Source organism: Centroberyx gerrardi, chromosome 7, assembly GCF_048128805.1.
Source record: "Centroberyx gerrardi isolate f3 chromosome 7, fCenGer3.hap1.cur.20231027, whole genome shotgun sequence".
Classification (NCBI taxonomy): Eukaryota; Metazoa; Chordata; class Actinopteri; order Beryciformes; family Berycidae; genus Centroberyx; species Centroberyx gerrardi.
The window spans coordinates 5,746,320-5,863,818 of record NC_136003.1 but is presented as its reverse complement, the minus strand read 5'-3'; the positions used below and the strand labels follow the sequence as shown (position 1 = coordinate 5,863,818).

The 117,499-nt window shown below is 42.2% G+C and overlaps 2 protein-coding genes across 2 annotated transcripts; both read left to right on the top strand.

Annotated features, from left to right (window-relative positions):
- Positions 1 to 44,887: 44,887 nt before the first annotated feature.
- slc25a23b (solute carrier family 25 member 23b) lies at positions 44,888 to 67,771 on the top strand. Its single transcript, XM_071909849.1, has 10 exons — positions 44,888 to 45,100; positions 57,671 to 57,794; positions 58,054 to 58,141; positions 58,516 to 58,627; positions 59,288 to 59,446; positions 63,282 to 63,434; positions 64,813 to 64,926; positions 65,575 to 65,742; positions 66,026 to 66,176; positions 67,590 to 67,771. The coding sequence occupies exons 1-10, from the start codon at positions 44,888 to 44,890 to the stop codon at positions 67,769 to 67,771; spliced, it is 1,464 nt and encodes a 487-aa protein (XP_071765950.1).
- Positions 67,772 to 75,710: 7,939 nt separating this feature from the next.
- Positions 75,711 to 116,995, top strand: pdxdc1 (pyridoxal-dependent decarboxylase domain containing 1). The gene is made up of 24 exons (XM_071909848.2): positions 75,711 to 75,866; positions 77,936 to 78,012; positions 78,367 to 78,435; positions 79,138 to 79,224; positions 79,515 to 79,661; positions 80,839 to 81,028; positions 81,326 to 81,394; positions 81,520 to 81,598; positions 81,804 to 81,888; positions 82,985 to 83,033; positions 84,657 to 84,758; positions 85,739 to 85,864; positions 86,471 to 86,521; positions 87,470 to 87,514; positions 94,845 to 94,905; positions 101,511 to 101,581; positions 102,354 to 102,459; positions 102,706 to 102,880; positions 111,914 to 112,032; positions 112,179 to 112,300; positions 113,054 to 113,146; positions 113,312 to 113,408; positions 116,137 to 116,235; positions 116,709 to 116,995. The coding sequence occupies exons 2-24, from the start codon at positions 77,936 to 77,938 to the stop codon at positions 116,993 to 116,995; spliced, it is 2,406 nt and encodes an 801-aa protein (XP_071765949.2). The 5' UTR covers positions 75,711 to 75,866.
- Positions 116,996 to 117,499: the final 504 nt, after the last annotated feature.

Below are 117,499 nucleotides of genomic sequence, written 5' to 3'. Positions count from 1 at the left end.
ATTGTGCCATGAATTACACATATGATGTTTTGTCAATTTAAAAGATAATTTTGCAAGTCAAGAAAGTCACAGTTTGTCGTAAAACAGTAAAGTAACATTTAGTTTTGTGTGAAACCGCTCAGTGAACTACATCTCTCGTCTCGCACAATATACGTCACCAACACCAACATGGAACGAAACATAGGAAACACACAAGCATTGCGTTAACGTTAGCCCCCACTGTACTAAAACTATCCTAAACCAGTTTAAATCCATTCTTACTGTCTACCTTCCAGGTTGTGTATAATACTCCTGCTATCTGAGAGGGACTTAGCTTCAGCGGCTCTGGGTAGCTTGTGGAGAGAGGAAGTTATGACGTCACTTCCGCGACTTTTGGGTGTGTAGTCTTTCTAATTCCGTATTTTCACAGTCTATAACTTCAACAGTTTTACGACAAACTGCGACTTTCTTGACTTGCAAAATTATCTTTTAAATTGACAAAACATAATATGTGTAATTCATGGCACAATTCAAACGGGATCAAACAATTATTTGTCTCTCGCCGTTGACTACCGTACATATTTTTTCCGAAATAAGGTCCCATGGTGGTCCACCGGAAGGGGAGGGACTTAGGCTCTCTATTATATCAAAACAGTGTGGAATATCAAAAAACTGCTCGTTGATTATTGTACAGGGCAGTCCAGATATGCTGTGTGGCAAATTTGGTGAAGATTGGACAAAATTTGTAGGAGGAGTAGCGAAAAAACAGTTTTGGACAAAATTCAAAATGGCGGAAGATCTAGTTAGACGGAAATGGGCGGGCCTATATGAGTAGAAGCGGAAGGAGCCAAGGAAGGAACAAAGAATTTTGATTCTATGACTTACGGTTCAGAAGTTATGGACCAAAACGCAAAATGGGCTGTTATAGCGCCAGCATCAGGTCAATTGGTGTAATTTTTTTTGCCTGAGTAGTGGGGAAGACTTCGAACCTATCTGCCAAGTTTGAGAGCTGTAGCTCTTGTAGTTTCTGAGCTGCATACCGTTCTATGGCAGAATAAGAAAAATAATAATAATCCTAACAAAAACAATAGGGTTCCCAGCACTTCGTGCTTGGACCCCTAATAATAATATTTAACAACCAATAAGTAAATGTACTGTTTGAATTTTAAAACTTTGCCCACTCCCCCCACCCATACAGCTACAGTTGAAGTTTAGGGTGTTTTTCTCTCAATCCTGACCTTTCTCATCTTTCCCTCGTTTGTGAAGTTCTTGGACCTGTTCCCCAACTCCTTCCACAACTCCTTGATCCGGGTCCTGCCTGCTTCCTGTACGCCCCGCTGTTGTAGAATGGCATTGACAATGTCCTTGTATGTACTCTTATCTTCATTGCTCAGGAAGGCACAGTAAAACATGACCAATGCATCCCGCATGCGCAATGTGTCCAGACTGACATCCAAGACTGAGAGCCACCGGTGTGGGATATAGCACTCTGGCCGTGAGAAATGGATTCCAAATATGCTGCAAATTTCTCTGAGGCCGTCTTTCATGTCAGCTGACCATTTGTGATCTGTGTGCAGGTCTGACAGCAAAGCCTCAACCCAACGCTCAAAAGGACAACAGAATCTCTTGCTGGCATTATGAAGGTGGTGACATGAGTCACCATCAATGTCAAGGAGTTGAGGGGCACGGCGGCCTCTGATCTTCTTCTCCAGGCCATTTTTAGAGCCCCTCATCACAGCACATGAGTCCATGGGAATGGACACCAGATTATGCCATGGGAGAGTCATCCTTTCAAAAAGCCCATCCAGTGCATTGAAGAGAGATTCCGCTGTTACAGATATGAGCTCCAGAGCTGCAAGCAGTGTCCGAAATTAACTTTTTGACTCACTGGCCAAGGTGGCTGGTAGATGGAAAAATCCACCGGCCAAGCATATTTTTTACCGGGCCAAAATAATAAATTGCCTTTTTTTGTCACATATACATATATATATACATATATATGTATATATATATATATATATATATATATATATATATATATATGTATATACACACATTCGTTTCAGTACATTTCATTGAGATAATAAGGTATTATGTTGAATACAAACTTAAAGAAGAGGCCAGAGCAAAATTTGAAGCAAAATTATTTTAATATATTGATCAACGGTTAATCAGTTGAATACAACTCAAGAAGTCTTGATCTCAAAATTCTACTTAAGTATTTGCTATTAAATGTACTTAAGGATCAAACATAAAAGTAAATTTGAAGGTTTTGTAAACCTATCGGATGCTTAATCGTTTTAATCAACTTAAACCTCCTCATGAGACTCCTCATTCTCTACCCTCTTTGCACAGCCCATGAAGTCTGGCCTCCTGCTCCTGACAGAGTCCTGGTGCCACAGCATCACAGCTTTTGTGGGATCATACTCCCTGATCTCTGGAGAGGACAGCTGGACCATAAGGAGATCTGACAGTGTATCAGACCTTAGGTTGGACCGCCAATCGGTTTTCACCTATTTCATGGTATTAAAACCTCCTTCACATTCAGCTGTGGAGGCAGGGAAGGACTTACTCCTTGTAAATATCGCCACATAATAGCTATTTAGTTAGCCTAACGGTAGCTAGCAGCAGACCGGCGGCAAGTGACAGTGGAGTAGCTGATGTCCCGTACGGTAAACAGTGCCGCTAAACTAGGAGAGCTTGAGACGGTCTGTGGCTGGCGTTCCTGTGTGTGTGTGTGTGTGTGTAGGAGCTCAGCCCCGCCCTTGTGAAACTCCGACACAGACGTGATCTCTCTCTCTCTCGCACTCTCTCTTTCTCTGTCTCTCGCTTGCTCTCTCTGACCTCTCTAACCTACCCGCCTTTGGCGCTTGGCGACTGTTAATTTCGGACCCTGGCTGTAAGGTGTTGTACAACCATCCTCTCGTGTTTCTCAGACCAGTAGCTAACAAGCACACCTAATACCCTTTTGTTTGTCTTGCTTGTGGCCTCATCAATGTTGAGGGAGAAGGAGACACTTCTTATTTCCTCTAGTACTTCGTCTTGGATAGTCTTCTTTACACCATGGGTGAGCTTGTATGAAGCAGATGTCCTGTCCATTGAGAGTTCAGCAAGGGCTTTCGGATCTTTAGCCAGCTCTTGTGCCAATTCAATAATCCCTGGTGTGATTGACAGAGGAAGAGAATTCTCGGCAACAAATCCAAGAATGAGTGCCTGATTAACACCATACATCCTAATTAAAATAATTTCCCAAAGTACTAAGTTTATTATCATTATCATCACTGATTATCATTATTTTAAAGGGGTAGCCTAATCTGCAATTTGTTCAGAACAGTATTTGTTATTTTAATCACAATATTTACATAATGCTTTGGGTATTTTCCCCATTGGAAGCAATCTTATTGTTGAGTTGAGTTATCCCCCCCCCCCCCCCCTTATATGTGAAGCGCTTTGAGTGCCTTGAAAAGCGCTATATAAATGCAATTAATTATTATTATTATTATTATTCGCTGCTATGTCTGGTCATTAATTCAAATTGGTAGATCTGTTTAATTTCAGTCCATTTCTAGTTATGTCATTATCTAAGTTAATAACCAGCTGTTTGAAACATTGTAAAAAAGAAAAGAAGAGTTGACTGAAAAAGAGTTGATACAAAATCAGAAAACACTTACTTGATCCTGTGCAACACGGTTGCATAGAGGAGGAATTGATCTGGGTTGCTCTGGGTTGTTGTGTGGAGCCGCAACAATGACATTATCTGCTGTTTCTATCTCAATGTGCATGTTCTGTTGTTGGATCTTCCACGCTTTCACATGTTTTGGATGCTCCACATGTTTCCGGAGTGCAATCTTCCCACTTGTGCCATAGCTAATTGGGTGATTGCATATGTTGCAAATAGCCTTGCCTGGTTGCCTAATTTTGCTGAAAGAATTCAGTGAAAAGGTGTTTCCTTCAACTTGGAAGGTCTCCTGCAACCAGCTCCATTTAAACCTATTCTTGACCCCCTCATCAATAGATTTAGACTTCAATAGACTTCAGGGCTGTTCAGTGCTAGCCTGGCCATGAGTCCGTGTATGCTGGAAATCAAGAATAATGGAAATTATCTTTAGAATGTAAGAATAGTCAATTCCCTTCATTTGGTCTGACAGAGAAAAGCAGGATAAATTATTTCTAGTGCTATAATTACATAAATAAAGTAATCAATATCGAAATAATTTTCCATCACCCAAGTGAGTAATTTAACGCTAAACCGTGAACTTTTTTTTAACATTTACTTTGGCAAAACCAAGGTCGTTTTTTACATTACTGGACATGTCACCATCACTGTTACCATTAACAGCTCTAACCATTCACAAGAAATTCATATAAAACGTGCCATAACCTTTTACATAAGGACCAAGGTTTCTGCTAGGATTTTTTCTTGCAGGGTGCACCACTGGCCCGTCTTGTCCACGCCGTCGGGGAGGTGGAGCGGCTACATTTTGTATGAGAATTATTACCAGACATTTTGACCGGCGAGTTTTTAACGGAAACCCTGATAAGGACGACTTGAAAAGCAACCATTCATACAGCCAAGTGTTGCATGTGGCTAGACAGCTGGCTAGCTTATTAACTTAGCAGGCTAAGTTTGCAGATACGCAAACACTAGTAATTTAGCTACATAAAAACAGTGAAATAACAAGCAACATGGCAAGCCATGGGACCCTGCAATAAGTGAAAATCAATCAATAACTGATCATGTGATTGATCAATCGACAAGTCAAAGTAGACCTGCATCTTAGACATATATATTAGACATATCACAAGGAATAATCTTGACATACCTGAATTATCCGATTCTAAACGGCGATCTTCTTATGAACTGACGATGTTCATTCATTCATTCAAACCTTTATTTAAACTCGAAGAACCATTGAGGTTGCCCTCATTTACAATGATGTCGAGTCACAGACAAGATAAAAGTTAAAAATAAATAGGACAAGACATAGATGAGAATAAAGAAAATCAATTAAAACAGTTACACATTGCGGCAGGGAGGTTTGTGATCATGGTTTTAAATTGTCCATAGGTTAGTAGAGTATTGATTTTTAGCATGTGTTGAAGATCATTCCAAGAAATAGGGGCACTAAAATAAAAGGCTGACTTACCAAATTTAGACCGTGCTCGGGGGACCTTAAGCATAAGCAAGTCATTTGAGCGAGTTTGATAGGGTCCAAAGTTCCAATCCAGCATCATTGAAATGTTGTGGAAATGTGGAATAAACCTGCTGTTACCACAAGCCTGACCAGCTCCGGGAGATTCATTTAGACAGGAGACATCTCACAGAGGTCACACATGATGGTTAGAAAAGTTGTCCGACTTGCTCCGCCGACCCGACTGCGCAAGCCACGGGAATCTCGTGGGACCGAGGTGGCTGCAGTTTTTGGAGCGAGGCGCTGCAGCTGCTCTCCACCTTAATACATCCATGCTCTCCACCGACTGCACAGCTCCAAGGATGATGGGAAACGCCTCGAGCTGAGCGCTCATTGGTTCATCACAGTTGTATCACACACCCACAGTGAAATGAAGAAACTTCAGTTTTTATATCTGTTCCAAGATGTCACTCCATGAGCAGTCCGTATATTATTTTATTAAAACACTATGTAATATTTTCCATAAATGCCACCTGTAATGCCTACATTAAAATAAAAATAAGTAACGTGAAGGTCTGGGTCATTAGAGCAGTGAGTGTGGGTGGCGGTAATGCATCTTTTAAATTGTTTATCAACCGCCGTTAAACAAAACTGAAGAAGAAGAAAAAGAGCAGTGAGTGTGCAGTCGGGAGTGTTTGGCTTGTTGATTCCTCGCCTGACTGCACTCGGCTACTCTCGTCTATTTCCCAGGCGTGCAGGTAGTCATCTCAAACGAGCCTACTGACGCACGAGCGCGACTGGGTGAAATCAGTCCATTGGATCATAGGCTAAGCCTATAAATACACACATAGACTCATGTGTGGAGGACCAGCAGCTGGAGTCGGCAGCTGTGCGCTCCCCATCCAGCCCCGATCCCAGCTCCCCTGATGAGCAACCAGGGCCACAGATGCTGCCGCCCACTCCCACGTGTCAGCCTCCACGGCTTCCTCGGGTCCCCCAGCAGCCAAGAGGCGAAGAGGAGAGGGAGCGCTGTTGGGGTTTCTCTGGCAAGAGGCGGCCAAGGAGGATGCGTGTGCGGAGCGGGCTGAGGAGCGATTTTTACTACCGTCTGTCCTGCACCTCTGTGAACGCCCTCTTGCAACTCCTCAGCAGGGGAAAGGCAAGAGGCAGGGCTCAGCACCTGGAGGTCCTTATCACACTATACTGGTTGGCTCACGCTCTTTCATACAGTGTGGTGAGCAGGGCCTTCCAGGTGCCAAAGACCACTGTCCACAGAGTGGTCCACCAGGTTTGTGGGTCGCTGGTGGCCATTCGTGGGCAGCACATCCACTACCCTGCTGAGGAGGACGTTCCTGCTGTGGATCGGGGATTTACGGAGCTATCCGGGAGCCCCGTCTTCAACAACTGTGTAGGAGCGCTAGACGGGTGCCAAATTCGGATCAAAACACCCCCAGGCCCCCACGGACAGGACTACATCAACCGCAAGCTGTTCGCATCAGTGCAGATGCAGGCACTGTGCGACAGCTATGGCAAGTTCATCAACGTGTTCGTGGGTACCCTGTGTTGGTGCATGACACCAGGGTCTTGAAGAACTCCAGCCTCTACACCGCTGCAAGGTATCCTCCGCCCGGGTACTTCATCATCGGCGATGGTGGCTACTCCTGCATCACCCTCCTCACACCATACCGGGAGCCACTGCAGGGAAGGGTGCAGGAGCGCTACAACCACCACCATGCTAGGGCTCGTTCAGTAATAGAGCAAGCCTTTGGAAAGATGAAGACCCGCTGGAGGTGCCTGTTCTTCAAGGCCCTGGAGGTGCACTTTTGTTCCCGATGTGGTCACGGTCTGTGCTGTCCTCCACAACATCTGCCTCACAGCTGGGGATGTCGTGGACCCAGAGGACAACAGGCCAAATGCGGTAGAGGTTCCACCAGCCCGCCCAGTCAGGAACGAGCAAGGGGGACAGGGAGTGCGGGACAGACTTGCGGGACAGACTTGCGGCACAGCTATCTGCCCCTGTGAGAAAGCCTGAGGAACTCCAGGACCATGATTATTTGTGACTATTTTTATTTTTTTGGGATATAATTTCATCCTGTAGCTTACTTTCTCTGTCATTTAGGCATAGCCTACCTCTGATTCCATTCTCACCATATTCATAACCCTGGTCACAGTAATGACTGTTGCCATGAAAGGACATATTTTCATCATACAGGCCAGCACGTTTGTCTTTTGCTGGAATCACTTTCTGTGTCTTCTTTGGATCACCAGTTGGTTTGCTGTGTTTGTTTGATGTGTCTCTCATTCTGTATTCATCATTCTTGTGAATTCTATTTATGTGTTGCCATGGAATTTCTCTTCAGGAGAATAAATTCTTACTAAACCTCATTAACAGCATTTCATTGTTTAATTTCTTTAAAAATAAGATACAACGCGCTCAACTCACAATAATACCATAACAACTGGGTGCTGGATCTTTAAAGTAGTTGATAATGAGAAAGGAAAACTAGGACAGCACTCCAAATTGACTTTTTATTTGCCACACATTGTTTAATATCTACATTATGCTCTTACAGCTAGATCTATGGTTATTTGGGAATTTATTTATTTATGTAGGAATAAAAGAATGAAGCTTTGGTTCATTGCCAATGAGATGTCAAGTAGCCCACACGATTGTCTGATCCAAGCATATGGATAAAAGCTGGACAATAACGCACAGACACGCATCAGATCAAGACATTTCTTTAATAACCTAATAATAATCTCATTTGTATATCACCTTTCTAAACAGTGTTGCAAGTGCTTCACAAAATGAAAATGTAGCCCACAGCAGATAAAATAAAATGAAACATAATAAAAACAAAAAAATCAGGAAACTGGGACACTAGGAATTTCTGTGTTTACCTTCATGAGGTAGACAAAGCTCATCAGGGGTTGGCATAATTTAGATGAATTACACATCAATCTGAACTTTGTTAAACATTTTTATGTGGATAATACATGAGCCTTAGAGTAATTTAGATAGCTGTCATCCTGCGTGGGAGGATTCTCAATGCCACACTTCAAATGTCATTCAGTATGACGCGTGAGGACGTTCCAATTGACAAGCCACGGTTCACTCGCATCTTCTCCTCGTTTCCTCTGTGACCTTTCACAGAGGAGTCGAGGAAGAGACACGAGGCGAGGAGACGTAGACAAAATCATCAAAAATGGAATGCACCCAGAGGCCCAATCCCAAACCAGCCCCTACCCACTACCACTTCACCACCATCTGACTGTTGAGTTGGAATACTGAGGCCCTGTCCACACGTATATGGATATTTTTAGTAGTATTTTCTCTGCGTTTTGGCCTCCCGTCCACACGAAAACGGCGTTTTAGGTCACTGAAAACGGAGCTTTTGGAAAACGCCTCCCAAAGTGGAGATTTTTCAAAACTCAAGTTTTCGTGTATTCGTGTGGACAGGTGAAACAGAGCTTTTTGAAAACGCTGACATCATAACCTCAACTTGCGCATAGCAATTGCTGTTTTATTTGTATTGAGCATGTGTCAGGAGCCTACTACCTTACGTGTAGTCAGTACTGTTAGGTTTAATTACGTGTTTATAAGTCAACCTTGCTATATTTCTCTTACTTTACTCTTCTGCTTGAAATCCGCAATCGCCTCGCTTTTGAAAAAAAGTGACAGAAATTAAGCGGAGCGCTCAGTTTGTTGCCAGGCAACCAAAGTAGCACTGAGTTGTCCTCTTGTGAGAAGTGAGCGTGGATCTCATCCGCTCAAGTTGAACTATTTTCCACTCTTTGCGCGACCAGCCGCGGGGGGAAAATCCGCGATCCGCCGTCGGTGAGTGCAGAATCCGCACTCTGCCATAGGAAATAATGGCATTTGAGTGGAAACCGCTCCGCAACGTCAACGCTGCGGAGGCGTTTTTTAATCGTTTTTGGGTTCTCGTGTGGACGGAGAGATTTTTTAAAACACCGTTGGTGTGGACAGGATTTTTTTTTAAAACGGAGGAGGAAAAACTGCGTTTTCAGAAATATCCATATACGTGTGGACAGGGCCTAAAAGAGGCGATTCTTAAACATTCAATTCACATTTCTTTATTACGTTTAAACCCTGAGGTATAGAAAATATGCTTATCATTATTATTATAGAGCACTGGGAATTTGCTGATGGAATTGAATGAACTAGTGCAGTGCCCGTTCGCGCCGCTGCTGCACAGAGCGCTGTTCACTTGTTTATTCAAAGTTTATTAATATTGAAGGTGTCGCGTGTCCAAATTGCACCAAATCCGACACTGCACTGCCTTGGGTCCCCAGCAATACACCCGCCAAGTGTGAAGTCAATCGGACAAACGGTTCTCGAGATATGCGACGGACACACAGACAGACAGACAGAGATTCCTTACTTTATAGTATGATGATGAATTTACTATGTAAATACATATGAACGCAAATATGTTGTTGTATAATTACTTTTTGTTAATGAATAGTTCATACGTTGTTAGTAATTAACAGTGCAATAACTAAATGGTAACTTAATCCAGTTAGACAGTAACATCATTTAAGATCAAATAATGCACGTTACTGTGTAATACATACGTCTAATTAGGAATAGTTCATACATTGTTAGGGACCTGTAAAACGAAGGGTTACTGAAATATTTTCAAACACTAGCCAGTTTTATACTGTGGCCTGAGAATAAGATTCTTGGCTGCAGGGCTTGATTAAATTCGCGACAGCAGCTTTTTTTTTCTTTTCTTGCCACTACTGGAACTACAACTACTTAAACAGTAGCAGTAGTAGTAGTAGCAGCAGCAGCAGTTTCTTTTTTTTTTTCCACTACTGGAACTACTACTACTTCAACAGTAGCAGTAGTAGTAGCAGCAGCTTCTTTTTTCTATTTTTTTTTTTTGCCACTACTGGAACTACTATTACTTCCAGGAACGGACTGGGACAAGAAAATGGCCCTGGACTTTTTGACCCAGACCGGCCCACATCCAGCCTGTGAATATTCCACCATCCCCACACCACTGACGCATACATGAATACAGCAAGACTTAGTGTCACTACTTATACAGTATATATAAAATGGATATGGTTTGACGCCAGCAGACCACCACTGTGAGGATACCACAACAGATACAGGCTGCTATATTGTGCATTTAATGCATCATGATAAAGGGCTATATTTGAAAAGGCGATATAATCTATATCAATACAGATTAAATCAGTCAGGGATTGCCATTGCCATTTTAATTACTTTAATTTGGTAACTTTCAACAATAAATATTTAGCTAATATGCTAGCCTCTTGATGCCGTTAATCATCGGCAATGGAAATGCTGCTGGTGCTTGCACTACTGAAAAGGTCAGTAATTGTTGTGCATTTTGATGCCTCAGCTTCACGGGCCTTTATTTTTTTATCCCTCAATTTCTCTGCCCCACCTTTTTCGGATTCCTTTCCATTTTGTTACGTTTTTCTCCAAAACACTAGTGTCTGATCGCGCTGATCGGCTCATCTGATGCTCTGTTCGCGAGGGGTGAGGGCATCGTTCACTCACTGCTCTCTCTTGCTTGCTCACTCACTTCAACAGTAGCAGTAGCAGCAGCAGCAGTTTCTTTTTTTTTTTTTGCCACTACTGGAAGTACTACTACTTCAACAGTAGCAGTAGTAGTAGCAGCAGCAGCAGTAGCCTTGTCAGTAGGTGAAGCTGTGCCTCTCACGTGCTTTATCTGGTAAGTTGTGAAGCTGAAGACCTCCAGCGGGGCTTTTTATACTCCAAACTTGTCCAGCCAATGACGTTGACAAAAACAGCTCCATTTTATTTTGGGTATTTTTACATTGTACAAGATAACATATTAGATCAATGGTACTATTGCATAGGTTGTGTAACTTGCCAGCAGTTCTTTTATTTATTTATTTATTTTTTCTGTAATAATACATGTGCAACTATGTACTTGTATTAGCAGTGATACTGTACCATGATACTGGTATACCATGGTAGTACAGTGGCATCATTTTTTGGTCACTACCATGGAATTGTAATATTTTTTCACAGTATTACCATGGTACTTTTTTGTAGGCTGTTCCAAGAAAAACACAGGGAAGAGCCAGAAAGAGGTCAACTGCTATCCTCACAGACACTCCAGTCAAACGTACCTTAGAGGAGGAGAAGGCAAACAAGAGAAAGCCAAAGGCAAGGTGCAGGTAACAGAATGTTGAGAAGAGAGCACCTATTCAGCATGTTAGCCCTGTTAAGCATAAGGCATCCACACAGAATGAAGATGACACAAAATGCCTAGTCTGTGGAGAGGATTTCAGTTCATCCAGGCCAGGGGAGGTGTGGGATGCAATGTTTATTCTGTGAAGAGTGGGCACACGAAGCCTACACAGAAGAGAGAGCACTTACATTTGCCACAATTGTGAAGCAGATAAAACATTTTAAAAAATGTAATGGTTCTCATATTCAGCTAAATTTGCATGAATAGAAGAAAGCTGCTGCTGTTCACTCATTTGTATTTCTCATTTTTCAAAATGTGATTAAATACTTTGATCCACTTTTTTTTTACTGTGTCAAATAGGCCTACTTGCAGTTCCCCTTGTCCTGTTTTATCAGATAAAACTATTAATGTATCCTGCTTTGTCTCAAAATGGGTGCTTGGTGTTGTCATGTTTATGTAATTTTCACAAGCACAATTGTAGCTTCTGCTACCTGTCAGTCTATTCAATTTGTAAGTTTACTGGTGCCCACTTCACTCTGCACTTCCAGGTTTATCTAATGTTCTGACATATTATTCTTGGTGGCCATAATTATCATTTAATACAAATAATTTGCTTTTATAACTTTTATAATTTTTTCCTCTCATGACACGATCAAGTCAGGCTTTTGTTAAAACATGACTCAATGCAAATGTGAAAGGGTATTGTTGTTGTAAATTATATATGTTGACTGATCAAGCTTTTATTATTGATAGATGAGTGGTAAACAAAATTGTAGAAATTAGGAGTAGGCCGATTGATCGGGCAAAACGAGTATCCAGTATGGATATTGTGTTTTTTCCATGTACAATTGCCGATCATTTTGGGCTTACATTCATGAACGAGAAATCACATTTGTTTTCATTCAGTCTCGTTGGGTCTCCAACGCTCTCTGAACTGGAGCTTTTGGGGTTAGCCCCCTACAGAAAAGCACTCTCTTTAACATTATGTTAAAGATTAAACTCATTCACAATACTATGCACAGATATAATATACTGTGCATTTATCATTGATTGAAATATTCGTTTTTAGTTAGTTATTAGCCTACTCCAACTTTTTTTTAAAAATGCTTCTGAGAAAATAGGCCTACTTCACATTAAATTATGTAGGAAATGGTTGCTTGACATTTCTATCATAATGCTTCACCTGCTGGCCTGCTGGTAGTCTGTATCCAGCTCTGCAAACTTGCACTCCCCTTAGCTGCCTCCCTCAGCTCTTTCTCTCTCTGCTGTAGTCTCCTCCTTTTGGAAGGCATTGTAGCCTACTGTAAGCACCCAAAATTAACATTACATTAAAAAAAAACCATGCATTACATTTTAACCAATTTGAACATTACAAGTTATCATCTCATAACGAAAAATAAGGCGACTTCTATCAGCTACATCTGCTTGTTGGTTGAAAATTCATCACAACCTGAATGAAGCATGTTCAAGAACATAGCTAGCAGCTCATGTCACAAGCTAGAAAGAAGCTAACGTGGCGTTAGGTTGGTCTGTTCGCACACAACACGTAGCTTCATATTGACTGTAAACAATATCTAATCTAGCATGATTCAACAGTCAAAACCATCAGATCCCCAGAACACACACTTAATGTAGCTAATGGTCGTAACTGAGGAGTTCTCTTGCATGTAGCCTGCTGCCTATTTGTTAGCCAGCTAGCTAGCTAGCTAAGATTGGTTCATGTGATAGCATAATATAAGGCAATATTGCGCGACGTGATGCAAACGTGACAAGCTGCACATAGTTCGGAAGCATATGTGGAGATTTTTATTCACAGGCCATCCCATTGGTTATATAACGTTACCATCATAGTTAATCATCTCCACAACTTCAAAAGACTCACCCGGAGCCCTCACACAACAGTACCACAGTGTCACATGACAGGGGGCAGAGGGCATCGCTAACGTGACGTGATCTGGGCCGCCCCATCTCTGTGTCCTGCGGAGGCATGCCTATCAAAAAGTAATAAAAGTTTGGATGATATGGCGATTTAATTTGGTCTAACTTTAACAATTATGGGCTACTCGTATTTACAGCAAAAAAAAACAACTTTTTTTCCCATCCAGAGGGGCAGCTCAGCCAAAGAGGGCAAATGGGCTGTTGCTCGGGCAACTTTAGCCCGGCCTTGTGCACGTCCTTGCACCCAGGCAAGCACTGTGCTTGTTTCCACTCCCCATTCCCTCTTGGCTCTGTTCCGTGTTTTATGTTGTGTGTCTTTCAGATCTCATTCCAGTTGTAGTTCATGCTCCGGTTGTTCATGTCTGCCTCACCTTCCCGCCTCCTGCATCACCTGTCTCCGCCCTTCCCAGCTGCACCTCATTCCCTCATTACCCCCTTAGTATATATACCAGTCCATTTCCCTTTGTTCTCTGCCCGATCATTCTAGCTGCTCAGTCACTAGTCTTTATCCCACCATTCTGTTCTGCTTGTTTGCTAGTGTGCCCGATTTTTGATATCTGCCTATTTTCCTGACTGCCTTGTAGCCTCTAGTTTTCCTGGTACCTTTGCTAGTTTGACTGCCTTACCGTGTTTTGACCTTTTGCCTGATTTCTGGATTGTGAGCCTGCCTGTCTCTATTAAAGACTGTAAACCTTACTTCTGCCTCAGCCCTTGAGTTCTGCGTGTGAGTCCTACTGAGATCCAACTCTGACAGGCTGATGTTTGGAGGGGCGTCTCTGCATCTGGGCAACTATATTGTGGAGCCCCTTTGCCATCAGGATGACTTTTCAAGCTGTCACAAAGCTGTGAATAAAAATAGATACTGTTGAAATATTGTGTCTTCTTAATATTGTGGAGTTATTACAAGTGCAAGGAACTGTAGTAAATTGTAAGTTTATAATTTGAATAATAGAAGCCTGTGTAATGTAATGGCAAATTGTAAATCAAGTGTGAATTATAATAAGGAAACTAATTTCCCACTCCTCTGGAGTTAACGTTGGCAGAGACACAATGCAATGTGTGTGATTATAGCTTTAAATCAAGCTCATTCAAGGTGGCGGTTGTACTCCGACAAGGATGCTCCTTGTCCCCTCTCCAGTTTGTGATATTCATGGACAGGATATCAAGGTGCAGCCGAGGTCTGGAGAGTGTCCAGTTCGGTAACATTAGGGTGGCATCTCTGCTGTTTGCGAATGATGTCGTGATCGTCAATGTGTGCTGGAGAGGTTTGTAGCTGAGTGTGATGCAATCAGCGGATTAGGATCATTCCATGGTTTTCTCAGAGAAAAACGTGGCCTGTCCCATCCAGGTGAGGTGTGAAGATTGACTGTGTATGACTGGAGGGCTGGATAGAGAAGTAGCCGGGGCGGGTGCGGCCATCTGATCCTGGGCAAGGGGAGCAAAAGAAAGCTGAAAAGGCTGCAGTGTAGGCAGGCTTCCAGCACCTAGACTTCCGGAACTTCCGGTTCCGCTGCCACGCTGCTAGCATCTTCCCGACGTCGTCCCGGAGTTTTATTTGTTTCTTTCTTATTATTCGTTTTTTCCCTCTAACATCCTAACCTTAATTCCTCCCTTTCAACCTGTGAACTGCATCTCCCCTCTCGATTTCTGTTGGTTTATCTGTAACAATTTTGTATCATCTGTTAGCCTTGCTTGTTTACCTAGCCGCAGCTAGTTAGCAGTTTTCGCTATTAGCCCTGTCTTGTGGGCTTGTTTCCTGCTAGTTAGTAATTCCTGCTTACTTAGTTACCCGCAGCAAGCTAGCACCCTGTGCTAGATAGCCTTTTGCCTAAAGCTATTCAGTCTAGCCCTATACTATAGTGTCTGGTAGCCGTTAGCACAGCCCAGCACCCTCTAGCCTTTTACATAACGTTACTTAGCCTAGCTTTGTATCCTAGCTTGACTAGTGTAATAGCTTCTGGTAGCCGCTAGCATAGCCTAAGCTCCTAGCCTCAGCTAAGCCTTTATTTAATCTCCTCTGCTACCCTCATCAACGTTGGTAAGTATGGCTTCCTGTTCTGTCTGTTCCTTACTTTTAGATAAGCTCACTCTATTAGAGAGTCGTGTCCGTCAGCTTGAGGATGATAGGTTAGTCACGTTAGATACGACGGGCACTCCAGATAGTTTACGGTCCGGGCTGGCTAGCAGCCCTGCTAGTGTTAGCGTTAGCCAGGACTCCCCAGATAGCGTAGCCCCTTCGGCAACGGGTGATGAGTTTATCCCGGTCCCGAGGCGTCGGAGCGCCCGCATGAGCCAGCCGTCTGTTGTACGGCCCGATTTTCAACCGCTGCCCCCGGTTGAGAATCGTTTTGCTCCGCTTGGTAGTCCCTGTGGCCGGCCTGCCGCCCCGGCTCCTCGGCCCCGCTCTAAACCACGCATCCTAGTTATAGGTGACTCCATAACCCGTAACATTAGGCTAGAAGCGCCAGCCGAAATAGTCTGTCTACCAGGGGCCAGAGTTCCCGACATAGAGGCTACTCTTAGGGTGCTGACAAACAGGCATAGACATGTGGATAAGGCACACAACAACCAGGCTAACCAGGCTACTCATGATAACATCGTAGTACATGTCGGCACCAACAACACTAGGATGAAGCAGTCGGAGGTCACTAAACACAGCATAATTAGGACATGTGACCTCGCCAGCAAGATGAGTCGGCATCGCTTAATTGTCTCTGGTCCCCTCCCCGTTACGCTTAATGATGATATCTACAGCAGATTAGTCGCCCTTAACCGCTGGCTGGCCAAGTACTGTGAGCAACAGGGTTTTATGTTTTTAGATAACTGGCCCTCCTGGGGTAAACCTGGCATGCTTAAGACTGATGGCATACACCCTACTGGGTTGGGTGCCCACATTTTGTCTAGGAACATGGACAGGTGCTTGAGGCAGGCATGACACACTCCCCTAAAGCATGTTGGGTCGCAGGTTGTTAGACAGCCTGCTAGGATTTCACCTAGTGCGGGTTTGGAGTCTGATAGCTCAGGTAGCTTAGTGTATCCAATCTTGACTGTGTCCCGCCCTCGCCATGCCACCTTTTGCCATCGCCGAGCCAAACATTCTCAGCATAACCTTATTCATATCAACCCTTCTGGCTGCAGCATTGACGCTACAACGAACTCTATTGCGTACTCGCAAATCAGCACTGTATCCCTTCCTCGTCTCTCCTACCGTCGTCCTCGGCCGCCGCATGGAACAAAAAATAGTAACGTAATTGAGATTAAACCTATTCGCATTGCTGAGCGTCCCGAACCTACTAGCAACACAAAGCGCATATGTCTCGGATTCATCAATATCAGATCACTCGCTAACAAAGCCCTGCTGGTCAATGACTTAATTAAAGAACATAGTATTGACATAATGGGATTATGTGAAACCTGGCTAAAGCCAAATGATGCTCTTCCATTAATTGAAGCTTCCCCCTCTAACTTCACCAACTCGCATGTCGCTCGGACATCTAAGAAAGGTGGGGGCGTTGGCCTAATCTTAAATTCGAGTCTGAACCTTTCTCCAGATCTAAGTAACAAACTCTCATCTTGTGAGATGCTCACTATGCGCCCGTCCATTCCAGTTAGCATGGGCCTCAACCACTCTGGTATCCTGCCTTTCTACCTAATCATCCTTTATCGCCCTCCTGGGCCCTATTCATCTTTTTTAGAAGAATTTTCCAATTTCCTCTCTGACCTTGTAATTCGTACGGATAACATCCTAATTATCGGTGATTTCAATATTCATCTAAATTGTGAAACTAATCCACTTAGCAAAGCTTTTTCGTCCCTAATTGACACTTTTGGCTTTACTCAGTTGGTTCACGAACAGACCCACTCTAGCGGCAACACTCTTGATCTGGTCCTCGCTCGTGGTATTAACGTGTCAGACTTAGAAGTTTTGCCGTATCCACCGGCATTATCAGATCATTATCTCATTAAATTTCAAATTGCTCTGCCCTGTCGGCATTCCAATCCAGTTGATACCTACAGCATCCGCCGTATTGATACTTCGACAACTACAAAACTTGCTGATCTCCTACCTAAAACTCTTGCCTCTCTCTCTGAACGAATTGGTTCCCTCGATGAGTTCACGGATAACTTCAACTCTATTCTAACTGACTCGCTTGACTCTGTTGCGCCCCTACTCATAAAAACCCGCCGTCTAAAGAAACCGTCGCCCTGGTTCACTGATGAAACTCGTGCACAAAAACAGGCGTGTAGAAAGCTAGAACGCAAATGGCGGTTATCCAAACTCGAGGTCTTTCGACTAGCTTGGAGCGATAGCCTATTGACTTACAAGCGTACGCTCTCCGCCGCTAGGGCCTCCTACTACTCAGATCTTATTAACACTAATAAAAATAACCCGAAGTTTCTATTTGACACGGTAGCAAAACTTACTCGTAAACCCTCCCCTGTAGCGAGCTCTCAATTTACCGCGAATGACTTTCTTAATTTCTTCAATCACAAAATTGACTCTATTAGAGATGAAATTAGCAATTCTTTACCCACCGAGGGCGTTGATCCCTCTCCTAATCGTGCATTAGCTCCATTAGAGACCACCGCCGTACTCTCGCAATTTGAGACTGTCTCCTTAGACATCTTCTCTAAATTAGTACTTTCCTCTAAATCCACAACCAGCTTATCTGACCCTCTTCCTGCTAAATTGGTTAAGGAACTTCTCCCAATATTAGGCCCCTCCCTACTCAATATCATTAACACCTCTCTCTCCTCTGGCATTGTGCCCTCGTCCTTCAAATCAGCCATAATTAAACCTCTGCTCAAAAAATCCAACCTTGATCCGGATGATCTTAATAACTTTAGACCAATCTCCAATCTCCCCTTCCTCTCTAAAGTCTTGGAAAGAATAGTTTCTACCCAACTAACTGACTACCTCTCGTGTAATAGTCTCTTCGAACCCTTTCAATCTGGTTTTAGGTCTCTACATAGCACTGAGACTGCTCTCACAAAAGTGGTAAACGACCTACTCCTCGCCTCAGATTCCGATTCTTCTTCTGTTCTTATCTTACTTGATTTGAGTGCGGCATTTGATACAGTCGATCATAATATTCTCTTAAACCGCCTAGCGAGCGACGTTGGCATCCGCGACTCTGCGCTTTCCTGGCTAAATTCCTACCTATCTGACAGAACACATTGTGTCTCACATAAAAATACTATATCTGATTATTCTAAAGTTAACTTTGGCGTACCGCAGGGCTCCGTGCTCGGACCTTTGCTTTTCTCCATTTACATGCTACCTCTTGGTGAAATCTTTCGCAGTTATGGTATTAAATTTCACTGTTACGCTTACGTGAAGTTATCTGCCAACCTTTCTGGTGGAGCACTCGTAAGGTGTTGCATTTTGTAAAAGTATTGTGACTGACAGGTCAAGGCTTAAAATACAGTATGTTTCTTTGCAATCTAACCCAAAGCTACATGGGCAAGCAACTGTACGACTTCTGTTCATAAAGAATTCTTGCTGACAGAAATGATGATGTTTGAATTCAACCAACACAACTCTTCACAAAAACTTGGCTCATAATGTTGAGTAATGAGGGTTGCCCCTGGATACACCCAAACCAATACTAATCTTACTTCAGCTGCCAGCTGGCCATTGATGTAAAGCTCTATGGGAATCCTCTCTGCATTGCCAGCGCAGTTTGTGGGTGGATTGTGGAGAGGTGAGGAGTGGTCACACAGTGGCAATTACTGCCTGAGGGACGGAGTAGGGGAATGTCAAGTAGATAGGTAAGAGAAATGGAGAGAGCAGAGGAGAATGAGAAGTTGAAGTAAAGTAGAAAATGTTGGAGAGGTTGGTAAGGGGAATGAAGTAATAGCGAAATGAGAGGATTTAAATGATAGGTGGCTAGTGGACAGGGAAAGAAGAGGAAGAGGATTGCATATTGTGGATTAGTATTGCAGTCTTGTGAAGCTTAATGCTTAGATCATGAAACTAATGCTGCCAAGATTAGGAGTTTGATTTTCACCAGGGCCACCCCTAGCCCCATTGGGACTGGCACTACACTGCATGGGTGCCAGGCCCGAGTCCTTCAGTTAAAAATCCTGTGTTTTTAAAATTTGTTCGGCACTTTGACAAGGTGCCGGAAAGGTTTCCAGACCAAATTTTGCCAATCTGTCAATATCTCATCTGTAAAAACTAAAGACAGGTACAAACTGTTCATATCCAAAATTGTAAAGAGACCGGCCTCTAAGGTGGCCTGGCAGAGGCTTTTTCCCTCTCATACTGTTAGTAATATCTGGAAGAACATCGAAATCCCGCTCATGACATCTGTAATATTTCACCTGGATTTTAAGCTGAGGCACAGGAGGATTTTTACGAGCATTGTCCTGCACCAGATACACAAAGATTTGTACAGCAGAGATTGTACTGTGTGTGGGACGGTGGCCGAAGACTTGGAGCACCTGTTCCTCAGGTGTGCGTCGCTGGCGAGCCTCAGAGGGAGGGTCAAGGCCCCCTTGATGAGGCACTGCCCAAACAGACTTTTCTGTTTGGGCTCCCACGAAAGGGTCAGAAGACAAACAATTTGTTGATTAATACTGTGTTGGCTTTCGCCAGGCATGCAGCTTGGGTAAGGAGGAACTTTGCCTTGTATGAACAGAAAGACATTCATGTTGAAAGACTGTTTGAAAATATGTTGAAGGCTCACCTGAGGCTGCTGCATGAGGCTGACAGACAGGTTCAATGGGCGTTTTATGCAGCGCACTACGTTGTTGCGTGAAACGGAGGAGAAGGAGCTAGCCTTTGAATTTCAAAATAAAAATGAGAATGTAGAGCTGTTGGTAGGATGACTTGTGTATTGTGGGGTTTGGTTTAGTGGGTTGGATTGGGTTGTTTATTTTTGTTGAGCACTTTTAAAGTTTGGGGGATTTATGTATTATATATGTTTATTATTGTATATATTGTATTTTTGATAATAAAAGATAAAAAAAAAAAAAAAACATGTTTTATGAACCCAGAAAGAATTGGTTGTTTTAATCTTCGCCTCTTTACCCAATACTGTATGAACCAGGATATCCTTTAAGTTTTTATTCCTCCGAAATGCTTTGATCAGTCTAAATGGATTCAAACTTTCACTCTCCTGTTGAGCTTTCAAAAAATGTGTTTTTAATTCCCGCTGGAAACCTGCTAGGCTCTGGGAGTATGTCGTCACCAGCGGGATTATTGGTGCAGTGCTTGGTTCCTGCCTGGGCTCCCCCTCCCACATACGGGCTACCTGCTTGACATCGGCCCCTATGCTGCGGAGAAACCGCTTGGAGTACCCCCTAAGTCGCAGAGCAGCAAATAAGACTCTTGTAGCCTTGTCTACATCGCGGTCAAAGGAACAAATTCTATGAAAGCGGATGAGTTATGATTTAATAATCCCTCGAAATGTATGTTTAGGATGATAACTACTCTTGTAAAGTAATGTATGCCTGTCTGTCTCCTTAAAGAACACTTTTGTTGCCAGCTGTTTAGCTCTACCTGTTGGATTTGTGAAGAACACTCGTGTGTCCAGGAACTCCACGCTGTCTTTCTGTATGTTAGGTTTAAATTTTATTTTGGGGGCACATTTTAGAGTGGCCTTTTATTGTGACCAGTCCAAGGCACACCTGTGCAATAATCATGTTGTTTAATCAGCATCTTGATATGCCACACCTGTCAGGTGGATGTATTATCTTGGCAAAGGAGAAGTGCTCACTAACACGGATTTAAACAAATTTGTGAACCAAATTTGAGAGAAATAAGCCTTTTGTGCGCATAGAAAAAGTCTTAGATCTTTTATTTCAACTCATGAAAAATGGGAGCAAAACCGAAAGTGTTGCGTTTATATTTTTGTTCAGTGTAGTTGTCTTTTGGCCTCTTGGATATAGTGTTTTCTGTCCATAATTACCACTGCGCTTCCCTTGTCGGCTGGTTTTATTACAATCTGTTTGTTGTTTTTTAGGGATTGTAGGGCTTTCCATTCGTTTTGGGTTAGGTTTGGTTTATCCTCGTGTGTTCCTGGGTTTATGTTTTTCAATGTTTCCCAGTTCATTTTCATCAGTGCCGTGATTGTTGGTGGTAGTTGTTCCTTGCTCGCTTCCCATCTCGAGGATGGCATAAAGGGTAGTCTGTCTGCGTCATCATTTGGTCCAAAGTAGGCGTTTAGTTTAATTCTCCTGTGAAATGTCTGTGTTTGTTCCCTCAGGAGGTTTTTCCAGTTTTTGTGGGTATCTATTGTTGGAACAAAAGATAGACCTTTCCATAGGATCCTGATCTGTTCTATTGTTGGTTGGAATTGGTCCGAGAGATTCAGGATTTGTTTTTTCCAACCTTGTGGTACATCTGGGTTTGGGGTGTCATCTAGTCATAGAGCCCTTTTCCAGTATTGCCAGATGTAGTTCCCTGTCTGTGTTGTCTAGTGGATCAGGTCCTGTTGGGTTCTGAATAGGTGGTCGTGTATCTGGTCTGTGTTGCGTATTCCTCCTGATGTGTTGGTTTAGGCTTTTTAGTTGTTCCCTTTCCATTTTTGGCAGTTGCGTGGAGAAGTTAATCACTGGAATGTAGATTTCTGCATTAGGGAAGGTGGATTGGGTCGCTGTGATCATCTGCTGTAGTTGTTTCAGGGCCGTATCCAGTAGTTTCCCGTTTCTATCATTTAGTCCAAATGACAGGATGACTTTTTGTACCAGTTTTGTCGTGGGGGTGTTGTACTTGGATGAGATGAGTTGCATGGTATAACTTTTCCCAGGGTAGCTGTCCACTTGTACTCTGTTGTCATGTATAGGAGGGAGGTTCTTCAGGTTTGAATCCCCCAGGATCAGGATTGGTCGTTTAGGGGTCAGTTTCCAGTTACTGATTTTATTTCCTCCATGTTCATGTCGGGTGAAGGCTGGAATGGGGGTTGTCTTCCTGTGATGCTGTTCTATTTGCTCCAGATTGATTCTATTACTCACCTTTGTGTTAATCCGTTGTTCATGTCATTCCTGGTGCGGGACTGGCACTATGTCTCTGTTTCTCCGTTGTGGTTGGGTTGGTGGGATCTGAGTCGCCTGTTTCGATCTGTCCTCTCTGTTGTCCGTGTGTTGATTTGTGGCTCTGATTTGTGGCTGTGTAGTTAGAGTCTCTGTGTGGGAGGCCCGTTCTACAGTGTTGAGTGAGTTATGGCTCTTGTTAGGTTCGAGCCATTGTAGTAGTTCCCTCCTGACTTCAAGTATTGTGTCCTCCTGTAATTTTTTCAGTTCCCGTCTGGACCAATTGGCAGCTATTTTCCATGGTTCTTCCCATCTGGTGGTGTTTACCCGGGATATGATGTTGCAGAGTTCCTCTAATGTGTCTTTGTAGTGCTCATCCATGATGTCCAGTGCTGTGTTGAGCCATCTCGTGGCGTTTCCAAGTATCAAAGTTTGTATGGTTTCCGTAGGATTGGTTGGTAGGTGAACTGTTTGAAGGTGTCTTACCGTATTTTGAAGGTATTTGGGTTCTGTTGTGGTCCCCTTCATGTTCTTTTGGTGGTGGAAGCTTTTCAGGAATTTGCGTAGACTTTTGGTCAGGATTTTGAAGTCTTCTTGGACTCCATGGTGTTGTCCGCTGGCCATTGTTGGGTTTCTGGTGGGAAGTCTGAAGTCCTAGTGAAGTCTGTCCTGGTTGAGTAGGTCCTGGATGGAGGCTGGTGGGTCTTCAGTGTTGGTCAAGCAAGTAAGATTGCTTTTCGTAGAGTAAGGAATTATGCTCTTTCCGTAGCAATGAAAATTGCTTTTGGTTTGTTGAATCCGTGGTCTTGCTCTTGTAGAAGCTTCTTGTAGATGCTCTTCCAAGGAGAAGTGAAGTTGTGAGGGTTAGGGTTAGAGACCTTAAAAATCAAATAAAATGATAACCATTGGTTTTGTTGTGTTTATATAGCTGTTTTGAAGCCTTGTTGTTGTTGTTAATGTGTGTTAACAGAATATTGAACTGGGGAACATAGGACCTTGGGAACATACAACCCTGGGAACATAGATACGCTCCCCTCTCCACAAGCCAAAGATGTCAAGTATCTTAAATTATATTATAGTACTTTACATTTCTGGAAAGTTGATTTTTCCCAGTCTGCCAGATATATGTGGGAACACTTCTCCCCATTGCGCAGCCACAGATCTGGAGAAAATACTTCCCGAGATCATTTCTAGTTAACGGTTAATTTCAAGAGCTAATCAGGATATTGTTGGAACACTCTCTTCACCGCCCCAAGACCAAGCTCCGTGTTGATGTTCATATACATAGACTCTACGTCTACAGAAAAGAGAAAGGTATGCTTTGGTACTTCTAATGTTTTCAATTTAGCAACAAAATCATAAGTGTCCTTAATATAACTGGGGTGTACATGTGATAATGGATTTAAATAATAATCAATGTATTCAGCTAGGTGGTCGTACTGTTGTTTGCTTAGAGCTGTTAAAGTCCTTCGCTGCTCCCTCGTGATATTAGACTTAGCCAATGGTCGTGTTTGTAATACTGGAGTGAAGCTACATCCTCCCAGATTTTGTACCGCCTCTGATACGGTCGACAAACTCGGTTCCCATGTAGACGGGTCCATAAACGGTGTGTGTGGACCATCTGTTTCATAAAGAAAGTGATCTAAAATTTTCAAGCGTCTATGGTACACGTGGAGGTCCCTCCGGTTCTCCCAGCAGCTCAGTGGGTTTTTTTTAAATTTACCTTTATTAATTCAGGGTGGTCAATTGAGAGCGGGTGCCCTCTTTTACAATGACACCCTGATACAATACAATAACAATAAAGCATCACAGAGAAAAAAAAAATCCACAATATAACAATATATAGAAAATACATAAAGCCATACATATAACACAAAGCATCTTTGCAGATCAATAGAAACAGGAACACTCCACTGTTACCATATCCTTCAATAAAAGCTTAAAATGATTGAGTGAAACCATCTGTTTTAGTTTCAGCAATTCCTGCAGCCTGTTCCACTTGTCTGGTGCATAAAAACTAAAAGCTAATTTCCCAAGTTCAGTGTTAATGAAGGGCGTAAGTATAAAGGTTAGGCCCCGTTCCAAAACCTCCTCTCAGCCCGCGTGAGCACAAAAGAAGCACACAAATTTGTTAAATTAGAAGAGTGGGGAGTTGTGTTTGTACAATCCTCCCCCCTCAAAAGTTTAATTGGTCAAGCCAGTAGTGAATGATGTCATTTGATATCTGGCGAGTCCAGTGAACTGCGTCTTCTGGCTCTGCACGGAAGTGGGAGGGTTCGAGGCCACGCAGATATCCCGAATTTCTATCTTGTGTACGTTATCTATCATGTATTCATTGAGTTGGTTCAGCAGATTCTGCTGTGTCCGTGAGAACTTATTGGAAAAATTTAACAAAGGAGCAAAAATGATGGCATTTGGAACAGCTGTCCGGGCCGTTCTCAACATTTGTCTAAGTTCTTTTTCTATTGTTTTTAATGTTCTCTCAAACAGTTATTCAGACCAGCTGAAATAACTGCCTTCTCAATTTTTGGTTAGGCTGCAACTTCTGCAACAAACCTATCATATGGAGGAGAGTGGCTCCCGGAAAGCTGTCCACTTGAACTCTGTCATGGATAAATTCAGGGATCCGGGCCAAGCTGGAATTATGACAACAGGTTTTTGCACTTCGAGATTCCATTGGGTTCAGAGCAGGTGCTGGGGTTCAACTCACTGGGAGAAAACATCACTTTAGAAGGGGGATTATCAGATTGAGAGATAATGTCAGGGATCAGGGTGGACCCAAACGCAGAATGAGGCAGGAGACAAGGCTTGAGAAACAAACAAAGGTTTTACTTGGTAGTCACAGCAGGTGAGGAATACAGAACATCTCAGGAGGCAAGAACACCGAACATAGGTCAAAACTACACTAGAGGAACAAAGGCTAGGCTAACAAAGACAAACAAACCAGCAAACAAAGGCGGGTGGCTGAAACTTAAATACAGAACTAACAATCCAACTAAACAAGGGACAGCTGGTGACTGGCAGGAAACAGGGAGAGCTGATTTGCTGAGGAAAACACAGAGAGCAGGGCTAATGAGGGTTGATGCAGGGCAGGTGTGGAGGGAAGGAGCGCAGAAGGGAGGAAAGTCCAAGGGCATCTGGTGGACAGGTGGAGAATGGCATCTGGGGACACAGATAACCTCAGATAACTTTGTTTTTGTAAGGCGCTGCGCCTCCATCTGGTCCACTGCGGTGTTGGAATCTGAAGGAGAAACCAGATGGCTGTTTATGACATTATCCTTGTCTTCCCCATTATCATCCCTCTTTGGTTCTGATTGATTAAGCGCCCTCCGCTGAAGAACAAGGCCGAATAAAACTGGAATAGTTGCCATAAACAATGATGAGCAATCAATATTCTTAATATCTACATCCTGTACCTGATCAAAGAAAGGAGGAGGAGGCCAGGTGAGCTCACTTGGCTGGTTCCTTTTAGATTTTTGTACAGTGTTTTTAAGCTTTTCTATAGATTAGATTTGCTGTATCTGCTTTTAGCCCATTTTAAAGCTCTGTTAAAAGCTTCAATTTGGAAGTCTCCTAATACATTGTTGCAGTACTCCCTCAAAATTACCATGTTAGCATTCATCCAATTAGCAGTATTCTGTCTTACTTTTCCCCCCTCGTGTAGCCTCGCTTGGAGAAGCAGGCTTCATAAAGGCTGTCAATTTGTCTACTTGCCTCATCATGCCCAACAGGTATGATGCTTTGTCTATGGATATATCCAGAATTTCCAAGTGGTGAAAGGCCTGCAAGACCTTAAAATACGGTTTGGTCAGGTAATTTGCTGAGGAAACACCATTTACATTCGTTGTTGGATTAGCCCTGCTTAACAATGGTTCTTTCCATAAGTGTAATGCCTCAAACCGGTTATACAGCTGTAGGGCCATGGTGGAGGTTAGTCCCCAGCTTGGAATATTCTTTTGTTAGCGATTAATTCCACAGGCACACACCATCAATTAAATCAGTATTCAGAGAGGAAAACAATTCCCCTGTCAAACAGACAAATTTCAGCTGCTCAGCTAAAGTTTTTCCTGTTATCACTAAACCTTTAAAAATTACAATAATGATCAAATCAAGATGAAAACGAAAAAAAACTTTCCCCGCTCCCGGCTGAACTGGTACCCATTATCCTCCATTGAATCACCAGTGCGAGGGCCTACCTGTTTGTCTGTTGTTCTGGCTCCATGTAGGCCCCGGTGCTGCCTTGGCTTGGCATTGGCTGTTGGATGGGGTTGCTGCTGCTTTGAGGACATGTGCTCTGCGGATACTTGGAAACAGTCTTTAGTTCCAAATCCCACTGACTTTCTCTTAGTCCATAAAGGAGGCATTTAGGCTCCAATACAGTCGGTTAATCCCTGATGTTTCGCACATATAATGCTTCCTCAGAGAGACTGGGATAGACTGCTGCCAGTGGTTGAAGGAACTTAAAAGGAGGGAAGTTTTCCCTCCCTTGGAGCTCCTTCCTCTAACTGATTGGTCTAAAACATTGCCCCACCTCCTAACACTACCTGTCCCCTCGTGACAGGTCAAATGGCTGGGCGGGGAGATGTAATCCCGCCCAGCTACACCCCGGAATAGGGGAGGAAACTGCCCTCAAGGACAGATGGCTGATTCTTAAAGGAGAGGTGTATCCCTTAAAGAGTTAGGGTTAGGGCCCTAACTTTTGGAGCCAAATCACAGGTTCACGAGGAGTTGCTGCCGGCCTTATATGCTTGTAAACTTGGACCATGAATGGCGGAGATACGTTTTTGAGCGTGTTGCAGCGTGCGAAAGCTTGCGAGGCCATCGCAAATTGCCGCAAATCGTCGCACGCCCATAGGGATTACATTGGGGCCAACTTAAAAAGCCGGCTTAATGAGAAACTCGCCAATCTGGACCCAAAAAATCTAGGGAACCTGGACCAAACAACGGCTTTTGGAGGGAGGCTTAGTTGCAGTTCCCAAAAGTTGTCCGACGGGGCGCAATGGTTTACCCCAAGGTAATTTGCATGCAATTTGCATATGGGAGCCGGCTTTATATACTAGTAAATATGGCTTTACATATGTGTACATATTGACACCTAGACAAGCCGGCCTTATGAGGTGTCCCCCCGCGCACCCCCATGCCTTGAGCCGAGTTCAGAGAATGAGATGTCTCACGAGAGCTGTCATTACGAGGCGATTTGCATGTAAGCTGCAGAAGCGGCGGGTCTGGGTCCGGGATTTCTGGGGTCCTCCTCCTCCTCGTCACTCTGCGTAATGATTAGATTAGATTCAACTTCATTGTCATTGCACATAATGAATATTATATATGAGAATAAGTAAAGACAATACCGTTTCAGCCAGGTGCATTCGCTTCGTGGAGGCTTTCTTTCCCCCCAGAGCAGCAGCATTCTCCATGGCTTCCTCCAAGATCTTCCGGGTGCCATGCGCCTCCTGAACGTTCTCATCTGCCACGTAGAAGCGGTTGGAGGTTTCTGTGCCGTGGCGCATGGCCCTGCTGATCTTCTCACCGTCGTCGGGCGGCACGAATCTCTGCGACTAGGAAAGGGGAAAGAGTGAGTTTTGAGAAAAACGTAAGTTAAGTTTGTGCTGTGCTATTAACTTTCATGCTGGAAATTTGAGGGAGGGCAAGCTCTCAAAGCAGAAGCAGAACCAAAAAGAAGGTGTCGTACAAACTTACAAAAGTGGCAAGGGAGGAATGGATGATGGTGATTGTGATGGAAGTGGCAGCTGCCGCAGCTGGCCCAGACACCGCTCACCATCTCGCCCAACCGCTTGACCTTGCCGCCAGCGGAATTAAAAAAGAACGTCCCGGCAACGTTGCTGTCGTAGCCCAGGAGGAGGGGGCGCACCTTGTCAAACTCCATCATCCAGGTGTGAATTTCAGAGTTATGACATGTCACATGGGAGCCGTCGCTACGAGGCGATTTGCATGTGATTTGGCTGTGCGAGTACATATTGACACCTTAAAAAGCCGGCCTTGACACTTTTATTAAATTTTATGCTGGAAATATATTGTAAATAAGAAAATACGTTCAACATAACAACCAGAACAAACAAAAGCAAACTTTCTACTTGACTTCTTCATTTGTACCTCCTGCCTATGGGTTACCACCTCTTTGTTCAGGATCCGTATTTCTTTCATTATCAGATTAGCCACATTATCCAGGCGACCCTTTGACAAGCGCACCTGAGGGAGGAAGAAAAAGACACACACACACACATCACCAACCGCTGTGTTAAAATAATAACGACAACGACGACTTATCGGGAGCTTCTTTTCGCGTGCGTACTGTCTCTTACCTGTGTAATCTTCTCATCATTGATAAAGTACAAGAACTTCCTCACATCGAACAAGAAGTTCTTCATGGTGGTGACGGCCTTGTCTTTAAGCAGCTGGGTTATCCAGCTGAAACATAAAAAAAAAAAAATAGGACGAATGAATGAATGAATGAATGAATGAATGAATAAATAAATGAATGTGGCGGTGACGGAAACGGTTACCGAACCTTAACGCCGAAACCAAAAAACTTACCTGAGGATTTTCTCCGTGGCGTCCATATATCTGAGGTGCACTGGGGCTGCGGTCTCCTCCCCCCACATGTAACACAGGAACGACCTGACGTGGCTCACGCTCTGGTTTGTTATATAGGTCATTCTTCTTTGGCGGTTTCGAGCCCTGGGTGATGCATTTAAATTTCGACAGGAGATCCTCTGGAAACAAAAAAACAAACAGGACAGACAATTTTTGTGAACATGTCAGGGCGAGTAATTAGTAAAACTAGTAAAACTCAACCAGTGTAAGATAAGCGCACGAATGTTTCTATTTTGCACAATCAATACTAACATCATCAGACATTAATCCACCCCCCCCCCCTAGAAAAGTTCACAATTAGCAACGGGATGAATCCATGGTCATGGTTTTGGACTCGCAGGGTCTCCTCCTCCTCCTCCTCCTCCTCGTCTTCGTTTCGCCCCCTGACCGTCATCGTTGTCACTCTCTCTCCTCCTCTTGGTCGCCCCCTGACCATCATCCTTGTCACTCTCCCTCCTCTTGGTTGCCCCCTGACCGTCATCCTTGTCACTGTCCCTCCTCCTCTTGGACGCCCCCTGACCGTCATCCTTGTCACTCTCCCTCCTCCTCTTGGTTGCCCCCTGACCGTCATCCTTGTCACTCTCCCTCCTCTTGGGTCGTCGTCGTCGTTGTCCTCCTCCTCCTCCAGGTCAGGGTCAGGGTTAGGGTTAGGGAATAGGGATGAAAACCACTTTTGGAGGTGACTGATCCTCATCTACGTCACAACCGGAAGTAGCTAGAGAGTTAATATGGTATACAGGCCTTGGAGGACCCCCCGGGTCATCCTGAAGTGGAACAAAGTCAATACCTCCTTTCTAACTAGGGGCCGCCATTGACTCCCATTATAACGAAAAGTGACTGATCCTCAAATAAGTCCCGAACGGAAGTAGGTGGAACCCAGGTAAGTAGTGGACTCTTTATTCTGGCCTCTCACCCAGGGGCTCTCCAGCATGGGCCAACCCACCAGTACACACTCCTGCAGGAGTGTGCACCGATGGGTAGACCCATGCTGGAGAGCCCCTGGGATCATAGAGGCACGCAAGCCTCCACGCCACGACAAGGCAGAGTCCATGTGGAGGGATTTTTTTTTGTTTTGTTTTGTTTTTTGGTTTTTATAAGAACAATAAAGAACAATGAGAGGAACATGAACAATGTTTTTTTTGTAATGTGAGTGGATGCAAGTGTGTGTGTGTGTGTGTGAGCAATATACTAGAACAGGAACAATAAATAACTATTTACAAAGTAAGTGTATTGTGTGGTGTCTTTTTGTAATGTGAGTGGATGTAAGTGTGTGTGTGAATGTAAATGTGCAGTAGGACCTCTTCAGGACAGGGCCTTCAGCATTTCCAGCCTCTTCTGCTTGAAGGCCCTAAAGGTCCTAATCAGGAAGCCCTCTGTCTCACACGCCAGAACATACAAGTCATAGGCTTTCCTATGAATTAGAGCTGGGTCCAGGTTCACAGTGGCCAGCTCTTTTGAAGACCACCGCAAGCTGCTGTTTACCTGGCCACACCTTGGCGCTGTCTTGTTCACCACCTCCACTCCCTCCCCAGTGTCCATGATGAGGTGGCCATCCTCTAGGGGCTGTACCTCCTCCTCATTTGGCACCTGAGGTGCGCTTGTGGAGGGAGGCTTTTAAAGCGGCTGAGCAGCTGGACCTTCTGGAGTTGGTCCTGTGGCAGTGGGAGCCTTGCCACAAGCAACCTCAGGTGCTCAAAGGAGACAACATCTGCATTCATGAGGACACCCACACAGGACAGAAACGTGAGGACATGGAGGCGTTGGTGGGTCGGGAGGAGGGGGGGCAGCTTGGAGAGACAACCTGCCATCCAGGGCATGCCATACTCCCTGTACCTCTCCAGTGTGCATGCATGCGTAGATGAGCCCCCTCCTCTCCATCTCGTCACACACGTCCCCGATGAGGCCTGCAGACAGCGCCTCTGTGGATGGAGCCTGGTCATCGGTGGTGAGCTCCTTGAAGTCCTGAAGTTCCACGTGGCCTTCTGGGACTTCTTCAGGTCACGGAATTTGATGGCTGGGAAATACTTGAGTTCCATAGCAAGTATTGCCAGCCTCAAGCAGTCTGCGACCTGGTGACCTGCACGAGCCGCAATGACCTTGGCCCTCCCAAACGTCATTGGGAAGCCGAAGCTTTCTCGTGTGGCAAGGGAGTTAGTCAAGCCCTCCACAGTGACCACACCTGTCAGCCTGCCAGGTGTGGTGGAGGCTTTCAGGGCGGCCACTGGGAGGCGGTCGTTGCGGTCGTACAGGTCACTAAGGAGCAACACCAACAGCGCCTGTCCCACCACAACAGGTGCTGCCTGCAGGACCTCGGTGACTGGGAACAGCCTCCATATTCTTTCCCTGGTCCATCCCTGGTCCAGTTGCTGAGTGGATGAGGAGCCAACCCCACACTAGCACTGCTGGCGGGCGCCAAACCCAAAAACCCCCGGTCCTTAGTGAGACTAAACTCACCCACACTGCACACCCCAAGGCTCAAGGAGTAAGGACGGTCGGAGTTACTGACTGGGTGTCCAAAGAAAAACTCCTCCAGCGCAAGCTCCAACTGGTACGCCTGCCAGGAGGCTTCATACCCACCAATGCCTTGGTGGGTGTAGAAGAGCTGGCGCAGGCGACCAGTCAGGTGCTGGAGGATTTCCTTTACCACAGTCAGCAACCCCTGACCGTCCTTGTTGTCCATGAAAGGGACAACCATGGGGTGGTAGGCAAACAGGTCTGTCACAGCCTTCATATCGAACAGGTCACAAGGGCAGATGGTCTTAGGCACATTCCTAACAAACCGCACCACCTGCTCCATACAGAGGCGTAAAGGACAGATGGTCTTGCAGACCAGGTTGTCCATATGGCACAGGTAAGAATGTGCCCAGACCATCTGCGCACTGGCGACCTGTGGATGTGAAAGACCTGCAGTGACGATAGTCCCACTGACTGGGTGAGGGTAGGCCATTGCCAGCGGTGTGTGTGGGGAATCCACATACAGCTAGAAGAAGGTGAGTGTGCCTCCAAAGGTGTGTGCCCTTGAGGTGTCAGTCAGGGCTTTGGCGATGTCCATACATCGGTGGTCCAGGTTAGTCTGGAAGTTCACAGCATCGTGAATAGACATGGCCATGAATAGCTGCCCTCTCACACCAATTACCTCCTGTACCCCCAAGCGTGACCACAGGAGGTGAACCCCTTCCTCCTTGGGATGGATAGAGAGGGCAGCATGTATGGATAGAGAGGGCAGCATGTATGGACTCTCTATCCATACATGAGGGGGAGCGTGAATCGCTCCCCCGATTTTTGACCATATTTGGCCAGGTGGAAAGACAGCTGCACGGCCGGGTCCACTGCTGCCTCAGAGAAGGCCAGAGCCAACAGTTCAAGGATGAAGGCCTGGTCCTCCTAAAGAACATTCATCCCGTTTAGCAGGTGTAGTCTGTTCTTCTGAACTGTTGGCCTGGCCATGTCCTTGGGCGGCAGGGCCATAAGCTTCTGTTTGAAGCTTGTGAAAGCCCTGTTGATCAGGTCGGTGGTGCTCCTCCTTGCCAGCACTTCTTTTGAGCCGGCATGGGTGTCCATAAATGACCAGGTCTGGGAGACTGAGACATTAAGGAGGAAGCCTCCATAGACATAACCCAGTGTATGTCCGTAGGTGTGGCGGAGGTTGTTGACCTCCAACTCCGTCCGTTGTGCTAGACCCAGGTGTTTCTTTAAATAAGGAAACTGGTTGTGGACTTGGCTGGGTTTCAACAGCGGCATGAAGAGGTAGTGGATGCACCCCAGTACACTCTTCAGTGATGCCACCTCCACTACCACCCCATCCACATCAGGTTTGAAGTCCAGGTGGAGAGGTGCACCCACTACCTCGACCGGGTGTGTGGCCACCCTCACCTCCTCACTTGCAAGGAAGGCCTCTATCCCCTCTGCCTTCAAATAGGCCGACAGCAAGTTGTTACAGTTGTCCAGGCTTACCTCCAGCAGAGGGGAGGCTTCTTGGACAGTGGGGCCCATGGTTGAGGGTGGGCTAGGTGGGGAGGGTGGGCTCATGGGGGTAGGAGGGCTCATGGGGGAGGGTGGGCTCACTCGAGTGCGGGTGGATAACCTCTGAACAGTGCCAAGGTTGTATGGTGGCCTCATATACAGCAAGATAGACCCGGAAGCAGGAGACCTCTGGACACGGCGAGTGCGAGTGACAGAGACAGGGACGGACAAAGGGAGAGGGACTTGGACAGGTCCAGGGAGAGGGACTTGGACAGGGTTAGGGGCAGGGTTGGTCTCTGTCTCCTCATCACTCCCCATGTTACCAAAATATTCCTCTGCAGTCATGAGTTCAGACATTTTGTCTAGGCTTCAGGCTTCCTCTACCAACGAATTAATGTGGGTAAGTTACTGCTTTCCTTATATAGGTTAGAGCCAAAAAAAGTGTTACATTTTGTGTATGACAGTTTGTTTTCTAAATAAAAGCAAAAATATGTTAAAAATAGGGTTATTCTTGAATAATTTTTGTCGTATCGACTCGAATTCGACCAATTTCCGCTTGGGGTAAATCAGGTCTTCCGCATCCAGTGATACCAACCGCGACTCTGTACGACCACCGGAAGTGGGTGTAATGGACACCCGGAAAGTGTTTTTTTGTTTTTTCAAACTCCCTGGGGGGTGGTCCAATTGGCGTGTAAGTTGGTTAGGGTTTAGGGTTAGGGTTATAGAGTTAGGGATGTGAAGTAATAACCCATGACTCTCCCCGCCTCAACAATTTGGCAGTTGGTTAGAGACGGGCAGTGCCCTGGCCACCGCTTGTCAGTCAAAGCGTCCCCATCTGTGCAAAGTCTGTCATGGAAATAGAACAATTATAGAGATTAAATGTGTTGGGTTCAGGGTTGGGATATTGGTTGAGGACATCCATCACATCCACTGTGCACATTGTTAGGGTTGAGTTTAGGCATGAAGATCGTTAGGGTTAGGTAAATTAAGTGAAATAGTATTGAATTACTTGAATCCATTAACTGCATTCCAGTGTTATTTATTATTTCACTAGTGAGGAGGTTTTAGTGTCAGCTGATCATATATCTGTCACGGGTTAAGGTTGGCGGACTCTAAGGCAGAGACACAACACGAGGAGGCAGCAGGACAGTTCAAATAAAGATTTATTTGAGGGTAGGGTGAGAGGACGAGGCTGGCCTGGAGAGTGGAGGAGTCCGGGCTTGACAGCTGGCCTGGGGAGTGGAGGAGTCCTAGGCTTGACAGCTGACTGACGAGGCAGCAGACTGGGCGAAGGACTGACAGGGTTCCAGAGCTGGAGCAGGTGGCAGGAGTCAGGACGGGATCCGGACAAACAGGCAAGAGTGAGTCTAGGCAAAAATGCAAGGCAGACTGAAAACAGACTAAACGGCTTGAAAGTGACTAACAGGGTGAACTGAGTCAACAATCTGGCGGAGTCTGGAGGTTTGAGCTGGGCTTAAGTAGTAGGGATGATTGGGTGATGAGTTGCAGCTGAGCAGACCGGCTCCTGACTCCGGACACCTGACTCCAGCTCTGTAATCAGACCACACACAAAGAGAGATAGAGACTAGGAGGCAGAGGGCATGACAGTATCACACTGATTCTGCACTAATGCTAGTGCTTGAAGTGGATACAACTCACCATGTCTGACAGAGAAAGGCTACTTCACCTTAGTGAATTTCCAAAATCTGTAGAGTAATGGGGGGGTAGGGAGTGAACTGGATACTAATTTTCATCATGGTTCTCATTATTTTCTCACTTTTCTTTCATCAGAAATTGATTGCTTAGCAACCCTCACCGCAAAGTTGTACTCTGAGCATTTCACTGCAATCTACAACTCTAGTGTGTCAGAATGTCAGCAATGATATATCAACCCCTTTTTACGGATGATCCAAAAGTATTGAAAGGGGAAAGCCACTACAATTCTGCTCATGTCGAGCCATAGCGGACCCATCCTACAGGCAGATCAGGCGCTGCCCCTAGAGCCCCCACCAGAAAAATCAGCTTAAAAAGTTGTGGAATGAATTTGAATGAAGAGAGTATCTCTGTATGAAAGAAGTGTGCCCATAAGAAATAGACTTGATAGCGCTTTACACTGCCCATTAAAAGTTTGGGGACACCTAGCTTTTGAAAATGCTTAATAAATAAGCATGTTTTCTTTGTTGGTTTGCAATAACTTAACCCCATTTAAGAATAACTAGATTTTGTTTGATAATAAAAAATCATACATGCAAATATTTGTAATAATACTAAAACAAACTATACGTTCATCAAGAAACCTCCATTAGGAGCTGTACCTGCTGCACACACTTTCTTCATGTGAACAGTCAGTTTTTTCCAGCCGTTCCAGACACTCTGCCTCTGCTCTGCCTCTGTTTGTGGAGCTGGTTGGTAGGCAAAACCTTCTCTTCATACCAAAGAAGACACTTTGATGAACAAGAAGCTGAGTGCTGAATAAATATATCCAAAGTATTAATAAATAGATATTTTATGTTAACAAAAGCATTGTAGGCATTTTTTTCCATGACTTCTTCATTGAAAAATAACAGAGAAAAAAAACAATAACCAAAGAGTACTTTGAAAATTTAGAAAAGGTTTAGCAAGGTGTCCCCAAACTTTTGACGGGCAGTGTAATTGGTGATGGAGCAGACAGTACAGACTGAAGGCAGTCTCCACTCACACACAGGTCTGAGTCAAAGGGTTAGGGTTAGGGTTAAGGTTAAATACATTTATATAGTGAGCAGAGTGGCGTCTCTTCACTTGATCTGATGGAGCAGAGTAGTCAGCAGTAAGGTTCTCGTGAGGTTTGGTAATGCGGAAGTAAATAAAATGCAGAACGACTACATTTTCATTAAATAATGGATCAAATTTAGTATTTTATGAATGGTCTTTTTGAAAAATGCCAAAAATAAGGGCTGTGTTGAACAGTTACCAATCAGATATATTACATTTTGTTTCAGGTGTTAAAACACACCAGCATCACCTTTTTTGTGAATTAAATTTTTTAGTTACTTTTAATATTGATTTTTGCTAATGAAATGCTAACCACTGGGGAAAGCGGACTAGAATAGCACTGATGCATTGCTTTGACGCAGAGGTCATGAGCGACTTTCGTCATCTTATTTTTCATCTCATCCTGACTGTGTTGTACATTGAAATTACTAAGATTTTCATAGCATTACATTGAATAGTTATTATAATTGTTATTGTTCAATATAGTTGCCTTGGCACACACTTTTTTATTTTTGGCATTTCTTGCAAATCCCAGTCATATTTTCCATAGGGATTTTGGACTACACACCAAATGCTGAAAATGCAAAGACTTCACCTCTCTATAGGATGGTAACCATCAACAGAATTTCTTCAGAACATGCAAGCTTGGCATATTTGACTCCATGGTCATATTTGACTGCATGCCACTGTCCTGCTGGCAAGTAACAGTCCACCTCGGTGGTACTGCTGGCATTCTCTCCACTCATTCAGATTCGGTTTACTCTGGACCTGTTCCCATGCACACCACACAGGGGTCCCAACAAATGCTAGGCCAACAAATACTGTTGAAAAGAAATAGTGTTCACGGATGAGTTTGTTCTCCCGTGCATCTGAGGAGCAGTCCTCATGGTGTATTCATCCTGGAGCCAAAGCAGTGTATGAATCTGTTTAGGCTTGTAGTGAGTCTCTGTATTCTAAAATGGCTTGTTTTCCTTTCCCTCTTACCCAACGTGTGGTTCAAGAGATTGGAATAAATTACTCAAAACATGACTTGCAATAATAATACACGTTGTTTCTATTGAGGTGTTCAACACAGTGTTACAAAGTGGTTTATAAATGATCAAAAATAATCAGAGGGCTACAAAAGACAAATTTTTATTCATCGTTCCATTTTCAGGGTAGGTTACAATGGAGAAACTGCCCCAACCTCCCCTTCCCCCATTCTCCTTCCCTCCCAACTCCAATCAGTAGTTTCCTTTTCCTTATAAATTTAAACTATTGCTTTATAATAGATACTGCTTGAAAGAGTACTGCAAATAGCTCATTATGTCATTGCCAGGTATGTGCCTATACAGGGGACGGACAAAATAATGGAAACACCGACTAATATGTCTCTGTATTTGCTGGATGTCTTTTCAACTTTTGTGTGTGTGTGTGTGTGTGTGTGTGCGTGTGTGTACAGGCTGTGGAAACAAATTTCCTCTAAGAGGACAATAAAGTATCTATCTATCTATCTATCTATCTATCTATCAAGTACTTACTAGGGAGTAGGACCACCCTTTGCCTTCAAAACAGCTGCTGTCATCCTACACCTGAACTGTGTAGTGGATATTGACCTTTCTTCAAGAAGGAAAGCCTCCACTTCTTTGAGGGATGAAGGAGATGGAAATATAGTTCCCATAAACGTTCAGTGATGTTTAGATCCACTGATTGAGGAAGCCATTGAAGGGTTTGACTTCATCCTGCTGTTCATGAAACCAGCAGTGTACACTACAAAAAATGCAATTCTTAAAATAAGAAAAAAAATCTTGTATGAAGAAAAAAATTCTTCATATGAAAATGAGTAGGTTAAGAATTGACTTTCTTGAAAATTCTAACAGATAAATTCTTATAACAAGAAACCCTTTTCTAGGCTGAAGGCGCCACATTATTCTTCACTCAAGAAATATATTTCTTAATGCCAAAATAATTATTTTTTGGGAAGCAATTCTCCTGTGAAGACATCCATTTCTTCATCCAAGAAGACAGGTTCTCATACCAAGAAAACAAATTCATTCTTAAATTAATTCTTATATTGCGAAAAATTGGTCTTAGATCGAGAAAATGTATTTCTTCATGGAGAAAAGTATTCTTATTTTAAGAAATTGAATTCGTCCAAATTCTTCCTGAATTCCAACAGTATTCTTATGTAGAGAATATGAATTCTTGCACTGAGAAACTCCATTCCTATAGAAAATCAACTTCTGCTTCAGCTGTTGCATAAGCTGAGTTGTATTGGCCTTGTCAGAGGGGTGGGTGAACTTGTCCTCCAGCAATTTTTCCTCAAGGAATAAGAACGCTGGAGCCACTGCCTCATTATACCGAACCTGGAAGGTATACAAGACACCAAGGAAGGTCATGAAACCCTTCCAGATGTCCTAGAGAGGGCATTACCCTCCAGGCTTCATCACCATGAAAGTTGTCCTCTTCTTTGTGTGCCGCATGATGGCATTGGCGACGCTGTCCCCCTCCTGTAATATGAGAAGAGAAAATAAGTGCATTGGATGAGTGAAAAATGCATTTCTTAGTTCAGAAAACATGGATAGTTGACACAAGAATAAAACACAACTTGCCTTCCACATAATCTAGGCGCAATTCAAATGTTCTTTTCACACTGATTGTATGCAAGACATTAACACAGATTTGTGGCCCCCCTCACTGATAAACTCATGATCTGTGCTATCAAAGATATTGTGCAAAACAAGAAGCCCTCTCTCACTGCCTTCTTTGGGCTGATATTACTGAAAGTCGTGCAAGGTGCTGCCACCTGCTGCTTTGGACTTGGTAATAGTAATAGGTTTGGAATCTGCATGCTCTCTCGTCTATGGCAACCACAAGTTAAAGTGGCACAAAGAACAGGAAATGTGTGCTATGGGTCACACACTTATTTGGCCACAACAGAAAGAAATTAGGCTATACTACTATCCCATCAAATGAGTTAAGGATCATTCTTCTCAACAACCATCAGCTATTCATTAGCCTACACACTTGCTAATAAACTGATGCCTCCATAACCAACAAGTAAGACAAAAATGATTTATGATGTTGGTACGTTTTTACCAATGAGGAACTCAAGACTTATAACGGGCCCATGAGAGGGTCAAAATATTAACAATCTAGTGGGGAGTTTAGTATACAGCATAAAATCCATTGTACCATTGTTATATATGCTATTTATGCTACTTATTTATATTTATGTTATTTTTTTCTTATATACTATTTAGAACATTTTCAATTGTCTTACCAAAATATCCCTTGAATTGGTCCTTTAAGAAGAAACAAGCATAGATGTGTTCAATTTAATTCAATTCAATGCAATGAAGCATTGCAACACTACTGTTATCGGTTAAATTACCTAATTCCACTAACAGTACTAAACTTACCAAACTTAGGAAAAACTGCCTCTGGTTAAGTGTTCTGTCGCTGGGCTCCGACATGGCCTCAAATACCTTGATTTCCCTACAAATTGTCCTGTGTGCCGCAATGATGGTACTTTCTCTTTTTTGAAGCTCAAGTGACAGTTCAGATAATTCTTGCAATGCATCGCACATGATGCCTAGGTTGTTTACAAACGCATGGGAAGATATGCGCATAGCAAGCCCACTGCATGTTTGCTTAGCAATGCCATCGTTGGAGGGATCCTCTGCTGTCGTTTTAAAATGTTTCTGAAGTGCTGGGTAGTTTTTCCACACTGCTTCTACTGTTCTAAAACTTGATGCTACCCAACTAGTGTCTAATATCCGACCGATTTTGCACAGCTGGACATCTAAACTCTCTGCAGTCTCTCTCAGCTCTATTCGGTTTTTGTTAGATGTGCTATAAAGTGCATATAGCTTATCCATCAATATTTTAAAATGGATAGCTCCCATCTCTGTCACTACGTCGCCTACTGCGAGCTCAAGCCTATGGGCCGAGCAGTGCCAAACAGTAATATTAGGGAATATGGCCTGGAGCCTAGCTGCTGCTCGGCAATTGTGCCCTAACATGACAGAAGCGCCATCGCACGTTACTCCAATGAGGGTTTTAGAGAGAAATTCCTCAGTCAAATTTAGGCGCTCCATAGCAGATAACAAATGACGGTCAATTCCTTCAGCAGTTAGATCATCCAGCTCTACGAGTTCAGTAAAAATGTTTGTAGGCTTGTCCATATCAGGCAACTGAACCCTAAGGTATATGATCAAGGAACTCTTTTTGTTTAAACTGGTGGACTCATCCAGCATCAGACTGAGTTTGGGTGCACACTGTACTATTCTTTCAAATAGTTTTCTTTTCATTTCTGTTGAAATATGTTTCTGTATATTTGCACACGCAACATTGGAATGTAGAATTCTACCCATATCAACTCCATTTAACTCTTGGCAATCAATCTCATGTTCAAAGCCATTTGCGGGCCTGTGGCGTTTAGCCTCCTTGTACACTGTGCGAAATACTCGAGCTGTCATGGCTATCTGTTCAGACTGACTATTAACTATAGCATGTGTCATGGTGTCTCCTTTTGCCTTATCGAGAATGCCTGTTGCTGGTAAATGAGCCTTGGTCTGGACATGTCCAAAGACTTTTTTTCTGAGTGCCCGTTGCTGTTTTTTAATATCCGAAGCAGACGAGGTTACTGTACACGAGACCCATTCCTTTGCTAGTTTCATTCCCCTTGTCTTCTCTGGCCCCAAAGACCCTACCGCCTTACATGTTGCGCAGCCCAAACTTAAATTTTCCATTACTAGCCAGGGGTAGTAGGTCTGCTTAAACTTGAACTGAGCTGCTGTCCAAATAGTTGTACATCCCATCCCTGCCATTTCCGTGGACCTGTCGCTAGACGTCCCCAACTCTTCTCCGCTGAAAGCACTCTCCTCTCCCTCTGAATCTGACCTCCATCTCCTCCTGTCGTTGGACCTAGCTGCTGCCGTGGTAGCCTCCCGCTCCTGTCGCTGGATCTGGCTAGCATTACCACTGCAACCGCCCTCATGTGTTGTTGTCGCCATCCTGACTCGTTTAGAAGCATCATGCGATTCTTCTTTTCTTTTGAAAAAGGACAGCAAATTTAATTGCCTTTTTAACATTTCCTTTTTAACATTTTATTTTGCAGTTGCACACTTCTGATCCCATCTGCTTCAGTGGTCTGACTGCAACACGTTTAGGCAACTTTTTTGAGTGTACGTGACATAGGCCTAATTATCCAGCGAGCTTTTCGCACGATCAGTGCACTCACTCACACCTAGTAGATCTCCCGACTTTTTAATCTAAACTAGTAAAGAACGTGAAATTGCTTTAAAATTGGTCAGTAAAGTAAAATTATTTTATTTTATTATAATTGTTTTTATACCACTAGAGGTACCGGATCCGCACAAATAGGTACCGGAACACAGGCAGTCAAAAACCGAGAGGTGCCGGATCCTGTTCCGGCAGGATCCAGCACAAATTAAGCACTGCCCAAAGTTAAATTCCATATGAAAAAAACAAAAAATTGCTTTGCTAACTCAATCTAGTTGTAACTACAATATTTGCCAGTAAAAATATGTTGCCACTGCAGTTACAAATACACAGTGATACCAATGCGAACATTGTCCCTAACTGACTGACTCCCCATTGTTGAAACATGCATGCACGACTTTCACATAGGCTTGCCTAGCTGATCTTGGTGCCAGGTGATGTCACCTTCTATAGAGTACAATAGGTGATGACATCACCTGGCACAAAAGATCAGCCAATAGCAGATGGCCAGTTCAGTACCCTACTTTTCACCATTAGATATCAGGCTTCACCACAAATTTGGATTTGGGGTTTAGTTACTCTTTAAATCACTTCTTATGTCATTTTTTTTTAAACTGGCCTCCTTGTAATTTTATTCATGGTGACCTGAATAGAGGAGGCTATACTGGGGAATAAGAAAAATGGCCTTGCATGTGTCACATGCCTCAAACAAAAAATGCTCTTGATATTCTTCTTGCCTGCTTTGTTGGTTTGTAGGCTATTACACCCATAACATGCCCTACCTTTGTTGAATTTCCATCAGTTGGTAGACATTAAATACATTCTCCACTACCAGAGACAGCCCTTTAGCGGGTGAACCACCCCCTGAAAAAAAAAAAAAGAAAAGAAAAACAGCATATTCGAACAGATAATTTTGTATTTTAATGGCCTTTGTCAGCAATTGCAAACAAGTGATATCATTATAGGCCACTTGTGCTCACCTGTGCTTGTAGCATGCCGTTTGTGAACTGTAATCTCCCCTCTGGCTTTAGGTTGCAGCACATACCACCGCTTTTCACACTCCTCACTGGTGCGCACTACCAGAGGGAATGAGGCATTGATTTGCTGCGTGTTTTTGTCCCATGCCTGCCTCTTGGCTTCTGCTGTAACACCGGGGCCAAACTTTCCTCTTACGATGGTTTTACGCTCATCAACTAGTTGGGCCAGTAGCAAACATTGCTCTTCTGTCCAGTTTGGTTTTCTGCTTCGTTTAGCTGTGTCCATGACGTCCTACTCTTCTTGGTTTGTGGCAGATCTACATGTTCAAGAACCCTATTTGTATAAGCTGACCAACAATCATAGTAATTGATTAGAGCCTGCACGATTTTAACTGCCTATGAACGTCAAAGTGATTAAGTCATAATAAAATTACCCGCATACATGCTAATAAATGCATTAAAAAGCCTGTGAGGACCACACCAATAGACCTATTAAAAACTTAGGCTGTGTTTTCAAATATTTTGAAATATTAATAGGGAGCTCTCACTATTTATTGGATGCTCATTATATAAAATTGTATGCCTTAAGGTAGACTAAAATCTGCGAGTATTGATTTCTCTTGTCCATTCCTTGCTCAGAGTTGATCTGAGAACCTCCGTAAATCACTCCTAAGGTAGAACTCCTTGCTAAGTTTTAGGCTAAGTTAAGAGCTCTCTAAGAGTATTCTCAGCATGTTTGTGAATACGGCCCCTGATTAATTGGATTGGTCACAATAGCTTTTATACATGTCCTCCTGTTTTAGTTTTATGCAGTAATTCTTGATGACATTGGCACATGCACAGTCAAATGTGAGAATCTCTGTAAAGAGTACCAGGCTGACTTTAGAACTGGAAATGAATACATGACAATAGAACCAGCAGTACTCAAATGGCTTGTGAATAGTGTATGCCTTTTTTTTTTTTTTTTGAATAAACTTGACTTACCTTGTGAATAGTGTATATACTGTATATTGTCTTTTGTGTTTTTTTATGTTAATGTACCCACTTATTGATATTACCATGAAAATAGTGTATATATATTGTCAAAAATAAATGTTCTTGGATGATGATTGACAATTAAATCCCTTAAAAAAAAAAGAAAAAAAAAAGACGAATCTCCTTAGGCTTTGGATGTTCTCCTTTACCAGCTAGCTTACTTAACTGTGCCGATGTGTCAGGCTGTCACAGTTATCCAAAGTGAATGGCAAAAAGCTGTTTTGTAGTGCCCAACACATTTCATTTCTACAATTAGGTGTTTTGATTGGCTAAACTGAAGAGGGCGAAATAAATTCATTTATTCAGCAGATTTCCCAGTAATAGGAAGGCAGCAACTCCCATGAATGAATAGTAACCATAATCTTATATTTTAATGAATGATGCTCACTGTGTTAAGAAACTAACATGTTTCAATATTGTGTCTTTGTCAAAGCTGACATAGTTTTGAGTGGGCACCAGTGAGTTAGGTGTGGCAATCATCACAATGGGAGAGTAGAAAAGTGGGTGAATCTTTATGCAGATTTAATATGTTTGAACAGACACCAGTGTCCCAGTTAAAACTGTTTTTACTGCGCCAGCACATCACAATCAAGAGTGTGTAAGAATGTGCCTTCTACCTTTCTCATTTGCCCTTATTGAGAGTGCTGTGGCTCTGATCCCTGCACTCCTTACTGGCCTATTGGCCTGTAGTGCCTGTAGTGTTGTACTGTTATAGTAGTGTTGTAAATGGCTCTGGATAAGTGTGTCAGCTAACTCCTAAAATATGAATGCAAATATATGGCTGAAGTCCATGTGACATCAATGCAGATCCATGTGACATAGTTGCAGTTGTCCTTGTAATCTCTCTCTCTCTCTCTCTCTCTCTCTCTCTCTCTCTCTCATATCCCATGGATGCTGACTAGACGCTTTCCACTGTCTTGCGCTGCGCGTCACAGCGGACAATCCCTATAATTATTTCTATTAATAGGCTATCCAATAAGCTATCAATGGCTTCTGGCCTCCTTCCTGTAGTGTGAACCCCAGGGGCATCAATTCACAAAACCCTAACGTATGGCAACGTCCTTGCATCTAATATCATTTACCACCAAAACTTCCTGACCTGGTTCCAAATAGATATGTGACACTTTCGCTTGATCTTGGCTCACAATTATGATAAAAGCTACAAATTTGGATTTACCTAGTCTAAGGTATGGGTCACTTTGCTACCAACTGACATCCCTGGTGAACCCACATAAGTGTTTTAACTGCTAGAAATAAGAAACCTTAGGCTAAGTGAACAAACCTCCCTATCCTAAAATAAAAATGTAACGTCCATATTGTTGTATAGGCTAAATATTATTGTTTGAACTCAAGACCATCTCCACTCCTATAGCTTTTCAAGATCCACGTGCTAAACTGGAGTGTGGGTGAGAAAATAATGTGAGCGCGCGCGCTGAACATGCGATGCGTGCAGCGTGATCACAGCAGCCCCGCGGCATCAGGGCGAAGGTGTGGGCTATGTGGAGATGAATGCCTTTTTATATTTTTTCCCCTTTAATGTTATTCAGGCCTATTTTCGTTAGACATAATTGACGAAAACACAACCAATATAACCTAATAACATCAACGGCAGGCTCTGCGCCACACAGATGTGTCAGAACGGCCGCGTGAGACTGCGGTAAAAAAAAAAAAAAAATGCGCTCGGGCTGCTCATCCGCGAGCCCCGCCTGTGAGAGAAACTTTAATTCATCCGAATGAGTTCATGGATTTGCGCGTGCCGGTGTCACAGAATATGTAACGGACACGGGGATTAATCTCACGAGAGCTCGTTTACGCATCGTCCATCCGGTGGAGACGTCTTGGAAGCAGGCCGGTGCCCCACAAACGGCAGGTTCAGCGCGGTAAGGACCGCGTACAGCGCTCCTCCATTTATCCCGGTTCCCGTTATGGTGGTGTGGTGAGGTAGCGGTCCTGTCTGCGGCGGTCCGTCGTTGTTGTGGAAACGAGGGCGAACCTCTGACTCGTTTTCTGACAGTTGTATGCCTGGCTCGGATAATAACAGTCGACTAGTACCGGATAGCGGATTTCTCTCATTCACATGGGCGAAGACAAGGCTCGGTTCTGGACCCCGACTCACCGCGGAGAAAACGGAGAGAGCGGAGAAAGCGGAGCGTCTCGAGACCCCGACAGAGAGAAGAGCTATGCGGAGCTGTTCGAGCAACTGGACCTGAATAAAGACGGCAGGGTGGACATTAACGAGCTGAAGACCGGACTGGCAGCCCGGGGTTTACACCGGAGAGAGGCGGAGGAGGTGAGGCCAGGACGGTTGGTTTTCTCCAGGAGAGAGCGAGGCAGGCAGATAGTATTAGAGGTGTTACGCACACTTAGCTGCTCATGAATTCCAACACAGAGGCTAGCCCTTTAGTCGTAGTCCATTCCATTCAAATCTGCTTTATTGACATGATAGGAAAGAGACCTATGCTGTGATGTGGTGGTAAATAAAAAGGTGGCCAAACTACGACGTTCAGTCATAGGTCAAAGAATACATAATTTCTCTCAGTATTTAAGTCCCCCCCCCCCACGTAGTAAATGAAGCTTGTCTTTCTCTGTCAGTAGCTGGTATGCTAGAATGTTTCTGGTGATCTTTGATTAGTAGGCTACAAACCTGTTTTTCTGTTTTCTGTTAGTAGCTATATGCTGGAATCTTTCTGGTGGTGTTTACAAGTCTCTTTTTCTGTAAATAGTATAGAGCAAGATCACTGCCACAAGTTGAAAGCTTCAAGCCAAGTTTTGAAAAATTGAAACTAGTTTGAGATTTGAAGCTCAGTTTCAATCTCTGCTGGAATTAATCTGTACTTGTGTTTGAGGTTCCATGTTCTTAAGAAAGTTTAACACACTTGAAATAAAAAAAAATCTGACTTTATAAAACAAGTTTGAATACTTGTAAAAATGTAATGTTGTAACTTAATGTTTGTATTAGTCTGATTAATGCTTTCACATAATAAAATGACAAACATTTTTACATGTAAAGCTACAACACTCTTCACAAAGTTTCAGCAGTTAATTTCCACAGATACGATCCTATCAGTTTCTAACTTCATGTTTTGTCAACTTGTACTTTAAGTCCTGTAAACTAGTGGGACCTGGGAGCAGGGCCATTTGCTCTTGGCCAATCATCTGCCTTTTGTCAAAATCCAAGCCAATTATATGCTGCCTTTCACACTGAAACACTCGACTTTCTATCAATCAGTCAAAGGTACAACAACAAAGATGGCTGCTGCAACACGAACACAACTTGATTTTTGTATTGTGATGGAGGTTGAACCTTTCAAATCTTGCTTCAAGCTTTCAAAAAGAAGTTAGATTTTTTTTTTCAAAACTAGTTTCAAGCTTAAAGTTGAAACTAAGTTTCAACTCTTTAAAACTTGGCTTCAAGCTTTCAGATTGTGTCTCCATACAGTAGCTGGTATTTTGGCTTCTCTCTGCTGATGTTTTGTCTTTTGTTTGGTCCAAGTCACCAAAGCACTTCCTCTTATTGTCAGTGGTGTAGTGGTTTAGTCAAGTCTCTTCTTCTGTCAGTAGCTGGTATGTTAGAGTCTTTCTGGTGAAGTTTAGTAGGTACAAGTCTCTTCTTCTGTCAGTAGCTGGTATGTCGGAGTCTTTCTGGTGAAGTTTACTAGGTACAAGTCTGTTCTTTTGTCAGTAGCTGGTATGTCTTTCTGGTAATGTTTGGTAGGTACAGCTCTCTGATTTCCTTGTGGATTTGTACAGGAGAGCAGGAAGGGACTTTGTTTTATCTCCTGAATGGCAATCTCTCTCTCTCTTTACCCATAACTCTATTTCAGCTCACGTTCAATTTGTCTAGTGTGGACACGAGTCTAACTCTGTTACACAGCCTATATAACCAAGAAAATATTAGCCTACTTTTTACATTTTAGTCAATATCACTTCAGGGTTCCCTTGTCATGGAATATAGAGAGGTGCACTCCAGACAGGGAAAGTCAGGGAATTTGTACAAATGGGTCACAGGAATATAACAGGGTGTATTTTCTAACTTGTTTCACACATTCATTGGCCTACATTAGATGGTGATTTTCAGCCCAACTGGAATGTTCACCCCCTATAGAAAAACAACATTAACAAACCAGGAAGGAATCAAAATGTTTAGGTCATGGAAGTGCTCTGACTTAGTTGTGTAAAGTCATGAAAAGACATGGAATGTTACTTCAGGCAATCCAGGTGGGAACCCTGTCACTGTCTAATATACATGCTCTACTCTGTGTGACATAAACCACTGCACTTTCCTTAAATAGTACCATAACACAGTCTAGTCAAGCCCCTTGGGCCAGATTGACATTTTATTTTGGTATTAATCAACTTCTCATAGGTCAATTACTAATCTGTGTGGCCTAGTTATAACCCCCCCCATCTCTTTTGCTTTCACACGCACATACATATCCAGGCAGTCTGTCCCACTGTGCAGAGGAATCAAACCCTTGGCTGGATGAATATTTTAATAGTCTATCTGTAACACAAACCTGGTACACTACTGACCTTGGCTGACTACTAAGTGTCAGTCAGTCACCTAGCTGGCTGCCACGTCACACTGCTATTCATCTACTGTGTTACTTTATTTGTAGAGTGCAAAGCAGACAGTGATTTCAGTATGAAGGTGGCTGCATCCCTGTTTTTAGCACAAACTATTACATGCAACATCCTGGCCAACTGTAGGTGTAGGGGAAATGTGAGAAAACCGAGACTTAATCTGCCTCCCATCCCTCTGGTTAAATCTGAACTAATAGCCCCTGTGTTCACTGGAGTGCAGGGTAGACTCTGTTTAAGGGCGCGTTCACACCTAGCATGTTTGGAGCGGTTTAGAAATCTTTAGCATTTCCCCCTTTAGTTAAGTTTGTTTGGCCAGGTGAGAACAATGCCGTTCAAACTCAGGTGGCACCAAATAATGGCACCAAGACGCCTGAAAATGCAAGTCTCAGTCATCTAACAAGAGAATAATGGTACAGTTTGTTAGGAGTGAGAAAGTAATCTGAATCAACCACAGTAAACAACTCCAAAACACAAGGGTTTAAGGGTATAAGGAGATGGATGTTGACACCTGATAGGCAGCAGCTCGGAAAGCTGTTTGGAAAGCTGACCATAAGAAAATAAAGCGAGGTCAAAATGCAGTCTGGAATGGTGCTCAAAGAGCTCAGACAAGTCCATCATGCTTAGCTGAAGTTACAGAGACTCCAATTGGCTTGGATCAGTTACTAAGCAAACGATTTTTGTTTTTAAGCCATAACTATTATGCTGCGTTCATGTGCTGGTGGGAAAGGCTGACAGTCTGTGACTTCCAATTCCAATGGAAGACAAGCGATGAACAAACGTAAAGCGTTGCAGGGGCTGCAGCTTTGCAAATTGGAGAATTGTTCAGCGTTGGAGGTTTGCACTCTACCAAGTAACTTCTAGTTGGGCAGTGTGAACCTAAACAAACCAAATACAAAAATGCAACAAAGTCAACTTTTCCACTCTGGTTCGGACTAAAGAAAAACAACTGTAGGTGTGATTGCACCCCCAGAGAAAGGTAGCCGAGACTTTATTTTATGTGCTAAAGTTAGAAAGCTTACAGCCAATCTCGACCTGTGAAATCTGAAAAGAAAAGATAGTTTTTGCTGAACTCTGCACTTCGGTCAGGTTTGATATTTTATACAAAATATCTGCAATCTCTTTTGATGCTCCCATGTCAATGCAGTATGCATGTTGACACATCAACTGTGTGAGACTGAGTCAGGAGAAAGAGCAAACACCACACATGTAAATGAAATATGTTACAGCACTGGCTTCACCATTCTGATGCATGGCAAAACCCACCAATATTTCTGTATTCTGCATCTTTGCTATTACTTTTCACCAACCTCAAATTAGAAATGCATTTTTGCATCTCACACGATACAGCCCGTGACAGGTGGTAAAAGCATAGCGCTTTCCAAAATTGCCACCTCCTGTTGTAGCTTGATGATGTGTTGATATGTTTCCACAACATTGAGGATATGAAAGTCCAGAGAACATTTTGTTGCGCTGTGTGGAAGGTCGCCCTGTCAAATCCCAGACTGACTGGACAAATATGAGTGGCAGAAGTGAATGAGAAGTGCTCTTCCCTTCCTCAGCAACTATTGTTAAGTTGCCCTTGAGCAAGGCACTTAAACCCCAATTGATGCAGGGTGGAGCTGATAAACTGTATGTGTACTCACCCAAGTTTCCCTGCATAATGACTGAATGCCTCTTCAGTCACTATCGTAAGGATGAATAATAGGATGAATAAATTGCTGAAACCACACACATCAGAGTAATAAATTATACACAATAAAGCATGGTAAGAATAATACTGAAATAGCATACAATTTAATAAAATTCAATCTCAGCCATTAAAATGAGCTACACTATCTTTTATGATATATTTGTGAAGTAGTAATCACGAGTTGTCCTATTGCATTCATTCAAATATTGACTTGCACATTTGTAAATCTTTTCTGTGAATTCAAATTTAGGACACAGATGTGTGAGTGTAAGTTCCAGGTGTTTTGCTACTGTAAAACCTTCACACTGGAGACTGTGATGATGAATGTTGCACACACACACATCCTCGTACTTCTATCCTTATGAGGACCTTTCATTGACTACATTCATTCCCAAACCCACTAACCCTAATCCTAAACTAGCACCTTGAAGAAGTGAGGACCGGCCAAAATGACCTCACTATGCAAAAATCTGAACATCTAAAACTCAAGTTGGTTCTCACAAGGATAAAAGTACAAGAACACGCATACCCAATGTTATAGAACAGTTAGGTAAAAGAGCCCTTTTGACTTTTGAGGGCTCTTATGTTCAAAGTTGCTTACTGGTCTCAAATTAGAGGTTTTCCCACAGAACGCAAGTAGTCAAAGCACCTTTGTCTCAAGTAACACTGAGCTCCAACCAGAGAGCTTTTCAAACATCTGAGGGTTTTAGAGTGTGATCAAGAAGTCAGTATGGTGCATATTGCCAATGAGGGAACAGTCCTAGGAGGGTTGGAAGTAAAAGTTGAATGATAAAAACTGATATGACGAAATTGCTTATGAATTAAAAACAAGAATGATGAAAACGCATGAACACTGATTGGTAATTGTTAAGTGATTTGACTGATTGAAAAATGATTTGATTAAAACAATGATCTGATGAATTCAGATCCATGTTTCATCATATATTGTCACTCTCTAGCCCTATAAAGGTGGAGGTAACACAAATTAAAATAGGAAAACAAACAAAAATATAAATTTATAGGGCATGAAAATGAAAATTGAAATACTGAGTCATGAAAATGCATGTGATTTGAAAAACAGAGCGAAATATTTCCAATTGAATTTGATCAAGGTTGTTTATCATTTTAACGTGAGCAGTTTTTATTTCTAGTGCTCGTTTATTTGTTTATTATTATAAAAAAAAGTGTAACTTCAGCCCTCATAGCTAAATGTCAATCAAAAACCATGCCCACTGATGAACTTGTTGGTTTTTCTGCTCTCAACTTGCAAGCCACATGGCAAATTGTTGTTTTCCAACTGACATAACCATGGCCACTTATAGCAATATTGCACGTAGTTTTAACATGGGGGTTATTCGGCACTTGACCACCATGAAAACCAGAATATAAACTACTTAAGCAATTATGTCCACTGAGTCTGAGGGAAGTCCAGAAGTTGACCAACATAAGAGGACAACCAACAAAAATTAAGAGAGTGTGGTTAGACACACCTTTATCAAAAGGTTTGCAAGATGAGAGCTGAAAAGTCATGAGGTTTGTTAGTGGGTGTGGTTCTTAATTGAAATTTAGCTATCGGAGCTGTAATGTTGTCAATACATTCATAGTGTTTCTCAACCCAGTCCTCAAGTACCCTGTCCTGCAAGTTTTACCTTTAGCTGTACTCTTGCACACTGATTCAGTTAAGGGCCACAGATTCTCATGACACCTTAACTGAATCAGGTGTGCAAGAGTAGAGCAATCCTAGAATCCTACAATCCTAGATCTATTGCTATAATTTTGATTAATCATTTTCAACCCAAAGAAATTTTGGTTCAATGACAAAAGTGACACAGCATGATCATGATAATACCAGTTACCATTGCTGACTTTGTTTGCAGACAAAAAAGACTCATAAAAAGCCACTAAGATAGGCCTAAACCATGAAAACGCCTGATATGGGTTGATAATCATTGCCTACAGTTTGTGTCACCCTTCACAGACACTGAAGTTAATTTAGCTGTAGTATCCCACAATGCAGCGGGGCCTGTCCTGTAAAATGTCCTCCTGGGGGTGTTCCGACACTCAGGAGACACGGCTCTGGACCAGAATGCCTCTGGCTCAAGTGCTAAATAGATTTTATGATGGTGTATATTTTATTTGTCCAATGGGGAAAATTATTGTGCCAGTTCAATAGGAGACTGTGAAAAACGCTGTTATCTCGCTGTCTAACATTTACTAAAGGAAAGTAATTGAGAGGAGAGGTGCTGTAGCACATATTTGATTTGCAAAAGTGAGTCTATGCAAATGGACTTCCCTACTTAACTCAGAGTCAATGTAAATGTTTTACCTGGTAGGCTATGTGTGTGTGTGTGTGTGTGTGTGTGTATGTGTGTGTGCATAACCTTTTTTATGACCTGTAATGGTTGCTGTAACTCATGGTGGTGAAGTGTGTGTCAGATCCATCAAGATTCAGCACCATGGTGGATAGGGATGGGCTAGAATAGTCGACATACAACAACTGACTATTTGACTAGACCTATTGATTTTTATTTATTTTTTTCACTCTTGACATGGACCTATGGTTTATTTTGATTACCAAGGTATGTCAATGTATATTTTACACTATGTTACTAGTGTTGTTACTACTAGTGTTGTCTACTAGTTTGATAAGCCAATAAGGCCTAGATCTATATATTTTGACATCTTCCTATCGTCCCATTATGATCAGTGGTTTTGGTTGTCATCTTTCTATAGTCCAGTCATTATGATCAGTGGTTATGGTTAACATCTTTCTATAGTCCAGTCATTATGATCAGTGGTTTTGGTTGTCATCTTTCTATAGTCCAGTCATTATGATCAGTGGTTTTGGTTGTCATCTTTCTATAGTCCAGGGCTCTACGTTAACTTTTTTCCCAAGGAGTACATGTGCTCCTAAATGAAAAAATGTAGGAGCACACAAAGAAATTTAGGAGCACAGTGAAAAATTTTCAAGTAACACAGAGTTTATTAACAAACAATTTATACTGCGTGTGTGTGTGTGTGTGTGTGTGTGTGTGTGTGTGTGCGTGTGCGTGTACTAAGGGACACACATCTGTGCAATTGCACATACCACCAAAATCACACATTGGCCCATGCCTACTAGACCATAGAGATATAACACTAGAGGGGACATTTCATAGAGAATTCCTATTCTGGAATGGGACCATATGGCAGCCATCTTACCTGGGTCAACTTCTCAGCTGACTGTAATTGGAATCAATGGTGATAGTGCCTTATGCTGCCATTATAATGCTAATATTTTTTTATTGAGACATCACTACTACTTTTTATTTAGCTCACTGTATGCAAGACAACTGTGACTGTCTAAAACTCCGACCAACGCTTTTTTTGTATTTTGTAGATAAAAATAGCTAGCTAAGTAATTATGTTTTCAATCATAAAGATTATCTTCTGGAAGTATCTTAATGGTGCATTTACTTTAAAGAAACTATGAATCCTATTTTCAAGAAGACTTTATAATTCTCAGATTTCTTTGGTACTCTTTGGTACTGAGTAGTTGTATTAAGAGCCAGATGGCAACAGTTATGAGTGCCTATGCCCCTACTTTAGACTCTGAAGAGGAAGTAAAAGAGACCTTCTATGCCTGCTTAGACGAGACACTGTCAAGAATCCCCAGGGAGGATAAGATTATTCTCCTAGGAGACTTCAACGCCAGGGTTGGCCGGGACCACCACCTCTGGAAGGGCACTATAGGAAAGGAAGGCATTGGGAACATCAACTCCAATAGAGCTCTCCTTCTCAGCAAATGTGCTCAGTATGACCTCACCATCACTAACACCCTTTTTCGGCAGAAAAACAAGCTTAAGGCATCTTGGCGGCACCCCCGCTCCAAACAGTGGCATCTCATTGATTATGTCATTGTTCGAGCCAGGGACCGCCGTGACGTGAACATCACAAGGGCCATGATCGATGCAGATGATTGCTGGACAGATCATCGCCTCATTCGCTCCACGATGACCATCAAACTCAAGAGGAAGAGGAGGGTTCAAAAGAAGCAGATCCGGCCAAGACTGAACCTTGAAAGCCTGGTTGAAACTGCCACCCAGCAGCGACTTCAGGCCTCTCTTGGGGAAAGCCTCCAACAGGAATATCCTGATGACATCGGAGAGCACTGGAGCCTTCTCAAAACCACCATCCTCGATACCTGTAAAACCACCCTTGGGTACATGTCCAGAAAACACCAGGACTGGTTTGATGAGAACGACACAGAGATAGAACAACTCATCTCCAAGAAAAGGAAAGCCTTTTGTGCCTGGCAGAATGATATAACCTGCAAGTCCAAAAGAGTGGCTCACTCGAGAGCCAAGGCGGATGTCCAGAGCAGGGTGAGGGAGCTTAAGAACTCTTGGTGGACAAAAAAAGCTCAGGAATTCCAGAGACTGGCAAACCCAGGTGACACCAGAGGCTTTTTCAGCGCTACCAAGGCCGTCTATGGTCCATGCTACCGCGGCTTAAACCCCCTGCGCTCAAAGGACGGGCAGAAGCTGCTGAAGGACAACAAGTCCATTAACGCCCGATGGAAGGAGCACTTCCAGGAACTCCTCAACCGTGACAGCACAACCAAACCAGACATTACCAGCCACATTCCCCAGAGTCCCATCAGAGAAGACATGGGGGGACCTCCCACCATGACAGAGGTTCAAGATGCCATCAGGAGCCTTAAGAACAACAAGGCCGCCGGTCCAGATGGGATCCCAGCTGAGATCTTAAAGGAAGGTGGACCAGAGCTCCTGTACCACATTCACGCCCTACTCCTCAAGGTCTGGGGAAAAAGAAGAACTTCCCTCAGAGCTCAGGGATGCTCTGATAGTGACCATATTCAAGAAGGGGGACAAGGCTGAATGTGGAAACTACAGGGGCATCTCACTCCTGTCAACAACAGGCAAAGTACTCGCTCGTGTCCTCGCAAACCGACTGCTACCACTGTCTGAGGAAGTACTTCCAGAATCACAGTGTGGCTTCCGCCCATCCAGAGGTACAGCAGACATGATATTCACAGCACGCCAACTCCAGGAAAAATGCCGTGAACAAAAGCAGTCTTTGTATATGGCCTTCATAGACCTGACAAAGGCCTTTGACACGGTGGACCGCCAGGCTCTGTGGAGCATACTATCAAGGCACGGCTGCCATGATAAGTACGTCAGAATACTGAGGCTTCTACATGACGGCATGTCAGCCACGGTGCTTAACAGCGGCTCTGACTCTGAGTCCGAGCCCTTCACTGTGGAATCGGGGGTCAAACAGGGATGCATCATCGCACCCACCTTATTTGCCATCTTCATTGCTGCCATACTCCACCTCATTGGCAAGGAGCTGCCACAGGGGATCCCAATCCTGTACAGAACTGATGGCAGGCTCTTCAACCTTAATAGGTTCAAGGCCAAGAGCAAAGTCAGCAACCACCATCTTGGAGCTTCAGTATGCGGATGACAACGCCATCGCAGCACACTCCGCAGAAGACCTCCAGGGCATCCTGAATGCCTTTGCCAAGGCATACAGAGCCCTGGGCCTAGCCTTAAACATCAAGAAGACCCAGGTCCTACATCAACCTCCTCCCAACCAGCCATCTACCCAGCCCACCATAAAAGTGGACAACACCACTCTTGAAAACGTTGATCACTTCCCCTACCTTGGCAGCCTTCTTTCCTCCAAAGCTGACATCGACTCTGAGGTTAACCATTGCCTGAGTTGTGCCAGTGGAACCTACGCCAGACTCAGGAAAAGAGTCTTTGAAGACCGAGACCTACAGGCCCAAACAAAACTCCTGGTCTACAGAGCCGTTGTCCTCCCCACCCTGCTCTATGGAGCCGAATTATGGACCACCTACAGCAAGCACCTGAGAGCCCTGGAACACCACCACCAAAGATCTTTACGAAAGATTCTGAGGATCAGCTGGGAGGACAGACGTACCAACATCAGCGTTCCGGAGGAAGCCAACATGACCAGCATCACCACCACAATAATGCAGTACCAACTCCGATGGACCGGCCATCTCATCCGCATGTCCAACACACGTCTCCCCAAACAGATCCTGTACTCCCAGCTGAAGGAAGGTCAGCGAGCCCCCGGCGGGCAAAAGAAACGTTTCAAGGACAATATCAAGGCCAGTCTAAAGAAATTCTACATCACATCGAGCAACTGGGAGCACATCGCACTGGACAGGCGCTCCTGGAAGAAATACGTGCAGGAAGGAGCTGCACGTCATGAAATGGAACTCCACCGTGCCGCAGAGACAAAGCGACAGCACCGCAAGGAGAGAGATAATAAGGCTCAACCACCACCAACCACCACCACTTACCCCTGCCCACACTGCACTAAAGTATGTGGATCGCGGATCGGCCTCTACAGCCATTTGAAGACCCACAAGTAGACGACCCTACAGAGAGGACAGTCATACTCGTTTCGAGTGACCGCCGATGATGATGATTAAGAGTATATATGAAAATCTGCTTATTTTTAATGTAAAACCACCAAATGATCTGTTGTTGTAGCAATAGACAGATGTTGGCAGCAATTAAATATCACCAACACTGAAACACACCTAACAATACACCCAGATAAAATATACAATAAAAGGCAAATGTAATGCCATTAAGTGGTTAGTGCGACAGCTTTAAGCCAATTTAAGCAGGTAATACTGGACATAGGCCCTCACTTTTTTTTTTTTTTACTTTATTGGCATGACATCTTAGCCTGCAATTAAGATTACAATCCATAAAGAAATAATTTATGTAGATGCCATCATGTAAACAAGTAGGCTACTACAGTAAAAACAAACATCTCTACACTTGAATCAACTTAAAATCCACAGTAGCCTATACAGATATGCAAATGGCTGTCCTCTCTGTCTGTGACCACACGCCACTATGTGTCACTTCCATCATTAAGGTGCGTCTTGGCAGAAATAGCCTGCAATAAATTTAAAAAAAATCAGCGGTGCCGCTACTGAGTACTATACAAATACTATACAAAACACTATAGAACGTATGTTTAGCATGGCGGGTTGCGACTTTACGGTGGCGACCTGCCACAGTGGAATATAAATACTGGTTGGACATAATGCTGAATGATGTGTGCTGATTGTTCTCAGAAACAACGTGTTTGTATGGCAGCAGAGAGCTGCCAACTAACATACAGCTGAAATGTAAAGATTACATCTAACAGCTAACTAGCTAACACATACCGTTACAAACTGTTTCAAATAGAACTCCAGTCTGTTGGCTACTACTAGCCGGAAATGTTGTGTTTTAAGTTTTGTCAGTTAAATTTCTACAAAAGCCTCGTTAGTTGAACCTTGCGAATCCCCCTCGCCGGATTCCTCTTTCTCCTCGTCTATTTTTCGCTCAAAATAGAAATGAATGGGCTTAATTTTTAGCGATGTCTGCACATTAACTTATAGCCTATCGTACCAATACTTTTTTCCAGTGTTGTTCACCTTTCTCTCACTTGACACCGGCTGCGTCATCACAGAAAACCCTACTGTGGTTGGCGCATTGCGGCTTGTGGAATGTGGGACTTGTAGTTTTTTCCAGTTTCCAGGACCCTAATATTTAAGGGTTATTTATTTTTATTTTTTTTAGAATAGTTTTTATTGGTGAAAAGCATAAACAAACAATAGACACAATGCCAGGTTTACAGGTCACCATTTTTCACATCATTACCCCACCCACCCTACCGCTCCACCTAATCCACCGCTCCACCCAACCCCTGCACAACTGGACTTGTAGTTTTTGAACGATTAGCAGCGGGGGAAAAAAAGATTACGGTAGGTTGTAATCTTTACTTGCACACTGTACTCATAAGTTATTTTTCCGGTTCGCACATATCTATTTTTAGGGGCAAATGCGAGTGAAATACCCGCACTGTAGAGCCCTGTAGTCCAGTCATTCTGATTAGTGGTTTTGGTTGACATCTTTCTATAGTCCGGCCATTGTGATTAGTGGTTTTGGATGACATCTTTCTATAGTCCAGTCATTATGCAAAGTAGATTAGATTGAGATAAACAAATGAAATGTTTAATGGGGCATACTCATCAGGGCACATACACACCAAAGCGCTTCTTGCTTTCAACCAAAAGTTGGAATGAGCAAGGCGAGTCACACGGGATAGATTTAGAGTACTATTCTTGTGTCTCTGGGAGACTGGAAGTCACATACGTGATCTGCTGTTGGTGCTCTATGTGATCTGATTTAGTATTATGTTTCTCTCTCTCTCTTTCTCTCTCCCTCTCTCTCGCTCTCTCGCTGTCGCTCTCTCTCCTAATCAAGAGAGGAGAAAATATGTTTGCAACCAGGTAAGCTTTGGTTTATTGGTTCGCTTTCCCATGGAGCGCACTGCCTTACACTCTTTCCTCTTCTCTCCTCACTCCCTTAACTCTCCCCACCCCTTCACTCCCTGTCTACTGCACCCACCCCTGTCACTTCCATGTCATCTGCATTGCCAACACACTCTGTGTATTCCCACTACACCTCTATCTACACCTTACCCCTCTGCACTCACCTCTGATACCTACCCCCTCCTGAATCCCATCACCCTCTACCTTGACAGATAGTGCGTGAGAGCGACATCAACCATGATGGCTTGCTGGACTTTCAGGAGTTCTCCCAGTATCTGCGGGCTCATGAGAAGAGGCTGCGGCTCATGTTCTACAGCCTTGACCGCAACAATGACGGTGTGGGCAGGCTAAACACACACACATGCACACACCCTGGTTCTCCACCACTTTCTTACTACTTGTTACTCTTTTTTGCCACTGCCACTTGCACAGAGTATACGCTAAATCTTTGCATAACTTTAAGGTCTTTAATATTACACAGTTTTGCAAAGCATGCCCTGTAGTTTACAGTATGGACCGTTTTCAGTCCATCTTTATATGAAATGAACCAAAATACTATTGTCTACAAAGGTTTGAACTTGGCTTGTGTGTGTAGGTCGCATCGATGTGGGGGAGATCCAGCAGTCGCTGCACAACCTTGGAGTGGAAGTCTCGATGGAGCAGGCCTCCAGAATACTGCAGAGGTGTGTATGTGTGTGTTTACGCAACTGAAACAACTTGGTTAAGATTAGGGAAAGGCTTTGGTCATGGTTAAATAAGAAAAACTTTAGGTAAAAAAATTGACTCACGATAGAAATTTTGTGCAGGGAACACAGAATTTTAACACTTTATGTGCCACCAACATGTAATTTGGTGTTAACAAGTCGTGTTCATTTCAAGTATTTGTGTGAGATCAGGTTGGTGTATAAGGTCTGAACACCCTGATGAAGGCACAAGCTGATATGTATCGGTATTTTTAATGTCTTAGCTCTCTCCAATTCTCTCTCTCTCTCTTTCTCTCTCTCTCTCTCTCTCTCGCTCTCTCTCTCTCTCTGTGTATGTGTGTGTATTCTCCCAGTATGGACAGGGATGGCACCATGACCATAGACTGGATGGAGTGGAGAGATCATTTCCTGTTCAACCCTTTCCACAACATGGAGGAGATTGCCCACTACTGGAAACACTCCCATGTCAGTCACCTCCCAGAGTTTACCTACACAGCAATACACATCTAAACTGCGTAGTACACTGTCAGTATTCATTTAGCATGTTAAAGGCTTATTAGGAGCCAGATCCATCTCCATAATTTACACAGATCTTTAAAACAGTAAGTGTGATCAGTTTACTAATGAATGAAAAAGTTAGGTTAAAAGTTAAGAACACTATGTCCAGATTTTAAGCACTGAAATACTGCGGTGTCTAGGTCAGACACCAAGATCTTGGTTGGCAGATATTGGATCATTGTAATCATGGCTATTCTTTTTCATGCATCCTTTAGCTAAAAGATGATAAAGTAGCTTGCTAGCAACAATATTAGAAATAACAGAAGAAGACTAATGTCTTCCAAAGGCAGTGTTTTCCTGGAAACGTGCAAGCTGCAGCTTCAGTGAGGCATGATTTATTAATGTTTAGATATCCCACTTTTCTGCCTATCTGTCAGATGTTGAAGGTGAACATTATCTACTCAGCAAAATGGTCAGTGTTCATTCAACTCTGAGGATGCAAAACTCAACACTGGGCCAGTGTTTCTATCAGTCCACACCCATCAATCAACATCTGTCAACAGTTATTAACACACTGGAAAATTTGCTGTGTAGTAATCTATGATTTATAATGTTACTGACCTCCAGGTGTTTGACATCGGAGAACACCTGACAGTGCCAGATGAATTCTCAGAGCAGGAGCGGCGATCGGGGCTGGTGTGGAGGCAGCTGGTTGCTGGGGCCATGGCAGGGGCAGTATCACGGACAGGAACTGCCCCTCTGGACCGCCTCAAGGTCTTCCTGCAGGTGGGTTTCACTACCGAGTCAAAGATGAGGGCTCAATGTCGATTTTACCAATACACAGGAATGAAGATTAGTAAAGGGGAAACCACTCAATTTCAGAATAATATATTTTATTTGTATGCTGTAGGATTTATCGTCTCAAAGTAAAAAAAATCCAAGAAGGAAGACTCAAATGTGTGATGTTATCACCATGTAAAGTCTAGAACTTAAGCTTAGAGGAGCTTCATTTTATAAGGGTGTGAAAACACCAAGCATGTTTGGAGCGTTTTATTTGAACTCTGGAGTGTGTACTTTTGGTTTGTTTGGCGAAGTGAGAACAATGCCATTCGAGGCCTAAAAATGCAAGTCAGTTCCAGTATCAGTTCATGAGAACTGCTGCAGTTTGTTAGGAGCAGCAAAGTACTTTGTGATTGGATGTTACAAATCCAATCACACTAAATTCTTGAAAATGAATCTACAGCAAGAATGCACAGCAAGAATCACAATGGATGTTATACCAATGATACCAACCTTCCTAACAACAGGAACAACAAACAACCTCAGAGGAAAATAATACAATAACACACAATGGTACAGAACAAGAGTTGCTGGCATTCCTCAGATCCACAAATAATGAATAGTAAAACACTCTGGAATACAGTGCAAATTGTGATTTTAGATCTCAGAAAGGTTGAAATGGGGAAATCTATATACATGTATATCGGAAAGGTAATGACGGTAACTCTATTCTCAGAAGGTACTCTTGAGTGTACTTGTTTCAACCTGCCTACTTTGGACATAACAGAGTGATACTGAATTGCAAGAGGTGTTTCAACAAAGGCTAGACTGTAGCTTCAGTGGGGCACTAACACTGAAGGACAAAGCAGTGAGAAGCTACCCAGCTGCAGATAAGACCTGGTACATAGTTAACGTAAGGCACGCATATGCTACTGCAAGTTGGTAACATACCAAGCTCTCTGCTTACATAGTGCAGGCATGACAGGCTTCCTGGAGTCTGTCTGAGGTTATAAACCACTTATAATCCACAAAGGGGATGCAAGGCCACTAGTCTGGAGCCAGTGACCCTGACCAGGGTATTTAAAAATGACTACAGGGGCGTCCTGGTGGCTCGGTTGGCTGGGGCGCATGCCAAGTAGTCACGGCATTCTCTGCCGTGTGCTATCAAATAAAGGCAATAGTACCCAAAAAATAATCTTTAAAAAAGAAATGGCCACCTTAGAGGACATTGCCACTAAAACAAAAGAAATGGTACATACGTCAACAAAATTTGGACTACAAATTTTGCTTCTACACTGTAATCCTTGTCAAAATGTGATTAACCACTTTTTCAATGTTATTTCCAGTGAGACAATTAAAATATGCCTTTCTGACCATCTGCAGCATTACTGTATTCTGTATGCAGTAGTTCTCAACCTGGGGGTCGCAAGATAATTTTAGGGGGTCATGAGATGATTTATGGGATAAGAAAAAAACACATTTCTACTATACAAATGAATTGTCATGTCTATTTTTTCAGATTTTTTGTGAAATACTGAATAGTTTTAAGCCTCTAGGTCTCCTCTGATAATTATTCTAATGACAGGTGAAAATGTCTCCTGCAGAGAGAAATATGTTGGATATACACATTAAAAGCTGCAACTTATCCAGATAGCTTTTCTCATGTAACATTTTCACAATGGACAATATTTTTTTTGCCAAATATGTTAATCATCCATCATTTATAGAAGTCAATGCGCTGTGATACTGTGATATACTGTACCTGTTGGGAACATACATTGATAGTCCATTCTAGACCAAATAATATTGTTGATGAACTATGTACTTTTGCTTACACCTGAGAATATTTTTAGATTACTGCTTAAAATAGTACTTTTTGCATATAACATATGTGGTGGTTCATGATGTCGTTGCCAGGTAGAGTGTATGTGCCAATACAGGAGGTGGACAAAATAAGGAAACACAATGTATGAATACCAAGTACCTCCTTGCCCTGCTGTCATCCTGCACCTGAACTGTCTTTAGGACCTTTCTTCAAGAAGGAAATCTTGGAGATAGAAATCTACTTCCCATAAAGGTTCAATGATGTTTAGATCTGTTGATTGAGGAAGCCATGGAAGGAGTTTGACTTCATCCCGCTGTTCACCAAACCAGCAGTGTGTGTGGAGGCATCATCATCTTGGAATATGGGGACATCATGAGAGAACAGTGTTAACACCCCATGGTGCTCCTGGTCCTGTAAAATGGCCTTGTATTTCTTGGCCATTATATGACCACACAGATCAATCATCAGACAATGACTCCCAGTAGATGGTGCTATACCATTAGAGATCCACCACCATGTTCACCAGTTAGTATCAGACATTGTGAAATGTAAACCCGTCTGGATGGAGGAAAAAGCTCAGGCTCCAGGTTTTGTGCTGCTTACACCAGGTTATGCATCTTTGATAGCAGTGGTTTCTGAATGGCAGCCCTGCCATAAGCTAGCTTGCTGAAGCTCAGTACAATTTTAGTTGCGACTCAGAGTCACAGAAGAGTTGGTTAAATTCTTGTCATTTTTGAGTCTGTAGTTTTGTGGTGTTTAACAACTATCCTGTTTCTCTTTGCTGATGCAGTTTGTCTGTGTTTGGCAGAATGTTGTCATGATTTTCCAGACTGTTCCTCTTGCTGCATAATTTTGCAGTGTGTGTGACTGATGCACCTGCAGTTCAGGCACCAACTATTTGGCCTCTTTGTAACTCATGTTACTTTGAAAACTCACATATGTGGTGATTGTCAGAGCTCTTTTGAAGCTGACACATACTGCTAATTGGCATTCAGTTTAATATGACTTGCCTTTGTGACTTCCTTTGTAATTGTGATTCAGTTACTTAAAAGTTAAAGCCCCTTTTCATGTGATTCTCTCATTATTTTGTCCACCTGTATATAGAAGTGCAGATTGATACCATGATGAAAGCCTGTGTGGGCCGCAAGATGTAGGGCATTTGAATAAATTATTAGCAATTCCTTCTAAAGTGTCTTGGTATCTGTTATCTCTGGTATTGAAATAGATGCTGTGAAGGCTCTGAAGCAGCCAGCTGTTGCACGCACACACTAGTACAGCTTGTGGGGAAACTTGACTTGATATGCTAGTTCAAGTCATGTTGTCACTCCCGCTTGACAAGTCAAGTCATATTTGGCTGATAAAGTGGGGGATTCATGCTTCTCCTGGGTTTCTTCTCAAAGAGTATCAAACTGCAAATCACTCAACACTTAGTTTAGTTACAGGTTTAGTTTAGTTTTAGGTTTAGTTAAGTTTAGTTTAGGTGTAGGCATTTTGTTAATTTCCAGCACCACTGTAAAATTTCCAACAAGTTAATCAGTTAACTTCCATCAGTAGTCCTTTACTTTCCCAGTTCACTACCTCAGCATAATTCATCATTGTTCATTTTAACAAATTTTGAATATTGATTGAGTGTCCTAGACCATAGGAATAACATGCATGCAAATTAATTCTTAAATTATGTGGGGAGTGTTATCCCCCTTCAAGTTGTTGAAAGGGTGAATGAGTAGCACTATGTTACAGTCACCTATAATGTGAATTCTGCTATTAGAAGGCTGTCACACAATCTATAACTTAAAATGTTAAATTGCTGAAATTTGTTGGAATGTTTCTATCATGCTGTCTGTCTGTTTTGGATCATGGTTCACCATCAATTGAATGTAACTGACTTACAAGATTCTAGTTGAAGACTGTTCCACAATGTTTCTGCTATTAGAGGGTTTGCATGTGAAGCCTATAGTGTCTGTTTCACACTGCATGGTTGATTTTTGACTGACCTGGCACCATTTGTGTGTTTAGGTACATGGGTCCTCGTCTCGGGGGATCAACCTGTGGTCGGGGCTGAGGGGAATGGTCCAGGAAGGGGGTGTTTTAGCACTCTGGAGGGGCAACGGCATCAATGTCCTCAAAATTGCCCCTGAATCTGCCATCAAGTTCATGGCCTATGAACAGGTCAGTGCATAGAAAGCAGTCAATGACAAACTGAAACCTTTCACCTGCTGAGTGTTTGCTTAAAGGCCATTTCACATCTAGAGCGATAACTATAAATATAACTATAAACTGTGACGATACATTGTTGCTCAAGCATTCACACCACAATATCTGCGATAAGATCCTCAGCAAACGAAACATCACTGCAGTGAGCTACCAAATTCTCCCGCCCCCTTCTTTCTTAGTACTTAAATTTGATTGGTTGAAAATGTTTTATTGTTGTCTGTACATCCAAAAAATCGAACTGAAATAAACTACTACAATAATTCCTCAACCCTGAATGCAATGAGCATGAATGCATGAAATACAGAGTGATAAGACTTGGCACAATGTAGCCCTTCCTAGTAAGACAAATATTTTTTTTTCCCACCAAATAAATACATGACATGATTCATAAAAATGACAACTTTAAATGAATCATTGAATGTAGCAAAGTCTCCTGCCCTTATAATACTTTCTCTGTTGGGTTAAACAACATATAAATATATCTAAACATTTCAATTTTAAAACAGCAAAGGGACACCGTTTTATGCAGACAGAAACATTTGCAAGTGCATTAATTATATCCGTATTGAACTGCTGGCTCTGCACACAATTAAAGAAATTTTCCTATGCATTACTAAAGACTAATAGAGGGGACTGTCACAATGCCAAGCACTTGACCAGAATGACTTGCGGTGTGAATACAGTGAATTTGAGCGTTTTATTGACAAAGTGGGGTGGAACTGGGTTTACTTACAGGAAGGAGGAGGGAGGGGTATTTGTGTTGAAAGTGCTCTGCTGTTTGTAGAGAAGGTTTTTTTTCTAACAGCTGTAAAGAAGAGACTAGACTTAGACTACAACAGCAAACAATAGAGGGGAAACACTGAACCTCAGAGGCACACACAGCTATAAGTCTAGTATATACTGTAGTTAATTGCCTGCTAATGAAAGAGGTGGAATTGACTCACAATCACTAAAGTCAGTAAAATAAAGCCTTTCACATACCTGGACATTGATTATTCTTCCACCCACCTCTGACTCATTTATTACCTTTCTCCACTCCCTCCCTTTTTATCTTTGTCTTCCCCACCAACCACTTTTTTCATTACTATCCTTCTCTGCCTCTCTTTTCTTGTCCACTCTCTCATCACCTCCGTCTCTTCCATCCCTCCCTCCATACATTGCCTCCAGTTTCTCATCATCCTCCATCCCTTTCACCCACCTGTCTATCTTTCTCTTTTGCTCCCACCCCATCATTTCTCACTATATACCTTTTCCCACTTCTTTCTCTTCCTCTGTTACTTGGTTCTTATCACTACCGTTTCCTCCCATGCCCTTGTCTCTATTGTTACTGTAGATCAAGTGGCTGATCCGAGGCAGTAAAGAGGGGGGCAGTTTGAGGGTACAGGAGAGGTTTATTGCTGGCTCTCTGGCAGGAGCCATCGCCCAGACCATCATCTACCCCATGGAGGTCAGTCAGTGTGTTGCTGTGTAGGGTTGGGATACGATAAGATGTTATCAATGTCAGTTCCATAACCATTCCTACTGTATCCGATTCCTTAACGGTTCCCGTAGCACTCTTCCCTGCACAAACCTTTAGTGGATCTGGGCTTGAGTGTGTGAATGACTGAGAGGTTGTGATGTGATGTAGTGAAGGTCAGGTAGCACGGTGTGTTCAATTCAATTCTCTGAGAGACGGGAGTTGAAGCACGTAGCAGCATAGTGACAAAGAGGACAAACTCGACTCTATGGAAGTGCAGCCACACTTTGTATCTCATTTTTGTTTTTAAGATTATTTTTTATGGCATTTCTGCTTTATTGGACAGTACGGTTGACAGAGAGAGAGACAGGAAAGGGGGAAGAGAGAGGGGGATGACATTGGAACCCAGGATGTCGCAGCCACATGGTACGACATGGTACAAGTTACAAGGAAACTGCTGTCGTGCTGCAGAGAACTGAACTGAACAGACCAGTTCCCAACCCTATTTCTGTATCCATAAAAGGGTGCATATGTCCTTTGTCCAACTGAAGAATAACTGCTCGCTCCTGCTCGCTCTTTTCACCATGTTTTCATTCTACCCCTTTCTTCTATCCTCTTCCATCCCCCGCCATTGGGTAGGTGTTGAAGACTCGTCTTACGTTAAGGAAGACGGGACAATACTCAGGTATGGCTGATTGTGCCAAGCAGATCCTGAGGAAGGAGGGGGTCCGGGCTTTCTACAGGGGCTACCTGCCCAATACACTGGGTATCATCCCCTACGCTGGCATCGACTTGGCTGTATATGAGGTACATGTATATGTGTATACAGTATGTGTATATGTGGAGTGGTGCAGTGCAAAAACATCACAGCAATGACCGCTTAGAACTCGGAGATAACCAATTTAGAAAAGTCCTTGACAGAATCTTGAAATGCTTTGTCGAGCCACTTTATGTTGAACAGTGTAATTTCTTTACTCTCTTTCGACCTTCCCCTGTTCAAGTCTTTTCTTTACTCACCTCCTTACTCCTCCTTCCGCCCCCACTCTCCTTCCCTAATTTCTAACCTCTTTCTCTCTCCTTGTCCTTTAAGACTCTGAAGAATGCCTGGCTCCAGAGTTACTGTGTAGGCTCGGCGGACCCAGGAGTTCTGGTCCTGCTGGGCTGCGGTACCGTCTCCAGCACTTGCGGCCAGCTGGCCTCCTACCCCCTCGCCCTCATTCGGACCCGCATGCAGGCCCAGGGTGAGACATAGATTAAAGGACAATTCCAGTGTGATTAGAGTTTTTGCTAATTTCCTGCAGTGCATTCCCTTTTTGAAATCTTTAATCTTATTCCAGACAAGTCAGGGAATTTGATAAATTCTCTGGGGAAACCATGGAATATCAGAGAATTTTACAAATTGGTCACTTTACAGGAATATAGCAGAGTGTATTTTCTAGCATTCCTTGCATTAGGTGGTGGTTTTCATCCCAAATGTAGTGGGAATCAGACTCTTCACCTCTTTCAAAAAACAACATTAACAAACCAGGAAGGAAAACATTTTCATGTCATGGAAGTCAGGGAATTTTACATCAAGGCTGTGGTGGGAACCCTGAACAACACATTTTGAATCAAACAGATTCCGTCACAACAGATAATGGACATAATGATTCTAGGCATACAGTATATCATAATGTAACTGTTCACAGTTGTTACAAGGATCCACTTTGATATGGACAAAAGGGATCATGAAACATTGACCTTTTTCTGCATTATGCCACTAAAATAAACATCTAAGTTTGATATTTGCGTGCAGTCTTCATCCAGTTTTGCAATAGTTAATTGTTCCACAGCAGCCATGACCAGCTAAGCTACAACACAACTGAGAGGTGATAGTCATTTGAATGTAAGACAAACAAGGTGTCCTGGGTAAATAAGGGAGGGAGTGATGAGAGCTGGAAGAGAAGAAAGAAAAAGAAAGTGTGTGTGAGAGTGAAATGGAGGAGAGGAAAGTTGGGAATTCTGCTGAAGATGAAGAGCAATACACATGAGCAAGTTTGGTATGAAAGAAAATAGAGCTGAAATGTCCCACATCCTTTTTCAGTGGCCCTAGTTCCAGAAGTAAATTTCCCATTCAGTTTCTCCATAGACTTGTCAGAAAATCCCAATATAAAGAGGTTGAAGCTTTGAACTGAACCAACCAGCTACCAGATGAATCATGAGCTTATAACAATAGATTCCTAAAAAAATCTGTCAAAAATGAAAAAAGAAAAGGTGCATGACTGTGTACGTTAAGTGTACTAAGTATGTTTTCATGCCATACACCATTGCGAGTGATGTCATTGATTTCCAGTGATACTAAAAAATATAATAATATAACATAATATAATGGTGATTACTGATTTGTGTCTAAAAAATAAAAAATTATGTAATGGTAACTTGTGGGTAGTGTAGTATTTCACAAGGAACTCTGGAAGTTGAAATCAGATTGACTGATGACCTCACACTGTTAAAATGTTATGGCCAGTAATTCCCTAGCAAATTCCCTATGGGAGAAAAGAATGGGACATTTACTTATGGAAGCCAACGTTTCAGCTCTATAATGATAATAATGATCAAGCAATGGATTTTCATTTCATTGCCCCTTTAACCTCCCTCTCTCCCCCTCCCTTCAGCCACCACTGAGGGCATACCTAAACTTTCCATGGTGGGCCAGTTCAAACACATCATATCCCATGAAGGTGTACCAGGCCTCTACCGCGGCATTGCGCCCAACTTCCTCAAAGTCATTCCTGCTGTCAGCATCTCCTATGTGGTGTACGAGCACATGAAGAAAGTCCTGGGGGTGGGCTCCTAGACCAAGAAGGGAAATGCGTGTACAGGAAGAGTGCAGAGGAAGGATTTGAGTCTGAAAGAAGCCAGGATGGAGCGAAAAGAAGCAGAGAAGAGACAAAGAAGGAGAGAATGGCAGCTCTTCAGATCTCAGAGGAAAGGAGCGGAACGGAGAGGAAGTTTCGGAAGAGGGGAGTAGAAGAGGGAGATCCATTTCAGAGATGGTGGTTGGATTGCTGTATACTTCCTGTAGCTACAGCCAGTTCCAATCCCAAGAAGCTTCGTCCTAGTTCTTCTGATCATCCAGCTAATCCTTCTGCAGTAAGAGAGAGGGTGTTTGCCATTAGATTACATTCATCTGTGGAATTTGGAGAGGAAAACTGGGCCTTGGCTCTCCTCATTCCCTATCTCTCCACCACCCAGAGTCATATTGCTGTGCACAGTGTGGAGAGTGTGTGTTTGTGTGTGTGAGTGTGTTGCCTTGAAACCCTGAGAAGGGTATAGCCTGATGCATACAGATCGTATCCTCTTGAACCTCAATGGCTTGGAACTTTAGAGTGACGCTCAAGACATTGATTCCTCGAAGTGTAGATTCTGTCCCCTAAAAATGATAATTAGCAAGCCACAATCACTGAAACTAAACCTATTGGTGATCATCAAATCCAAGAATGCCAAGTCGATATCTGTGTCCTTGTGGAGAACGATCTTCCCAAGTTGTCTTGGAGAGAACCAACTTCTCAAGGATGGAAGCACAGAGATCTGAAGACTTGCTCTGTACTGTAGACTATAGCACTGCTCGGACATGATGCATCACTCTCCCAATGAATCTTGGGGCTTCCCATTCGTCCTCGTCGCCAAGTCACCACCCGATGTGTCCTCGGTTGGCAAGTAAACTTCAGGGATCTTCATCAGCGCTCCATCCTTGGCTGGCTTTTGTTTTGGAATCGTATTTCAGCTGTCATTACACCATTACGTCAAATGTGTCAAGGAGGACACAAGAATGCATATTGAGAAAGACCCAAAATCTGTCAATAGCAGGAATGGGGTTCACACCTGTGAGGATGTAGACAACTTCCTAATCGTCTTGATGTGCTCATTATATACTAAGAGAAGGTTCATTTCAGTGTTCAAACTCAATGGGAAACCATTTTTAACATCATATGCAATGTATAGGATAGCTTACTTATATAACAGCAAAACTAATATGCTTTGAGAAATATTTGTTGTTGTCAACTTTGCCCATCTGACCCTGAAAGCATTGCATATATTGAAGGCAAAGGCTATGTTCACACTGCAGCCTGAAGCATGTAACCTACATTTGACTGAGAATGAGAATTTGTCAGCATTCCCATGACAATAAGTAAGGTACTGAGTACTGAGGCAGCGGTAGCATGGAGAACACTGTTAGTTCACACATCAAGGCAGATGAGGAAAGGCCATGTCATGTCTAAGGCTGGCAAAACCACTTCCTCCAGGATATGTGCTTGTCCTTCTTGACAACCATTATGTCACATGCAGTCAATGCGTTTATACCCAGTGTAAATGTGTTTGAACAAAGTCCTCCACTTGGTCCAGAACAAACAGTGGAACAAACAATCAATTTTAATAGTTCACACCAGGGTGTACACAGGTTGTTTGATTTGGGGTATAAGAGTCTAGGGTCAAATAACTTTCTACGAACATTGCTGGGTAATAAACAGGGTTCCCACTGGTCATGGAATTTCTGGAATATCTGGAATTTAACAGAATGTATTTTCCAACTTATTTCACACATTCATTACATTAGAAGCTGGTTTTCAGCCCAACTGGAGTGGAAACCAGACTGAAAAACAACATTAACAAACCAGGAAGGAAAGAACATTTTGATTTTCTCTCAGTGGACTTTTCTAGACTTTTCTAGACTCTGACTTTGTATGTACTGAAGACAGAGCTGCTCATCTCTATACTGCAAAGACGATCTCTCACCCTCAGCATCTCAGTGCAAACCATGGGAAATCAAAGGAAACATGAAATGGTATTGATGGTTTTGTTGTGAAGGTCTTTAGTTATCTATTAATATCAATGATTCTTCGCAGGATAGTGTTTCAAGCAAAATTGAGGATATTTAGTTTACAGTACATTGATGTTTTGGTTCTATACTCTAATTACTTGACTGTGAAATGACACAATGGTTTGAGGTTAAAGCACACAGCACCAGCCATATTTAATGAACTTTTAAAAAATGGCAACTTCCCTGTTTTGCACAGTATAGTTTATATTTTATATTTGTATACAGAAGAATCTTAATTCTTATAGAACTACATTAAAATGCAAAAAGGCTGGAGGTAGCATCTGAAAATAGAGTGTGGTAATGTTTATGGATTGCGGACTTGGTGTGTTTTTACGCTTGTTCCATTTTGGCCAGTATTAGTTAACATTTTGTATGCAAATTAACACTCCTAAATAAACTCAGGCCAGTTTGAAATAAAAGAATCTCAGACTACCATGGGAGTTTGAATGGCTTGGTGTTGCACTTCATTTGCACATTGTGAATACGAAGCGCTGTCAATTCATTTGCAATAAATATCTTGCAAAAAATATATTGTATCATTTACATGTCGAGTCGTGAGTAGGTCCTTATATCACACCAACAACAACAAAGAACACCTTGTGATTTTTGAATAATATTTGAATAATTACAAAATACAATAAAAACATAGTGGTAATTTGTTGAGAGAGTTGTATTATTCATTGGAATGAATGATGTACATCAGCCCCAAAAGTGTCATTTCACAAACCAAGTAGTGAGATTTTGGAGCAAAAATAACAATGACAGCAAATATTTAAGGAGCTCAATGTAAAGGGTTAATGTATCGGCAAATTGAATAGACGTTTTAGAGCTGCTTCAGCCGACTGTCAAGCATGCATTATGTACTATTTGGAGGCAGATGACTTGTTGGGACAGTTTGTCCTAAATATTCAAAGCCATCTGCTTTTCTAAACTTGTGGCACACTGAACCATTTTCTAAACCTTGTTCCCTGTACTAGAGCTTCAGCCAAATACTTGAACCTTAGCTGGACAGGGAGGCAGCGGAAGTTTTAGAATTATAAGAGAGTTTCAGAGTACGAGGGTGGAGTCAAAGGGGGGAACAAATGGATTAAGAGATACTCGCGAATGGTGCATGAACCTTTATCATGTGTAGGTACACCATGGGCTGCACAAAAACTTTCTACTGTAGTTTCTTGGTGCAGTTCTGAAGCAACTGCATGTTGTTTGTAAAGGAAGTGATACACTTCCATAGACTTTGAATGTCATTTTATTTGCATAATAGACAAAAACATATATTATCTATATTGCTATGCTTTATGAATGCCTACTTCCTAAAGAGTATTTTTTTTCCAATTTTCCAACCCTTGCAAGCCTACTTGAAAGGATGAATGCTTGTTGCCATTGGGGGCCTTGCAAGCAGAACGTATCTTTAGCATGAGTGCATGTTTTCCACGCCTTGTAACAAAGTATAACCAGCCAGCTTTGATGTCGGAGGACTGTTTTGCCTTTCATGTTTGAGCTTTTTTCAACCCAAAAGACAGAGCTGTTCAGTTTAAGTTTGACGATAAGGGCCACCAAGAACGCATTTTTAGTTTTGATAAACCATTACTGTCATTTGAATGTGTATGTGGCAGTATCCAAGCAGTATCTGCTTAGATACTGCTGTTTCAATCTACAGTTCAGTCCAAGGGGCTGAATTACATTTTCCACATGACATTCTTAATTGACAGTATTTATTTGCACATAGGCTAGTCATCTTCAAATGTATGACATATTTTGATTGTATCTAACATGGTTGGTACAGTATACTGCATACCCAAAGTTAGTTCTAACAAGAGTGTTTCGCATATTGAGATGTTTGTTGAATAGATGATAGGACATCTTGTTTCACTGTGGTAGGTCTCAATGAGTTTTGGTCATTTAATGTCCATTACCTGAGGTCAATTACTGTAATAGCAGGGAGTTTACAGGACGGCGCATATTTTCTGGTATCAAACCTACTGTCCAACTGTCCAATTTTTGGAAGTGTGAAGGACTTCATTACCCAGAAATCATGTAAACGTAACACAAGCACTTCAACTCTGCTGATCATTTTGCTAAGTGTGAAGGGTTTTTGAATGAGGTAATGTGTGTTTCAGTGAGGTTGTAAATGCTCTTCTAGTTCCAGATACTATACTTTTGAAATTGCTGCAAATAAAGGTATGTTTAAGTCTATCTTTTTGCCATATTGTACTTTCAGTTGTTAAAATTACATTCGGTATTGCTTAGCATAGAACTAGCATAGAAGTCATTTGTGATCAAGATTCTTAAACTTGGGACAATCTGCCTGAGGAAAGATGATCAGCAAACTTTATCTTTTAAGATACAATAGAATTTTTTTTGCATTTAACTGCTAACTTGTTGCTTCTATTGTGTAATGGTATTTGGTTCGTTTTATTCCTTTTACAGCACTTTGTAACGTTAAGAAAAGTACCATACAAACATTATTAATACTATTATTAGTAGTATTATGGATTACTAAAAAAAAATCAACCAAAGACACAAGACACCACAACATATTGAGCCACTGAATCATTTCCTGATATGTACTTGTTTGGACAGTATTCCTGGAATTACTTCTGTCCCCACATCCCCATATTAACGACACATATCATTTGATGAAATTTCAAGAAAGAATATTTATTTAAAAACTAAATGATCTAGAACTTTAAGTAGTCTTGTGTTGTAGTACAATAAAAGTGTAAAAACTCTGGTTTAATGGGTTTTCATTTCAGTCCTCAAGGCAATAAAACGGACATTTTAAAGGGTGTGTAGAGTTTTGATATCCACTGTATATCTTGCTAGACTGTTACTTTCACAAACAAGCTTATATTTCTCTTTAAAGCAATATTCCACTTAGTTTTAACACAGGGGTTATTCGGCACTTGACCACCATGAAAACCAGAATATAAACTAATCACCAAGATCGGATGCAGCTGGACGAGTTTGTAGCGTTCAGATTTTTACTTCCCATTCATTTGAATGAGCCACGAAAATAGACTGAAAACTGACATTTAACACGTTGGTGAACAGATTCAACAACAGATCCCGTTACTGTGATTTTCAATGGACTGTTGGTTCAACGGTTTAGAACATAATTTCACCAAATAGCATCTTTATTGATAGAAGAGAACATAGCAGAGGAATACCAATTAGGAGAGATAGCTCCTGTTTGGGAGACCGGATCTACTTTTATTTTTAAATACTAATTTTAGTGTAAAGCAAGAATAGAAATGCAAAATGAGTACGGACCCAGGATGCTTTGTTGTCTGAAAAGCGGGATCTGTTGTTGAATACTAATAATAAGAGACCTGACACTACGCTGCCTTATGAGGACTGTCAGGCCATTATGGATGCCATTTACTGTCACCCATGGGAGCCACAAACTACAGCTGTTTGCCAGCTACTCCGCCTCCACCGCTAACAAGAGGAAGGCATTCACTCCAGTTCTGCAGGCGCTTCTGAAGAAAGGCTGCGGAGAGTTTCCCACTTCACGCTGCCAAACTGACGGTCATTCATTGCAAAGAAAAACTTCTGCTTGGATCCCCTGCTGATCCCCTGCTGATCTACAGCGATCTGAACAAGTGAACTGGATTGGCTTAATCCACAATGACTGTGCTGCCTGCTGCTTCACTGCACACACACGCACACACACATTTTTGTATGACTATACTTATGAGAATCCTCCATTGACTGCATTCATACCCTAACCCCTAATCCTAACCTTAACGCTTACCCTAACCTCAATTTAATCCTAATTATAACCCTAATATTAACCAAAGTAGGTTTAGTTGTCTAACCATCAAACTTCAACCAAACTTTATTTATTTATGTAGCACATTTCATACATAACAATTCAATGTAATGCACTTCACAGGGTAAAATAATTGCAATTTTAAATAAAAGTAAATAGATAAATAGAAGAAAAACAACAAATAGTACAAATATTTGAGTAAATTAATGCAAAGTTAATGAGGAAAAAGTAGGTCTTAAGATTTTGTTTAAAAATTTCAACAGATGTAGCAGTCCTAAGATCAAAAATTTTATCTTAACCCTATCTTTTAGCAAATCTTTTACAGTTTTTCACAATTGTTTCGTGGTGGAGGAACATAATCGTCACATTATTCGTGTCCACAACATGTAATCTACGTTGCAGAGTTTGTGTGCATTTCACAAAATTTTGTAGAACGCTTTATTGTCTGGGTCCGCAATTTCCTAATAATTTCCTAGAAACAAACTGTTAATTTCTTAGGACGTTTCCTGGAAAGAACCATGAAATTCTGTTCTAATTATAGGGAAAGAGTTCAAATGGTAGATTCCTCCAATTTCTTCTGTTGTTTCCAAGACAGAACTATGAAATTATGTAGTAGTTATATAGAAAATTAGGAATTTACTAAAATGTATTAAGAATTCAACAAATAACTATATTATATAATTACATGGATAATGACTTCTGATAATTGACCTCTTGACTCCACCAGACTGCTTACATTTTCTTTATAACTATTACATCATTTCATGGTTCTTTCCAGGAAACTTCAGAAGAAATTAACAGTTCCTTTCTTGGAAGTCTGTTGGAGCACATTAAGCGTTCAACAATGAACACGTTCATGAGTGTGTGTTTGGGTTAGGACCAGTTCTTGGGAGATGGAAATTCATGTTTGTGTAGTGTTGCCTTTGATTGGAATTTGGCTTTGGTTGCTTTGGTGAACTGAATCAAATCACTCTTCGAAGACTCCTTGAAGACTCGTTTAAAGAGAGCAACTCATCCATGAGTAAGCCTTCACACTCTTAGGGAGGAATGCGGTGAAATTATTGAAGTCATGCTGCCTACATGTGCTCCTCGTAAGCTCCGACGTCTGTGTTCAGAAGTTGTAAATATGACTAAATATGCTTTCCAGTGCTTTTGGTTGGAAATAATAGCATAATGGACGCTGTTACAAAAGCATTTTTTTGATGGCTGTTTTATTTTTGTAGTCAAGCGGCATAGAGCTACATTCATTTATTTATTTTCTTTACCCACTTATTCATTATCAGGATGGCCAGGGGCTGGATGCAATCCATGCTGGGAGAAGTATAAGTCAAGTACGAGTCAATTTACATGGGTACAGTGTTAATACTTCTGGACCATCTGGAATAGATATATTCGTTTTTCCCCTTTATTTTCAGAAAATAAACATGTAAGATGTATAATCACATACATGTTATCACACAGCATACAACATTTAAAAAAAGAAAACAAATACCTGTGTTTGAAGTTATACTTATTGAAAATTTTACACTTTTATACTTCCCTCCCTAGACCTCAAACTGGTGTTCTTTTGTTGTATACACAAGAAATTGAAATTCAGACGCACCAAATTATACGAGTCAGAGTTCTGAAGGCCACACATAAGTCATCATTCTTCAACAAAAGCATAATTTGCGTTCAGTCCCCCTTGATTTAGGTGACCATAAATATTGGGGCAATAAACTTTGATTTAGGTGACCATAAGTATTGGGACAATACACTTTAAGTAAATTTGAAAAAAGTAAATAACTTCAAGTAAATAATAATTTTTATTTGATTTATAAAGCGCAACAAATTAGGCTTGATTAGAGACCAGTTGTTCTTATGTACATAAAATGTACCCATCATTATACTAAGTATTATAATATCTGTATAAAATTATATTATTATATTTGTAATGGACCATATAAATAAATACAATAGTAGATTTGTAATGGGCCAAATAAAAAATAAATACAGTTGTTCTTTTTGTTTTTTTACATTTATTTATAACAGTATTACATTATGGCAGTGCTGTGGCAGAGCGTGACGTCAGCGCTGCCAGCGTGGAACGCACGTCGCGCGCCAGTCCAGGAAGTAAACTGTCAGCAGTGCGAGACAGGGAAACAAGTGACGTTAGCCAGCAGATATCGGTCAAAATTAGCCTTTTAACACCGTTTCCAGAGGCCGTCTGGGGGGAACAGGCGGTGTTTCCTCGCCTCAGATTTTCCGCACCACGTCCTAAGACGGACACGGTCACGTTGTCATTCGGTTGCGTTCAAGGTAAGAGGATATCGGTCAGCTGGGTTCCTGCTATACAGATAGATAACCTGTTCGTTGCTAGCTAGCTGTCAGTGTCATCTTTTTGACAGCTAACAGCCGAACACTGTAGTTATTTAGTCTGATGTATGCGTGTATTCTTCAAGTGGAAGAAGCCGTATGTCGCTATATTAAAAGCGTATTTCCAGTATGACGGTGCAGCTGCTCTAGCTAGATCAATACCTTGTCACCGTTGAAAGACAGCTGCTGACATTGCAGTCATGCCAAGCAAGGAGGGGAAAGGAGACAGATAAGACTAGGTCATTTTACTGTATCCTTATCCGAGCACTTGTTTCTCTCCTCCACTAGTAACATAGAACCAGTGCAGCTGTCAAATTGGTACTATGTCTGACACTAGCTACATAGATATAAGCTATTGGTCAGTAGTAACACATTAACATACTGTATGTAGCAGTGGAATAAGAAGAGAAAAGCAGTGGAGTAATGTTAATGGACTCACTTCTCATCAACGTAGTACCAATTTATGGGATTCAAAAAATAATCATGTTCAAGTAATACATTCAAAATGAATGTAGTAAAATGTAGCTAATAACTTAACCTGTTAATAATTATTACATTATTGGGTTTTATTACGTTACTGAGAAGGCAGAAATGTTCAGTTTTCAAAAATGAAATAGCTGAACTGATAATGCAAGTCGTAATGCAACTGTCAGCCATTCCCAAATTTGGTGTTAACTATGGTGCTGCATCTGATAAAAGGTGGAATACATATGGAAGAGGTGTTTGGTGATCCTTGCAACCTGCTTACTTATCCAAAAATGCCAACCTTCCAGTTAATGTAATAAACCCAGTAATGTGATAGTTATTACATTAACAGGAAAACGTTTTTACGTGAACAGTAAAACACTAATGGGAAATGTATTGTGTTAACAGGTTTATTACACCATTAACTGCAAACTGTTACCACGTCAATGGTAGGTTATTATATTAACAGGTGTAACATGCCATAAGGACAAAGTGTAGGCAGCCCAACTGTTTTTAAAGCTTCATACTACTGTCTTTATAGGCGTCTTTGCACTCCGGTTGTCCAAAGTAAACATACCATGATGAGCAAATGAAGTCTCCACACCCATTTAAATTTTAGGTTTTTGTTTTTTTTGCCTTGAGGCCCGACTTAAAAACCCATTAAATCAGGCTTTTCAAGGTAAAAGCTTCAAGTTAAAAACAAAAGGCTACTTATTTCTGACAATGAAAAACTAAAACACCTTTGCTGCTAACTCTGCACACCATTTATAATTGAGATTTTTACTAATCACAAATTTTTTTTTTACTAATCCAAAAAAACAAGCACAAAGCTAATCTGGCTTCATTTGAAATCAGTTGAAGCGATTCTAATTAGATCCATTAAAATTGTGAGTTCCTTAAAATTGCAGTGGGGATTGAGCCAAAGCAGAATACGGGCCAGAAAGTGAGTTTTGAAAGCCAGAAATCTCAGCACCCGCTGAAGTAATCCTTGAGTCACTGGTGTTGATTGATCAATGATTGATCAATAACTCTCAAATCTGTGGATAGGCCTATATTATGTTCATTTTGTGCTGTGGGAGAGCAAAAAGAATGTATTGCTCCTTGTCAGAGAGGAGCCTTTTGTTTTTAACATTATTTTGCTGGTTACTATATCCAAATGAAAGTGAAGTTGTATTTAATGGGTTTTCATTTCAGGCCTTAAGGCAAAAAAACAAAACAAAACAACAACTGGAGAATTTGAAAGGGTGTGTGGACTCTTGATACCCACTGGAATTGTCTCAATGTTTATCACAGTCATAATGTCCTGAGGTGATCTATTGAGCTCAGGCTAGCTAGTAGAAAATCCAGTTTGACGAAAGCAGGTTTCCTCACATTTCTGGTCAAGGTATCCATGTTACGAGTTAATGGCAACTTCAATATTGAACTTTGTTTTTAAACATTTAGACTTCCCTACATTTTACCATGAGAGGTTCACATTGTCTGTGTGTTTTTACATGTGTGTGTCCATGTTCTGACCCTGAATTTCTCACAAAACACACACACCTTAGATGATGGTGGACTCCACAATGGCTCAAGTGGGCAAGAATCTGAGTGAGGCCATGAGGATCCTGGGGGACGGACAGAGGTAAGCTCATAGACTCTTGGCCTTCTTGTTTGACAGTGGGTGGAAATGACCAGAGGGCAAAAGTATGACTTTCTGATGATCCGTGCTGCCTTCACAGACACATACACCGATGGGAAACCCTATCTCTCTCTGTTGGTCTCCTTTCTCTCCCCTCTCCTTTCTTCAAACCCTCACGCTCTTATTGGTTTCATTTCCCACTAAAAAGCACATGAACGCGTGCAAGTCAGGTGTCCGACTTCCCAACTCAAAAAAACAGTACACCTGACGTTGAATGCAACATTATGTAATGCTCCTAATATACCAAGTAAGAACATCTTGTGATTTGCTGGGTTTTTGTTGTTTTTATCTTTCTAGAGAGTTGGAGGCAGGGACAGAAAGGCGGCGCTACAGCAGAACCAGCATCCCTGGACCCCTGCAGGGAGAGTAAGACACACACACACACACACACACATCCAATCTATAGCCCTATATGAATGGGATGAGGGTGTTTTCACTCCTAGTTAATTTAGAGCAGTTATTTAAAACCCTGGAGTGGTTTCCCCCTTAGTTGGGTTCGTTTGGTAATATGAGAATGCAGCGATTGAATTGAGAACTTGCAGAGTGGGAGGTTTCTGGCTAAGATTTTCTTTGTCTGTTCAGCCACATGCTAACTATCCAGTTCTTCTGCTATTTATTCCAAACAGTAACTGGAAATGTAAAATGCATCACTTCTTGTGTACCAGAGGATTTTTCCCAGGAAAAACCTACGTGACACCGGGGTGTTTAGAAGTGCAAATCTGTCACGAAAGCTTTCATGAACTGGCTATAGGTTGAATCACTATTGTGTTGTATGAATCAGTGATTGAGAATAGCAAAACAGACATTTATCTGTATGAAAATGTTGCAAAATATTATTGCAAATTAAAAATATTCCCAATTTTTTAACTTGCAGGAGTAGATTAGTTTTAGTAAGGTTAGTAATTTAAATCCTTGGTTAATACAACTACATTTACACTTCCGCAGACTGGATACCTTTTATATCTTTGTGACATTGTGATGAACATCAAATTATGTTATTTTAAAATGGACGTATAACATTTTGGAAAAGCACTAATCAACGGTGGTGTCTTTGCCCCTCCACTGCAGTGGCCAGGATGTTGCTAGTATACTACACCTAGTCCACAACCTCATCCATGAAGAGGAGGAGGAAGAGGAGGACATGCCAAGCCAGCAGTAAGCGTCTAACGTTTTCTCTGCTGTTAGTGTTAGTACACAGAGACGCTAAAAGATTTTCAACCAATCAAAGTTCCAAGAAAGAAGGGGACGGAGAATTTGGAGGCTCACTGCAGAGATACATCATTTGCTGAGGAACTTATCACAGATATCGTAGTGTGAATGCTTGAGCAACAATGTATCTTTATAGTTATTGTTCTAGATGTGAATGGGGCCTTTAGGGTGAGGTTGGGGTAAGAATAAAAGAAGGGCATGAGGATTGAATGGAGTTAATGGACGGTCTTCAGCAGGATGCAGAATGTGGGTGAACAGGGTCACATGGCGTTGCTGGGTCACAGCCTGGCGGCCTACATCTCGGTGTTGGACAGAGACAGACTCCGGAAGCTGACCACTCGCATCCTGTCTGACACCACACTGTGGCTCTGCAGACTCTTCAGGTAGGCCTGTGGGAGTGTTTTTCATAATAACAATGGAGGCTAAAGATGTCCTGAAATGGCCACCGTACCCCAGAGCAGCTCTGTCTCCAAGACATGATTGTTTTATCTGAAACTCCAAACTGTGCAAACAATATGCAAAATCTAAATCAAACAATCTAATGTTGTAAAATGACAAGACTTACCTTATCAGGAAACCAGGGAGCTTGAAATGAATCTTCTACTAGCTAGCAAAACTTTTCCACAAGCAATTTCAGTTGTAGAGAAATGTGAAATGGAAAAATAAATCTTCCAGTGCAACTGCAATGAAAACTAGCTGCAATAACTTATGGTTCATCAACTGGCCTATAAAGGTTACTACCTCAGGCATTTGAGACATAGCAGTTCAACAAGGACCTAATGAAAATACTACAGTCTCTTAGACACATCAGCACATGGAGATACCGTATACTAGCACAAAACAATCTGAATCTCTAAAATGGTATATGTGCTGTATATATGCCAGTTTCTGTGTGGCTGAGCCAAGGTTTTAAAGTGTGATACTTTCATCTGTGGAGAGCTACTTGGAGATTAATTAATTAACAGGTCAGCTACAGAAGCCATTTTCTCATCATTGGAGGGCTAATCTAAACGCTGTGCGTCTGTGCTCATGCTTAGTGGTTTTCAACTTTCAATACTTGTAATGCTTCCCAACAAAATTCAAATGATTATGACAAGCGCGACTCACTGTGTGAGTAAAGTGCCACTGAGTCCTGCACAATTTTGTGTAGTTGCACATGGCACCTGTGCTTGTTAGTGCTTCCCTCTCTTACCTGCCATCTTGTCTTTTTCACTGCTTTAGTACTGCCTTTCATAACGTTACATCGTTTTGATGAGTTAGCATAGCTAGCTAGCAAGTGCTAAGTAAGTAGCATTAAAAGAAAATAAACAATAAAATAACTTCAGAGCTTACCATCGACCCCAACAATGGATGCAGCCGTTCTCCAAGCATCATTTTAGAGAAGTTTATTCCTGTAGTCTTTCAATTAAAAGTTGGGAAGCGATGGCGGTGCACTTCATCGTGTTCATCGTGTTGCTTGCAGTGTGAACGCTCGGTTAGTGTTACTTGCCACTTTAACATTGCTGTTCCTCGGTTAGACTCGCCTCATGTGCATTCACGTCGACCCAATCTGTCATTCAGGTATGAGAACGGCTCAGCCTACTTCCATGAGGACGACCGGGAGGGCCTGGTGAAAGTGTGTCGGCTGGTAATCAACGCCCGCTACGAGGAGTACGCCTCCGAGGGCTACACTGTCCTCAGCTCCACACAGCCCGTCATCTACCAGAGCGCCTCCTGCAGGCCTGGTCTGGGACAGCACCTCTGCAGCCAGGTAGGAGGACACACACACCACATACTGTAGATGATGTAGATTAAAGAAAATCTTCAAACTCACTTTTATAGACTTGTTTTTAGATTTCTCACCTTGTTGTTGCTTTTTTATTGCTTTCACTTTTTTGTAAAGTGCTTTGCAATTGTTTTTAAAAGTGCCATATAAAGAAGATTATTATTAGTAGTATCAGTGTTATGCACAAGGCCACAGCATAGAAGCAAGATTTCATTTTATTATACATTATTTATTATACATTACAGACATAATAAAAATTTGGATTTTCTCTTGTCTCCTTAGCTTGGCCTGCCTCTCTCCAGTCTGTGTACGGTCCCATGCAACACCATCTTTGGATCCCAACACCAAATGGTCGGAAATTCAAAACCTGCTCCTGATTAGTTTTTCTATATTTTGGAACATTTCAGTGATGAATACCATAAATTGATAGCAGATAGTTAGAATGAAGTGATTTTGATTTTGATTGTCAATATCAGGATGTTGCCTTGTTGGACAAACTAATCAAAGAAGACGTGGATGCTGGGAAGCTTCCTTTGCTGTTGATAGCCAACGCAGGTCAGTGGGAAATTGAAGGAAAATTTATATTTATGAAACACTGCACTGTAGACTGAAACCGTTATGTATCAGAATTGAACACCATATTAATTTAACATTAGATCAGTTGCATGTAAGAATGTTTCATACTGTTGCAGTGAGTTGATTTGGACTTCTGTGAAAGTGGTTTGTATGATATCTGAAGCTGTTTACGTTTCCTTCCCAGGTACCCCTGGTGCAGGCCACACAGACAAGTTGAGTCGTCTAAAGGAGCTATGTGATCAGTACAGCATGTGGCTCCATGTGGAAGGGTGAGTCATCTCTGGTACTATCTACAGTAGATGTTCTTAAAGGTGCTACGTGTAGCATTTTAGCCATCAACATACCATTGTCAGATTAATTGTGATACCTTGGTATAATTACCATAAACACAAGACAATGGTTGAGACCATTGGTAGCCCCTATCTCACACCAGTCTTATTGTTAATGCTATTGTTTCTCAAAATTCAGACCACAAACCCTGTAGCTTCCTGTTCCCCCTCCCCCCCGAAGAGGATAAACATGTTGGAAGTGATTTTTCCATCGGCCTTTCACTCCTTCCACCATCTGCCATTGCCAGAAACTCTGAAAGCTTTAGCTCTGTTCCAATACACAACAATGAGTATTGGGTTCTCCCTCAGTGCTTTATTTTCTTCACCACCAGCGGAGCTAGCTGATTCCAGTAGGAAGAAGAGTGAAAAAAATCTTCTTCTCTGACAAAAATGTATGCCTTCAGTGTAGTTATCTGTTCTTCTTTAGATGCATTTACGCCCTGTCGCCATTGTTGTTTACGATTCTGCTGCATCTTGCCTTATTCCTAGCCTCCAATTGGGGAGGGAGATGAGACGTTTCTCGCAGTGTGATCATGCGAGACTCGTCTTACTTGCGAGGCTAACACAATGTAAAATGCGCTGCAGGTAGAGGCTGCCAATCATCTTTGCAATGGTCTTTTTTGTTTACAGTAATTATACAAATTTCACAAAATGAATGTGGTAATTATTGATTTTTTTTTAAAGATGATTTTTTTTGGCATTTCTGCTTTATTGGATAGTCATAGTAGAGAGAGACAGGAAAGACAGGGGATGACATGCAACAAAGGGCACGGGCCGGATTCAAACCCATCCCGCTGCTATTAGGACTTAACTTTAATGGGTGCTCTACCGGTCAACCGGGGCACCCCCAATTAATGACTTATTGATGTTACAATGCAACACATACCACCTTTTAAAAAGAGAATTCCCTAAATGTAAATGGTCATTGTGATAAATACTTGTTTGGTTGCAGGCATGAGACCAGTGCAAGTTAAAAGTGTCTCTTCTCATCACTAAAGTAATAATCACATTTATTATTACGTTCTGTCTCTTTCAGGGTCAACCTGGCAACTCTGGCACTGGGTCAAGTCTCTTCTGCTGTCATGGTAATCAAACATTAAATATGGTCTTATCCTTCATGTCATTTTTGCCTCTTTGCAGATCTAAACACATCAGGGGAAGGTCTTTTAAGCAGACCTGCCTAACTGTGTGTATGTTGTGAGCCATTTATACATTTTGACAACAGTGTATGCGTAGTTGTTGCGTTAAAATATGCAGAAGAAGCCTTAACCCAGAGTTTTTGACCCAACTTTTAAAAATTAAAAATCAGTCTAAGAGCAGGAAAGATTTGTACATTCCTAACATCAGTGACCAGCCTAGGCAAGACGGTGTACACTGTGATGAAGCTGACTTTCTTTGTTTAATTTCCAGTTATTTATTTTTCAGTGTCAGAAAAAAATGCAGGAAACGTATATTTAACACAAAATTACACAAATGCCTCCACAACAAAATATAATATCAAATTTTTCAGTATTTAGTGTGTCTACCCTTTGCCTTTATTACAGCTTCCATTCTTTTCAGGAGACTTTTTCAGATCTGAAGCAAGTACTGAATGGCCAATTGACTGGAAATTAAATAAACAACTCTTTTGTACTTTTGCACAGTACTGTAGTTTGCAGCTGACCTTTTCAAAGCGTTACAGCTTAATGTGACGTACTGTATGTGTCGATATGCACAGATGGAGGAGATACTCATCTTGTGTGTGTGTGTGTGTGTGTGTCTGAGTTTCCAGCACTGCACGATACACTAATTGGAGTTGAAAAACAAACTCTCTTAGTCTACATCAATATTTTCTGTTTACACATTAATACTCATTGCAATCTTGCATGACATCTTTGTGTGGCATTGATCCAACCAGCAAATTAATTGCACATCCATTGATGAGACATGATCCTGTTCAGTGTGCATTGATTAGTAAAGGAACAGGTAACATTAATAATACAAGCTATGCCTTCGGTGCCTAGTGCCCAGGTAGGCTATCTCGTAGAAAGGGGCCTTTCTGTGTGGAGTTTGTATGTTCTCCCCGTGCTCACTTGGGGTTCCTCCATATAACATCGGTAAGGACCCCCACTAAAAACATGCAGAAGACACTGACCAGCGATGACGAAGACTGAAGTTGGTCCCCGGGCGCTAAGCTAAGCTGCCCACTGCTCCTGGCTGCCCCCTGGAGGAAGGACATGCCTTGGATGGGTCAAATGCAGAGACTGAATTTCACCGACCACCGTCAGCGTGTGTGTGTGTGTGTGGTCGCTGCATGCAAGTGGTGTGGTGTGTGTTGTGTGACACAATAAAGACAAGCTTGCTTGTCCGGTTTCTTTCTTTCTTTCTTTCCATCAGATAAAGGCTGCAACTGTAACAAAATCTTCCTCCTCTTCCTCCTCAACTTTCTGCTTGTCTGGTCCACTGCTGCTCCAATAACAGGGTGTTAGAGAATGACGCAGGCTAGCACCCAGTTCTTCTGCGTCACTCTCCGTGTTTACTATGGTCACACTCGCCCACTTCTGAACCATCCCTCCTTACGTTATGTCCCATGTTAATTATGGAAGCAAGACACTCAAAATGCCATTCCATGTTGTTTTTAACTTTTGACGTGTGTGTGTGTGTGTGTGTGTGTGTGTGTGTGTGTGTGTGTGTGTGTGTGTGTGTGTGTGTGTGTTCCCTCCCTCCAGGCAGCCAACAGGAGTGACAGTATGACGCTGACACCTGGCCTGTGGCTGGGACTGCCTGCTGTAACTGCTGTCACCCTCTACAGACATGAAGACCCAGCACTGGTAAGATCATAAAGTAGACCTGCACTTTAGATTGCATCAGGTCAAACTTACAGCAATAGACTGCGTTTTTGATAGATTGTCCCAATGGTCAGCTTCCCTGTTAAGAGATGAGAACATAGACACCAAAATCATCCTTGTGTCCCTGGAAGATTGTTGGTTCTGGTGCTCCATGCTAACACTTTAGCATACACTATGTTGAGTGATAGCAGGCTCCATGCTAACACTTAAGCATGCTATGTTGAGTGATTGTAGGCTCCATGCTAACACTTTAGCATACACTATGTTGAGTGATTGTAGGCTCCATGCTAACACTTTAGCATACACTATGTTGAGTGATTGTAGGCTCCATGCTAACACTTTAGCATACAATATGTTGAGTGATAGCAGGCTCCATGCTAACACTTAAGCATGCTATGTTGAGTGATTGTAGGCTCCATGCTAACACTTTAGCATACACTATGTTGAGTGATTGTAGGCTCCATGCTAACACTTTAGCATACACTATGTTGAGTGATTGTAGGCTCCATGCTAATGCCGCATTCACATCATATGGGAATAAGCGGAATAACGGGATGACATTTAGTTGTTACAACTTGGAAGTGTTCACGTGCTAAACTTGTTGGAATGCCCATGTTCAAAAAAATGTTTGTTTATGAATTTAATATCAACCATCCGTGGTTCAAAACTTGTTTGTTTGGCCATAAGCTCTCAGCTAGCAGTTCAGCATCCGAACTGCAGACACTAACCTTCACTGTTACTTGCCCACTAGTATTTTCATTGCCCCTTTGCATTCTGTCCTCTTGCCTCTACATCAAATGGAGGACTTTGTCTATCCTGGTCCTTATCTGTTCTCTTTCTATTTCATTCCGGTTAGTTGTATTGTGTTCAATTTTCCATGGCCGATCATCTTTGTCTCCCTCTCTCTGACTTACCCTCTGTTTTGTTGTTCTATCTCTCTCTTTTGCTGTTTTCCCCCTTAGTCTCTGGCAGCAGGTCTGACCTCCAGCCAGCCGGTCGAGAAACTGCGAGCCCTTCCTCTCTGGCTCTCCTTGCAGTACCTTGGCCACAACGGCATCGTCCACAAGATCAAACACGCCACAGCTCTGGTGAGCAGTAATGAGTCTCAGTACACTGCAGCACCACAGTTAGCTTAAAAACCATCCAGCACAGACACTCTCAGGTCCAGATTCGCTAAGGGTTTGTGGAGGGAAGAGCGCGCTATATCACCACAATGACCAAATCAGAAAGAGTAGAAAGTTGCCTAACAGCGCTGGTCAAAAAATAAAGACTCATATTGAAATTACATGTAAATCTCATTATGTTTCCATTTGCGTATGTAGTTGGTGATGAAGGGGCTATTGGCTTGCACAATGCTCTTTTAGAGGACTTGTTTGCACCACAATTTGATCTACATAAATTTCGTAATGAATAAGATGAAAACTGCACTCTTAGCTTAAGCAACTGAGGTGAAAAAATGCCCTCGCAACCCAATCTTAGTGAATCTGGACCCGAGTTTGACAAAGGGACACACAATACCCTAGAAATTGAATGGACACATGGTACATATTTTATAGTCTAAATCTTAGAATTAATTTAAAGTATCGTCAGAAATTGAAGTTGCTACACAAGTGTCATGGAGATGGACAAGGACAATATTATGTGGTATTGTTATATATGTAAAATAGCCATTTCACCTTCTCATTTTCCCCTAGAGCCAGCAGCTACTAGAGAAGCTAAAAACTCTGGCCTCCATCAAAACATCAGTAAGTGATCTCTCAACAATCTACCATAGATTAGAATATAATGTCTTCCACTTTTAACATTGAACTGGCTGTTTGGTCAGCTGATTTCTGGGATTTGGGGACTAATATATCACCGTCAAATCAGTGATGAAGACACATTATAAAGCTAGCTAATTATGACTAAAACTGTTAGAACAGCCAATGATGGTGGGATTAACTCTGGGAACTGGGATCCCCGGGATATTCCATTCAGATCTTCCTCTTGAAGGTGACGTTGGGTATCTGGGAATTTAATTTTTTCCTAAATCTATGTAGTATAATTTTCCAACAAGTTTCCACACAACAGTGAAGGACTGCAGTGCAATTTTAGGGGACAGTTTCCAGTGTCTTCCATATATCATCACCTCATGACAAGAGCATGGATGTTTAAGTCTTTCAACAGTAGCTTAGCTGATCTTGTGTGAGATGCACACTGTTCATTGAAAGTGTGACTAGGCTTTTTCAGCAAACTTGTGAAAGCAGTTTGCCCTCAAATGAAGCATAATGCACTCAACACCAAGGCAGGAAGAAAAGGCAAAATGGACAATGGCTTTATCATCTCAATTTTCAAAGTTTGCCCAGCTGTGAATATTTATCTCATTGTGCTGCAGTCACTGATACTGAATTTACAACCAAATATCTAATAAATTAAATGCCATGCGCTGATGGTAATTTCTCATTCATTTAGTGAATGTTTTATACATATACATTTTTTCATGCCATATTATGTAGTATTTCACAATATAAATATAATCAAATCTTGTGATAAGATGCTGTCAAGTACTTCATACTTATAGTTATAGTTAAAGTTTGCAGGAGCACAAGGGATCAGATTCTGTGTATTGGTAAATAACATTAACTTGAAATACATGTAAAAAAAAAAAAAAGACCTCCACTTGATGTAAAGACAAAGCCCATTTCTGTTTGTAGGATGTGCTTGAGACAGAGATCTCTCTCCTCGAGGCTTTGACCATGGTAAAATCAGAGCTGTGTTAATACTGACCCAGCCTCAGGGCTACAGACTAATGGCTTGTTCACTGTCATCAGCCCAGGGCAAACGCTGCGTACACACAGTGATTGATACATCATCCAGAATCCTCTGAAGCGATGAGACTTCACCTTATTTGAGCGGTTGTGATTCGTAGCATTGCGCAGCGACTATGCTAAGAGCCAAATGCAGTGAACAATCACAGTGTTGGGGATCAAAGTGTCGTCACACAGTGGTACTCAAACTCGGCCTTCCCACAGCTTCCCACAGTAGTAGCTTTGTGAAATTAGGATGAATCTAAATTAGTGCAAAATCTATCTCAGTCAGACACATTTTGTAAACAGCTGGACAGTATAGCTCCTTGATTCCTAATACTAAATGCACATAAATATACTAAATACCAATAAATTCATAACTTTAACAGTAAGCGCTTTTTGCAAACTGGATTCATCTTTTTTACCTGAGTACAATTGTGAGTAGTATATACTGTAAAGATGCTGCGATTTGAGTGTTAAAGGGAGTTTTTAGTACCACTGTGCCAGTGAGGGGTGTGTGTGTATATGCTTGTGTGTGTGTATGTGTAGCTGTAGTTATAGTCAGTGTGGGTTGCCTTGGTTCCAGGGCGTGGTGTCGCGGATCCCGCCCATCTCCGGGGCTTCACTGCGGGACGTTCTGGGCTCTCTCATACTCTCTATTGTAGGTGGGACCAAGCCTCTGCCTGTCTCCCTCACTCCCTCCTTCCCTTCTGTCACTTCCCTCTCTTGCTTTTCTTTGTTACGTTCACTCCTGACCATTTTCCTTCACCCACATAAGCTCAGCGGTATTTGAGACCTGGCCCACACAGGTCAAATCATGGGTCCCCCATTGGCTGATGGATTACTCACTTCTTCTTAATTGTTTAGGATGTGGATCACTCAGGCATGTTGTTTGAGGTACTTCAGGGAATGCCTCTCCCCACGCATTATTTTTTCCTCGGGGGAGAATGGAAGGGTCCTGAATAATTCATGAATTGCTTCCTTCATTTTAAAGGGAAAAAACCTGTCAATGTAAGTACTGAACCAATAGACCACCGATGTCACTTGACCCATTTATAAAAGCAACAAACCATAATATCACGTATAAAGTATTAAAGGGGCAATAAGTAATCTATGACCTTTATTGCCTCTATTGGCGACCAGTTGGAATTGCAACAACATTGATAGAATGCACAGAACTTGAATGGATAGAACAGTCCTTCCACTGTTTGCCATGGTAAGTTGGTTAGTACAGCATAAAATAGCGATTATGTTAAAGGTTAATTTCTATGGTGACAACGCAAGTCTGGGCATTAAGGCCGTAAAGTCTGTCACACTTGCTTGAGAACTATGCAGAACTGTCAAAACTCAACTGAAAGCTAACGTTAGCGACGAGGTTTACGTAGCTTTATCAAAGCTAGTTCTTCTACTCAACATTAGCATATTGGCAATCTATGGCAGCAAGGTGACAGAGAAACTCCTTTGGTCCTTGCTGTAAAACCTCTCCTTTCAGCGACTTGCCGTAAGTCAGGAAGCTAGCCCAATGGACAACATAAAAATGGCCGCTGCTCCAACCATCCAGGAACATTGATTTGAATAGGAATGACCGTTATATCCATTCAACTTCTGTGATAGAACGTCTCTCCTCCTACACAAGTATCTGACATAGCCCCCCTCACCCACTTTTGGGTGAGGGAGGCTATGTGAAAGTCACATTTTCACAGTAGAAGTAGAAGTACAAGTTTATTTACCATTTGTGGACAACCACATTGGAATTTAAAAAGTGCAGAGCTCATGACATATAGGACATGGAAATACATACATTAAAAAAATAAAATAAAATACACAAGCAAACAAATACAAATAAACATAAATGTTGATGGTAAAGCACTAAGTAGAGCATAAAACATTACATAAAGTGCATGTGAAGTGCAATTTAACTGTTGTAATGTAGTAGGACGATACCATGCGCCAGACGGCAGCAAGGTGAGGATATCAAAGGCAGGGTGGCTTAGAGGGTCCTTAATAATAGCAAGAGCCTGAGAGAGTACTCTTTAGCGGTATATTTCATCCAGGGCCTGTAGGTCAATGCCAATCACTTTTTGCGCATGGCGCACTATTCTAGGGCTGCAGCTATCGATTATTTTAGTAATCGAGTATTCTACCGATTATTCCATCGATTAATCGAGTAATCGGATAAGAAATACTTTTGCTTTATTAAAGAGCAATAGTAAATATACAAAAGAGAAAAGCTGTCCGCACGAAGCTGTCCATACGACGCTGTGATTTACTGAAAACGAGGTGAAATAATAATTATTATTGATATTTATTACTAGGCCTAAATATCATACAAGTTCATAAGACTGGCTAATGTACATTTATTTGCTATGTTGAAGGGTTGCCCTACACCTGCTGACCCTACTCACTGCAATCAAACTAAACTGAATATACCTGCTGTATTGGACTGGTGCATTTTAGGCTCCAATTGCTACTTACACCACCTGATATTTTGCTTTCTGGGGTATTTTATGCATCACTGTGAGGGGAGTAGGTGTGTGTGTGTGTGTGTGTGTGTGTGTGTGTGTGTATGTGTGTGTGACTATCATAATAATAACATGAATGAAGCTCAGGCTTTCACAAATTGACTGCAGCATTTTATTTTCTGTGGTTATTTTCTTGAGCAAAACTTAGCTAACTTAGGGACATCATAACTAGCCACCATATTGATTTACATTCTTAACTAGCCATTACATATAGCCATAATTAACGTGCATTCTTTACTAGCCTTCATCTCATCCCGTTTTAATATTAAGTGCTGACTCCGCCCACCCGGGCCAGTTTCGGCGTACGCCGGTAGCAATTACAAGTCGACCCTATCCTACAGTCCCTGCTCTCAGCGGAGGGAGGGAGCTACGCTGTGTGGGAAGCGCTGTGACCGTCAGACCTCTCTGGATTAGACAAGCAAGTAGAGAAAACCGGCATCAGCCGAACCAATTTATTGCCAAATGCTTTGGGATTCAACACATTAACATTGCTTCCCATGGTCAGAAAAAGTCGGCAGATTTGTCGCTAGTCGATTTTGAGAAATAAAGTCGCCAGGGGGGTCTGAAAAGTCGCTAAGTCTAGCGACAAAGTCGGCAAGTTGGCAACACTGGATCCGAAACTTTGGACACTTTCTGTCGTTTTCTCTGGCCTGTCTCTTCTCTTCGCCCCTCGCTATTTTCTCTCTCTTTCTCCAGCGCGTTGTGCAACAGTAATAATCATCCGTGCGAAACACTGAGTGTGTATATAGTGATATGGATTAAACGAAGCTTCGATGCAAAGAATTTGCATCGATGATTTTTAGTAATCGAGTTACTCGAGTTTCTCGAGGAATCGTTTCAGCCCTACACTATTCTTTCAAGGTTCTTGCACATACCATACGGTCATAAAACATGTTAAAACACTCTCTATACCACCCCTATAAAAGCTATGTAGCACACTGCTGTCTTGGGTAAAATCCTTTAGCTTTCTTAAAAAGAAAAGACGTTGAGACTTTTTAATAACAGAGCTGGTATTATTAAACCAGCTAAGATCATCAGAGAGCATAATGCCCCAAAATGATGACAATAAATAAATAAAATAAAACTATTGACAATCTCAACATCAGCTCCATGGATGGTAATAGGACTATGGTCAGCCTTTCTACATCTGAAATCTATTACTATCTCTTTAGTTTTAGAAACATTAAGATTATTTGACTTGCACCAGTTGACCAAATTATGTACCTCCTTTCTATAAAAAGACTTGTCATCAGAGCTGATCAACTGTCATATCATCAGCGTACTTCACAATAAGTATCAGTCATAAGTACAAAGAGAGTACAGCAAAGGACTTACAATGCAGCCCTGTAGTGAACCCATACTCATCAGATAATTTGTCACAGATACAGAACCCTCCACCGATCTGTTCTTCCTATAGGCAAACTGCCACGGGTCCAAGGAAGCAGGAATCTGTGCTTTAATAAAGTCCAGGACCAGGTGCTCCATTACATTTCATGAGTACCGGCGTCAGAGCTACCGGATGATAGTCATTGTAGCAAGTAGCTGGTGTCTTCTTTGGGACAGGGATTTTAATAGACTTCTTAAAACATCTGGGGACAGAATATTGCTCCAATGATAAGTTAAAAAGTTCAGTCATAATAGGGGCGAGCTGTGCAGTGCAGGATCTGACAGCCTGAGGGTTTATACAATCCTGACGTTATTTTCAGTGACACTGATGCTAGCCGTATTTACTAACTTCACCAAGAATGTCGGTCGTTTTTGACAAAAGTATCATCTTTGCAAAGAAAATATGTTGGTTAAGGGGTGATTTCAACAAATATTATTCTCCCGAAACGCCGATGAAAAACCGTTGCACGAACGGTTCAAACTTTAGTCCCACCCACAAAGGCGGTGATTGGCTCGATTGTATATGTTGTCGTATGTTAAGGAAATGCTCCACAGATTTTTTTCTGTTAGAGGTAAAAACACAACATTTACAGAGAGAACTGTCAAGGCATGTGGCTATACATACCAAAATCAAAATTTTTGATTTCACATATTCTTCATGCCTTTATTGGCAGACAAAGTTTTTTTTTTTTATAGATTATCAAAAAATCACAAAAAATTGTTTAACATTAATTTAACATACCAAATTTATGCCAGATCAAAGCACACATTCTTGAAATTCAACTTGTTCTGAATCCAACGGTACCAAGCATTTGACACAACTCCTTGTAGTTTTTTAGATACAGCCATTTCTGTATCATACTATTTTTAGTAGTTAGTCACAAGGGGTCTCTGATTTTAGCAGTTTTCACAAAAAAACTAGTGTAACATAGGTTCCCATGGTCACATGTTCAAAAAGATTTTTTCACTTAGGGGCCAGATAGACTCAAGTAAAAATCAATTCTAAAAATGATTCTCCAATGTGTTTTCAGGGAGAAATGATGAGAAAAGTAGCTCCACACCCATGCATTTCTTTGGGTTTTGGGTATGAATTAATTCACAGCTGTTTGGGACTGGAAAGTCATTGGTTTGCCAGGCCATTCTAAGGTGTATCCTATTTGCTGGAGTAGTAAAGTAACAAGCATCCAGTAGTATTTGAGTGACACCATACATTACTTCTCTTTTGTACTCTTGTACAGTATACTGCTGAAAATGAAGTAGTACTATGTAGCAAGTATCAACATTTCAACATAGCCAAGCACTGTAGATTTTTCCCCTTCCCATCACATAAGCTTATGTCTGCAGTAAGGCAGTTTACCTTTTCCATGCTGCATCAACTGCATTGAATAACAATGAACACTCTTGAAGACAGCGATTTGCCTACACCAATGCCTACACTCATTCTGGGCTTCACTTGACATCCACGGTGTGTTACGGGCCACTATGATGACTGCCTCAATCAAGCTGGTGTGTGTTGTTCAGTGGGGCTGTGTGGTGTGTATTGTTCATTGCATCTAGAATCCTCATCAGTGTGAGTGTTGCGTGTTTATTTCGTCTCATCCAGGAGATGGTGTTGGTTGCACCTGTACTCCTGTCCTTATGGTGACATTTCCATGACAAAACCCATGATAAGTGAAAACGTAAGCACAAGCAAGAGGTGTGCAAGCGCAGTGACAGCTCTCACACAAAGGGAACTTTGTCTTTGTGAGACATATTGCAGCTTGCATGCAGAAATCCATATTTGCGAATTACACAAACTGAAGGAGTGAGCAAAGTTCATTCCCCACACCCCCATTTACTCTGTGCTCTGCCACTATTGAGTTGACCCATTCCGTTTGCTCTGTGACTTACTTATATGAGTTATCTGCTTTTTCATTTTCTGTAGCTCCTCCTTGAGACAGCTGCACAGCGAGGGAATGAACCTTGTTCTCTCAATCCTTATCTTATATGGTGGTCGTTTTCTCTCTCTGTTCTCCCAGAATCGCTGTTCTCCCAGAATCCTCTTTGTCTTGAATTGTCTTTTCTTCTGGGCCACATTCTTTGTCAACTGCGCACATGGTCTGCTCGTGTGGGCTTCTCGTACCACCAGCTATCATTTTGTGCTTACGTTATTTTGGGAGACCTAGCAGTGTCCATTGCTTTATCCAGTGGTGGTACCTCCCAGTCATAAACACCAGATACCAGTTGTGACTCAACTTTACCATTCCTTACTGACTTTGCCCTCCAGTCCTGGGGATCCAGCTCCATGATGTGCCTCAGTCAGGAATTCAGGGAGGAGGCCCACCGACATCCCCCCTTCCTCAGCTACATAGTAAACCTCAGTTAGCCCGGCCTGAATGCAACGATGATTATTTCTTTGTGTGTGCAAGATATGCGATCGCAGTTTAGTTGATGGTTCTCTGATTGGAAAAAACTGACAGTAAAACTACACATGCTCATGAATTATTCATGACCCTCCCATTGCCATCCCAGGAACACCAACCCCCCCACCCCCACCCAGCCATGATGATGCTTAACTTGACCCTTGACCTGGATGTCATCAACAGTGGACTTCACTGTGTGTGTTGTTTCCTGCTTTAGGGGCACCGATCCAGTGTTTCAGAAAATAAAATGTCAAATAAAAAATAAAAATGTACCATTGAGACAAAGTAATACTAAAAAAACAAGAGACTGACTGGGTTTAGATAATTCACAATTTTGAAAACACGATTGTACCTATAGTCGTTTTTGTCAGTTACCTGAAAATGCTACCTTAAAAACACAGATATGTCCAGGCATTGCATGTTAATCATGGGCTTCCAGTGTTTCATGAACATTATCAATAACCTGGTTGCATGGTTCATAGGCATTCATTTGAAATGTTAAACACTGATAGTGGAGATTGAGATGCCCAATGCCAAATATGGACCCTATCCATTTGCACTAGAAATAAGGATATGATAAGTGTAAGTAATATGCTATTGCCTCTAACCAAGTCAGGTTGGGCACTGCTTCAAATCTTTCACACCAACCAAATGTCTCTGGGACTAGGGCTTTGGTTTGGAATTGGGCTCCTCCATAGCACTGAGATGCAAAGACTAGGCAGCACCACTCCCATGCAGACCAGTTTGACCATTCAAACAAGTGCTGTATGTGATATCCAGTCACAACTACCTTGGGCATCACACATGGCTTCTTTCAGTAGGCATGGACACAAAACCAAACTCTTAAACACACCTCCACATCCCACCCCTTCAGCACCAGCACTTGTTTTGCATGATATACAGTAAATCATATGTTAAGTATGCCCATGGAGTGTCACGCGCCTGATCTGTGTGTTTGTGTGTGTCCATCAGGTGGAGGATGAGCTCAACTCTCCCGTGGTGGTATTCAGGTTCTCCCAGGAAATGAGTGCTGGTAAGGGTCTATGTCTGAACGTTACTGTGCATTTCAGTAGTAATAATATAATAAGTGTGCTCGGGTGGGTCTCTAACACAAGCATAACGAGCCTGCTGAACTTCTCTACTCATTTCAAACAAAAGGGCGGAGAAAACAAAAAAAGGTTGACAAATCAAAAATGCGAGTCCAGAGTCCAAATGAGATTGAGGCTACATTAGCTATAAGACTTTTCCCATAGCCTGTAGGCACACACAATAACAACTAACTACATTTTACAATTACAATTACAACTAATGAAGCGACTTCATCTCAGTAGTTTTATGTATAGCATATACTCGCATTAACACAGAGTCTAAAATATTTATACAGAGAATAACGACTCGACCCCATTATGTTTTTGTTGGTGGGTAGTTTATGACGAAGAGTCACATTTCTTTCTTTCTTGCTGGGGTGATTAGACGCTTGCTGCTTTGCTCCTGCTTTTCTTCGAATTTCTGCTCTATTTCCCCTTTTCCCCCCTTTTCCTCACATCGGCTGCTAATTTCTGGCTTAATGACAACTACTGAGATGGATCATCTGACCTACTGACGGCTAAAGTTGCCACAGGTAGCGATGTACTACTTCTAAACTTTCAGAGAATACTACAAGCTGAACTACTGGTGTGACCTGCTAGCAGCCTGCTAGCAATACTAACATTATTAGCCTGTTGTGGCCGTGGATTTCTGCGGTGCCTCACAGTCCCAGCGTCTCGAATCCATCAAAACCCACGACGGACTCATTATGCCAAAACTGTCGGAAATATCTACAGGAAATTGCCGTGCTCCAGGCGAAGATTTTTACACTGGAAACTGAGAAAGTCAACTGCCTTGGGGCGGCTGTGGCTCAGGAGGTAGAGCGGGTCGTCCACTAATCAGAAGGTCGGTGGTTCGATCCCCGGCTCCTCCAGTCCGCATGTCGAAGTGTCCTTGGGCAAGATACTGAATCCCAAATTGCTCCCGATGGTTGCGCCAGCACCCTGCGTGGTAGCTTGCCGCCATCGGTGTATGAATGTGTGTGTGAATGGGTGAATGTAGGCATGTTGTAAAGCGCTTTGAGTAGACTAGAAAAGCGCTATATAAATGCAGTCCATTTACCATTTAGAAAGGACTACATGAGACACTCCCCATAGCAACCTGTGGTAAGACAGCTAAGTCTGGGGCTAACTAGAATGCTACCACTAATCAAAGCAGTGCTAACCAGGATGCTACCGCTAATATGCTAAACCTAGATGATACAGTGTCTTTCCCGAAACTTGCTAAAGCGGGACCCAAACAGACTGATTCACTGCCACCTGGCATACACTTGGTGCTAAGCCAAAACGCTACCACAGAATGAGAAAAATGAATGATAACGTCACAAGGGGAAATACAACATCGCCAGTTATACAGCTCAAAAATGGATATCAACCACTGTCTGACCTAAGTGAGAACAAGCTGGAAAGCACTTTTATGAATGGGAAACAAGGAAGAAATTATGATTTCGTTCACAAGGGGAAACGTGGAATTAACACCGGCACACAGAAGGAGCACAAGGCCCACGGAGACAAAGAATCTGGGTCAGAGGTGAAGGAGAAAGATATACTCCTTGTGGGAGACGGTGCTATCAGCGCTGTGAACAATGAAAGGATCATCGCATGCAGCTATCCAAGTGCCATGGTCAGTGATATAACTGGACTTTTCTCCCAGGTACTGTCTAACCACCCAGGAATCAAACAAGTTATTGTACATGTGGGAGCTGTTGACACCAGCAAAGGGGAATCAGAAGTGCTTAAACAAGATTTCTCTAAACTTTTTAACAGACTTGATGAGCTAGAAATGCAATCATTTATCAGTGGGCCTCTTCCAACTATTGAAAAGAAAGATAAATAAATTGAGCCGCCTACTTGCACTGAGTACCTGGCTCTCTAATGCCTGTGAGTCTCAAGGGATACATTTCATTGATAACTTCAACCTGTTTTGGGAACGTGATGATCTCTTCAAAGGAAGGGGTCCCCACCTAAATGGACATGGACTTAGACGGCTGACAGACAATTTTCTACACTGCCTGAGGCACCAAACAACTTCCTGCCCTACTCTCCACCAGCGAAAAGGCTCCTCCACAGAAAGAGTGCCAGCTCCAGGGTGACAATAGTGACCCTGCTCCACCTGCCCTCCCTGTGGATCCCCCTTCCACACTCCCCCCACCTCTGCCCTGGACTCCCCCACCTCCATCCCCACTCCCCTCTGACTGTCCAGCATCCACTCCCTCTCCTGTCTCTCCTCTTAGGTTCACAAGCCAGATGGAGGACTTGGTGAAGTCTGGGATCAAAATGATCCCACTCACCCCCAGCATGGCCAGGTCACGGGTATTGCCATCACCTATACTCCGCCCACCAACGCCCCCCCGGCGCACCTGCTCCCCGCCAACGCCCCCCCGGCGTGCACACCCCCCCCCACCCCCACCTCAGCCTTCACCCACACTACTGGCTTCTAAGGCCTTGAACAGCACGAGCTGCTATCAGCGTCGACAGCAACTAGGACACCCTGGGCCTCTGCTGTTCCAGAACTGTTATTCATAAATTATCCGATAGCAAGCTGAGGCCCTGGGAGAGAACAACCTTCCCAAATACAATAGCCACAGTGTCCACCCCACCAAATTTCATATTTGAGTTTGAAGCACGACAGAACAAAAAAGGAGGGGGTGTTTGTGCCTTTTTTAGGGTTCCTTTAGGTTCCTTTGTAAGAAGTTATCATTTGGAGAGTTCTCATCCTTTGAATATGTGTCATTTAAAATGGAAATGAAATTGTCTCCATGTATTCTATATATAGTTATATACAGGCCACCAAAATACTCTCCACATTTCCTTGATGATTTTACTGAGATGCTTTCAATTATCTGCACTGAATTTGACTGTGTAGTCATTACGGGTGATTTTAATGTACACATAGATAATGTCAGTGACAAAAATGCCAAAGAACTTTCTGCCATACTTGTCACGTTTGATCTGTCTCAACATGTGACATGTGAAAGGGCCAACCCATACTAGAGGACACACTCTAGATCTGGTTATTACTAAGGGTGTTAACATTTCAAATGTCACTGTGCTTGATGTTGCTCTATCAGATCATTTCTGTGTATTCTTTGATCTGTCTATTACACCAAAAATCAACATTAGATCTGAAACTGTTAAAAAAAGGTACATTAATGAGAATACCAGAACACTTTTTATGGAAGCCATCAAATTTGAAACTGCCCCAGCTTCAAATCATGTTGATGATCTACTGAATACCTTCAATTCTAAGATTTCGAATGTAATTGATGCCATTGCTCCTGCTAAGGTTAAATTGATCGCTAGTAAGCAAAAGGCACCATGGAGAAACACTCATTCTGTAAGGGCCCAGAAAAGGGAGTGCCGGAAAGCAGAGCGAAAATGGCGTAAATCAAACCTCCAGATTCACTTTGAAATCTATAAAGAAAAATTACAGTCTGAATTTGAAAAGTGCTAGGCAATCATTTTTCTCTGAGATCATCAACAAGAACAGTAACAATTCACGCATCTTATTTACTACCGTTGACAGGTTAACTAACCCTCCATTTCCAATATCCCCGGAACTAGTTTCTACCAGCAAATGTAGCGAGTTTGCATCCTTTTTTAATGACAAGATTCAAGGCATCAAACATGCTATTAACTCCTCAATGCCAAACAAAAAAGCATCATCACTGCAGCCTTCCAGAAGTAACTTGGTAGGTACGACACAATTTAATCCCATTGATGACAAAACACTCGAAGAAATTGTCTCCAATCTCAAATCATCCACCTGTTGCCTTGATGTTTTACCCACTAGCTTCCTTAAAACAATTTTGAGCAGCCTGGTAAAAGAACTAATACCTGTAGTTAACAGTTCTCTCCAATCTGGCATTTTTCCAAAGGCTTTGAAAACTGCAGTCATTAAGCCTTTCCTAAAGAAGAGCAGTCTTGATGCTACTGTACTGGATAACTATCGACCTATATCAAACTTACCGTTTTTAGGTAAAGTTATTGAAAAAGTTGTTCACCAACAACTTTGTAACTTTTTAACGCTGAACAATTGCTTTGATAACTTTCAATCAGGATTTCGGCCCCATCACAGCACTGAGACTGCACTCATAAAGGTACTAAATGACATTCGCCTGAACAATGACTCAGGCAAAGTCTCCGTTCTAGTACTGTTGGATCTTAGTGCTGCCTTTGACACTGTGGACCACACAATTCTATTACAAAGATTAGAAAACTGGGTGGGACTCTCTGGAACTGTCCTTAAGTGGTTCAAGTCATATCTTCATGACAGAAAGTACTTTGTCTCCATTGGAAACTGTGTGTCCGAGCAGATGGCCATGACCTGCGGGGTTCCACAGGGGTCCATTTTGGGACCTCTCTTGTTCAATCTCTATATGCTCCCTTTAGGCCAAATCCTACAAAATAATAAAGTAGCCTACCATAATTCTGCAGATGACACGCAAATCTACATATCACTTACACCAGGTGACTATGGACCACTGCGTGTCACTGCATCGAACAAATCAATGACTGGATGCAGCAACATTTTGAGAGAAGATGGAGATAATTGTCTTTGGAGCACAGAAAGAAAGACAGAATGTCTGCTCTCACCTTGACTCCCTGTCTCTCATAACTAAAAGTCAAGCCAGAAATCTTGGCGTTATCCTGGACTCAGATTTAAATTTCAATAGCCACATCAAATCGGTAACTTTGTCAGCTTACTACCATCTAAAAAATATTGCAAGAGTCAGAGGAATAATGTCCAAACAAGACCTAGTAAGGCTTACCCACGCCTTTATTTCCAGTAGGTTGGATTACTGCAATGGTCTGTTCACAGGGCTTTCAAAAATAGCTCTTCGGCAACTCCAACTTATTCAGAACGCCGCTGCCAGGGTCCTGACGAAAACTAGGAAATACGACCACATTACACCAGTTCTAAAATCCTTACACTGGCTACCAGTCACTCAGAGAATTGATTTCAAAATCTTGCTGCTTGTCTACAAATCACTCTGTGGCTCTCAAATACATCTCTGACATGCTTGTGCCATATGAACCTTATATGAACCTTCTAGGACCCTTATGACATCTGGGGCTGGCCTACTGGCTGTCCCAAGAGTTAGAACAAAACACGGTGAAGCAGCGTTTTGTTATCATGCAACACAGACCTGGAATAACCTCCCAGATGATATTAGACAAGCTCCGACTTTGACCACTTTTAAGTCAAAGCTTAAAACTTTCCTATTTTACACTGCCTACTCTACCCTGTAATGGCTAAAAACATATCTTTTCAGCTTAGCTTTTAAATAGCCTTCATTTTAACTGTTTCTGTTCAGGATCCCAACAGAGCTGACACGGGCAAGTACGAATTTTCATTCGTCTTGTCCGGGTAATGCTTACTTGCGCATGAGTGAACACTATATGTGGGGGGGACAGAGTATCTAGGAACTCAAAAGAGCTCGATGGCAGAGCTTTATCTAGGAACTCAAGATGACAGAGCTTTATCTAGGAACTCAAAAGAGCTCGATGGCAGAGCTTTATCTAGGAACTCAAGATGACAGAGCTTTATCTAGGAACTCGAGCTAGATGGCAGAGCTTTATCTAGGAACTCAAGATGACAGAGCTTTATCTAGGAACTCAAGATGACAGAGCTTTATCTAGGAACTCAAAAGAGCTCGATGGCAGAGCTTTATCTAGGAACTCAAGATGACAGAGCTTTATCTAGGAACTCAAGAGCTAGATGGCAGAGCTTTATCTAGGAACTCAAGATGACAGAGCTTTATCTAGGAACTCAAGAGCTAGATGGCAGAGCTTTATCTAGGAACTCAAGATGGCAGAGCTTTATCTAGGAACTCAAAAGAGCTAGATGGCAGAGCTTTACCTAGGAACTCAAGAGCTAGATGACAGAACTTTATCTAGGAACTCAAAAGAGCTAGATGACAGAGCTTTATCTTTACCCTGTATGATTCTCATCCATCTGTGGACAAAGAGGATAATCTATGATTCTTGTCTGCCTTAGGCAGTGAGATCTGATGTAAATATCAGATCAAGAGTAGAATCAGGAAGGACAGGGGATAAGAAAATTAAAGAAAAACATATGGTTCACTCACAATGTGCATCTAAAAGTGGGAATATTTGTTGTGTTCTTTTATCTTTCTATTTCACTTGATTTGAACTGCACTAGTTTACTTTTTAAGTCTTTTATCTTTTGTACCTCTTGTCTGTACTTTTGCACTTTTTAATTGTAAATCTTTTACTGTATTTTTTTATTACTCTGTAAAGCACTTTGAATTGCCTCAGTGTATGAAATGTGCTGTACAAATAAAGCTGCCTTGCCTTGCCTAAAATTTAAATTTCCATCTTCTATTTGGAATTGAAACATTCTGTGGAAAACAAAATCTGCCGCATGTGGTGACGTAATCTACCCTTTGACGAGATTTCAAATTATATGCATATTGTAGGTGCAAATGTGAAGATTTCACTTCACATATGCACCTCACATAATACCACAAGTCATGATTCACTGCAGATATTATGGCACTATGTCATTATTATTCTCCCACCTTGTCAGCATCCAGTGGCGGTTCAGTCGAGGGTTACTGTGCTGGGGAGAGAGAGGTGCTGGATTCCTTCAACAGATGGGTGAGCTTATCCTTATTAATCTCTCTATGGATGTGTAATTGATTGATTATGTATATACAGTATGTATTATGTATTTATCGGGTGATTAGAGGGTTGGTTGATTGATTCAAAGAGCTAATTGGTCAGTTGATTGGCTTGGTTAATTTTCTTTGGTAAATCTTTTTTTTTGTTGTTTATATGCAGGCTATTCCGGCTATTAGCTCATAAGGGGTTTATATGCATCTTCATCTCCCAATCACAAATATCACTGCATATTGTACATTAATTAATAGACTAGTAAGAATATTACCATGGATTTATGGATGGTGGGATGATAAATTTGCTTGCTTTAATATCTCAGCCAGTATTGGCATGTCACGGCAATCTAATAAGCAAGATATGAGGCTATTCCACCTGTTCATGTTATGTTTCATGCACCAATTATTGAAAGGAATTCTTGAGTGTCCTGAATAATTTCCGAATATTAATATTCATGCAAATGCACTATTTGAGAGTCTCTCTGGGATGCAGGCTATTGACATATTGGGGCCAACCAGAAGCCCTCTTCCCCAATTTTGGTCCTGGCCAATAGAACTTGAGAAAAGTTTTTGGTGGATTGTCCCATTGGTCAGCTTAGCCGTCAAGTGATGAGAACATAGACCAGTGATCTACTTGGGACATGTGGATGATTTTGGTGTGTTTATTCTCATCATTACACTTAAGTTGACCAACAGGACAATTGAGCATACACTTACTGCATTTCTAATAAAATGATTGATATTCCTGTGTGTAGCTGGGTGAGCAGCTGGCCTATCTGGTGCCTGCCAGTGGGGTAGATGTGGTGGAACTGGAGGATGAGGGTACCTGTGTTCGCTTCAGCCCTCTCCTAACTGCTGCAGGTAACACACACACACACACACAAATCACACATACACACCAGCAACATTCCTACCAACAGTTATGTCTTCACAGTGTGTGCCAACTCTTCTCTTTGGGTTGAACTTTACCAAAGTTACGAAAACAATGACAACAAGGATTAAAAATTCATCAGCAAAGGATGCCCTTATTTCGTATTCCTTACTATCTGCCTCCCAACCATAAACACCAGGTACTAGTCATGACTCAACTTTATCCCCCCTCTCCAGTCCTGGGGACCCAGCAGGGGGATGTGGAGGCCATGGTGGAGAGGCTGTCTGAGTTGGTTTCAGTGCTGAGCTCCACAATGTGCCTCAGACAGGACTTCAGGGAGGAGGCCCACCGACACTCCCCCTCCCTCAGATATGTGGAGGACCTCAGCTGGCCTGGCCTGGGTGCTGTCAGGTAAGGCTGGATGGGCTTCAATTTATATTACAAACTTATTACGTTTTTAAACTTGTTGTATTCCCTCTAAAATCATTTAAGTTCACATTCACGCCAAGCATCTTTGGAAGGCGCATCAAGCCCCAAACCTTGATGCGCCTTCCACCATGCTTCATGGTTAGGATAAGGTTTAGGTGTCGGTATTCAATGTTTCTTTTCCTCCAATATAGCATTGTGTCTGTTTGCCAAAAAGTTGAACTCTTGTCCTCATTTGTCCACAAAACATTCCACACAAACGTTCCAGTAGCGTTGCGGAACATCCAGGGAGTCTTTGGCAAACATTAGACGTTAGATGTTTTTTTTGGAAAGCAGTGGTTTCCTCTGTTCTTTTATGAACACCACTTTTGTTCAGTGTTTTTCTCATTTCAGACTCATGAACACAGACATTAGCAAGTGCAAGAGATGCCTGCATATGCACAGCAGTTACACTAGAGTTCTTTGGCACCTCCTTGAGGGTTGTATGTGCTGTTCTTGCAGTGATCTTTGCAGGATGCCCACTCCTTGGGAGAGTGCTTGAATTTCTTCCATTTGAGCACTATCTGCCTGGCTGTAGATTGATGGAGGCCCAAGTCTTTAGAGAAGCTTTTGCTGCCCTTTCCAGCTTTATGAGCCTCAACAACTCTTTTTTCTGAGGGCCTCTGAAATCATTTTTGATCACTTCAACAGATCTCTGTTGTGAAGAGCAGACTGTTGGTGACCATACTTTTTAAAAGAGCAGGGGATCTCTAACCCACACCTGACTCCACTTTTCCCAGCCTACACTGTGAATGCTTAAACAATGTCTTCAATCAAGACGAAAAGGTTTGTAGGGTTGTGGCGATGTACGATGGGCTGTCAGCGCAGATATGACTTTTTCACGTGGTGATGTTGAGGTTTTTTTCATCAGTATAATATTTTGAAAAATAACATTTAGCATTTGCAGTGTAGCCATTAACCAGCACAACAAAATAATTGAATATGAAGTGTTGAGAACAATGCTCAGCTGAGTTAGAGGAAGAAAAGCGATGAGCTGCACATACACACACACACAGTCCTAAAGCTCACACACACACACACACTCATACACAGCGCTACAGCTCACACATACAGTTCCCCAGAGCGAAGCTCTTTCTCCTCACCTAGTTGATTGTGTGTTATTTGTTTATTCAGGTTGTGGTTATCTATTATTTAGACTTAGCTGAAGATCACATCACATTTAGGAACAATTGAAGCAGGAATCCAGGTAATTCTTAAAGGTTCAAGAACATTTTCTCACAACTGTAACTTATACTATTACTCATGCCCTTTTGCAGTCTGCTCTCCATAAGAGGAAATTCCAAAGAGTGATTATGTGTTATGAGACATTAGTGATGTTAGAGCAGGAGCATATAGATGGAGAATAGGATGAAGCCAAGTATTGAGCGATATCATGTACTGAGGAAGATGAGGAATCGCCTGTAGTGACAGAGAAGGTTCATGTGGAAGGATAGGATGTGAGCCAATTCAGTGCTGAGCCTGAGATACCCACCCAGTGCTTAAGGCAGTCAATTAAAATTGCATGATCTACTGTCAAATGCTGCTCTGAGGTCTAAAAGGATTAGAATCAAACATTCCCCAGCATCCTCTGTTAAAAGGAGGACAGTCAGTTAAAGAAGTCTAAAACCTGATCAGAATTTATCAAAAACTGTAGTTGCTCAGGGTTGAGAGATTAAGGCTTTTTTTTTTCAGGAGGTTTTGAAATATTGCATCTTTAAAACTAGAGGTGAAAGTAACAGCTGCCAGAGAACTACTTATATAATAATAGCTAAGCTTCTGGACATACTTTATCAAAAACATGTTTGAGGAATTTTGTGGGAACATATACTAGACAAGTAGAGCATCTCATATGGTAGATGCTTTTCTTTAAAAAAGAAATAGGGAAATGGGTTCAAAACAGCAGAGTTCTCCAACAAAACGAATATGTCCTGGTTAGAAGGGGAGATCACTGTTATGTTTTCAACCTTTTTGGCAAAGAATGCCAAAAAAAACATGTTTTCGGTGTTATGAGCTCAGAGAAATATGCCGCTCTCCCCTCCTCAACTGCCTTTCTGACACCTGAACATTAGGTTTTTCAAAATGTCACGAAATATTTGTAGCTTTGTAGACAGGGTGTCCGTGGGGTCTTAAAAAGTATTAAAAGGTAATAAATCAATTTAGCGAAAATTAAGGCCCTTAAAAAGTATTAAAAAGTCTTAATCACCATTTTATGAGGTATTAAATTTTGTAGCCTATTTGTCCAAAGAGTTTGCGTGCTAAAAGTTTGCGTGAATTTATTTATTTTGCTCCTCACAACTACTACAACAAACTACAACCGGAAACAGTAATGCATAACCCGGAAGTTAAGAGATGCCCTCTTGTGCACCGAGCGAATTGCGTAGCCGCGTAGCGCTTGTGGGATTCTTCTGTGTAGGCTGTCACTAAACTAACAAACGTAATGGGGAAATGCAAGTACTCGGACAAGTGGTTGGAGGACACTGAATTTGCACCATGGCTGAGGCCCGTCACTGGGAATAACCGGGAGGTGTATTGTTCGGTGTGTAAGAAAGCAATAAGTGTAACCTCAATGGGGATCAATGCTATCCGGTCCCATATGCACAGTGCTAGTCACAAGAGCAAAGCATGCAAAGACCACAGAGATTTTTGTTAATGACCGTGTTGTGTGTGTGTGTGTGCATGCGTGCGTGTGTGTGTGAGCGTGTTACTGTTATTACTTTTAATAAACCTTGCCTTTGGGTTAGTCACTCAATTTATTCTCTTGAGCTTTGTTCCCTCCCGGCCTATCTGAATTCTGTTGTATTGATACAGTGGTCCATAGAAGTTATCGCAAACTAAGACTGTTTAGTTTTGCAATCTCAAAATCAATGTATAGTAAATGTAAGTTAAAAGTGTGTCGCTGATGTAACCGGTTACAGCTCAAAGTGGCGTTGAGGTCTTAAAATATATTGAAAAGGTCTTAAAAAAGGTCTTAAAAGGTATTGAATTTAACTTCAGGATTCCTGCATATACCCTGGTAGAGAAGAGTTGTGCCATTCAGCCATTGAAAGGCTCTTGATATTAACTTTTTTTTTTGGATGGAGCAACAGAGTCAAGAGTGGCTAAACAAGAGCGGTTAAAATGAGACTAGCTCCTCAGTGGTTTTAGGCGATGCCTGGATAATAATGTCTGTGAGTTGACATGAAAGCCTTTGAGAATTTAATTGCAGAGGTTGAGTTAAACATGTGAGAGCGAACAGATGAGCTAGAGTTGGAAGAAGAGTGATGTAGGAGTGTATTGAATACAATTGCCTTATGGTCAAGGACAAATATCTTTTGTCTTAAAGTCGAGATGAAACGGCATTTCGAGAGTATCTAACTTCCGTATCGTGACGTATTTCCTAGTGAAACAGGAAAGACAGGCGGGACATAACGTTGGGAGGAATTTGATTTGAACGTTGAAAAGTGGGTGTGTCATAACACCCGAAGACACACCGAAGTACCATGCTGTTGCTAGCTAGCTAACTAATGAATCTTAGCCTCTTAGCTCTGTGCGCTAAAAGTTGAAGATTGATTGATGGGTGGATGTCATGATATTATTGGTTGAAATTAGTTACGGGCATGCTTACGTAAGCACACGGCATATTTTGTTTTACAGGAAGAAAACATGATAGAATTTTGATATAAGAATACAATGAAATTGATTTTTGGTATTTTTTTTGGCATATATTGTTAAATAGGTGCACAGTATGACCGGGGATGTGATCTAAAAGGGTTAAAAAGGCATTTTTCATTTCATCTCGTCTTTAACATTAGTTATTGTGTGACCAAAAGATAACAGTAAAGCTGCACTAGGCAACTTTGGCATTGGTGGTCCCAAATGGCAGTGAGAGGTAACTGTTTTAATTTTTTACCTAAATACCCAGAAATCCTGTAATGTGATGTGAGTATGCACACAGCCCGCTCATGTTTACCAACCCAGCCGGTCTGTGATGCTTTATACCAAAGGATAACAAAGGGACGAGAGAGGCAGAAGATCTAATGTTGGTGCGTCCAGCTTTCTCTGGATGGAGCGGTTGCTTGCTGCTGTTTAGGAGACAGTTTTGTATTTAGCTCTTAAAGGAAAAAGCCACCTGAAAACACTTTAACACTGTTAAAAAAGAGCTATTGGCGATGTACCTTGAATTTCTGGGCCCATTTTGTTGTTTCGTGGTGTATTTATCGTGGAGTAAGTGGTTATCTTTGAGATCCTATTTTTTTAAATTTTGTTGCCATCTTCTGGTGCTAAGTGGTCATTGCTGTGGTGTTTTTTTTTTGGTTTTTTTGTATTAATGACTAAATACATAAATACAATAGATTTTTACTCACAGTGCGACGAACGACAAACACGTAAATATAATCGCCTGCTGTATATAAACGCAACAGTAAATATCAGCTTGACATTATCCATCAGCCTAAATATTGGCTGACTGATAGGTCTATCAATTCAATAATCCAACTCAGTAACCAACCTGGGTTCAGTCCTTTTTGATTATACAAACTACTTTGTCTGCTAAGAAGTACTGGCCTGGGAAAATTTTGAATCTAATAGCCCCCAGCTGAGAGTTATTTTCATGCCCTGAAATATAGACTTAGATCCAAGACGACAACAATTACATAGTATTTCAATCCACTCAAAGCCACAGCAGGCCATTTTGCTGTCAACGGTGTGCGTATGTGTGTGTGTTTGTGTGTGTGTATGTGTGTGTGTGTGGAAGAGAGAGAAAGATTAGCAAACCCAAAACGTTTGACTTTTTGAAGAGGAAGGCCATTCGTCTATCCTTCATGGTAGCAAAATGCTCAGTGACCTTGTCATATAGTTGCCTGGTAGATTTCAGTTCTTCCACAATAGAGGTCTCCATTGGGATTTTTGCCAAGTGGCACATACCATAACCACAACGTTCTGGGTCCGAATCTGGTCTGGGACCTTTGTCGCATGTCACTCCCCTTTCTCCCCCCTTTCCTGGCTCTTTCCACTGTACTGTGCAATAAAGCAGAAATGCCATGCCATACAAAAACAATCTTTAAACAACATGCTCTTTAGCTTCTGCTCATCAAAGAATGAGTACATGGCAAACAGCTAAGAGAGTTCAGGTCGGGATATCTTTGGGGTTAGCGAAGTTCGTGAATGGCCCATGATCCAGCGCACAGAAAAAGCCTGCGCCATGTGCAGCACTATTTGGCAGTACTGTCCTCGGTAGGAAATCAGGAGGCCCGTGTCCTTTTCATCCACTTGCTCTTTGACTCCCTACTCAACGTCCCCCTAGTCACAGCAGTGACGTTTGCGCTTGTCGGAGGGTATTCCCACTGTGTGGACTGCTTCCTCGTATATACTCCGGAATATGTCCTCACTACAAGTGGACTTAAGAGCATCCAGGGTACCGTCTGTTCGATCATGACATTTTCTGATGTCAAGTGTCTTTCTCTCTAGGACCTGGAAGAGTGGTTCAGTGAGGCCACAAAATGGACTGAAATACACCAAGCAAGAAAAAGTCAAAAGTCATAGTCTTCCAGCTTCTCTTTTGAAGCGGCGCTCTGTGCAATTGTGCCTTTGTCCCATCCAGGCTCTGTCATAATCCTGTCAAAAGCAATGCACAGTGATCTATGTCCCTCGTGAATAGCATGCACAGCCTGACTTTTAAAGTTCCACTGACTATACAGTGCATAAGGACAGTGCGAAGCCTGTACTCCACCTCATTACCCACTCATGCAGCCTGCCATCATCACAGGTTTGGCAAATCGGTTTAGTTGCAGCACTGTAGCTTTCAATTGCTCTCATCACCGCCATAGTGACAGCCTCTGTATCCACGTCTGAACTGATATCAGAAAAGCCTAAAAACCACCCACAAATTCATGTTTCTCATTTACATAATGGACAGTTATGGTCAGCCGGCACTCATGTCACAATGTCATTCTGATGATGACATTGTGATTATTTTATCATTTGATTAGCGTGAAGTCAGATTTGGCCTGACCTCCCTTGATATTTATTTGAGACACTTTGACCAGTTGTGCACAAGCTGAACCGCCTTATCTGATTAACTAATAGGTTAGAAATTTTTATCAGGGGATGCTAGCCTTCCCTGGCTTCCCTCCCCCGTATACTTTCATTGATTCCACTCAGATTCCCTTACACAGATGGGTACTGTTTTGCTCGCTGATACAAGAGCTGATAACAAGACCTTTGGAGAATCCACAGTCTGTCCACAAGCCTCATATCATTTGTATCTTTTAACTCGACAATTTGAGGAAGCCTGGCTTCCCTTGGCTTCTGTGTGAAAATGCCACTGGCTGTCATTAACCCAGAAAATTGAATGGCTACATTGAAATTCCAAACAAGCAGTGTAATGTAGTGTAAATTATTGACACATTTTTGCATAATTGAATACAGAGCCTTGATTTCTGCACCCATTTTTCAAAACCCAATATTGGATAAGGCATTAAAACTCCATGCAACACCACTATACAAAAACACTGTTTAATAGTTGAGATTTTTGTACTAGACCTTCAAAATGTTGAATGACATGGCCTACTCAACACCCCACAGAGGAAGTGTGAACAGCTGCACAGTCAGCAGTCAGCAAATTAAACAAACATTATCATAGAGTCATAAAGGTTGACCGATAGAAAGAGTCAAGTGGAAATAACACCACATATTAGTAATAGAATCAAACACATTAGACACAAGAGGCTGCGAGAAACAAAATATGACTATTGCAAGTCAATACATCACCGTCTCAGAGTAATCAAAATTGACCTGTAAGAGTCATCTTGACAATAGAGCATGTGCATTAAAATGACATATCTCAGTATTTTAAAAAGAATAACAGCCAAATTACCACCATTTGATCATGATTTAACAAACTTGGGGACGTATATCCTGAAGGGTCAGTGCCATCTGCTCCCATCTTGTTGGCCTCATAGAGAGATTGTGAAAATGTCCTGTTATCCACAAACTGGTTAACCATTCTGTGTAGTAGAGGAGAAATAATATCATTGCATGCTTTACAAAATGTTTCTCTATATCAATCTGAGCCTTGCTATTTGGGAATACTTAAATTTGTATTTTTGATTTCCTATTGAGTGAAATCAGAAATCATTTCTAAAGCAGGTAAAGCAATAGAATGAAGAAAACTTTTTCTGAGTGACACTGTCAGAGTGTCATTGAGTTAGGCTGATCACTTAATATAATGTTACATTCATGCCTGACTTACAGTGGAGGTACTATGGATTGGTCTCCATCTGCTTGTTTGTTGTTTGTTGTTTGTCTGTCACATGCGATATCTCCAACTTTGCTGATTAGATTTCAACCAAACTTGGGAATAACGCATTTCGGTAAACTGTTGCGCTGCTTGGACGTGATGCGTCGTTCTCGCAATGAATCTTGGGGCTTTCCGTGCATTCTCGTCAGCCAAGTCATCATCCAACGTATCCTCGGTTGGCAAGTAAACTTCCAGGATCTTTATTTGTCCTTACTCCTCATGTCCTTTGGTTTTGGAGTCATACTTTAGCCATTAGATGTTATGTCAAACACGTAATGGAGGACACAAGAACGCATTTTGAAAAAGACCCAAGGTGACACTTGTTACTAATTGGCCCAGAGAGTGACTGCATTCAGGGGCGGCTGACCAATAGAGGGCGATAGGGCGCCGCCCTCCTTGAGCCACAATAATAATAATGATGATAATAATAAATTATACAAATTTTCAAGACAGTTTGTCCCTCTGAATATCATAGTCCAATCAGCCGCAGCGTCAAGTCGTGTTCCGCGGAGTACCGAGCCTTTCGGGCGATTTCAGTCTGGTTAAAAATCACCCAGATCGCTCTGCTTTTTTTCGAACTGCAGGCACTGCAATGCAATCTCTATGGGTTCCGGGTGGGCTTGCACTAACGTGTTTTCGTCATACGTAGCCTGGTGCATTCACATGCTCCTCGGATGGTCCCATTTCTGTTGGGAAGTCGTTCTTCCGACTTCGGTGTGTTCATGAGCTTTTAAGTCGTAATGTGGAAACAACATGGACGCTACAAAGAAGATGTGTTGTATTTTATTTTATTGCTTAGAGCGTTTAAACAACACGTTGATAGCTGTTTCCACATTTGCTTTACGGTCGGGAACTCATTTTTCCGATTATTCCGACGACACCACATGAATGCAGCGGTCACATTCAAGATCAACATGGCTAACGTTACCTCAACTCAGAGGAGCAACTCAATCGTGTCATTCTTTGTTTAATCAGAACACAACTAGCTACAAAATAAATTTTCTAGATTTGCTGCACCTAAAATAAAATGTTATCTGATGAAGACTGAATCAGATTATTGTGAGAGTGAAGACCTTACTCAATTTTATTTGATTTATGGTAAAGCAGGTCTCTCTTCACATTCAAAGGTATTTGTGAGGGCAAACTGATGACAATTTATCTGTTGATGACCACAGTGGATTGTTCAGTCATTGTAGAGCCAAAATAATGTTATTCAAGACATTTACAATGAACTCCTGGATGTAGCTGTCCACAAATATTACAGTATGTAGCCTAAGGAACAATCCTTGTCTTATGTTGCCATCTAGTGGTTACTGGTGGTATTGCTACGTGAGGTGACCAGAAAAAACAAATTGTACAATGCAATGTGACAATGTCAAGTTAGCTAGCTGACTTAGGTTAATTTACCCATTGAACGGGTCACTTTAGCCATCATCGCAACAATTGCCCCCCCTGAGAAATTTGGCAGGAGCCGCCACTGACTGCATCGTTCATGGGGGATGACATGTTACCTTGTGTCTGAAGGATTCATAAGAAATTACCCCCCCCCCCCCCCAGAACAGATTTAAATTCCTAATGTTCCAAATCAGAAAACCTTACCATCCCTGTTTGCTGTCCGCCTCCATGAAAATGGGATGACTCAAGTACAACTCCATCAGAATTAGGATGAACCATCTGAATGTGATCCACTTGTTGATCTTCAGGTACGAGCCACAGTCTGAAGGAGCGGACGAGAGCAAGAGAAAGCAGGAGGTGCAGAAAGTTAACAGTGAACTGCTGAGAAAACTACAAGAGCTGGACACTGACATCAGCTTCTCCACTGGTGAGTGTCTCTCCACAGTAGCTCAATTTTCAAGACTGCAACTTATTGCAAGACAGCAACTTATTTAAAATGTTTTTAAAGCATTTTACGCTATTTTGTGCTTCTCTCTCTCCTTTTTTCTTCTATCTCGCTCTCTCTCTTCCTAGGCCCTGATTTTGGGACAGAGGAGGACTGTATATTTTTGGGCATGGTAACCGAGGACCTTGATATTTCAGAGCTGGTGGATACAATAGCTGCCCTGGGGAGGGACATTGAGGAGAGTGGAAGGGTAATAGCAATATTAATTTTACAGGCTGTCTGAAGGTCCTTAAAAAGTCTGTGATAAATTGTCTAAAGTTAAAGGAATAGCATTCAAAATGTCTTAAATACAATGATTACAGGCCTTAAATTTTTCACAGTGTTATGCAGCTTAAGTAAGGCAAACAAAATAAGGCAAATACCGTAAAAATACCATAAGAGTTTGATAGCAGAAAATGATTCAGCCATCTAAAACATCAACGGTATATGTCAAGTTTTGGTGTCAGTCCCTCAGAATCAAAGAGGAAGTAATGATGTCGAAAGGCATTCTGGGAAAGGTATGAAATCAACTAACTGAAGCAGAAGTAGATAAGGCAGGTTTAGGGAAGTGTATACAACAAAAAGTACAACACTTCATCACAAAATAACTCCTGGAATGTATTAAACATCACAGATTGATGATATATCAGTGTATGTAAGTGTATCTGAGGGTGGATGTCTCCTTTAAATCCAGTTCCAGGTAGCATTAAAATGATCTTAAAAAGTCTTACATTTGGCTTTTTCAAACCTGCAGCTACGCCGTTTTTGTGTTATTACTCTGGACGACCTTACCACTCAACTTTTGGCGTTACGCACGTATTTTTGTCATAGAAAATATATATTATACGGGGGAAAGTGTGCTCATTGTAATGATTCCTGCAAAATGCGCAATTCAGTTTGAGCATTTTACCATGTTGTTTTCATATATTACACTTCTAAATAACAGCGATCCTTTCCCGTGTAGCTGTTGGAGAACATGACGGAGGTCGTGAGGAAAGGCATCCTGGAAGCAGAGCAGCAGCTGCAAAAGGCCAATGAGGAGAAACTCATGGAGGAGGTGTGTGTGTGTGTGGTCTTGTACTTCTAGTAAGACAAATGTGTGTGCTAATTTGCTTGCTTGCTCGCTTGATTGATTGCTTGTCTGTGTGTGTGCGAGTATTTTGTATTCAAGCCAATCAAATATATGCAAATGTTTGATTCCGTCTGGCTCTGTGTCTCTTAGGGAATGCTGAGGCAGCTTCCTGTGGTCGGCTCCGTGTTAAATTGGTTCTCTCCTGTTCAGAGCTCCATTAAGGGCCGGACCTTCAACCTGGCTGCAGGTACCGTGTGTCTGTGTATGGGGTGGATAGCCCAGAGTATCCAAAACACATTGTGGTACTGCTGTTTAGAATTTTAGCATATGTAAATTAGAAGTGGCCAATTAATTTGGGCCGGTAGTTGTGGGATGTGAGCATCGGTTATGACCAATTATGCTCTATCAGAGCATCCGCAGGCCCTTAAAACGTCTGAAAAATTCTTAAATCATCTAAATTTAAGGCCTTAAAAAGCATTAAAATATCTTAAATACAGTTATTAGAGGTGTTATTGTTTTTCACCATGTAATGAGTGCATGTCCACTCTTAGATGAATACAGAACAGAGACAGTAGTGTGCATATGCATCCTATCTGCTTTACTAAATACAGTTAGACGTAATGTCCCTCATCAGGAAAATAAACACGGAAGAAGCCTTGGGAAGGGCCGTACAGAGAAGAACCCCACTACCAGGACGGTGCTAGCCCGTGTATTATTTTAGAAGTCAGCAGAAGCACCGTGAAGTCACATCTGGCATGAATTAAGAGTCAGTGTAGGGAGGAGAGATAGGCGTTATGTGGTCAAATGTCCTTGTTTTGGTCAGGATTCTGGCAGCGGTTGAAGATTTTTGATAACATTAGGTAAACTGGAGAACAGTACGTTGCAGTAGTCAACAATACAAATGCATATACTAAGGTTACCACCAGAGTATGAATTTCACGGCGGCCACGTTGCCCCTCGCTCTGGCCGTGATGCCTGTACGCCCCTACGGCTACCATGGCATTTGTGCCCTGCTACTGTCAGTCAGAGGAATAGAATGGTAAAAGGCTCATTGGTGTCAGTACTTACTTCGATACAGCCACCAGATGGCGACGAAGAGCCAGAGCTCCCACCATAGAGCTCCAGTCTGAAATGGCTGGTGAAAATCCCCGGAAGATCGCTATGAGTCAGAAACAACTCACGGTAGAAGAACTTACGGTAGAAACGTGAGTACCTAAACTCTGCCGTTTTTGCCGAAAATAACATAAGCCTTGGTGAAATATTTTGGCAAGAACATAGATTTTTGTCAGTGTGACTTAAAATGTGAAGTTGACTGTTCTACGACTGCTACGTTTCCCCGGAAATGGCGGACGTTGTATCGTTCCAATCATGGTGCGTTTAGGGTAATTGGAAAACTCAGAATTTCTAGTTTCCAGCGATACGAAGCAAGCATGTTATTGTAGACAGATGAGAAAATTATCCTGGATCTTTTGATCACAACTTGCTCTTATATTTACGAAGTTTATATTTGTACGACTTTATTGTTAAATACTTCGTAATAAGACATAGTTTGGACAACATACAACATACATTACGGATTCTGAAAGTTGAAGACCCCATGTTTTCAAAACAGTATAACATTCATATCTTCTATAAATAGACCATCTTCCATCGCGATTTTTCATAACTACGCCATGGGGGTGGACCTGGTAACGTTACCGGGTCCGTCGGGCTTAACAGGATATTTGTAGGCTCCAAATCCTCTTATTTCACTCAATGGCCTTTGTGCCCTGGCATATGGCCTTATGGCCCTAAAAAATTTTGTGACACCGAAGGCCAAATGGCCTTGCCCCTAAAATGACGAAATTCCAAGCCTGGTTACCACGTCTGCTATTGTATCTATCCCTGTTTGCCAAATGTACCAAACATTCACATTGTAATATAAAAATGACGTGAGCATACTAAATGTTTTTTAAGTTCCATGTCATTTAATTTGTTCAGTTCCAGATGTTTTACTTTTCATTTAATGTCTTAAACCAGTGATTGTATGAAAGAAAATTGTCCAATTACCTATAATCCTTATAAACTTTTTTTCTTTTTTTGATGTTATCAGCATTCAAAAATCCTTGATCGGTTGACCTCTAATGTGAATAATAAAGACACTGGTTGCCACCACTTTCATGCCACATATATACACATCTAAAAGGCCGTTCTGAGTCTTACGTCTCTTCAAAAGACTTGGCAGAATTTACTCTCCATGCTCACAGGAATTGTTTTTATTGCTATTTGTCCCCGAGGTCCAAACTGAATTAGGCAAAAAGGCTTTCATATGCTCTGCTGCCTCTACATGGAACTCATTGCGAAATGATTTAATACTGAAAGAGTGGTCTCTCTTGATGAATTTAAAACGACTAAAGGATCTCGAGGCAGTCTCCGCACAGAGCTGTATATCTTTCTGTATAGAAAAGTCTTGGCTGCGGATGGTCTGCTATTGCATTGCTGCCTCTTGAGGGCTTATGTAATGAATTTTGACTTTGTGCTTATCTCTCCTGTGATTGTAATTGCATTTTTGCTTATATACATCATTATACGCTGTTTGTCTGCATTTTTTTGTTTGTGTTAATGATGCTTTCTTGGCTCGGTTTGTCCTTTGAAAGAGAGTTTCTTGATCTCAATGGGACTACTTGGTTAAGTAAAGGTTAAATAAAAAATGATTAAATGTAACTAATAATCGCCACGGGCAAATTGGGTTGTCGCAGCAGCAGAGAATAAGATGTAGATAAGACTAATACAAATAGTGAGTACTAAAGGTGATAAAACATAATTACAGAAAAATGTTTAGAACAGCCACCTAAAATATTACAGCAAATAAATAAATAGGGGTAAATGATACCGCACATCTCTGTGTGTCATGCTGTGGTTGGCCCTTATGCAAAGTGTGGATGTAAATATTTCTCTGTGTATGTGTGTGTGTGGTCACGGGCGTGTTTCCATAGGTTCCCTGGACTCCACAGAGCCGACCTACTCTACTAAGGCCCAGGCAGGCAGGCTTCCCCTGCAGGACACCCCCACCTCCTCAGCCAAGAGACTGCCAGGTAGCGCTGTCTGCTTCTATCACCGCTTTGGTTGTGCATGTAAATACAGTGTCACGGGTTAGAAGAAAATAAGCTCATACTCTGAGTATGAGAAAATCTGGCTTACTCTCATATCAAACTGGTTTCTGTGGCACGGAAACATCTTACTGCTAAATCCATTGCTGATTTTGTTATTTTAGTTTGTTATAGGATTTGTTGACGGTAAGAAATGCATTAAAAAACACCAGCCTTATCCTTTAACACCCTTATTTGAATATTTGTGTGATGATATGTAAATGAGGTGACGTAGTGACAGTTCACTTGCGGTGACATTCTAACCCCGCAGCATTTCAGACAGCTTAGTTTTAAAAGTGCTTAAATGAACCCGGGGGAGACGCTTCATTCACCCAGGCCACTGACTGGATGATAAGGATACAGAGAAAATGACATCACACTCACCTTGTCCATTTCATGTCTGCACTTGGTTGTCATAGGTCAGAGGCTGTTCCGGCGCTCGGTAGCAGGCTCCGACTCCCACAGCGAGACGAGCTCCGTCGAACAAGCCGAGGAGACGACTGGGGAGGGGGACGCCGCTCCGACCGCTGCCGACCCCCCGCCCGCCTCTCTCCCCGTACCCGAGACGGATTTGCCCGGCGCGCCCGGTGTTGCGCCGGAGAGCACCGGGGAGTCGTCCAAGCTCGCACCCGCGCAGGAGGAGGTGGACCTGGCCTCCGAGCAGAGGCACCCCGAAGGCCAAGAGGCTGACCAGAGCAGCAGATAGGACTCCTCCTACTGCAGAGCTTCCTCCATCCATCCTCTGAATAGTACCAGCCTAACAGACGTCGAGGAGAAAGGGCCTTATTACGTTCTGAAGTCTAGCTCCTCGCAACTTCCCCTGACAATGAGCCTGTCCTCCGGTTTTGAATGGAAAGCTGACTGAGCTAGATTGTGCCATTTGTCTCCCCTGCCCCATTATTTCAGAACTGCAAGGATGTCAAAGTAAATGGAAAAATCCACCCTTGGATACTCTTACACTGTTAGATGGTAATCTAAACGCATCGCAGGAGTTATTTTGTGAAGAAGTGTAGTAATTGACTTTTTTGGTGTTCCCACTTTCCCTCAATCTGACTTCTAATTCAATTAGCGGTTTCCTACGTTTCCCAGAATGCCTTTCTACATCCCGCAGAGAAGGGGCGTGAACTTGTTGCTCTCAATCAAAGGTTTGTGTATGGGCATAGAAATAGCTTGAAAGCATGGGTCATATGTGTAGGTGGAGATAGCAATA

Bases quoted from the DNA above. Each gene is read 5' to 3' on its own strand.
- slc25a23b (XM_071909849.1), top strand. From the start codon at position 44,888: ATGGGCGAAGACAAGGCTCGGTTCTGGACCCCGACTCACCGCGGAGAA. The intron at 59,447-63,281 runs GTGGGTTTCACT...TTGTGTGTTTAG, and splicing joins GCCTCAAGGTCTTCCTGCAG to GTACATGGGTCCTCGTCTCG. The intron at 63,435-64,812 runs GTCAGTGCATAG...TTGTTACTGTAG, and splicing joins AGTTCATGGCCTATGAACAG to ATCAAGTGGCTGATCCGAGG.
- pdxdc1 (XM_071909848.2), top strand. From the start codon at position 77,936: ATGATGGTGGACTCCACAATGGCTCAAGTGGGCAAGAATCTGAGTGAG. The intron at 84,759-85,738 runs GTAAGATCATAA...TTTCCCCCTTAG, and splicing joins GACATGAAGACCCAGCACTG to TCTCTGGCAGCAGGTCTGAC. The intron at 116,236-116,708 runs GTAGCGCTGTCT...TGGTTGTCATAG, and splicing joins CTCAGCCAAGAGACTGCCAG to GTCAGAGGCTGTTCCGGCGC.